At 36.2% G+C, this 144179-nt stretch overlaps 5 protein-coding genes, 1 long non-coding RNA gene, 2 other non-coding genes and 2 pseudogenes across 12 annotated transcripts; 4 read left to right on the top strand and 6 right to left on the bottom strand.

The window, feature by feature from the left end:
* Positions 1-21439: 21439 nt before the first annotated feature.
* Positions 21440-22930, bottom strand: LOC146954920 (uncharacterized). Its single transcript, XM_085746871.1, has 2 exons — positions 22565-22930; positions 21440-22498 (listed from the first exon to the last, which is right to left on the bottom strand). The coding sequence occupies exons 1-2, from the start codon at positions 22928-22930 to the stop codon at positions 21440-21442; spliced, it is 1425 nt and encodes a 474-aa protein (XP_085602997.1).
* An 8373-nt stretch (positions 22931-31303) lies between these two features.
* Positions 31304-31409, bottom strand: LOC146954919 (small nucleolar RNA R71). Its single transcript, XR_015025201.1, has one exon. It is a non-coding gene; the product is annotated as a small nucleolar RNA R71 (small nucleolar RNA).
* A 5668-nt stretch (positions 31410-37077) lies between these two features.
* LOC146954918 (small nucleolar RNA R71) lies at positions 37078-37183 on the bottom strand. The gene has a single exon (XR_015025200.1). It is a non-coding gene; the product is annotated as a small nucleolar RNA R71 (small nucleolar RNA).
* Positions 37184-47642: 10459 nt separating this feature from the next.
* Positions 47643-49750, top strand: LOC146954917 (uncharacterized; annotated as a pseudogene).
* On the top strand, positions 49747-50882 carry LOC146954916 (uncharacterized; annotated as a pseudogene).
* Positions 50883-82978: 32096 nt separating this feature from the next.
* Positions 82979-88463, bottom strand: LOC146954915 (putative disease resistance protein At4g11170). 4 transcript variants are annotated; one of them, XM_085719101.1, is made up of 5 exons: positions 88175-88463; positions 87085-87649; positions 85715-86795; positions 85304-85606; positions 82979-85210 (listed from the first exon to the last, which is right to left on the bottom strand). In XM_085719101.1, exons 2-5 carry the CDS (start codon positions 87579-87581, stop codon positions 83081-83083), a joined length of 4011 nt encoding a protein of 1336 aa, XP_085575227.1. In that variant the 5' UTR covers positions 87582-87649; positions 88175-88463; the 3' UTR covers positions 82979-83080. The 4 variants fall into 4 exon arrangements, with proteins under 4 accessions (XP_085575227.1, XP_085575230.1, XP_085575239.1 ...); XM_085719104.1 differs by having other exon boundaries at positions 87085-87581; XM_085719113.1 differs by having other exon boundaries at positions 87085-87513.
* A 4877-nt stretch (positions 88464-93340) lies between these two features.
* LOC146954914 (uncharacterized) lies at positions 93341-94720 on the bottom strand. The gene is made up of 3 exons (XR_015015541.1): positions 94111-94720; positions 93694-94016; positions 93341-93602 (listed from the first exon to the last, which is right to left on the bottom strand). It is a non-coding gene; the product is annotated as an uncharacterized LOC146954914 (long non-coding RNA).
* A 12451-nt stretch (positions 94721-107171) lies between these two features.
* LOC146954913 (notchless protein homolog) lies at positions 107172-116420 on the top strand. The gene is made up of 12 exons (XM_085719084.1): positions 107172-107483; positions 107564-107645; positions 108075-108290; positions 108389-108627; positions 108993-109198; positions 109558-109639; positions 110433-110543; positions 111036-111176; positions 115129-115268; positions 115361-115415; positions 115553-115609; positions 116010-116420. Exons 1-12 carry the CDS (start codon positions 107292-107294, stop codon positions 116091-116093), a joined length of 1605 nt encoding a protein of 534 aa, XP_085575210.1. The 5' UTR covers positions 107172-107291; the 3' UTR covers positions 116094-116420.
* Positions 116421-117512: 1092 nt separating this feature from the next.
* On the top strand, positions 117513-122404 carry LOC146954912 (calcium-binding protein CBP-like). Its single transcript, XM_085719072.1, has 5 exons — positions 117513-118148; positions 120275-120321; positions 120760-120935; positions 121449-121467; positions 122063-122404. The coding sequence occupies exons 1-5, from the start codon at positions 117578-117580 to the stop codon at positions 122165-122167; spliced, it is 918 nt and encodes a 305-aa protein (XP_085575198.1). The 5' UTR covers positions 117513-117577; the 3' UTR covers positions 122168-122404.
* Positions 122405-124058: 1654 nt separating this feature from the next.
* On the bottom strand, positions 124059-126487 carry LOC146954911 (uncharacterized). Of its 2 annotated transcripts, none has more exons than XR_015015535.1 (4): positions 125407-126487; positions 125254-125332; positions 124595-124714; positions 124059-124484 (listed from the first exon to the last, which is right to left on the bottom strand). XR_015015535.1 is itself a non-coding variant. In XM_085719063.1 (4 exons), the coding sequence occupies exons 1-4, from the start codon at positions 125502-125504 to the stop codon at positions 124385-124387; spliced, it is 393 nt and encodes a 130-aa protein (XP_085575189.1). In that variant the 5' UTR covers positions 125505-126487; the 3' UTR covers positions 124059-124384. The 2 variants fall into 2 exon arrangements, 1 of the variants encoding a protein (XP_085575189.1); XM_085719063.1 differs by having other exon boundaries at positions 124595-124710.
* Positions 126488-144179: the final 17692 nt, after the last annotated feature.

The following is a 144179-nucleotide window of genomic DNA, read 5'->3' as shown; positions in this document are numbered from 1 at the left end:
TCACAATAGTATCATCTTCAAGGAAGTTTGCCGAGTGTTTGTACTGTGTTGTCAGTCCGCCTCCCATCCTACCTGTCTTGTCTCGTTTCATCGAGTTACCCATCATATATAGTTTATACAGTCGTACAAGTTACATTCATACATTCATACAATCATACATTCATACATTAATACTTTCACATATTCATACATTCATTCATACCCAGCATATACACAACATCATTCATACATAACCGCATTGGTCACCCATAGTCTTGTTTTGTCGTATCCCTTCAGTTCGATCTTCACTCATGGTGCGTCAAGCGAATAGCTTGCAAACCTATTTTGTTACCTTGGTGTCAAGCGAATAGCTTGCAACCCTCTTTTGTCATCACGAGTGTCAAGCGAATAGCTTGCAAATATCTTTTGTTACCTTTGTGTCAAGCGAATAGCTTGCCAGCCTCTTTTGTTACCTATGTGTCAAGCGAATAGCTTGCAAAAATCTTTTGTTACCTGTGTGTCAAGCGAATAGCTTGCAAACATCTTTTGTTACCTGTGTGTCAAGCGAATAGCTTGCAACCCTCTTTTTGTCATCACGAGTGTCAAGCGAATAGCTTGCAAATATCTTTTTTTTTTACCTCTGTGTCAAGCGAATAGCTTGCAACCCTCTTTTTGTCATCACGAGTGTCAAGCGAATAGCTTGCAAATATCTTTTTTTTACCTCTGTGTCAAGCGAATAGCTTGCAAGCCTCTTTTGTCATCACGAGTGTCAAGCGAATAGCTTGAAAAAATTCTTGTCTTAAAAAAGTGTCATCCCCAGTATAGCTATTCTAGTGATGTCACTAATCAATTTCAATTTCAATTTCAAAAGTGTCATCCCCAGCGTTAGCTGTTCTAGTGATGTCACTAATCAATTTCAATTTCAATTTCAAAAGTGTCATCCCCAGCGTGGCTGTTCCAGTGATGTCATTAATCAATTTCAATTTCAAAAGTGTCATCCCCAGCGTTAGCTGTTCTACTGATGTCACTAGTCATTAATCAATTTCAATTTCAAAAGTCTCGTCCCAGCGTTAGCTGTTCCAGAGATGTCGCTAAAAGTGTTGTCTTCATTAAGCTATCGTCCCAAACCAATACGGTAGTAGACAATCATTTTCCCCAGTAAAACTACATTCCCCAGCGGAGTCAGATCCCTTTCTTCAACAAAGTTGGGTATCCCATTGTTCTTTCTCATTCCAGTCTAATCATTTTTGCGGTCCTGCATTCATATAAACATTTCATGAGCATTCATAGCATCTTAGGTCAAAAATTGACGTACTTTGTATTTAAGTCTCTTCGGTCCGGTCGAATCAAAGATTTCATCTTCAAATCTCCGGACGAAGAAACTTAAATAGGGGCATCTGTCATACCCCAATTTTTGACCTAAGGATCCTACATTCATACACCGACACGTGTCCTTTGACCCTAATCAGTCCCTGACTTTTTCAGTGAAAATTCTGCAGAGAGGTATTTTAAAATACCTCATATTTGGGTTCGAGTCGGGCCCTCTTCTCACTTTACTTTATTTTTCTAATTTCCATCTTTTATCCAATTTTCAAATAAACTTTAATTTTGCTTTTAAAAATGTTTTTATTATTGTTTATTAGTTTTTTTTTTCTATTTCTAATTTTATTATTATTATTAGTCTTCATTTTTCTTAACCTCATCTTTTTATTACGATTAGCCTTTATCTTTTTTTTTTTCCTTTTGTGTTATTATTATTACTAAGTTCTTTTGTTCCATGATAAGTCCAAGTTCCGATCCAAGAACAGCTGTTACGCGTTCCCCCCATCCAATCCAAGTCCACAGCCTCATCTGCAACATAAATCCAGGAACCAACTTTCATCCCAATCCTCAATCCAAGCACAAGTTTATGCATTTTTCGAACAAACCCTAACCTAATCATCAGGCTATAAAACCAGCATCTGCACAAGAGCAAAAGGGAGCCAATTTTCAACGCACAAAAAACCAGGAAGCCGAAAAACCCAAACCAAAACCTGCACAGTCAATAACATCACCATAACACAAACTCAATCGCATAAGGCACCAAAACCCTCGTTTTTTAAACCAATCCAAATCGCACAACAAAATCGATCTGTACAATCATCAATAACGTCAATAGCAAAACCGAAACCATCATCAAAGTCACAAGTACACAAACCAATCGGCTTTAAATCACAACACAAACAGCCTGCAACGCGAAATCAATTCCACAAGAACAATCTGCATCAAACCCATTCACCAGATACATTTTTTACACGCACCATTCCATCAATCGACAGTCCAACATCATCACCAAAATCCATTCACGGACCAGCAGTCAAAACTCACGTAAGTCAACCGTCCGAGCCTCCAAACCGTCACAACAGTGACGAATCCGAAGCGACAACCGCAACACAAAGGCAAATGCAACACAACCAGCCGCAACAGCGACGACGGCAACTGTGAACCCAATCAGAACCGACGGCAACAACAGACGAATCTCAACCAACCACCGTTTCAGAACTATCGTGAAGCATCATAACATTAGTCAACAAACTCTTCTCAAATCACAGACTCATCCAGACCCACAGGTTTCCTTTCTTTAAATTTTAGGTCACTGATTTCTCTTTTTTTTTTTTTTTTTTTGTGTTTTAGGCTATCAAAAAAAATCAAAAAAAGAAAAAGGAGAAGAAGAAGTCAGGGACGAGAAGAAGAAGAAAGAAATAAGAGAAGAGAGAGGAAGTTTGTGTTAAAAATGGATTTCTAACCATCCAAAACAATTTATACTAACCCACTGGTTCGACCCAGAACCGACCCAATACAGGACCCCGACCCGGTTCGTTGTTTCCCAAGCCCAATCCCTATTTTCTTAAGTTGTACGCCCCCTGTCTGCTGTCTACACCCCCCATCCCTGCATTGTGTTCATTTTATTTACTTCTCTTGCATTTTTAATCTCTTTTGCATTTAATTTATTAGACTAGGCTGCATATTTATCATTCATTTATCTATTGCATGCATATTTATTTCGTGTCATTTATTTCTCATCATATGGAACTTAGAATGTATATATAGGTTTGATGTAAATAATTCATGCATATTTATTTTTTTCGCATATTTTAGAATGTATATTTAGGCCTCGATGTAAATATTATTATGCATATTTATTTTCTCGCAAACCATAGCATGTATCCTAGGTTTAATGTAATAGTTAGGTGCATGGGTGCGTGCGTGTGTGTGTGTATGCCTTTCTTTTATGCTTCTAGATTAGGTTAAAGGTCCTTGTGGTGGTCCAACGCCACCATAAGGTACCTACGCTTTACTTTTCTGCTTCGTTAGTTTAATTTTAGTTCAATTTATTCAAAAACAACAAAAACATGCAAATAGTTCAAAAACACAAATATTTTCTTAAATAAACCTTGATCCTAAATCAAGTGACCGTCTTTTTTTCATTTTATTTTCTTAATCAAATATCAATCAATTTAACTTTATTTTGAGTCCATTTTCTTTAATATTAAAAAACACAAACAAATTCTCATTTGCCACTTTGGCTTTCTTTTATTTTAAACCCTTTTCAAAAACATAAAAAACACTCAAACAAATCAAACGTCAATTTTTACCCCGAACTACGAGGTTTTGATCCCTCACGGGTACGTAGGCAGAGGACACTCGTCCTTCCAAATCAATAAAATGTAGATAATTAGGTCCTCATTTATTAATCATTTCAAATTCTTTTTTTTCTTCAAAAATAAGCAAGTTATAGCACATTACTTAAATAAAAACCAAGAGGTTCCCGTAGAGTACTACGGACATAAAGGGTGCTAACACCTTCCCTTTATGTAACTAACCCCCGAACCCTAAATCTTTTTTCAAAATGGGGTGTTTGAACTTTTTTCCCCTTTTTCTTAAAAATTAAATGTTCGGTCGTGAAATAATTAATGAGTCAAAAGCTAATCAAATAGCCTTGATCTCCGAAGTTATGCAACTGTCAATGAGTCTGCAACTGTCAATGATCGTCTTCATCAGAAGCTTCTGTACTTGTGAATTCAAAGTTTCTATGAAATGTAGTGGTCATCATGCCCAATGTATCACCAACCAATAAAATTACCATTTTTCAGGCTTTGTAAATCCGTGGAGTTATGCCTTTGGCTGACTTTCACTCTTCTACATCAATTTGAGCCTGAGCTTTTGTTTGAAATTCTATTTTCTTTCTATTTTCAATGCTATATGCAAAATATTTTCTTTCTATTTGATAATGTCAATGTCTGAAACAAATATCTTTGAAAGTTGAAAAACCTTTTGCTGTCTATTTTGAAAACAAACCTGAGCAACAGGGTACATTCAAGTGAAACATGCATGAATAAATGAGTATCGATGTCTATTTCAGTACATGTTACGAGCAGGTTATTCCCCAGGATGATCTGTGGTCATTGGCAAGAATGAACAAACAGAAAAGAAAATGAAAAATGGAAAAATGCAAGTGAAAAGCTCGCTAAGTCGAAAACCAGAAGGGGCGGCTCAGGCAAAAATGAGCACCCCGCTGATTGACAACCTATGAAGGCAATTCAGGCAAAAATGGGGCAATGAAAAATTTATTCCCGATGAATCGAAAACCCGAAAGGGCGGTTCAGGCAAAAATGGGATTGAAAAATGACAGAATGAAAAATGACATGAAAAGCATTGACCACAGATGCGAACATCCAATGTTTACCCAGCACTGACACGCCTAGCAATGGCGACCTGTATCAAAGAATCTCCCAAGGTTCCCTTTTCTGCAAGTTTTGTATATGTGATGTGATATATGCCCTCAGCCATGGTTTCGATACGTCTCTCAACGGCGGCCTCTCCAAAGAGGGTTTCTATGTGTATATGTGATAGTACAAGCCACCACGTGCCCAATCTTCCAATGTTCTGTCTGCCTCTATGAAACTTTCCTGCCAAACTGTAAACCAATCATGCATTTCAAGCATTCATACATGCATAATCACGCATTCTATGTGCTCATACATTTGATAATATTGTTATACCATATATACATGTTGCATTTCCAATCTCAATTTCAACCCAACTCAATCTCAACTTCCAATTCAATTCAATCTTAACTCTCAATTCAATGTCTATGTCTATGTATATGCCTGTGTCTATGTCTCTGTTAAAAACTTTCAAATCAATTCCTATGTCTATGTTTGTGTCTCTGATCATTTTTCAGCTTTCAATGTCTATTTCAATGTCAATTTTCAATTCAATTCGGTATCTCTGTCTATGTCTATTCACGTTCAATTGGCTTTTGGGCCTACAATAATGGTCATGTCTATCTTTGAATCAAGTCAATGTCGATTTACCCTCAATTTGTATCTTGTTAAATCAAACCTCCAATGTATCTTGCTATATGTCTTGTTATGGGCCAAGTGGCTAGTTCGATCCAAAGAACAGCTTGTACCTGCTTATATGCCTATGTTCCCGGTCAAACGACAAGTTCGATCCAAAGAACAGTTTGTACCCAACTTACGTTTTGTTATCGGTCAAACGACAAGTTCGATCCAAAGAACAGTTTGCACCTACTTACATGTTGTGATTTTGATCAAGCGACAAGTTCGATCCAAAGAACAGCTTGTATCTGCCTTTTTGCCTATGTTTCTGGTCAAGTGGCTAGTTCGATCCAAAGAACAGCTTGTACCTGTCTATCTGTTTGTGTTACTGATCTAGTGGCAAGTTCGATCCAAAGAACAGCTTGTATCTGCCCATATGTCTATGTCTCCGGTCAAGTGACAAGTTCGATCCAAAGAACAGCTTGCACCTGTCTTGTACTTCTATCCCCGGTCAAGTAGCAAGTTCGATCCAAAGAACAGCTTGTACCCACCTTTTGTTTGTATTACTTGGTCAAGTGGCTAGTTCGCTCCAAAGAACAGCTTGTACCTATCTTTTGTCCCCTGGTTTGTTTACCCTGTTAATGTCTACCTAGATCCCCAATGATATGACATGCTCTGTAGACTCCAGTTGTTTGTCTTGCATCCATAATCAAAATGTTGCATGGCATTCATGTTTTTTGCAAATGTAAGAGCGTATTTTTATGTCCAAAAACAGTGCAAATGTTGGTATTTAAGTATCTTCGTCCCGTCAAATCAAAGACTTCGTCTCTTGACTCTCCGGACAAAGAGACTTAAATAGGGGCAGCTGTTATACCCTAATTTTGGACCTAAAAATACGTGCTCAAAATGTTTTTCCATCTCTGATATGTGTCTATTACTATTGAGTGATTGCCAATTTGATATTGTTTACCCTGATATTTTACTATGTTTTAGTTGCATGTTTTACTGTCTTTGTTTTGAAAAATTTTCAATTGTGACTTTGTCTATGTTTTCTTGCATTTCAAGTCATCCAAAATGTTTTTCTTACATATCAAGTCATTTGAAATTGTCTCTGATCAAATGCATGTTTCTCTGCATTTTATTTGCAAAAATCATGGAAAAGGGCATTTTAGTCATTTCATGCATTCAAATTCATTTTAATCCCTGAAAATTGTCTCTGAGTCTTTTCAATTGGTTTGTATAAATCTTTTCTTTAATTCCATGTCAAAATCCATTTCAAAAATTGCATCTGAGACATTTTGAGTCAGTTTAGTCCCTAGGGGCATTTTGGTCATTTCACATGAAATTTTGACAGAGAGAGGTTACTTTGAAGTACCTCATTTGTGTAGTTGGTTCATTTTAGTCCTTTTTGTGTTTTTTATTGGTTTCACTTTACGTTGTTTTCAATTTACATTTTTTACCCAATTTTATTTTTAATTGCATTTTAGTCCTTAAAGTCTTATTATTTGCATTTTAGTCCTTTTTTTTCATTTCAGTCCTCTGAGTCTTTAAAATTTGCATTTTAGTCCTTTAACAGTTCTGCACTTTAGTCCTCAAATGTTTTAATTTTGTTTTCAAGTCCTTTCTCTATTATTGCACTTTGGTCCTTCAATTTCCAAAAATTGCAAAAAAAGGTCCTTAGGTCCCAAACTCAGCAAGGCCGAGTTAGTTACAGGTCCAAGCACAGGTGTCACAAGATCATTGGGTCACAGGTCCACATGGCAACCTATATAAGGGCCATATCATCAATGCAACAACAGAGACCATTCATTTAGTGCCAACTCAACAAACACCAATCCCATTTCTCTCTCTTCTCCACAGAATCAAACCCTAACCGTTTTTCAGAAACCATCAAGAACATGATGAAGTTCATGAAGAACTTCATCCCCAAATCATAAACCCTAACTGTCCAGAATCCAAATCCACATCAATTCATCACAAATTCCTATCAATTTCATCACAAACAAACTCAATTCAACAATTATTGCACCAAACTGGTTCGAATCTACAAAAATTCTCAGAGATTCTCTGAAGAATCTTCATCATCGAATTGATACCTTCGCAATTCCAGCATAGATCCATCACCAACGGTGATGAATCCAACGCGATCACGAAGGATTTGGTAAGAAAAGAAGAAGAAGGATTGAATTCGAATCAAACCAGAGAAGAAGAGGAACGTGTTCACCTATTCATCTTCAATTCGAAACAACAACGAAGCATTCACCAGAAGATCAGGGAAGGATTCAAGAAGCTTCTTTCATCTTCCCCTTCGAATCTCCAAATTAAATCACAGGTAAACACGTAAAACTTCTCAGTTTTTCTTTAAACACATCAACGAAGTCAGATCGAATTAGATCGGTGTTTTCTGGAAAACATATGTGAAAAAAGATTCAAAACCGAAAAGTTCTTGAAAAAACCGTAAGCTTAAACCCCGATCTACTCCGTTTTAGCCACAATTTCACAAAACTAGTTCCAAAACCATAAAGAGGAGACAAAGACGAACACAACAATGTAAAAAAATTTTAGAAAACATTCAGGTACGGTGGCGCCACCGGCGAACCACCGTACCTCCGCCGTTGTGTTCGTCGGAGAAGATGATCGAAGAAGAAGAGAGAGTTGCAGAGTTCCTCTCTCTAGGAGAGGCTTAGAGAGAGAAAGAGAAGTGAGAAATGAATTAAACCGGTGTCCCTATCCTTTTATAGCCAACTGAACCGGACCGGTCTGATACCGGTCCATTTCTCTGCATTCAGAGCCGTTAGATCTAGGTTTTTGCTTCCTGGATCGATCCAACGCTCTTGAGCCTTTCCTGTATGATCCAGATCCGTTTAGATTTGGGCTTGGACCTTGTTTGTTAGGGCCTGGGCTTTGTTCTTGACTATTGCTGCATTTTTGCTGTTTCGTTGCTATCTACACACTGCTGTTTGCTCTTTGGACCCCTGTTTTGCCTAAAAATTCATAATAAAATTCCTAAAAATTTTCTATGTGTTCTTGACAATTTTCTTGATATTTTTGTGATACTGTTACATGTTAAAACCTGATAAAAAAATATTGTGACATTTTCTTGCTTTATTATTTGAATTTCATGTTAAGAATCCATGAAAATTGCAGGATTTAATTCCAATTCTTGATAAATATTTGTGGTTCATGATGTATGATTTTATGAAGTTTTTACTACTGTTTGAATGTGTTTTTACTGAATATATGCATGTGATACTTGGTTGCTTGCTTTGCAAGTTTTGTTTTGTGAATAAATAGTGCAAATAGGTCTAAATTCACATTAAAATGCAAAGTTTACAATGACACTTTGATTCTCATTTTAAGACCTGGATTTTATGCCTTGAAAGTGTGAGAATTATAGGTCATGTGGCCTTTGTACTTTGTGGTGGAATTTTAGTTATTGGGCACTATTTTTGTTATGTGTTTTGTGGTAATTTCTTTACTTTGGCTATTGCAATTTTACTTGCCTCCATTTCAATTTCTATTATTCATTATGCCACTGACCACTTTATTTCATGTTTCATACATTCCATAAGCATCTCATCCTCCATCTTATATTCTTAGATTCTATTTCTTGCACTTTAAATTTTGCCAATACTTAGCATGTAAAAAACTTAGGGATTTTGTAATTTCTTTTATGCAATTTAAATTCTTGCAAGACCATAGCATGTAAACTAGGGCCTATGTAAATGACAATGGACTCTAATGATGTACACCGACACAAGCACCGACACATGCACACACATCACATGGATACCTTAGATGTATGCTTAGGGAATGTATGCTTTAGGTGTATGTTTAGGAACTTTGAAACTTAAGCAAAAATTCTCTTTTCCAAAAAACATGAACAACTTCACTCAAATAATTTTCCAAATAAACCTTGGGATCAAAATCCCATTGAATTTTCCCTTTGTTTTCTTAAACAAAAACCTTAATGAACTTTAATCATACTTAGACTTTTTTGCAAAATGACTAATTCCACCTCATATTTTCAAAATCTTATGCCCTTGAGGCCTCTCTCTCTTATTCTTCAAAATTCCATTTTCAAAATTAAAATCAACCAACAAAAACAAAAAAACATTTTTTGGAAGAGAACTACACGGAGTTTGATCCCTTAAAAGGGTATGTAGGCAAGAGGTCAAAACCTCTCCAAGTCCAATAAAACAAAATCCAAACACATTCTTCTCCCTCCAAATTCTTCACTTAGTAAACCCTTAGGTGTAAATAACATTTTCAAATAGCATTTAAAAATAAAGCGCGCGCGTAGAAAGTAAAGACGGTTCCTATAGGATATTATAGTCGTTATGGGTGCCTAACACCTTCCCATAACGAAAACAACTCCCGAACCTCGATTCTCAAGGGTTTTTTCTTATTTTTCCCTTCCCAAGAAAAAATGAGATATCAAAGGTTAAAAAGGTTCAAACTTAATCAATGTTTGACACCCTAAAAACCAAGATAAAACATCCAATACATATGATATTTCAGCATTATGATCTCACGTGACCTATGAGATTTGGTGTATACTCACTTATCAAACTTGATTCTCACATTAGGTTCTGAATTTGTGAGAGAATGTGAGTTTCACCACCCTTATCTAAGGTCTAGATCCAAGAACAATATTAATACTATTCTTTAATTCCTAAAAGTTAAAGCTTATAATAGTTTAAAAAAATTTAACTTAAATTAGCAGATACATTAAACTATATTAGTTTAAAGAGAACAAGAGTAGCAAAAGTACTCACCAAAATACCTATTGCACCATCAATATTAAGTCTTTAAACAATATCAATTGCTAGTGGTATTTTACAGCAATGATCAAACAATGACAATTTACTTTGACAAAGAATAAATTCTTATAATTGTCATATGTTTATCATAATATATGTGAATGTAAACTCTTAAATATTTAAATAAGTTTACACTAACACAACATCATCACACATGTCAGTAAAATATTAAAGAAATGTGCTTCTTTATTTGTAAATAAAAGACCTTAACAAGATACCAAGCACACTATTAAAACACAATCTTTGGATTACTGAGAATTAACTGCAAGCGGTACTCTCAATGTAATGATCAAACATTAGTGATAAGTCCTGTCAAATAATAGTCACCTTTGGGTATCCTATTATCCACATGGATAATTACGTTATAATCACCACATATTTACCATCACATGTATGTAACTATCCGGCCAAGTTGTGCCTTCCTTGGGGCCGAAGACAACTCGCATAAATAATTACACACTACATCTTTTGTAACTTGAGTTGCGTCGAATCTACGCAACAGAGGTTACTTGGGCAACATTATTGTTTCAACCGTCTCAACCGCAATTACTAGATAACCTTACTATATATTAAATGAGGTGATAAATCCTGTCAAATAATAGTCATCTTCGGGTATCCTATTATTCACATGGAAAATTACTTTAAAATCAACACACATTTATTATCTCATGCATGCAACTATCCGGCCAAGTTGTGCCTTCCTTAGGGCCGACGACAACCCGCATGAATAATTCCATACTACGTCTTTTGTAAGTTCAGTTGAATCAAATCTACACAACAGAGGTTACTTTGGCTACATGTTGTTTCAACCAAAAAAACCGCAATTACTAGACATTTCACAGTAAATTAAATGGGAATGGTATTAAATTTACAAAGCACTACTAACATAATGTAGGCTGAATTAGTCCATTATGTCTCTAAGTAACCACAAGGCCACTCAACAACCCTTAAGTGTGAAGAAAAATTCACAAGAATTTGAAAGAAGATGCAAGTCACAAATCACACCAATGTGTGTAAGACAATACATTTACATATATCGCATAATAGCAACAACAAACATAGCATGAAATATTTTCAAAGTGCATGATAAGACAAAATATTATTGTAGAAAACTTAATAACAATAAACTCTAACATCATAATCATGCTATAAGAAAAATATTCAATTTCATAACCAAAAGAAAATTGAATCTTCTATGTCAATAAATATTCATGCTATAATTGATTCACACACAACTGAATGATTCTTTAAACAAAATAGATCATAACTCTAGCATAAATATTTTCCTAAATAAAGGAAACGAACTTTATATGTCTATAACTAAACAAACAAAACTAGAATGATTATTTTCCAAACTTTAAAGAATCAAAATTCTTACTTTTTTGTACTAAAAATTTCTTCATAATATTTTGAGTTAGTAAAGGAATAACAATTTTCTACGCGTATTTGTTTTTTGTATGCAAAATTAATAAGTCTTCGAGATATTCCTAATTTTAAAATTTTATTTGTATTTTTAATCTACTAACAATACATAAGAAAATTGTTTCAAAAAAAATTAATATATAAAAATTGAAATCCAACAAAATTTCATAATTATCCTTTTTAAAAGCCAATATATTATCAAGATAATTACGGACGACTATCTTTTCAATTCCATACAACAAAATTAAATATCTACTTTTACTACTAATCTTTTGTTGGTAGTATTACTTTTACTACTAATCTACTACTACTACTGCTACTACTACTTTAATAAGAAAATAAGAAAATCTTACTCCAGTAAATTTCATAATTATCCTCGATTAAACTCATAATCTTCTTAATTTTATGCGTTCAATCGTCATTTTACAAAATAAAAATTTTATTTATCCATCTTTAAACAATTATTATATATATATATATATTTTTTTGTTTATCTTCCTAGCCGAACTTATTCCCTATGTATCGTCATTTTTCGGATTTATTACTTTCATGCCTAACTAATTTTCGATATCGCCATTTTGTATATTTATGACTTTGGAGTCTCTATATCGTCATTTTGTAGATTTAGCACTTCCAAGCATAACTAATTCTTTTGGTTTATCACTTCCAAGCCTAACATTAATTCTCTCAATCTTGCAAATAAAAAATGCCAATTTGTTTCATCTTTCTTCTCCTTATGATCTGATTCCCTTTATCTTATATATTTAATTAATTTTTTTTTTGTTTATCACTACGAAGCCTACAACTAATTCCCTATATTTTACAAATATAAAAGTCAATCTGTTTCTTCTTTCTTCTCCTTATTATCCGATTCTCTTTATTTGTTAAATAAATTGCACAAAAAATCCTCGGTCGGACTTCTAATATCACTAATTTAGTGGGTTTCATGGTCAATTTTCTATTAAATAATAAGAAAAAACAGTGTATTATAGAATAAATATAGGAAAATAGTTTATATTACTCTTTTCTAATATAAGTATAGGAAAATAGTTTATTATGATCTCTTTTAATCTCTTAATCTTACTAATTTTCATTTAAAAAATAATAGAAATTATACATTAATTTCTTCAAAAAAGAAACAATACATTAATGTTAATATTTTTAAAATAATAATTTGTTTTCAAAATTCAATCATATCAACTATCTCATATCGGTGTACATAAAATTTGATTTTGGTGATATAATCACATAAGTGCGGTGTAAATATTTAATGGTATTTTGGAGAAACAATACAGTGATGTTGATATTTTGAAAATGGTCACGAGTTTTCCAAATTTTGTCATATCGACTGTCATATATCGTTAAATAAAAAAAATCCTTTACATATATATGCTTATAAAATCCTTAACGAATACGTTGCAAATATTTATCGGTGTTTTAAATATAAAATAAAAAGTTATTTAATAGAAACACTACATTGATTTTGATATTTTGAAAATAGTCACAGGTTTTCATAATTTTATCATTTTGAAAATAGTCACGAGTTTTCAGAATTTTATCGTATCGATTTTATCATATATCTACGTAAAAAATTATTTATGCATATATAAACACATAAAATCTGCAACGGGTGTGGTACAAACATTGAACGGTGTTTTGCATATAAAATAAAAAGTTATTCAATAGAAACACAATATTAATGTTTATATTTTGACAATATTAATGAGTTTCCACGATTTTATCATATCAATTTTCTCATATATTTAGATTAAATTTTGTTTCTTCACATAAAACACATTAAATCTACAACGGGTGCGGTGCAATCATTGAATGGTGATTTGCATAAAAAATAAAAAGTTATTTAATAAAAACAATACAGGGATGTTGATATTTTGAAAATGGTCACCAGTTTTCCAAATTTTGTCATATCAACTATCATATATCGTTAAATAAAAAATTTCCTCTGCATATATATGCTTATAAAATCCTCAACTGTAATATCTCGCTTGTCGGTATCGGAATATTACCAGTTAAGCGTGCCGGAGGACGAAAGTTCAAGGAAAGAAATCGTAATGAATAATGATTATTACATGAAGTCAGTTTATTACGAGTTATGTATCAGTACCGTATTAAACACGCTTAAGGCAAGGGTATAATGGTATTTGCACGCGGAAGAGATATATGTTGTTGGCCTAAAATATCTCATTCTCCCATTTTCTTTCTCTCACTAGGTTAGAGAAAAGAGTTCTCTCCTCCCTCTCTCTATATGGACTGTCCCCTCTTCCCCAATTTTCTACCATCAGAGCTTCCAAATTCATGGAATTAGTGATCAAGTATGAATCATGGCAACTTCTAGAGCAAGAAACAACCAAGAGAATGGATTAAAGCTTGGATTCATAAGTTAGGGTTTGAACTTTGGGAAGCTTGAAGCTTGAGGAATCACAAGGAATATGTTAGGTGAGTTCTTTAGCTAGTTCTCCTACCTTGGGTTGTGCAACTTCTTGTGAGAAAAGCACGAATTATGTTAGTTTATGAGTTGGAAGATTTTAGTACCCCTATTGCCATTAGTCATTGAAATTATGTTGTTTGTTGTTATGTATTTGTTCTAAGTTGTTTTCTATGTATTCTGGGTGGTTTGTGTGCATTGGAAACTCAATTTTGAGGTTTAGAGGTCAAAATTACGATTTCTGCAGGTCTGATACTAAAGAACCTCGCTTAAGCGAGAAAATCTCGCTCAAGCGAAGTCAATGTCAAATCAAAACTGCCAATCTCGCTCAAGCGAGATTCCACATCACAACACTTTTTTTAAGAAAATTCATGAAATGCAGTGGTTTCGACGAAGCTTTCCCCTGCAGTCTCTTATAACTTTAAAAACCCCTCAAAGGCAAGTTATCATTGCACAATACACCTAAAGATATTGGTAAAGAAAGGCATGAACAACATCAAGAATTTTAATGACGAATAGCACATGAGATGTTATGATATGCTATGAAATATGTTCGGGTAGTGATGAACTAAGAAGGGGAATGAAAGTAGAGCCTTGACATAGCTGTCAAGAACTAGAATAGTATATAAAGGAATAGAATGTTAGACTTGAGTCTTATGCTTGATAAGATGCGAAGTGATATAGAGTATTCTCTTTGTATAGGAGCTAGAGTGAGCATGCAAGCACGACTAGACGTGAATCGATTAGATATCCACTCACCTAGAAAGTTAAGCAAGCATATAGTTTACCTCTAGTAGGATCGTTTAAGGATCCGAGATAAAAGAGATAGCATGTTTAAGTTTAATTTTCATGCATGCATAAGACCAAGACTTTGTAAAGATGTTATGCGATTAGATATCATATTCACAAGAAAGTTTAAGCAAGTTTTAAGACAAGAATCATATATGGTCAAGACCATTAAGTAAGAGTAGGTGTCGTGTCTCTTGTAATCCTTCCGAGGTTGGATTCAAGGGGTTCTCCGAGGGGAATGGTTAAGCCGTAAGGGAGCCGCACGTCACTGAAGGAGTCTGGTGTGCCTTAGCTAGGTTTTTTGCCGGTAGTAAGGGATTAACTTCCGGGGTTACTCCACTCGGGATTAATCCGTGTAGACCATGATTTTCGGGTGTCAATCCATTAATTGGTTTTGAACCTTCAATCTTTGGACTTCTCGATTTTTTCGTGGGAATGGCAAAAATGAGAAAAAAAAACCCTTATTTTTGGATCCGGGGTCAGTTACGATTGGGGAAGGTGTTAGGCACCCGCATCGTCCACGGTACCCCGTGGTAACCTCTTTCCTACTTTATCTTGTGCTAAATTCATTTATTTATTTGAAAATGTTTACTTAAAGCTTAAGTGAAAGAATGGAGGGAGAAGAAGTTTGTTTTGGTTGTTTTTATTTGATTGGTTTGGAAGGATAAATCATTTGCCTACATACCCTTAAATGAAAAGGGATCAAAACCCGATGTAGTTCGCTCTCAAAAATATTTTTTGTGGGTTAGGTTGATTTTAATTTGTTTTTGAAAATGGTTTTGAGAAGGGTTGCGAGACCTCAAGGTATAGAAGAATAAAATGGTGTGAAGTTGTTCAATTTTAATTAAGAAATTTAGTCTAAGTTCAATTAAGGTTCATTAGAAATTTGATTAAGAAAATAAAGGAAAAACCTCTTGGATTTGGATCCAAGGTTTATTAAGAAAATATTTTGATTTTTTGCTTATTTGATTTTTGAGATGAAAAAAAAAGATTTTTAAAACTAACGGTAAGCTAGCGTAACGACGTGAAAAATAAAGCGAGTGTAAAGCGATAAATAAAGTGATAGTGTCGGTGCTTGTGTCGGTGTGTGCATTTACTACATTATTACATACCCTTCCTAGATACATTCTAAGAGAAATAAAAAGCACAAAAGAAAATTACATCAATTTCCCTAGTTATACACACTAAATATCATGGGATTTAAATAAATTGCAATAGAAAAAGAAAATGCATGAGATTATACTGAAATTAAAGCAAACAAGATAACAAAAAAGCGAATTAAAGCAAACAAGATAATAAAAAGCTTGAAGGTATAACATACTAGGATGGCTTATCAAATGGAAAGCTTGATGATGAAGTTTTAAAGAAATGCGTGAATTAGTAATTGAAATATTAAAGCAAATTTGACAAGAAGGTATCATGGAGTAAAAAAATGCATGAAATAGTGTTTTCAAAATGCATAGAATCAAAGACACAAAATGAGTTTAAAATATGCATGAGCTTTTTGTAAAAGAATGAGTAAAACACATATGCAGGAAGGGGGGTGCAGACAACATGTACTGGGGGTGCAGCAAGCAAAAGTATAGAGAAATTAAACAAAACAGTTGGGCTCAGATTGGACAAATCTGGACCATCTGATGAATCCAGAGGTCCAGATTCAATCACTGTATCAACTCATCACAGCCACTAGATCAAAGATCCAAGGGTTTAAAAAACACAGCACAAAACAGAAAGGTAAAATTGGAAGCACAGTGACCGTCAGATCAAAGATCTGACGGTCCAATCAAAAGGCATACAGTAACTAACACAAAGAGACACACATATAATTAAAAGCAGGATGCATCATCGGCCGTTAGATCTACGATCTAACGGCCTAACTTCAAGGCGTACAGGAAAGTTAAGCAGCAGCGTACACAGGATACATAAGGAAAATATTAGTATAAATGCTAAAAAAAAACCACAAAAAAACCATAACACATAGACTCTTCTCTCTCTAAGTATGTTTTAAAGAGAGAAGCTCTGCAACACAACAGCTTCTTCTCCGACGAGAAAACATTTTTCGGCGCGGTGGCCGGTGGTGGCACCTCTGCGTCGGAATCCAAACCTCCACCGTTTTAAAAAAACAAATAACATTTTCAGACACCTTTTTTGCTTCTGAGTTCAAAACTCAACTCGGATTTTCAAAAACAACATCACATCGGCCTAGATCTAGGAAAAACCTTTAAGAATATAACTCAAAATAAACACTACTTCATCACCAACTATGAACACAACAAACACATAGATCGAAGAAGAGATTAAGGGAAACCGAGTTACCTCTGAGATTGGAGCAAAACGCTAGCAGAGAGCCGATGGGAAAACATAAAAGAAAAGAAACTCGACTTGGTGGTATGCTTGTTGCACGATCTGTTCCTGCACCGTTTCTGCTTGTTCCTCTCTTCCGTTTTCGTCTCGGTTCCGTTCAGACAAAGCGTGGACGACTTGAACTTGTACTCGGTTCAGATTCTGCTTCTTCTCTGGCTTGACTCCAGTTCCTTCTCTTCTTCTTTGTACTTTGATTCGGTTGTGTGAGGACTGTTTGTTGCTTCAATGTTGTTGTGGTGATGACAGATTCGAATTGTTGTTGTGTTGTGAATTTGGAACGTATGAACAGTGGTGATGAATGAACAGTAGTGGTAGTGATTGATTTCTGGATTTCAGCTCATGATGTTCATACTGTGTTTATGTGATATTCATACATTTTTGCTGTTTGATTCTCGAAGGAGGGAACAAAAATGGGAATTAGGGTTTCTAGGCTAGTAGCTGCTATGTGTCAGACTGTGAATAATGATTCTTCCCCCTGACTGCAATAAATGCAGTGTATTTATACTGCTGAATTAGGGTTTTGGATCAAATGGACCAATAGGCTTAAGACACGTGGACTGGACTATTGACAGCATATTCTCTTGGACTGACTTATGGACCTAAAGACTCTAAAAAGACTACAATTAGACCTTAAAATAAAACAAAAGGAACATCATTTAAAAAAACTAAAAACGTGACTTAACCAAAAATAATATGAAAGGAAACAACATAAATGGAATAAAAAACACAAAGTTAAAAAGGAAATTGAATAAAGGGAATTCATGATAATAAAGACAAAATAAAAGAATTAATAAAATATAAAATTGTCCCTTTCGGAACCAAATGAGGTATTTTAAAATACCTCTCTGCCGACCGTCTGAAACGACGAAATTACTCGGCGTTTAAAACACGAATAAAAACTTAAAATCAAAGAAAAGTGGTCAAAATTTGGGGTATGACAGATGCCCCTATTTAAGTTTCTTCGTCACGGGGATTTAAAAGATGAAAATTTTATATCAACAGGTCGAAGAGACTTAAATATTAAGTACACCAAATTTGGCCAGTTGAAATGCTAAGGATGAAATGCTTGTGAATATAATGATATGAATGCTTTGTGATGCAAGTATGAATGTAAAGACGACGAAGATAAACTGACGGGGGATAAACTGATAGGTTCACTGGGGAGAAAAAAAAGATGTCTATTACCAACTACCGTGGTAAAGACGAACATGCGGAAGATAAAACTTGTCTATTAAAGACGAAAATACAGAAGATAAAGCCTGTCTATTACCAACTGTCGTGGTAAAAACGAAAATACAGAAGATAAAGTCTGTCTATTACCAACTGTCGTGGTAAAGACCAATACATGAAATAAAGCTGAGCAGACACTGGGATAACACTTGAGAAGATAAAAATTGACATTCCGTCTTCCGACCAAACGGGGAATGAAACACTTGATATTCCGCAATCCGACCAGGCGGGGAATGAAACACTTGATATTCCGTAATCCGACAAACCGGGGAATAAAAATCTTGACATTCCGTCTTCCGACCAGGCGGGAAATGAAACACTTGATATTCCGTAATCCGACAAACCGGGGAATAAAAATCTTGACATTCCGTCTTCCGACCAAGCGGGGAATGAAACACTTGATATTCCGTAATCCGAAAAATCGGGGAATAATAATATTTGATGATAAAGATTGAGTGACATCTCATTATTTGACGAAGCAGGGGACGACACTTTTGACAAGAAAAAGATTGAGTGACATCTCGTTATCTGAAGAAGCAGGGGACGACACTTTGACAAGAAAAAGATTGGGTGACATCTCGTTATCTGACGAAGCAGGGGACGACACTTTTGTGAAGGTTAAAACTGGTTGACATCTCGTTTTCTGACAAAGCAGGGGATGACACCTTTGTGAGATACAATAAGACACTAGGTGATAATACAACCATGCATAAAATGATATTTGTATGCGTGCAAAATGCATGAATGTTTATATGCATGAATGTATGAATGTGTGAATGTACGACTCTATATGACAAGTGAGACTAACAAGACTGGACAAGTAAGATGAGAGGTGGACTAATATCGTAGTACAAACACTCGGTAATCTTCATTGGGGATAATATCATTGGAGATGAATCAAATCACTGACGGGGTAGAGCCCATTAATCAAACCATTGAAGGGGTAAAAACCTGATGAATAAACCACCGAATGGGGTAAAAACCCATAATCAACCCACTGAAAAGGTAAAAACTTATATTCGACCCATTGAAGAGGTAAAAGCCCATCAATCAGAAGTCTGGAAAAGGTCGCCATTTAATCAAACCACTGGTGGAAGTTGCCATCAAACAAACCACAGGCAAAAGTCACCCTCAAACACAGCAAAGGCGGAAGTCGCCATCCATCAAACCACAGGCAGGAGACAATTTTAATCAAGCTACAGGCAGGTGTCGCCATTTCACGAGATAAAATTCATCAATCGATCAATCTAGCAGAAGTCGCCATTTATAAACCAGCACATAATGCATTTGCCATTTGGCCCTAACTTTTGCCTGGATCGCCCTTTCAGGTTTTCAATCCACCGGGAATATATTTTTTTTATGCCCCTAATTTTTGCCTAGATCGCCCTTTTGGGTTTTCAATCCACCAGGACGCTCATTTTTGCCTAAGCCGCCCTTTCGGGTTTTCAACTTAGCGAGCTCTGTTTTTTTGTTTTTTTTTTTTTGACAGAGGCCATTTCACAGCTTCTGGTCATGCTTACCTTGCAGAGTTTAACTGTCCTTGAGACGAATGTTGATGTATGTTTCAACTACTCATAAGTTCAAAGAAGATGTACCTGTTGTTTATGCTTTTCAAAAGACATTAAATTTTTTTTTTTTTGCTTTAAGTATTCACATCAAAAATAGAAGAAAATTATGTAAACAGAATAAATGAGAATTTCAAATAAATGGGCACATGCTCAAATTAATGTAAATAGAGTGGTGACCTACCAAAGGCGTGGTTCCACGGATTTAAAAAAGTTTGGAAAATGGTAATTATATTGGAAAAGGTACATTTAACACAATAACCGCTATGCTCTCTAACAACTTTGAATTCCACTGTTCCAATTCTTTGATTTGCAGATGCTTCATATCGGATGTATTTCAACAGTCCAGATGCCCCAGATGAATCATATATATCTGAATTGATGCAGTTACCTTGCCATAAGTCGGAAATCTTTTGTTGGCTGAAGTGCCCCAAGTGAGTCATGTCCGACCAGATGCAGTTACTTTGTCACAATCCTTAACTTTTGCATAGGTCGCCCTTACGGGTTTCAACCTATCAGGATAAACACATTTTTTTTATATCATTTTTTTACAAAGTATTTCTTGACTGCATCGGTATTCACTGGACATACAAGTTTGTCACCATTCTTTGTAATTTGGCATCCATTTGCCCCTGGAATCGGGTAACATATTTTTGGCACAAAGCCACTTTCTTGATATTCATGGGGATGAGCCTTCTTTGTCGAATACTTGCTTTGTCGTTTTGATATAACTGTCCACGACACGACAATAACACTTTTAAGTTCAATCAAGCTTATCTTCCATCGGAACTTCCGTTGACAAGACTTTAATCTCCATGTGGAGCACTGCCTTTAAATTGTATACTGAGGGATGGTGGGGGGGTTGCCCCTGTTTAAAGTGTGCACTTGAAGTACAATATCCCTGTAAGGAAAATGATAGCATCTCGTGCCAGTCTTTGTACATGAAAGTCCTCTTCTGGACAATCTTTCTTGACATTTGCAGTTTCGGCGGCCAAGATGCCCCAGTAGGCAACACATCTCATTGGGAAACTTTCATCCTCCTTTTCTTCAGCCTCGGACACAAGGAACTCAAAGTCGAGAGAGAGTACAGGGTTTAAGTGTTCAACGGGTTTATTAATGCATGATTTGATTATTGATATAGACATGATTATGCAGATATGTGTAAATGATTTAAAAAAAAATTGGTTTTTTTTATATTACCATTTTTCCAGAAAAAAGCACAAAATAAAAAAAACAAAGTCGGGATCAAAGCGACCTTTTAATTAATGATGAAAATACATAAAGCAAAAAGCCCTAAACAAGTTCACTTCCGTCCCGGGTGGGACGAAAGGTTTTTTTTTTTTTGAAAAACATAAAGCAACAAACAAACATATTAACTAAACAGATGAGTAGTAGAAATAAACATCAGCAAAGACCCAATTGCAGCTAAACATTCCATGTATCAACATCGGGTTCCAAGATCCGATAGCGGATCAACTTGCATGTTAGAGTCCAAACTTAGAAAGGCAGGAGATTGGCTTCAAATAGGTCTTGGACTGCATTCTTGAAAGCGTAACAGTGCTCAATGTCATGACCTACTGCCCCTTGATGGAAGTCACATGAGAGATCAGCTTTAAACCGTGGTGGCAATTTTTTAGGCATTGGAGGTGGTGGTTTAGTTTGGACAAGGTTCCTCTTAAGCAAATCGGGAAATAGCTCCGCATATTTCATTGGAATTAGATCAAATTTAGTTCTTGGAGTCTGTTGTCGAGGCTGTTGCTGATACTGCTGTTGATATGGTTGAAACTGGGGTTGATAACCCGAATTTTGGCCAACATTCATGATAGGCATAACAGCAGCAACAGGGTGATAAGCCAGATACTGTTGTTGAGGCTGACTTTCCACCACACTCATTTCCCGGTCTTCCTCCTCTGAAACATCAGTGGGAACACCTTTTTTAACCAAACGTCCTTCGCGAACACCTTCAATAAGCATACCGGTGGTCATCATTTCTTTGAAGTTCCTGAGTGGACTTGCAACCATATACTCATAATAGAACTGATCCAGAGTATTCAGGAAAATGTTAGTCAACTCTTTCTCATTTAGAGGTGGACGGACTTGATCAGCAAAATCTCTCCATCGCTGGGCATATGCTTTGAAAGATTCATTATCATTCTGGGTCATAGCCCGCTGTTCATCTCTGTCTGGGGCCAAGTGCAAGTTGTAGTTGTATCGTTGGACGAAAGCGTTGCCCAAGTCTTTGAAAGTTTTGACATCAGCACGACTTAGGCCCATGTACCATTTCAAAGCGGCACCAGTCAGACTATCTTGAAAGCAGTAGATAAGAAGCTTATCATTGTCGATTTGAGGGGACATCTTTCTGGCGTACATTGTCAAATGGTTCTTAGGGCATGTATTCCCTTTGTACTTCTCAAAATCAGGGACCTTGAATTTGGGTGGTATCATGACATTTGGTACCAAGCAGAGATCATAAGCATTTTCCCCGAACAATTCTTCCCCACGGAGAGCTTTCAATTCCAACTGCATCCTATCAAACTTTCCTCTCAGTTCTTCTACCTGGTTGTATGCAACCACATTTTCTGAGTGATAGATTGGCCCACGGCCTTGCTAAGTAGTATGAACCCGAGGAGTTGAGTAAGTCATCGCAGCTTGAGGGATCATAGGGCCTGATTGAGGGGCAGGCATTGTTTGTTGCACAAAAGGAGCATGAACCTTAGAAACACCAGGACGGAATACTTCACCAGAACTTAAAGGTGTACTCCAGAGATAACCTTCAAGCATAGCATGTTGAGGACTACTAGCGAACACTGTTGAAACTGGAGTAGTGGAAGCAACTGTTTGAGCTTGAGTGCTAACAACTGGAAGAGATAATGGCTGACTCTGCGCAACCGTCATCAAGGACACTAAGTTCCTCAAAATCTCATTCTCGGCCCTGAGGGTTGTCACCTCTTCAAGAAGTTTGTGGTTCTCTTGTTTAAGATGATCCATTCTAATTTGCCCGAGTGTTGGAGATACTAATAGATTGACCTTTTGTTGAAAGAACCAAAGTATGAGACACAGACTAGAAACTATGAATGCTAAATGAAGCATGATATGTTTATGCAAAAATGGACACATTTTTTTTGAAGGACTTATCAAAGTTAATTTGTAAACATTGTAGAGGAACATGGTTTCATTTGAAAATTGTAAATGTGTTGTAATCGGTTCCTTTTCCAAAAGGTAAGGACGAAACCAAGGACAAAGTTCTTTAACAAAAGCAAAAGCTTAGTTAAGATTTTTTTTCTGAAATTGTATTGCTTGGTGTTCATTCTTACAAGGTCCATTCCTTTGATGCTTACAAAAAAACTTGGCTAAGTCCTTCAATATTTTTAATGGATGAACAAAGGTTTATGGATGAATGCATGCATGCATGATTATGATAGAATACATGGGGGGCTAGATTCATAATGTTGGAGTTGAAGGTAACGCCATTTGGTAAGGACTATGGTTTCCAATTGCACTTTTAACAAGGTTCTACCAAGTTCCCAAATTACAACTACCCTTATGAATATCTCGGTGCGTAGGATTAACTCCTAGACCAATAGTTCATAAGGAAGTCTAGTTTGAGTGTAGTATCGCGTGACGACCAAAGTCAAGACTACTCTTGGTTTAGTCTCCGCACTACGTCCTAATAAAAGGCCAATATGGGTTAAGGGTGATCTAAAGGTCCTCAACGCTTGATGGATTTCAAAAATAATAACGCCAATCACGACTACTCATGGTGACGTATATTTACTCTTCAACCCACGTTGAGTGGAGTTATATCACATGCACACATATCGCAGGACTACTCCTGGTATGGCACTATGATCGTACTCCGCCCTATCTTATGTTTCACTCAAGCCCGGGTGTAGGATTTCTTTTCTCACCCCTCACGTAACAAGGTATAATATTTACAAAGCATAAACAAATAATAGAGCACAAAATAAAGGATATAAGGTGGGTTTAACCCGCATAGGATCCCTAGTGAAGTCGCCAATTTGTAGACCATGATTTTCGGGTGTCAATCCATTAATTGGTTTTGAACCTTCAATCTTTGGACTTCTCGATTTTTTCGTGGGAAGGGCAAAAATGAGGAAAAAAAAACCCTTATTTTTGGATCCGGGGGTCGGTTACGATTGGGGAAGGTGTTAGGCACCCGCATCGTCCACGGTACCCCGTGGTAACCTCTTTCCTACTTTATCTTGTGCTAAATTCATTTATTTATTTGAAAATGTTTACTTAAAGCTTAAGTGAAAGAATGGAGGGAGAAGAAGTTTGTTTTGGTTGTTTTTATTTGATTGGTTTGGAAGGATAAATCATTTGCCTACATACCCTTAAATGAAAAGGGATCAAAACCCGATGTAGTTCGCTCTCAAAAATATTTTTTGTGGGTTAGGTTGATTTTAATTTGTTTTTGAAAATGGTTTTGAGAAGGGTTGCGAGACCTCAAGGTATAGAAGAATAAAATGGTGTGAAGTTGTTCAATTTTAATTAAGAAATTTAGTCTAAGTTCAATTAAGGTTCATTAGAAATTTGATTAAGAAAATAAAGGAAAAACCTCTTGGATTTGGATCCAAGGTTTATTAAGAAAATATTTTGATTTTTTGCTTATTTGATTTTTGAGATGAAAAAAAAAGATTTTTAAAACTAACGGTAAGCTAGCGTAACGACGTGAAAAATAAAGCGAGTGTAAAGCGATAAATAAAGTGATAGTGTCGGTGCTTGTGTCGGTGTGTGCATTTACTACATTATTACATACCCTTCCTAGATACATTCTAAGAGAAATAAAAAGCACAAAAGAAAATTACATCAATTTCCCTAGTTATACACACTAAATATCATGGGATTTAAATAAATTGCAATAGAAAAAGAAAATGCATGAGATTATACTGAAATTAAAGCAAACAAGATAACAAAAAAGCGAATTAAAGCAAACAAGATAATAAAAAGCTTGACGGTATAACATACTAGGATGGCTTATCAAATGGAAAGCTTGATGATGAAGTTTTAAAGAAATGCGTGAATTAGTAATTGAAATATTAAAGCAAATTTGACAAGAAGGTATCATGGAGTAAAAAAATGCATGAAATAGTGTTTTCAAAATGCATAGAATCAAAGACACAAAATGAGTTTAAAATATGCATGAGCTTTTTGTAAAAGAATGAGTAAAACACATATGCAGGAAGGGGGGTGCAGACAGCATGTACTGGGGGTGCAGCAAGCAAAAGTATAGAGAAATTAAACAAAACAGTTGGGCTCAGATTGGACGAATCTGGACCATCTGATGAATCCAGAGGTCCAGATTCAATCATTGTATCAACTCATCACAGCCACTGGATCAAAGATCCAAGGGTTTAAAAAACACAGCACAAAACATAAAGGTAAAACCAATCAAAAGGCATACAGTAACTAACACAAAGAGACACACATATAATTAAAAGCAGAATGCATCATCGGCCGTTAGATCTACGATCTAACGGCCTAGCTTCAAGGCGTACAGGAAAGTTAAGCAGCAGCGTACACAGGATACATAAGGAAAATATTAGTATAAATGCTAAAAAAACCACAAAAAAAAAACCATAACACATAGACTCTTCTCTCTCTAAGTATGTTTTAGAGAGAGAAGCTCTGCAACACAACAGCTTCTTCTCCGACGAGAAAACATATTCCGGCGCGGTGGCCGGTGGTGGCACCACCGCGTCGGAATCCAAACCTCCACCGTTTTAAAAAACAAATAACATTTTCAGACACCTTTTTTGCTTCTGAGTTCAAAACTCAACTCGGATTTTCAAAAACAACATCACATCGGCCTAGATCTAGGAAAAACCTTTAAGAATATAACTCAAAATAAACACTACTTCATCACCAACTATGAACACAACAAACACATAGATCGAAGAAAAGATTAAGGGAAACCGAGTTACCTCTGAGATTGGAGCAAAACGCTAGCAGAGAGCCGACAGGAAAACATCAAAGAAAAGAAACTCGACTTGGTGGTATGCTTGTTGCACGATCTGTTCCTGCACCGTTTCTGCTTGTTCCTCTCTTCCGTTTTCGTCTCGGTTCCGTTCAGACAAAGCGTGGACGACTTGAACTTGTACTCGGTTCAGATTATGCTTCTTCTCTAGCTTGACTCCAGTTCCTTCTCTTCTTCTTTGTACTTTGATTCGGTTGTGTGAGGACTGTTTGTTGCTTCAATGTTGTTGTGGTGATGACAGATTCGAATTGTTGTTGTGTTGTGAATTTGGAACGTATGAACAGTGGTGACGAATGAACAGTAGTGGTAGTGATTGATTTCTGGATTTCAGCTCATGATGTTCATATTGTGTTTATGTGATATTCATACATTTTTGCAGTTTGATTCTCGAAGGAGGGAACAAAAATGGGAATTAGGGTTTCTAGGCTAGTAGCTGCGGCTGCTATGTGTCAGACAGTGAATAGTGATTTTTCCCCCTGACTGCAATAAATGCAGTGTATTTATACTGCTTAATTAGGGTTTTAGATCAAATGGACCAATAGGCTTAAGACACATGGACTGGACTGACTTATGGACCAATAGTCGTTTAGTTTTTATGTTGTTTTCTATTCCATTTTATTAGTTGTCTCTTGGACTGACTTATGGACCTAAAGACTCTAAAAAGACTACAATTAGACCTTAAAATAAAACAAAAGGAACATCATTTAAAAAAACTAAAAACGTGACTTAACCAAAAATAATATGAAAGGAAACAACATAAGTGGAATAAAAAACACAAAGTTAAAAAGGAAATTGAATAAAGGGAATTCATGATAATAAAGACAAAATAAAAGAATTAATAAAATATAAAATTGTCCCTTTCGGAACCAAATGAGGTATTTTAAAATACCTCTCTGCCGACCGTCTGAAACGACGAAATTACTCGGCGTTTAAAACACGAATAAAAGCTTAAAATCAAAGAAAAGTGGGCAAATTTGGGGTATGTCAATCCGTAAAATGAACTCAGATAATTGTTTGTTTGTTAAACGTTAACCTAATGAATGAATCTGACTATGCATTTTTATTAGACATGTATATGTTATTTCATAGAGCCTTGACGTAGATCGTCAAGAACTAGTAAGATAGCAAGAATCACTTTTTGTGATAAGATATGATATGTTGTTAGATACAACGTATTCAAGCAAGTAGAAGCAAGTAAAGAAAGACATGCCGGTGACGATCTTAGGTTTCCCCTAATCGTCCGGTCTAGAAACGTGTCATGATTATGTTATGCATAGGCCTCGGTACGTAGAGCGTATTCTGGGCATTGCGGTTTTAGAATCCCCTTGACCGCCTTGACACGTATAAGAAGAGAAGCTAATAACAAGTTAAGAATAATATGACGGCCCTAGTATGAACGACCGTCTAAGTAAGCAAGTCCCCACACACGCATAATCAATCGGAAGGTTGTATTGTAGACACGTGGTGACCGTAGGTTTCCCTTGAGGTTACCTATAGCCTAGAATTAGGTGGAACTCATTGAGACATTATGTCTCATCCCAATCCTTATTTGTTTCAGATAAACAGGTTGGAAGGCAAGCTAGTAGCCGAATGGATGTTTCAGCAAGTGTTCGTTCGTACCCGCTGTAGGATGATATGGATATTCAAGGACGCATTTATTGTACTAGAGAAAAGTTGAGTTGTGATGTTACTGTACGAACGCAATTTGTTGTATAAATATTCATTCGTATGTATTTAATGTTGTAAATTTTAATCTATCCAGTACTAAAGATAACGCGCGTGCTAAACTTCCTAGGTACGTTTAGTATGGGTGTTACATTTGGTATCAGAGCAGGTCGATTCAGACCGTGCCTTGGGTGATTAAGTTACAAATAAGTAGTGGGGCCATTGGGTTCTGGGTAAATGTTCTAATTGTTGTTGTTAGTTGAGCCTGATCAACTCAATTTAGCATTCGACGATTAGAACGGATGCCTGGGAGCTGAATAGGACCCAGAAGGAACGAAATATGAGATGAAGATGCACTTAAAAGTGTGAATTCATAAGTAAGAACTATGAATGAGTATTAGGAAGAAGTTTGATATATCTAAGTACGACCGGAAGCTTCGGTAAGAGTCATTGTGGGAACGGGTTTAATGTATAGAAAGGAATGGTATTCTGGAACATAAGCGTAAGGCTACAAGGTAGGGAGAAGTCGACATATGTTGACGGAATTAGTAGGCTCTCAGGAATAGCATTTTATGATGGAAGTTATGGACTTGTATGTTCAGAGTGGTCAAGGTTTTAGTGTTCGGAAAGTTGCGTTAAGTGGCAACGAAATGAGGTAAGCTACTCGTATTGGAAGAAGTTAAGGATTTAAGTGAAAGCTTTATGTTATCAGGACTAAGGCATTACTTTCTGACGTGCCGAGAATTGTATCGAAAAAGGTTGATGGTTGCAATACATATATTATAGAATATTTTATGATGTTGGGAATGAATGATATGCATTGAATTAGTTGAGAAATAAGAATTTTCATGCAAAGAATGTTTTTAGGAAAATTGAGCTGAAGAAACTCGCCAATAGCGAACCTGGGGCGAAATTATCTTCTTTTTTTTTGAAAACTATTAGTTTGTCTCTAGGATCTGCAGTGACTATTGGAGAGTTGTCTTCACAATCTTTTATGCGACAAAAACCTTTATGACACCAAGTGAGGAATGCAAATCATATCCTAAGGTTTTTAAAGGAAAAAGGCAGGGGCAACCATTAACGAAATCGATTCGGTTTAAGGAAACTTTGGAAATTAATGTGTTAAGAGTTAAGGAAGAGCTTAGACCAAGAGTTTAGAGGTTCCGATATTTGGAATGGACGTGAAGACATGAAGAAAGGAATTAAAGTAGTGACGAGTTATATGATATTACAAGGTACTCGGATTTTGTGGAGTTATGAGTATTCCTCGAACCTAAGTTTCGCTTAATTGACTTGCTAAGGCTTGTTAGGATGTTGAATCATAAAGTTTACTTGAGTTTAGAAAGATATACGCATATGGGTAATTGAAGTTGATATTTTTGAAATTAAAATGAAAATTTTGTTGGTACCAGTCTGTTACGACTCGCGTAGAGTGGGCTAAATTCATCAGAACCAAGATTTGATGGCACATATATGTTACCGACTCGTTATATGATTATAGAGTAACGACTGGGGCCTAGGTTTAGTATGTATATGTGTGTGTGTGTATATATATAGTGGAAAATCATCAACGTCAATGACCCGTGTGCTAATTTACGAATTTTCTTTGAAAGAAAAATCAACGAGCAAGCATAGGAATGATTAAGCAAAATATAGTATGCGAGAATACAAAGATACAATGTTAGATGCTTAAGGAAAGTAAGTCTGAGTGCAAGATGAGTCTACCATGGGAAGTCGTGAGAACGATTCATGGAAATAGTAAGCATGTTGTAGCAAAGATGTGCTATATGAGTTAAGTTTGCTCGAGAACAAGAGTACGTTTGGCATTGTTATTGATGAGTCATAGATAGTATTATTTATTGCCTTATTTAGTTTAGTTTTATTTTAGATTTGATTTTATTTTATTGCATTTTATTTTAGTTTAGAATATTTTACTTCAAATTGTCTTTTATTTTATTTTAGGAATAAATATATGGTGGAAGGTGCCTTGGAGCAAAAGAAAGAGGACTGGAGCAAAATACAGCGCAAGAATACGAAGATACGGGGCAAAAATACAATTCCCCTTACCAGAAGCTTGGCACGGCCCGTGCCAACATGTGGCACGGCCGTGCCCGTCCCCAGAGTCTCTTTTGCTGCTTTTTCTTCGGGCCCAAGTTACCCTGTTGCAGCTTTACTGTTTTACCCTTTTAGTTGCTTAGTTTCTAAGTCAATTGTAAAGCTATAAATAGAGTAGCTCTCCACCATAAACAATCATGCTTTACTTTGTTTATTTCAATTGCTATTTTAATAAAAGTCTTTATTTTCCCTTTTACTTTCTTTACAATTTATTTTACCGTATTTCTCTCTTCTTCTTCCATGTCTACGATGAACATGAGTGAGTAGACTTCTTAGTCTTAGGATTATTGGGGAGTCTAATGACTCAATCCTAAACAAAACATGTCTAAACCCTAATTTCCATGTAACTCTAACTTCTAATCTAGATTCACCGTCTTAACGTGGATTAACAATTATCAAACTGTGGAAGCGAAAGCGGAGGGTTTGATAATCGTTAATCCATCATCCCAAACATCAATTCATAAAGCGAGAGCGGAGTCTTGATGTTGGAACAAGTGAATCTAGACAATAATTGCAAAACAGTGAAATAGTCTTTGCAATTATTGAGACAAAGAGTAGTTTCAATCCTCTATGCATCTTCTAGTAATCATGTCAGTGAAATAGGCTTGGTTGCTAGAAGTAAACTCTCACCGGACTTTCATCGGAAAGGTGAGGGGCTAAGGGAAACCGGTCTTTAGAAATTAGTGTGTAAATCATGAAATTAGATGTTTAGGTTTTGTCTAGTGAAGGATTAGTTATTAAGATGAACCAATGATCCTAAGGCCTTTATTATTATTGTTTTTACCTTCAGCAATCAAACTCTTTCTTATCAACTTTCTCTCCTCTAATCATTCATTAAAAGTTAATTAAGTTGAACAACTCCCTAGCGGAACGATACTCTACTTACTACTATTACTTCGATAGGCCGTGCACTTGCGGTTTGGCTCTATCAAGTTTTTGGCGCCGCTGCCGGGGAGTTGTTGTAATTTGATTAACTTTTTAATAGTGATTAGACTATAAAAAAAAAAAAAAACTTTTTCGTTGTTTTATTTTATTTTATTTTATTGTTTCTATATTTCTTTCTATAAAAAAAAAAAAATCTTTATTTGATTCTATATTATTTTATTTACTTCATATAAAAAAAAAATCTTTCTCTTTATTTTATTTTATTTTATATATAAAAAAAAATCTTTTTCTATTTCTTCTTTTGCCTTTAACTTCTTGGGAAGATAATAACGATATGGCTAAGGAATGCACTCTCATAGAGTATGCAATCCCATCTTCAAATGAGTCATACGATGCTATTGTGTACCCAACGGTTGATGACAATTTTGAAATAGAACCTGAACTTATTGAGTTAGTTCAGCAAAATCAATTTTTCGGATCAACCACTGAGGATCCGAATTTTCATATTTCAACTTTTTTAAGACTCAGTGGAACCGTGAATGCAAACCAAGAGGTCGTAAGGCTGCACTACTTTCCTTTTTCCTTAGGGGGAAGAGCTAGTGCTTGGTTTAATTCATTAAAACTTGGTTCTATCACTTCATGGCAACAAATGAGGCAAACTTTTCTTGCCCAATTCTTTCCTCATTCTAAAATTGTTCACATAAGAAAACAAATCATACAATTCACTCAAAAAGATGGAGAATCTCTTTACGATGCGTGGGAGCGTTTCAAAGAAATGCTTAGACTTTGTCCCCATCATGGTTTAGAGAATTGGCTTATTATTCACACTTTTTATAATGGCCTTTTGTATCCCACAAAAATTTATGTTGATGCAGCTGCAGGTGGAGCTCTGATGAACAAAACATACACAGAAGCATATGCTTTGATCGAGGACATGGCACAAAACCACTATCAGTGGACCTACGGAAGGGACACCACTAATGTTGCTCCTTCACCCTCTCAGAAAGAGGTAGGTATGTATGAAAATTCTTCCCTTGATCATCTAGCTGCTAAAGTTGACGCACTCACACAAAAATTTGATAAAATAAATACTAGTGTTGTCACACCTCCCCCTGTATCACCTCTTTGTGAAGTTTGTGGTGTATTTGGCCATATTGGCATTGATTGCCAACTAGGTAGTGTTGTTAGAAGTCCTGAGCAAGTAAACTATGCTCAATATAATCAAGGGTTTAAAAATAATCAAATTTTTTTTCAAACCACTCAAAATCTTTTTGGACAAGAAACAACACCACTCAGTTATGCAAACAACCAAATAGTCCCTCAAAAATCCAGCTTGAAACTTTTTTTAGAAAATTTTCTTATAAATCAATCTGAGCAGCTCCAAGAGTTTAAAAACCAAACTGAATTTTTGAAGGACTCTCTTGCCAAACATACATTGAACGTAGACTCCATAGTTACTCACAGTAAGATGATAGAGACTCAGACTTCCCAAGTACCCCAACAGCTGGCTACTCCCTCTCAAACCTCCGAAGTCCTTCTAAGCCAAACCGAAACCAACCCCAAAGACCATATACGTGCTATTATTTTTAGGGATGGTAACCAATTAGAGGACCCCGTTGTGAAAATTAAGAACAATGAACGAGAGATAGGAAGTGATAAGCCTCAAAGTGAGAAAGCTATAGGAGAGAATGACAAGCCATTTGTTTCACCATCTCATGAGCCTAAAATTCCTTTAACACAAGAGTTTGCTAAATCCAAGTTAGATGAGCAGTTTAGAAATTTTATTGAAATACTTCCAAACAAATTGCCACCTAAACTTAAGGATCCAGAGAGATTTTCCATACCTTGTGTCATAGGATATAAAACATTTGAGAAAGCCATGTGTGATTTGGGAGAGCATGTTAGTTTGTTGCCATTATCCCTTTCTGAGAGATTGGGTATAGGATAGATAAACCACCTTCTAACCGTCAAGCTAGTGACTCTAAACAAGCGCTTCGTGGGAGGGAACCCATGCATTTTATTGCTTTTATTTTGTTTGTTTTGTGTTGTTTTAATTTGTTTTATAGGTACTTGTCCAAATATGATGCGAAAAAAAAATGAAAAAAATTGAAGTCATTGACCCGTGCATGGCACGGCCCGTGCCCGTGCATAGCACGGCCGTGCTAACCAAACCTGCCCAAAACCATTTTTTTTCCAGAAGCTTGGCACGGCCCGTGCCTATGCATGGCACGGCCGTGCCTGTCCAAAACCAAAAAAAAAAAAAAAATCCCGTGCATGGCACGAACAGTGCCTGTGTTTGGCACGGTCCGCACTTGTGCATTGCACGGCCGTGCCTGACTTTTTCTCCCTAAATCCTTAATAACCAGAAACCTTCAAACCTTCATATCTCCCTAAAAACTTCACCAAATCAATCAACTCCTTAACCCAATCAACTCTTAACTTCATTCTACACAAAACCCTTCCATAAAAAACAACTTTTCGGTTGATGAATATTGATTATGACATGTCACTTCAGCACTTTTGTGAGGCCTTAGGTTTTGCAAATGAAGGATATATTCATGATCATTGGGATCCTAGCCTAAAACCGGATAACTATGACCCAGCTGCCTTTTGGACACGCATCACCGGCGTTTCCAACTATGTTCCTAGAGCCAACAAAGCTAGCAACATCCACAACCCCGTACTTAGGTACCTCCAAAGGGTAATGGCTTGCACTATTTGGGGTAGAACCGAGCTAGGAAACACTAGAACCGATGAATTGTTCATGCTATGGGCAATGCTCCACAACCACCCCGTCAATACTTGTTTTTATTTGATTGATTACCTAGACTTTGTAGGTACTAGACCGGCCTGTAGAGGAGACATAGTGGTGGGTGGCATCATTACATATATAGCTAGATGTTTTGGAGTGGGTGAAGATGAGGGGATCAAACCAATTGAGGGAAACAATAGGCTTAACATAGAAACCCTTATTGCTATGAATTTTATCAAACATCGTCCACCGCTCCATTACCAACTTAAGCTAAATATGCCAATCGTGTTTTTATTGCCTAACCCATCTCGGACTACCACCGAGGTGGAAGAAAATTGGTTGTATGTTAATGATGTGCAGGTTCTTGGTGAGCAAGATGATGAAGAGGGAGAAGGTGCCAACTTGCACCATGATGAAGGAGAAGGTGCTAACTTGCACCAAGAGGGGCACCATGGCCATGAAACCGGTGAGCTTAATGACAATCAAAGATGGACATGGATTCAAAATGAAATCGAGAGGATGAGCAACGAACAACAAAGGCAAGGTGTTGAGATCTCCGGCCTTCGCAATGATGTCCAAAGGGGCAACCGCTTGTCGGAAGAAAATAATGAAATGCTCCGTCGGATGATGCAACACCTCCAACTTCAAGGTCCTCCTTATGGACCTCAATAACATGTGAGCTTTCCTCTTCCTCTCTTCCCTTCTTCATCTTCTTCTACTCCTTCTTTCTTCTTCCTCTACTTCTTCTTCTTCTTTTAATTTCTTTTTCTTTTGAATCATTGAGGACAATGCTTCCCCTAAGTGTGGGGGGGCCTAATAAAGTGTCTAGAGTCGTAGTGTCCAAACTCCCTTGAACTTTATTCTTTTGTTTTGTTTTTATAGCAAGAGGCATGACTAAGTAGCTTGTTTTTAATGTAAATATGGCATGAAAATTTTTGTTTTGTCTCTTCTTTAGGTCGCCTCTTGTACATGAAAATAGTTTCTTGTGTTTCTTATGTTCTTGCTATACCCATGTCTTGTTTTAATGTGAAAATTCTCCAATGAGAAAGGCACCCGGTTGCAATCCTTGAGTAAATGTATGAATAGGTATTTTAAGGAACACGTTCTATCTTTAGTGTTAACTTAGACCCTTTAAAGTCTTAAGAGTAAAAGTAGTATAAGTTTGTGTGGGAAAATTAATCAAATTTTTCTTAATTGTTATATTCTTATTAAATTGTTAATGTTAAATGGGGCGGGAGAATGGCACCAACATGTGGGGGAAAGGACAATCCCTAACTTCCTAATTGTGCTGGTGACTCCCTAATTTGAACCTAAAGTGAAACAAATTCATCAATGCTAGGGGGAAAGGACAATTACATCCAAAAAGACTTCCTACGCAGAGATGAAACAAACAATTTTGCAGCACTGCTTAGGGTGATTTTGAATCTAGGGGGAAAGGACAATTACATCCGAGAAGACTTCCTATGAGGATAGATAGCCCCTAAGCATCTGCAGCCCCTTGTGCTTAATTGTTATATCTAATTTAATGTTTAACTCAAATTCCCATCACTCTTATATGAAATGAAGAAAGGACTTTTCTCGGCTACTTTGGCACTAAGGATAGAACCTATTCCTCATAATATATGTCTTATACAGGAGCAAGAAAAGGGTTGGACTGCACACACACACACTCACTTGAGACTTGATGTTGGGTAGAATAGGTTCATGAGAAGTATTTGAAATTGTAATTAGTGTACTTGAGGCAAAGCATTTCTTTTGAGACATTTGTTCTTAGTATTGCCATAATCAAATCTTTTGTTGCTGCTATGTTTGCTGCCTTTTGCTTGAGGACAAGCAAAGATTCAAGTGTGGGGGAGTTTGATGAGTCATAGATAGTATTATTTATTGCCTTATTTAGTTTAGTTTTATTTTAGATTTGATTTTATTTTATTGCATTTTATTTTAGTTTAGAATATTTTACTTCAACTTGTCTTTTATTTTATTTTAGGAATAAATATATGGTGGAAGGTGCCTTGGAGCAAAAGAAAGAGGACTGGAGCAAAATACAGCTCAAGAATACGAAGATACGGGGCAAAAATACAATTCCCCTTACCAGAAGCTTGGCACGGCCCGTGCCAACATGTGGCACGGCCGTGCCCGTCCCCAGAGTCTCTTTTGCTGCTTTTTCTTCGGGCCCAAGTTACCCTGTTGCAGCTTTACTGTTTTACCCTTTTAGTTGCTTAGTTTCTAAGTCAATTGTAAAGCTATAAATAGAGTAGCTCTCCACCATAAACAATCATGCTTTACTTTGTTTATTTCAATTGCTATTTTAATAAAAGTCTTTATTTTCCCTTTTACTTTCTTTGCAATTTATTTTACCGTATTTCTCTCTTCTTCTTCCATGTCTACGATGAACATGAGTGAGTAGACTTCTTAGTCTTAGGATTATTGGGGAGTCTAATGACTCAATCCTAAACAAAACATGTCTAAACCCTAATTTCCATGTAACTCTAACTTCTAATCTAGATTCACCGTCTTAACGTGGATTAACAATTATCAAACTGTGGAAGCGAAAGCGGAGGGTTTGATAATCGTTAATCCATCATCCCAAACATCAACTCATAAAGCGAGAGCGGAGTCTTGATGTTGGAACAAGTGAATCTAGACAATAATTGCAAAACAGTGAAATAGTCTTTGCAATTATTGAGACAAAGAGTAGTTTCAATCCTCTATGCATCTTCTAGTAATCATGTCAGTGAAATAGGCTTGGTTGCTAGAAGTAAACTCTCACCGGACTTTCATCGGAAAGGTGAGGGGCTAAGGGAAACCGGTCTTTAGAAATTAGTGTGTAAATCATGAAATTAGATGTTTAGGTTTTGTCTAGTGAAGGATTAGTTATTAAGATGAACCAATGATCCTAAGGCCTTTATTATTATTGTTTTTACCTTCAGCAATCAAACTCTTTCTTATCAACTTTCTCTCCTCTAATCATTCATTAAAAGTTAATTAAGTTGAACAACTCCCTAGCGGAACGATACTCTACTTACTACTATTACTTCGATAGGCCGTGCACTTGCGGTTTGGCTCTATCAAGTTTTTGGCGCCGCTGCCGGGGAGTTGTTGTAATTTGATTAACTTTTTAATAGTGATTAGACTATAAAAAAAAAAAAAACTTTTTCGTTGTTTTATTTTATTTTATTTTATTGTTTCTATATTTCTTTCTATAAAAAAAAAATCTTTATTTGATTCTATATTATTTTATTTACTTCATATAAAAAAAAAAATCTTTCTCTTTATTTTATTTTATTTTATATATAAAAAAAAATCTTTTTCTATTTCTTCTTTTGCCTTTAACTTCTTGGGAAGATAATAACGATATGGCTAAGGAATGCACTCTCATAGAGTATGCAATCCCATCTTCAAATGAGTCATACGATGCTATTGTGTACCCAACGGTTGATGACAATTTTGAAATAGAACCTGAACTTATTGAGTTAGTTCAGCAAAATCAATTTTTCGGATCAACCACTGAGGATCCGAATTTTCATATTTCAACTTTTTTAAGACTCAGTGGAACCGTGAATGCAAACCAAGAGGTCGTAAGGCTGCACTACTTTCCTTTTTCCTTAGGGGGAAGAGCTAGTGCTTGGTTTAATTCATTAAAACTTGGTTCTATCACTTCATGGCAACAAATGAGGCAAACTTTTCTTGCCCAATTCTTTCCTCATTCTAAAATTGTTCACATAAGAAAACAAATCATACAATTCACTCAAAAAGATGGAGAATCTCTTTACGATGCGTGGGAGCGTTTCAAAGAAATGCTTAGACTTTGTCCCCATCATGGTTTAGAGAATTGGCTTATTATTCACACTTTTTATAATGGCCTTTTGTATCCCACAAAAATTTATGTTGATGCAGCTGCAGGTGGAGCTCTGATGAACAAAACATACACAGAAGCATATGCTTTGATCGAGGACATGGCACAAAACCACTATCAGTGGACCTACGGAAGGGACACCACTAATGTTGCTCCTTCACCCTCTCAGAAAGAGGTAGGTATGTATGAAAATTCTTCCCTTGATCATCTAGCTGCTAAAGTTGACGCACTCACACAAAAATTTGATAAAATAAATACTAGTGTTGTCACACCTCCCCCTGTATCACCTCTTTGTGAAGTTTGTGGTGTATTTGGCCATATTGGCATTGATTGCCAACTAGGTAGTGTTGTTAGAAGTCCTGAGCAAGTAAACTATGCTCAATATAATCAAGGGTTTAAAAATAACCAAATTTTTTTTCAAACCACTCAAAATCTTTTTGGACAAGAAACAACACCACTCAGTTATGCAAACAACCAAATAGTCCCTCAAAAATCCAGCTTGAAACTTTTTTTAGAAAATTTTCTTATAAATCAATCTGAGCAGCTCCAAGAGTTTAAAAACCAAACTGAATTTTTGAAGGACTCTCTTGCCAAACATACATTGAACGTAGACTCCATAGTTACTCACAGTAAGATGATAGAGACTCAGACTTCCCAAGTACCCCAACAGCTGGCTACTCCCTCTCAAACCTCCGAAGTCCTTCTAAGCCAAACCGAAACCAACCCCAAAGACCATATACGTGCTATTATTTTTAGGGATGGTAACCAATTAGAGGACCCCGTTGTGAAAATTAAGAACAATGAACGAGAGATAGGAAGTGATAAGCCTCAAAGTGAGAAAGCTATAGGAGAGAATGACAAGCCATTTGTTTCACCATCTCATGAGCCTAAAATTCCTTTAACACAAGAGTTTGCTAAATCCAAGTTAGATGAGCAGTTTAGAAATTTTATTGAAATACTTCCAAACAAATTGCCACCTAAACTTAAGGATCCAGAGAGATTTTTCATACCTTGTGTCATAGGATATAAAACATTTGAGAAAGCCATGTGTGATTTGGGAGAGCATGTTAGTTTGTTGCCATTATCCCTTTCTGAGAGATTGAGTATAGGATAGATAAACCACCTTCTAACCGTCAAGCTAGTGACTCTAAACAAGCGCTTCGTGGGAGGCAACCCATGCATTTTATTGCTTTTATTTTGTTTGTTTTGTGTTGTTTTAATTTGTTTTATAGGTACTTGTCCAAATATGATGCGAAAAAAAAATGAAAAAAATTGAAGTCATTGACCCGTGCATGGCACGGCCCGTGCCCGTGCATAGCACGGCCGTGCTAACCAAACCTGCCCAAAACCATTTTTTTTCCAGAAGCTTGGCACGGCCCGTGCCTATGCATGGCACGGCCGTGCCTGTCCAAAACCAAAAAAAAAAAAAAAATCCCGTGCATGGCACGAACAGTGCCTGTGCTTGGCACGGTCCGCACTTGTGCATTGCACGGCCGTGCCTGACTTTTTCTCCCTAAATCCTTAATAACCAGAAACCTTCAAACCTTCATATCTCCCTAAAAACTTCACCAAATCAATCAACTCCTTAACCCAATCAACTCTTAACTTCATTCTACACAAAACCCTTCCATAAAAAACAACTTTTCGGTTGATGAATATTGATTATGACATGTCACTTCAGCACTTTTGTGAGGCCTTAGGTTTTGCAAATGAAGGATATATTCATGATCATTGGGATCCTAGCCTAAAACCGGATAACTATGACCCAGTTGCCTTTTGGACACGCATCACCGGCGTTTCCAACTATGTTCCTAGAGCCAACAAAGCTAGCAACATCCACAACCCCGTACTTAGGTACCTCCAAAGGGTAATGGCTTGCACTATTTGGGGTAGAACCGAGCTAGGAAACACTAGAACCGATGAATTGTTCATGCTATGGGCAATGCTCCACAACCACCCCGTCAATACTTGTTTTTATTTGATTGATTACCTAGACTTTGTAGGTACTAGACCGGCCTGTAGAGGAGACATAGTGGTGGGTGGCATCATTACATATATAGCTAGATGTTTTGGAGTGGGTGAAGATGAGGGGATCAAACCAATTGAGGGAAACAATAGGCTTAACATAGAAACCCTTATTGCTATGAATTTTATCAAACATCGTCCACCGCTCCATTACCAACTTAAGCTAAATATGCCAATCGTGTTTTTATTGCCTAACCCATCTCGGACTACCACCGAGGTGGAAGAAAATTGGTTGTATGTTAATGATGTGCAGGTTCTTGGTGAGCAAGATGATGAAGAGGGAGAAGGTGCCAACTTGCACCATGATGAAGGAGAAGGTGCTAACTTGCACCAAGAGGGGCACCATGGCCATGAAACCGGTGAACTTAATGACAATCAAAGATGGACATGGATTCAAAATGAAATCGAGAGGATGAGCAACGAACAACAAAGGCAAGGTGTTGAGATCTCCGGCCTTTGCAATGATGTCCAAAGGGGCAACCGCTTGTCGGAAGAAAATAATGAAATGCTCCGTCGGATGATGCAACACCTCCAACTTCAAGGTCCTCCTTATGGACCTCAATAACATGTGAGCTTTCCTCTTCCTCTCTTCCCTTCTTCATCTTCTTCTACTCCTTCTTTCTTCTTCCTCTACTTCTTCTTCTTCTTTTAATTTCTTTTTCTTTTGAATCATTGAGGACAATGCTTCCCCTAAGTGTGGGGGGGCCTAATAAAGTGTCTAGAGTCGTAGTGTCCAAACTCCCTTGAACTTTATTCTTTTGTTTTGTTTTTATAGCAAGAGGCATGACTAAGTAGCTTGTTTTTAATGTAAATATGGCATGAAAATTTTTGTTTTGTCTCTTCTTTAGGTCGCCTCTTGTACATGAAAATAGTTTCTTGTGTTTCTTATGTTCTTGCTATACCCATGTCTTGTTTTAATGTGAAAATTCTCCAATGAGAAAGGCACCCGGTTGCAATCCTTGAGTAAATGTATGAATAGGTATTTTAAGGAACACGTTCTATCTTTAGTGTTAACTTAGACCCTTTAAAGTCTTAAGAGTAAAAGTAGTATAAGTTTGTGTGGGAAAATTAATCAAATTTTTCTTAATTGTTATATTCTTATTAAATTGTTAATGTTAAATGGGGCGGGAGAATGGCACCAACATGTGGGGGAAAGGACAATCCCTAACTTCCTAATTGTGCTGGTGACTCCCTAATTTGAACCTAAAGTGAAACAAATTCATCAATGCTAGGGGGAAAGGACAATTACATCCAAAAAGACTTCCTACGCAGAGATGAAACAAACAATTTTGCAGCACTGCTTAGGGTGATTTTGAATCTAGGGGGAAAGGACAATTACATCCGAGAAGACTTCCTATGAGGATAGATAGCCCCTAAGCATCTGCAGCCCCTTGTGCTTAATTGTTATATCTAATTTAATGTTTAACTCAAATTCCCATCACTCTTATATGAAATGAAGAAAGGACTTTTCTCGGTTACTTTGGCACTAAGGATAGAACCTATTCCTCATAATATATGTCTTATACAGGAGCAAGAAAAGGGTTGGACTGCACACACACACTCACTTGAGACTTGATGTTGGGTAGAATAGGTTCATGAGAAGTATTTGAAATTGTAATTAGTGTACTTGAGGCAAAGCATTTCTTTTGAGACATTTGTTCTTAGTATTGCCATAATCAAATCTTTTGTTGCTGCTATGTTTGCTGCCTTTTGCTTGAGGACAAGCAAAGATTCAAGTGTGGGGGAGTTTGATGAGTCATAGATAGTATTATTTATTGCCTTATTTAGTTTAGTTTTATTTTAGATTTGATTTTATTTTATTGCATTTTATTTTAGTTTAGAATATTTTACTTCAAATTGTCTTTTATTTTATTTTAGGAATAAATATATGGTGGAAGGTGCCTTGGAGCAAAAGAAAGAGGACTGGAGCAAATACAGCGCAAGAATACGAAGATACGGGGCAAAAATACAATTCCCCTTACCAGAAGCTTGGCACGGCCCGTGCCAACATGTGGCACGGCCGTGCCCGTCCCCAGAGTCTCTTTTGCTGCTTTTTCTTCGGGCCCAAGTTACCCTGTTGCAGCTTTACTGTTTTACCCTTTTAGTTGCTTAGTTTCTAAGTCAATTGTAAAGCTATAAATAGAGTAGCTCTCCACCATAAACAATCATGCTTTACTTTGTTTATTTCAATTGCTATTTTAATAAAAGTCTTTATTTTCCCTTTTACTTTCTTTGCAATTTATTTTACCGTATTTCTCTCTTCTTCTTCTATGTCTACGATGAACATGAGTGAGTAGACTTCTTAGTCTTAGGATTATTGGGGAGTCTAATGACTCAATCCTAAACAAAACATGTCTAAACCCTAATTTCCATGTAACTCTAACTTCTAATCTAGATTCACCGTCTTAACGTGGATTAACAATTATCAAACTGTGGAAGCGAAAGCGGAGGGTTTGATAATCGTTAATCCATCATCCCAAACATCAATTCATAAAGCGAGAGCGGAGTCTTGATGTTGGAACAAGTGAATCTAGACAATAATTGCAAAACAGTGAAATAGTCTTTGCAATTATTGAGACAAAGAGTAGTTTCAATCCTCTATGCATCTTCTAGTAATCATGTCAGTGAAATAGGCTTGGTTGCTAGAAGTAAACTCTCACCGGACTTTCATCGGAAAGGTGAGGGGCTAAGGGAAACCGGTCTTTAGAAATTAGTGTGTAAATCATGAAATTAGATGTTTAGGTTTTGTCTAGTGAAGGATTAGTTATTAAGATGAACCAATGATCCTAAGGCCTTTATTATTATTGTTTTTACCTTCAGCAATCAAACTCTTTCTTATCAACTTTCTCTCCTCTAATCATTCATTAAAAGTTAATTAAGTTGAACAACTCTCTAGCGGAACGATACTCTACTTACTACTATTACTTCGATAGGCCGTGCACTTGCGGTTTGGCTCTATCAGTTATGTCAAGAGGTAAGTCACCTTGAGATTTAATCTCACAAGAAAAAGAGTATAGCAAGGTTGCAGAGTTGATTGCAACATAGAAAGTCTTGAGAAGAGTTCAAGAAGATATTAATGATAGAAGAAGTGTGAAGTTTCACTCGTCTCAACAGATTAGAGTATTTGTTAAAGCCAACCGGTGGGAATCAGAGTAACGCGATGGAAGTTAATCGGTAAAGTTGTTAACAGTAACTACGGAACATGGAATTTAGTAGTAAGAATCTTCGTGAAGAATGTTTGGTGTAGTAATACAGTTTTAGTGAGAAGCATTATGAGACGAGCGAGGAGTTCTTGATATGATAAGTAAGTATTGATGCTCATACAGTCAGTGATAAATAAGGTAAAAGTATAAAGGATGTATCTTCACTTAAGTAAGACGAGAAAGACTAGAGTCACCACAGATGAAGTATTCGGGTTGCCTAATTGGTGATGTCGATTATGTAGATGAGTTGTTGATTAATCAGGAAGAGTATGTGCCATGTTAATGGAGTACAATTCATGAGATATGCACAATGAAGTACATACCCTCCTATATCATACGTGTTAAGTGATAACGATACTTGCTAAAATAATGTCAAGCTATGATTTATAACTTTTAAAATTAAGATTGGTATTAAGGAACTTGGGAACGAAATTGTTTTAAAAGTATGATATTAAACATTGATGAAACTGATGAGGTGCGTCGTAAGCGAGCAAGCTCACTTAAGACGTACAGACTTCAGGACCAACTTGTTATAGACAAGTGTGGGGTGAGTTGTAAAACCTTTTTCAAAATATAGAGACTCGTCCTGAGGTTCTGCAGCACCAATGCAGACTTGGTTTTAAAATGATTTTGTTTTAGACATGTATCTACTCGTTCCAAGAACCTATGTACCAAGTTTAGAATTTTTTTTTTAGAAGCAAAATGCTAGAATGAGTATCGTTGTTAACTAACAAGAAACGGTACTAGAAAGTAAGTAGAAGTTATAGAAGATAAGGTTTTATGAAGAAACGACAAAGTCCGTGAGATATCTATAGCATACTTGATGCACGGATTTGTACTAAGAGTGTTCAATGCAAGTGCAAATGGAATTAGTAGGAAGTTTTAAGAGCAAGTGAACCACAAAACTGGTTAATAGATTGTCAGATGAATCAGTGTAAATGATTTCGCTTCTTCATGCCAAGTTAGACAAGTTACCCATGGATTCGGGTGCAAGGAGATTGAGAAGAGATAGAAAGGTTTCTTAAGAATTTGAAGAGTTAAGAAAAGTTTAGATTTATCAAGATAAGTAACATAAGTAAGAGACATAAGACGCATGGTGCCATAAGAAAGGTTATGTGTTCGTGATAAGATGTTTAGACGCAAGTGAACACTGCAGGGCAAACATGGATTCCAGTTAGACCCCAGTTTAAAGGCAAATCCTGAGTGTTATAGTTAATGAAAGGTTACTTATACGAATGGTTCATGCTAAGTGGATAAGTTATAGATCCAAGATAACCAATTCACATGTAGCAGAGGTGTGTTTTTAAACATGATGTTCTAAGGTAGTTCTGAGATTATAAGAAGGAGAGTAAGACTGAAGAGGCTATAATCGATTCTATGCGGATTAAGAAAGAAGAAGAGTTACATGTTTGATGAGGAAAGTATGCTTCGAACTCATTGGAGAGAGATATGATTAGACTTTGTGTGACTAAAACCAAAGAAGTCAAATCTTAGACGCAGTGATTGGTAAAGGATTTCTAAATTTCGAGGACGAAATTTCTTTAAGGGGGGTAGAATGTAATATCCCGCTTGTCGATATCGGAATATTACCAGTTAAGCGTGCCACAGGACGAAAGTTCAAGGAAAGAAAGCATAATGAATAATGATTATTACGTGAAGTCAGTTTATTACGAGTTATGTATCAGTACCGTATTAAACACGCTTAAGGCAAGGGTATAATGGTATTTGCATGCGGAAGAGATATTTATATGTTGTTGGCCTAAAATATCTCATTCTCCCATTTTCTTTCTCTCACTAGGTTAGAGAAAAGAGTTCTCTCCTCCCTCTCTCTATATGGACCGCCCCCTCTTCCCCAATTTTCTACCATCAGAGCTTCCAAATTCATGGAATTAGTGATCAAGTATGAATCATGGCAACTTCTAGAGCAAGAAAAAACCAAGAGAATGGATTAAAGCTTGGATTCATAAGTTAGGGTTTGAACTTTGGGAAGCTTGAAGCTTGAGGAATCACAAGGAATATGTTAGGTGAGTTCTTTAGCTAGTTCTCCTACCTTGGGTTGTGCAACTTCTTGTGAGAAAAGCATGAATTATGTTAGTTTATGAGTTGGAAGATTTTAGTACCCCTTTTTCCATTAGTCATTGAAATTATGTTGTTTGTTGTTATGTATTTGTTCTAAGCTATTTTCTATGTATTCTGGGTGGTTTGTGTGCATTGGAACCTCAATTTTGAGGTTTAGAGGTAAAAATTACGAATTATGCAGGTCTGATACTGAAGAACCTCGCTTAAGGGAGAAAATCTCGCTCAAGCGAAATCAATGTCGAATCAAAACTGCCAATCTCGCTCAAGCGAGATTCCACAGCACAACACTTTTTTTCAATAAAATTCATGAAATGCAGTGGTTTCGACGAAGCTTTCCCGTGCAGTCTCTTATAACTTTAAAAACCCCTCAAAGGCAAGTTATCATTGCACAATACACCTAAAGATATTGGTAAAGAAATGCATGAACAACATCAAGAATTTTAATGACGAATAGCACACGAGATGTTATGATATGCTATGAAATATGTTCGGGTAGTGATGAACTAATAAGGGGAATGAAAGTAGAGCCTTGACATAGCTGTCAAGAACTAGAATAGTATGTAAAGGAATAGAATGTTACACTTTAGTCTTATGCTTGATAAGATGCGAAGTGATATAGAGTATTCTCTTTGTATAGGAGCTTGAGTGATCATGCAAGCACGACTAGACTTGAATCGATTAGATATCCACTCACCTAGAAAGTTAAGCAAGCATATAGTTTACCTCTATTAGGATCGTTTAAGGATCCGAGGTAAAAGAGATAGCATGTTTAAGTTTAATTTTCATGCATGCATAAGACCAAGACTTTGTAAAGATGTGATGCGATTAAATATCATATTCACAAGAAAGTTTAAGCAAGTTTTAAGACAAGAATCATATATGGTCAAGACCATTAAGTAAGAGTAGGTTCCGTGTCTCTTGTAATCCTTCCGAGGTTGGATTCAAGGGGTTCTCCGAGGGGAACGGTTAAGCTGTAAGGGAGCCGCACGTCACTGAAGGAGTCCGGTGTGCCTTGGCTAGGTTTTTCGCCTTTAGTAAGGGATTAACTTCCGGGGTTACTCCACTCGGGATTAATACATAAAATGAACTCAGATAATTGTTTGTTTGTTAAACGCTAACCTAATGAATGAATCTGACTATGCATTTTTATTAGACATGTATATGTTATTTCATAGAGCCTTGACGTAGATCGTCAAGAACTAGTAAGATAGCAAGAATCACTTTTTGTGATAAGATATGATATGTTGTTAGATACAACGTATTCAAGCAAGTAGAAGCAAGTAAAGAAAGACATGTCGGTGACGATCTTAGGTTTCCCCTAATCGTCCGGTCTAGAAACGTGTCATGATTATGTTATGCTTAGGCCCCGGTACGTAGAGCGTATTCTGGGCATTGCGGTTTTAGAATCCCCTTGACCGCCTTGACACGTATAAGAAGTGAAGCCAATAACAAGTTAAGAATATTATGACGGCCCTAGTATGCACGACCGTCTCAGTAAGCAAGTCCCCACACACGTATAATCAACCGGCAGGTTGTATTGTAGACATGTGGTAACTGTAGGTTTCCCCTGAGGTTACCTATAGCCTAGGATTAGGTGGAACTCACTGAGACATTATGTCTCATCCCAATCCTTATTTGTTTCAGATAAACAGGTTGGATGGCAAGCTAGTAGCCGAATGGATGTTTCAGCAAGTGTTCGTTCGTACCCGCTGCAGGATGATATGGATATTCAAGGACGCATTTATTGTACTAGAGAAAAGTTGAGTTGTGATGTTACTGTACGAACGCAATTTGTTGTATAAATATTCATTCGTATGTATTTAATGTTGTAAATTTTAATGTATCAAGTACTAAAGATAACGCGCGTGTGTTAGCCTGTGTTTTTAAAAGGCTATTATTTAATGCAGTCAAAGGGAGTTGACCTTATCATCGAAGAAATAAAGAGATAACTCAAAAGTTTTTTGCATCGAAGTTGGGCCTGCTGGGAGCACGTGTTCCGGTTCAACAAACAAGAACTATCGAGAGACGGTTATTTTTGATAAGGGCTCTCCAAAGCGCGTTCGAAATTCAGATTTAATGGATAAGGCTTGTTAGTTTTCTATAGTTATAAGTTTGAATTCAAAGTTTAGGTAGTTATTTCTATTTTTGTATAAATAGTAGTTTTCCCGATGGAAAAAGGGTCACAATCCAATCATACAAAACTTACACGCAAATTATCCGTATGGAAGCGAGAAATGAGTTACAAGTTGCAATGTATGAATCTGTGTACCAATTTACATTCAATCAATGCTATTTAAGTTTTTTGCCTTAAGTATCTTTGCATTTTATTTGTTCATGTTGAACAATTTCTTTGTTTTTACTTAACAAATTTCGATTGAATTCAACTGGGTTGAATTCGATTGTTTTTATTTTTCTTTGACTTTATTTATCTTTTTAAGCACATTACATTTCTTGAAATAACACAAAAAGCACAAAATATGCTCCTAAGATTTACTGGTTGATCTTGCAAGTAAATATTTTTAAACCAGCGATTGTTTACCAAAAATCAGTGTAAACAAATTGGCACGCCCAGTGGGACCTTTTTTGTGACTTTGTGAATAATTTCATATCGAAATTTGTGTGATTCATATTGTTGGTTTGTGTTGTGTATGCTCTTAAGGAGTAGAAAACAACTTCCTGAAATGGCGCGTCCTCCTCCCATTCCAAACACATTGGCATCGAACGCCTCATCAGGAACTACAACCAACCCTCCCACATCATCCAGTGGTACGCAAGCAATTCCGAGTAGTACCACAACGACAGTATTAGAAACTGTAGAATCAACAATGGCCATGCCAACATCTCAGGCCATTCCAGCGGTCACGACGTCCGCTCAAACAACTCAGGCCATTCCGACAGGATAGACTGTCCCCAACCAAACTACACAGGCCGTACCAGCATTTTTTAATATTGGCACAAGCCGTCGAAATATGCCATATGGTATGCCAACTTCTTTGATGCAAGGCCTACACACGAACCCATCTTCATTCTCTGAGAGTTTAAATGTGCCAATGCCGCAATAGTTCACTCCTGGGGTGAGCGTTCCGATCGCAACACCCCAACAATCCTTGATAAATGCATCCATGGCAGCGTTAAGGCAACAAATGGATGAGGCCAACCATGATATGGCAAATTTAGTAACACAACAAATGGGTGCAGTGATAAATCCTTTAATTCGAGATACTAACAACAGTTATCAAGCACTATCCGCTCAGATGGAGCGAATTGCAGATTTTTTCGGCGCCCCTGCAGCGCGAGGCACACCGGTGACTCGAAATTTAAACGGTGCGTCGATAGAACCCCCTGCAGTTAGTCAAAACGCCCAGGTGCCTGAAAATCGAAGGCAATTGCCAGAGGCACATGCACAGGTTTTGGAAGAGCCTGAAAGAGCACCAATATTGGTAAACATACACCAAGATGCAGACCAAGTAGTCATGCAAGCCCTTCGAAATAATTATGAAGGCCATAATAACATAGCTAACGTTGTCGAAGCATTGTTAGCCCAAAGTTGTTTTAATATGGGTTTACATAGACCCAATTTTGTGTCAGCATTGTCTGAATATGTCTTAATGACGAATTTACCAAGTAATTGGAAAGTCCCCAAATTTACTAAATTTGCTGAGGAAACCAACGAGTCCACAGTCGAACATATTGCTCGATATCTCATGGAGGCGGGTGAAATGGCAAACAATGAAAATTTAAAATTGAAAATTTTCCAAGTTCTTTAACAAAGAATGCCTTCACTTGGTTTACTACGTTGCTTCCTCATTCCATTTATAGTAGGAATCAGTTAGAAAAGGCCTTCCATGAGCAATTTTACATGGGCCAATCCAAAATCAGTTTGAAGGAATTGGCCAGCGTTCATCGAAAAACACACGAATCAATCGACGACTATTTGAATAGATTTCGTCTTCTTATGGCTAGATGCTTCACTTCAGTGCCAGAACATGAATTGGTCAAAATGGCCGCTGGTGGTCTGGATTATTCTGTTCGAAAGAAATTGGACACCCAATATCTCAGAGATATGGCACAATTAGCAGACAAAGTCCGACAAGTCGAAAGGCTTAAGGCTGAAAAAGCCTGGACGAACAGGTTCCCTAAAAAGGAAAAAGTAGCCTACGTAGATGCAGGAGACAATGACCCTGAATTCGATTGGGGCTCCGATACTGTCGAAGAGAGTGAGATTAATTTGGCGGAACTAAAAGATGGGCCGCCTTACACATGCAAGTTGTTAAGGCCATCGAATGGAAAAAATCCAGAGGAACCAAAAAACGACAAATACCCGTCTAAAACGTATACCTTTGATGTTTCTAAATGTGAGGAGATTTTTGATCTCTTAGTTGCAGATGGCATAATTTTGGTGCCAAAAAATATGAAACTTCCTCCTTTAGAACAAAGGAAGAAACGGGAATTTTGTAAATTTCATGGTTTCTTAGGTCATAACTTGTCTCACTGTACTCGTTTCAGGGACTCTGTGCAAAAGGCTCTCGACGAAGGAAGGCTGAAGTTTGGAGATAAGAACAAACAACCGATGCAAATTGATGCAGATCCTTTGAAGAAGGCTGACTCGATGTACGCTGATGTGGTTACCATAAATATGGTAGATATCTCAGAAGAAGTTGGCATTGAATCCCCTTCCTTGGCCCCAGTCTTGATCGAAAATCCAAAAATCGACGAAGAGATGGTTGCTGAAGACCATCAATTTGAAGATGCAATGGTTACTGAAGATCAGTGTGCTGAGAAAATGAAAGTGGCATATCCTAAGGCTGAGGAAGATTTAATCAATTTTCTCAACAGATGCAAAATTTCCAATGCGCACGCAATGCTTTGTCCAAGATACAGCGTAGTTTTCAATAAAGAAGCTGCAAAATCTATGGAGGGATTTCAACCCCAGACTAAACGCAAAGGGGGTTGGGTTGATAACCGGCCAAAATTCGGTTTCAACAAGAGAGGGATTCCTTATAAGATGAAACCTTCAAAGAAGAATCCAAACAAAAGTCACAGAGGAACTTTCAACCCTCCTTCGAAAACTCCTACAGATACTTGGGTCTTTTCTGGAGGCAGAAAGTCTGGTTACTCCACCCCACCAACCAAATGGGTAAAAAGAGTGGCCACAACGTATCATAGCAGGAGTCATCGAATTCCAATAAATATGCCTACAACAACAATTACAAGGGTAAGAACCCCATGACAAAAACACAATGGCGAAGGTATCAACGCCAGAAAAAGGCAAGCGTATTGAAGGACATCACTAATGTTGAAAAAAGTGAAGAAAAACAGGAGACTGTTTTCAAAATGGTCAAAAGACCAGCAACTGAAAGAATATTTCCCCCTTTATCAACTTTGAAAAAGGACCCTTCAAAAGAGGATGAAGAAATGACTTCAAATTTCTCAAAATCCGACCCAACTCTCGACATAGTATGCAATGTTGTGTCAGTACTGCCAGTCAAATATGATGTGCCTTCCGAGGTAAATGAAGTGGAAAGTGATTTCACTGACGAAATGGCTATTAACAAGCCATTATGCTATTATGTTATGAACAATGGTTGTGTTGAAGATCAACATGCAGTGTTCGAGAGGCCTGATGTCTCGATGATGCATCACCTTAAGCCTTTGTTTATCCAAGCCAAGATAAATGGTGTGGGGGTGAATAAAGTATTAGTCGATGGAGGTGCCACTGTTAATTTGATACCCCAATCTTTCTTAGGAAAAATTGGGTTTTTTGATTCTGATTTGAAACCCCATAACATAGTCCTTACCAATTACGAAGGAACAACTGTCAATTCCCTTGTGGCTGTCGAAGTTGATTTGATAGTGGGAAGTGTAAAAAAAACAACCACGTTCGTGGTGGTCCCATCTAAAGCTAACTTCAATGTGTTATTAGGAAGGGAATGGATCCATGGAGTGGGGCAGTGCCTTCTACTGTGCATCAAAGGATTGCTATCTGGAGAGAAGATGGTTTGGTGGAAAATGTAGAGGCTGATCAAAGTTATTTTTTAGCTGAAGTCAATACCATCACCAAGAAAAACTTCGACAAACAACTTGCAAACATTTCTCCATTTCTTTCTTTGAGACCTAGATATGTAGTTTCAGAAGATGAAATATGCACCATGAAGCTAGATCCGGACGGTTTTGTGTGGGAAAGAGAAATTGTGGATCATGATTATGTCATGGTGAACAAGAAGAAAATTCCTCTAATTCTTTTAGAAAAGGAGGATGTGCTCAAAACGAGAGCTTCTGCATACAGGAAGGTTGCTAATGACCTCAATCCTGGATCAAATGAGTATGCAATCTCACCGACCGGGTGGGATGTCGAAGAATGATCCATGATTAAGCCCAATTTTTGGGACAAAATTACGGCCTACGTGGCCGAAACTTAATTAAAACGGCTAAAGAGGCCGAAGTTTTGCAAGAAGAGGTGATCGAGACTTTGGTGGAAGACACTATAGATGACCTCATTGATCAAAAGTTGGATTGTATCTATGATGACGAACCTTTAGGCTTCGAAGAAGATCCTATGGGTTCTACTATTAAGATGAAGGCGCAAAAGATCCTCTTGAAGAAGTAGATTTGGGAGATGGTTCCATTAAAAGACCAACGTATGTGAGCACCAAGATTCCCAAAGAATTTAAAGATCGAATCGTGGACCTTCTGAAGGAGTACAAGGATTGTTTTGCTTGGGATTATAATGAGATGCCTGGTTTAAATCGGAAAGTACTAGAACTGAAACTACCAATTCGATTAGATAAGAAACCAGTGAAGCAGATTCCCAGGAGATTTGCGCCACAAATCTTACCTAAGATTAAAGAGGAGATCGAAAGACTCTTGAAATGTGGTTTCATCAGACCGGCCAGGTATGTAGATTGGCTAGCAAATGTAGTGCCTGTTAAGAAGAAAAATGGGACGATAAGAGTTTGCATTGATTTTAGAGATCTAAACCTCACTACTCCCAAAGACGAATATCCCATGCCTGTAGTAGAAATGCTAGTAGATTCAGCAGCAGGTTTCAAATATCTAAGTATGCTTGATGGTTATTCAGGCTACAATCAAATTTTTATTGCTGAAGAGGATATTTCTAAAACAGCGTTTCGATGCCCAGGGGCACTAGGCTGTTATGAATGGCTAGTAATGCCATTTGGCCTAAAATATGCTGGTGCTACATACCAAAGGGCAATGAATTCGATGTTTCATGACTTCATCGAAGATTTCATGCAAGTTTACATCGACGACATTGTGGTCAAGTCCTCATCAGAGGACAGGCATTTAGATCACTTACGCCGTTCATTCGAGAGAATGAGGCAATATGGATTGAAAATGAATCCATTAAAGTGTGCATTTGGTGTTTGTGCAGGTGATTTTCTAGGTTTTGTCGTCCACAAGAAAGGAATTGAGATTAATCAAAACAAAACCAAAGCAATAATGGAGACTAAAGCCCCCTCTACCAAAAAAGAGTTGCAATCTTTGTTGGGAAAAATCAATTTTCTTAGAAGTTCATATCCAACTTAAGTGGTAGGACACAAGCATTTACATCATTGCTTCGTTTGAAGAAAGCGGATGCGTTCAAATGGGAACCAGAACACCAGAAGGCTTTCGATGAGATCAAATCTTACTTGATGAACCCTCCTGTTCTGTCACCTCTTGTCAAAGATAGAAAGATGAAATTATATATAGCAACATCTGAAAGTACTATGGGAAGTATGCTATCACAAGAGGATGAAAATGGCGTAGAAAGAGCCATATACTATCTTAGTAGGGTATTGAACGATGCTGAAACAAAGTATCATCCTAGTGAAAAACTATGTCTTTGTTTGTATTTCTCATGAACAAAACTTAAGCATTATATAAAGTCTTTTGATGTTTGTGTTTATTCTCATTTTGATATAATTAAACATATGTTGTCAAAGCCTATTCTGCATAGTAAAGTGGGAAAATGGGCTTTAGCACTTACGGAATATTCGTTGACTTATCAATCTTTGAAATCCATTAAAGGCCAAATTGTGGCTGATTTCATAGTTGACCATTCAATGGAAGAACCTTTGCCTGAGGGCATCGAAAACCAGTATTGGAACTTGTATTTAGATGGGTCTAGTCATAAAAATGGTGTTGGAATCGGAATTGTGGTTGTGTCGCCAAACAACACTAAAATTTCATATAAATTTCGAATCAATCAATTTTGCTCAAATAATGAGGCTGAATATGAGGCCTTAATTACTGGTTTAGAAATTTTGCTCGAACTGGGGGCAAAAAACATAGAAATCAAAGGAGATTCAGAATTAGTGTTGAGACAATTGACCAAAGAATATAAATGCGTCAAGGAAGGTTTAATTTTATACCTCACTATAGCAAATGCGTTACTAAAACGTTTTGCCCATGTCGAAATAAAACATGTTCCCCGAATAGAGAATCAAGAAGCGAATGACCTTGCTCAAGCAGCTTCTGGATACAAGGTTTCGAAAGATCAAGCGCTAGAGCCAATCGAAATCAGAAACAAGCGTAGTTCGAAAGAATCTTTCCCCAAAAAATTGTCAACACCAAAACTTGGGGGCATAGAGGCACCTCATAGACCAGTACAAGGTACGAACTTAATCGAAATTTTGGTTGTTAACAATTTATCTGATGATGATTGGCGAAAGCCCATCGTTAATTATCTGGAAAATCCCGACGGTACAACTTGTCGAAAAATAAAATACAAAGCCTTGAGTTACATAATTGTGGGGAATGAGTTGTTCAAAAAGACTCCGGAGGGAGTTTTACTTAAATGTCTTGGAGAGACCAAGGCATATTTAGCCGTTTCCAATACTCACAGTGGAGCATGTGGTACGCATCAAGCGGGCCATAAAATGAAATGGCTTTTGTTTCGACAAGGAGTATATTGGCCAACTATGCTAAAAGATTGTATAGATTTTGCCAAGGGTTGCCAGGAGTGCCAAGGGCATGCTGGAATCCAACGTGTACCAACAAGTGAACTACATTCGATAGTTAAACCTTGGCCATTTAGAGGTTGGGCTTTAGATGTAATTGGGGAAGTAAAACCTAAATCATCGAAAGGCCACAAATATATTTTAGTTGGGATAGATTATTTTACCAAATGGATAGAAGCAATCCCACTAAAAGAAGTTACACAGGATGAAGTAATAAGTTTCATCCAAAAACATATTGTATACAGATTTGGCATTCCTGAAACTATCACCACGGACCAAGGATCTGTGTTTACTGGTCGAAAAATGGTGAACTTTTCTGAAAAAATAGGTTTCAAACTATTAACTTCGACACCTTATTATGCCCAGGAAAATGGTCAAGTCGAGGCAGCAAATAAAAATATTATTTCTATAGTCAAAAAGAAAGCCAAGGGCAAACCCCAAAATTGGCATGAATTTCTTGGCGAAGCTTTGTGGGCATGTCGAAATTCTCCTAAAGAATCGACGAATACTACACCCTATAGGCTTACATTTGGCCATGATGTTGTTTTGCCAGTCGAAATTCTTCTTCAATCAACTAGAGTCCAAAGACAATTTGAGATTCCAACAAACCATTATTGGGACATGATTTTGGGCGAGTTAATAGATCTAGATGAAGAAAGATTGATGGCATTAGAAGTTCTCACGAAGCAAAAAGAGAGAATAGCGAAAGCTTATAACAAAAAATTTAAATCGAAGTATTTTGCTCAAGGAGACTTGGTGTGGAAAGTTATTCTGCCAATGGACAAGAAAAGTCGAGTGTTGGGGAAATGGTCTCCTAGTTGGGAAGGACCATGGGAAATTCGAAAAGTCTTTTCGAATAATGCGTATGAAATTGAAGAATTAAATTATGACCAAAGAGTTATGCGCATAAACGGAAAGTATTTGAAAAAATATAAACCGATGTTGCAAGAAATTAAAAGTGCACAAGAGTAACTCGAAATGAAAAACGAAACATGGCATTAAAAAGATAGTGCCAACTAATGGGCAATTTACAGCATAAGTCCCAAAATGGATAAACTGACCATTACAAAAAGAGTGCAAATAAAAATAAAGCGAAGTTAAAACAACTAAAGCTACAAATACTTTAGGCATGACGATCGAAGCCAAAGGCGTCCATCATCCACCTAATTTCGGTATCGAGGCGGCAGCAGATACAATAGCCCTTATAAGAATAACCTTCATCGCTATCAGGTAGAAATCCTCGATAACCTCCCATCCACCCGTCTCCCAGACAGTTGTGCCGGTTTTGGCAAAAAAGCGGCCACACCATTCCCAGAGGAAGCCACCTGTGATACTCGCTGCAATGATATCGATAAGGAGTACCAAAGCCCAGAATATCATGGAGGTATTGAAAAATCTTTCTAGTCATCAGGAGACTTTCAAAATCCTTGAACATCTAAAGGTAGTCAGGAGATGGATAGCTGGTGGCTCTAATCAGGACATCGAAATATTTGGCGCTATTAGAGCCAGTAACCAAGGCATTTTCGAGTAATTTCTTTATCCTATTTAGCTTTGGTTGTGGATGAAGTAATTGTTGGGTACACCGGATAATGCAAAAAGTAGGATGGCCAGCATGACATAAACGCTAAGAGAACCTTAAAGTATCATAAGTGAGATCAAGTTCAGTAAGCAACTTGACACAACAAACGTTGAGAACTCTTAGAACTCCATGGGTTAGGCAGAGGGAACAATGACGCTTGTTACTTCTCATGAAGTTGCAAAAAGAAGGCGCATCATCAGCAGCAACTCTGTTAGCTATATTGATGAGAAGATCATCACCCAAAAAATCTATTTTTTTGAAAAGAAGAAAGTTTGAAAAAGCTCGTAAAAGAAATGGAAATGGGAAGAAGATGATGGAACTTTCAAGAGAAGTTTGGTTTTTATAGTAAGGGTAGAAGTTGAGGGAGTTACTTTTTACGGTTTTCAAATGGGTTCAGATGCACACACGTGGCTTTGATAACTGCAGTCTGCCTTGGAAAAAGAGGGAAGTTGTAAAGTTTATTTATTTACTTATATTTATCTTCCTCTAAATGTCATAATTGACAAAAAGTTTTTACGGTTTCCTAGGCTAGTTTAACTTGTTTGGTTAAACAAAAGAAACTCTTTAGTTTCTCATCATTATTTTTTCTTGAAACTTGTTCCTAAATAGTATTCATGGAATATTTTAAAGGAAATAAATTTGGCAAGTGAAAATTCTAAGCAATTAAAGTGTTAATGTCATTTAGATGGTATGGATACCATCATAAAATACAAAATAAGTAGGAACAAAATGTTCTAAAAAGAAAATTATTACAAAATATTTGTATTAAATGGCAAATTCAGACAAAAGTTTGTCGAGTTGACTCTTGAATTCTGAAAGCTTTTCATCGAGAGCATTGCAATTTTCAGTAAGAGTTTGAATTTGTTTTCGAGAGTGTTGTGATTCCTTAGCCTTTTGAAGGGCAGCGTGGGCCTCTTGTTTCATAAGTTTTTCTTTGTCTAAGAGGTTGGTCTTTTGGGTTTCCAATGCTTGAATTTCTGCCTTATGCTTTGCAATGGCAGTATCGATATCTTCCACCTTCTGTCGAATGACTGGAGTTTCTTGTTGGAAGGCTTCAAATTTGACATTGAAGGCAGAAACATATGCTAGAAGCTGATCACAGCGTTGTGTTTGCTCCTCTAGTTGGGCCTGATCAATCTTTTTCTCTTGAAAGCTTTGATTGATGCTATCGAGAAGAGGCCCTAACACTTGAGAAAGGTTGTGAAAATTAGAACTAGAAGGAAGTTCACACAATTTATGAAGCAAGCCTTTCACTTCATCGATGACGCTCTCATCTTGCTCGATGGCTTCCAGTAGATTCACTTTCAGGACTTTGTCTCGAAATTCCGCTAGGAGATTTTCTTTTGATGTCTCTGATGGAGCGTCAGTCGAAACATTCGAAGATTTACCGCTACTCTTCGAGAAAAGTGCATCATTCTTCATCAAGAAAGCAAAAGCGTCCAGAGGGTTTTCTTGTTCAAGACGATCAAGTTCTTCTTGGCTTATGGTGGTATTCGCCAAATCCAAATTAACTAGAGACGTAACTTTCTTCGATGAAGGCTCAATGCGATCAGAGGCGTTCCTCTCAAGAATTGGCCTTTCTTCCTCAGTCAACTTGTCAAAAGCTAAACCCTCATCATGTGTTTTTGATAGTTGGTTGGGAGAAGTGACAACAACATCCGGAGAACTGGTCTCGACGCCTTCATCTTCCTCAACAATAGGGGTTGGATATTCCTTATCAGTCGAGAAAAGCTGACCTTGTTGGGATGTATCAACAATGCCATGTTCGATACCCTGGAAAATGAAATAAATGTTGTAAGGGGTTTGTCAAAATAACATGAGATAGATTATGTTGAAAATGGCATTAAATCGATCAATTACCTTCGAGACATTGTCGCCTACACAAGATTGAGCACTATTAGGGTTTGAATTCTTGTGACTTTGTTTTCTCTTCTTTGGGCTCGACTTGACTGGAGACCCGTCAGTATGTGGTGTCTCAACAGTGGTTTCTGGGACTTTGTGTTTTCTTTTCCTTCGACCTTCTTTGGTCTTAGGCACTTCCGAAGTCGTAGTAACTTCGATAGTCTCAGAAGGAGAATCAGGCTGAAAAGTTTTCTGAGAATAAGATGCTATTATACAAGGTAGTATTCAGAGATAAATCGAGGTATAAGGAACTTACATTATTCTCAGGATCAGGACCTTCAGTTTCTTTGAGAGATTGTTCAGGAGATGGCTCGAGAGATGGTGCAGTTTGTTTCTTCTCTGATTTAGAAGGCTTCTTCCTCTTCGATGACTTTCCTGATTTAGACTTCGACATGCTTGGTTCACCATCATCATCACCTTGGTCGATGTCCTTTGAATCCAAAGAAATAGTTGCAATCAAACAAACGAAGAGATAAGTAGCAACTTTCTTTTCTTTGTTAATGTTATTTGTTCTATGAACTAAATAATATCATACCTATTCCTATCGGAGAAGTGATTCGAATGTGAGGTAGATCTAAACAAAGATGACCTCTAAAAGTGTGTAGGTTCAATTTCGATGCAGTCACTTTATCCTCATCTTTCTTTATTAATTGTTGTTTCATCCCCAGTAAAGAAATACAAGGTAGCCATTTTGGATATGGGCCTAAAAGCTAATGCCAATTTGCTGTTTGGCAATGGCGGAAATTTTGTTTTAAAGTGTAGCGCAAAAAGAAATTTACTGGGAGTGAAAGGTGGAAATTTCATCGAAGAAAGTTTATCATAGATTTTATCCCTTAAAGTTTGGGCAGCATAATTAACTGTCCGTTTTAAATGTAAAGGGTCATATGTGGTTTGAAAATATTTATGGAAAGCTTGAATTTCTCGAATATACGTACCTTTGTTCTTCTTTGTCCTGTTCTGCATAGTTGTAAAAGCAAGGATTAGTTGAGGAAGCAATTGATCGGGATTCACTCGATTGGTCTGGCGCTTGTAATATTCACGCCACCATCGAAAGAATGCCTCAGTGCATGAAGTAGACAAATCAAATGAAATAGGCTTGAAAACGAGCGTTTGTTTCTCAGCTTTACGTAAAGTTGACCTCCAAAAATGTTCCATCATTGGCTGCTTTAGGTCATCTATGCTTTGGTACAAAGAAGTAGGCTTAGGCTGAACTAACCCGAACTGTCTGGCAACTTGGTTTGGTTGATAGCCATATAACCCGTAAGGACTACCAATGGTGAGTCTGCTAGACAGAAGTGTGGGAGTTAAGTAAGCTTCCCAAATAGCATTGATTTCTGCCTCATCTTCGACAGAAGTTGCTAGAAATTCTTTTCTAAACCAAGATGGTCCTCGAATTCTGACCGTGAATGGAGCCATAGCAGGAGTAAAGGTATCACACTCTAAAAGGGTATTAAAAGCAATAGAAAACAAATCTTGGGAAGTCCTATTGCCATATTGAAGCATGGACAGACCTATACCCTCGATAGAGTTGTCTTCATATGCTTTCGAAAGACGATTAGGAAGGGTAACAGCCAATTTTATCCTAAAAGTGGCCAAGAGCCACAATTGAAATAGCCAAATAGGACCAGGGATAATCAGACTTTTTCGAGATGAATACTCTTTAATGTTAGTCACTGCTTGGTTCAGGTTTTCATAGAGAGATCCTAAAATAAGTTTGCTTAAGCAAATGTCTTTGCCTTCATGCAATTGAATGGCCAAGTTTGTTAACTTTTTAGGGATCTGGATAGACCTTGAACAGAAAATGAATTTGGATAACCAACAGGTTAAGAAGGCAACATGTTCTGTATCAGAAACTTCAGTAGTTGAAGTATCATAATGGTCTATAATGAAGTTGCCATAGGCAGCCCTGGTAAAGTCAAATAGGAATTCTGATTGATGCTTCTCAGGATCGAAAGATTGGCCGGTAGGTTTGAGGCCGGTAATGCCTGCGACATCTAGCAGAGTAGGCGTAAGCATGCCACATTTTAAGTGAAGACTATTTGTTGAAGGATTCCAAAAATGTAAGGCAGCGATTGTAAGTTCGTTATGGTACTTGGGTCCTTGCCTAGAAAGTTGAATCAGGTCAAAGATTCCTATATCTTTCCAAAAATGACCTTTTTTCTTTTCTAATTTATCTAACCAACCAATGTAGGGTTCACTTTCATTAATCTTCGGTTCCGTTCTGAACTTAGACTTCAAGAAGCTTAAGTCATATGGACCTTTAGTAAAGATTAAAGGTGGTTGTTCTTCTAGACATGGAAAAACAGCGCTAAGACCTTTTGGGGTTTCTTTGTCTAGGGGGAGTGGCCCTAATAATGCATGTGTTGATTTAGGGAAAGAGATGATTACCTGGGATTTCCAGATTTTCTCTTCAGCTTCTTTGATGTCTGGTTCCTCAGTGAACACAGGAGCAGGAACGGAAAATTCCTTGGAGAAATTAATAGGTTCATCGCGGTTAGCAGCTTTTGAGGAAGAGCTTTCTGCATTCGTCATGGTTATAACCTCTTGTCAAATAAGAAGACGAATGGAACGGTGTAATTTTTCTCTTGGAAAGATGAAGTTTTGAAAAAAGGGTTTTTTCTCTCGTTGTCTTTTTGAAGAAGAAGGTTGAACAATGAAAAGAGAAAGTTTAGAAAATGAGAAGGTAAAGGTAAAAACTCATGTGTGTTTTGTAGCCTTTTGATCTAGACATGTGTCAACATCTCATTGTCGCGTCATTTTTCGGAGATCAAGGCTATTTGATTAGCTTTTGACTCACTAATTTATTTCACGACCGAACATTTAATTTTTTAAGAAAAGGGGAAAAAAGTTCAAACACCCCATTTTGAAAAGATTTTAGGTTCGGGGGTTAGTTACATAAAGGGAAGGTATTAGCACCCTTTATGTCCGTAGTACTCTTCGGGAACCTCTTGATTTTATTTAATTAATGTGCTATAACTTGCTTATTTTTTGAAAAAAAGAATTTTAAATGATAAAAGAAAGGAGACCTAGGTTATCTACATTTTATTGATTTGAGAGGACGAGTGTCCTTTGCCTACGTACCCGTGAAAGATCAAAATCACGTAGTTCGGGGTAGAAATTGACGTTTGATTGGTTGAGTGTTTTTTAATGTTTTTGAAAAGGTTTTAAAATGAAAAGCCAAGCTATTTGTTTGTGTTTTTTAATATTGAAAGAAAGAGACTTGAAGTAAAATTAAATTGATTGAAGTTTGATTAAGAAAATAAAATAAAAAGACGGCCACTTGATTTAAGATCAAGGTTTATTGTAGAAAAATATTTTTGTGATTTTGTTATATGCATTTTTTTGTTGTTTTCAAATAATTGGAATAAAATTAAACTATCGGAGCAGAAAAAATAAAAGCGTAGGGACCTTATGGTGACGTTGGACCACCACAAAGACCATTAACCTAAACTAGAAAGAGGGATAAAGACATACACACACGCACGCACACATGCACCTAAGCTATTACAAAAAACCTATTAATACATTCTAAGGTCTGCGATAAAAATAAATAAATTACATTAAGGCCTATTTTACATTCTAAATTATGTGCAAGAAAAATGAATGACATAAGAAAAATAGATAAGTATGCAATAAATAAATGAATGATAAATATGCAGCCTAATCTAATAAACATAAAAAATAATAAAATGCAATAATAAAAAATAAAAAAAATACAAGAGAAACTAAAATGCATGTAGAAGAAATTAAAAATGAAATGCCAAGGGGCCACCGGTTCTCTTTATGATGAAATTTCTTCAACTTTGAAGAGCAGCCACGGCAACACTACTAACAATTAAAATTGAAAGAGATACCAATTCTGTAATAACAATTCCCTCGAACAATTTGATGCAGCAGACTGCAAATTTAGAAACCATACTGCAAAACAATGGACTAAGCAAACAAACAAATAATTTGAATGGCGCGGCTTGAATTGTAACAATATGGACCAATATGGATTCAATTAAAACACGGATTACCAACAATATGGACTCACAGATTGGATTGCAACAACACAACAAGTATAAATATAAAGTACGGGAGAAAGAAAAAAAGCTAAATTGGAATAGGACAAACAATAGAAATTAATAAGAAGTAGTGAGGTTGAATGGGCATGGCAATGTTAAATTCCAAGGATGAGAATTCAATGGATCAGCCATACATGAATATAGAGTATATATATATATGATACGGCTGTTGTGAATGGTACAAGGAATCAACACGCATGAATTCAATTAAGCAACAATGGTAACGTGAATTGCAGAGGATAATCAAGGAAAAATTGAAACTTGAAAGGATTATGCAGAAACCTAAATAAATAAATAAAATACGGCAGACTAGGTTTTGAAATTAGATAATGTGAAAACTACTTAAATTCAATATCAACAGCATGTAGCGATTAAAAAAAACATCCAAACTATGGAACTAGAACTGAATAATATATATACATGAAAGAAAAATAACCCTAAAACTAACTCTGCAAACAAACGCTTAAAAGCTAGGAAACAAGTTGTTTTTGAGAATTCTTAAAACTAGGAGTTAAAATGTGTGTGCAAATTATGTGTGTTTGGTTCTCTGGACAGTGTTGTGTTGTAGAAAATTCGGTGTGGTTTATGAATTGCAGGTTGCTGAAAATTGGCCCCCCTTTGCTGATGAAATGCAGGTGTTATTTATAGTGTTAGTTTTAGGCTTTTAGGGTTTGTTAAAGGAATCAGAAACTTGTGCTTGGATTGAGGATTGGGATGGAATGAATCGGGACTGGAAATGGGATTGAAGCGAAACGTGTTTGGGATTCGCTTGCAGATGTGTGTGAAAGCTGGCTTGGGATTGGAACGAGTTTCTTTGGACTAAACTGGATCAGGATTGTGTTAGGCGCGTGACAGCATTTTTTTGGATTTTTATCAAATTTTATTGGACAAAAATAAAGTAAAAATAATAACAGTAAAAATGAATAAAGACTAGTTATAATAAAAAAGATAATAAAAATAAAAGGTTAAGAATTAAAGATTAAAAAACAAATTTAAAGTTAATTAAAACTTAAATAAAAGATGGAAATTAAAAATTAAAATTAAAATTAAAATTAATAAATAATGAGAGAAGAGAGCCCGACTCGGAACCAAAAATGAGGTATTTTAAAATACCTCTCTGCCGAATTTTTCACTTAAAATCAGATACTGGTCGGGGTTAAAAAACATGACAGTGGGATCTTAAGTCAAAAATTGGGGTATGACAGATGCCCCTATTTAAGTTTCTTCGTCCGAAGATTTGAAGATGGAATCTTTGATTCGATCGGACCGAAGAGACTTAAATACAAAGTACACCAATTTTGGACCTAAGATACTATGAATGCTCGTGAAATGCTTGTATGAATGCAGGATGACAAATATGACTTTACTGAGACAAGAAACAACAACGGGATACCCAAATTTGTTGAAGAAAGAGGGGTCCAACTCCACAAGGGGGATGTAGTTTCACTGGGGAAAATGATTGTCCACTGATATAAAGACAAATGAAAGGAAACAAAATCTTGAACAGAAACTGGGAATTTTGAAATGTATTTGTAAACTGATGGTTTATGAAAGCTGACATTTGAAGTTGAATTTGACTGGTGACACCTCTTGAACAGATATACTGAGGATGACGCTTTTGAAAGGGTTCAAGTTATCCTTTTGCCGGAAACTAGCCACTTGAAATTGATTGAAGGTAGACTCAAGTCGTCCTTTCGTCGGAACTAGCCACTTGACGTTGATTGATTTGACTCAAGTTGTCCTTTTGCTGGAACTAGCCACTTGAAACTGATTGATTTGACTCAAGTTGTCCTTTTGTCGGAACTAGCCACTTGAAATCGATTGAAGGTAGACTCAAGTTGTCCTTTCGTCGGAACTAGCCACTTGAAGTTGATTGATTTGACTCAAGTTGTCCTTTTGTCGGAACTAGCCACTTGAAACTGATTAATTTGACTCAAGTTGTCCTTTTGTCGGAACTAGCCACTTGAAATTGATTAGCGACGTCTCTGGAACAGATAAACTGGGGACGACACCATTGAAATTGATTTGATTAGTGACATCTCTAGAACAGATAAACTGGGGATGACACTTTCGAGGAGATAAAATGTGATTTTAAATTGTTCATTGGTTCGAACTGACCGTCTGAAACATGATGAAAAGTAAACGCAAGCGGTCCTTTGTTTTGGACTGGTGGCTTGAACAAGATAAATGGCAAACCCAAGCGGTCCGTTGTTTAGGACTGGCAGCTTGAAAGAAGATAAACACAAGCGGTCCGTTGTTTGGGACTGGCGGCTTGAAACAAGATAAATGGTAAACCCAAGCGGTCCGTTGTTTAGGACTGGCAGCTTGAAAGAAGATAAACACAAGCGGTCCGTTGTTTGGGACTGGCGGCTTGAAACAAGATAAATGGCAAACCCAAGCGGTCCGTTGTTTAGGACTGGCAGCTTGAAAGAAGATAAACACAAGCGGTCCGTTGTTTGGGACTGGCAACTTGAAAGAAGATAAACTCAAGCGGTCCGTTGTTTGGGACTGGCGGCTTGAAACAAGATAAATGGTAAACCCAAGCGGTCCGTTGTTTAGGACTGGCAGCTTGAAAGAAGATAAACACAAGCGGTCCGTTGTTTGGGACTGGCGGCTTGAAACAAGATAAATGGTAAACTCAAGCGGTCTGTTGTTTAGGACTGGCAGCTTGAAAGAAGATAAACACAAGCGGTCCGTTGTTTGGGACTGGCATCTTGAAAGAAGATAAACTCAAGCGGTCCGTTGTTTGGGACTGGCAGCTTGAAGCAAGATGAACATTTGCGAGAATCCACTCTGCTTTTGCGAGAATCCACTCGGCTTTTGATAAGAGGTTTGCGAGAATCCACTCGGCTTTTGCGAGAATCCACTCGGCTTTTGATAAAAGTTGGCCAGAATCCACTAGGCTTCATAAGAGTTTTGCGAGAATCCACTCGGCTTTGTAAAAGATTGCCGGAATCCACCGGGCTTTGTAAGAGTTCGCCGAAATCCACCGGGCTTATAATGAGTGACATCTCTGGACCAGACACACTGGGGATGACACTTTGATGATGAGAAGGTAAATGTCAGATGTTCATGTGTAGAAACTTGCGGCATGACGCAATGATAAGTAAAGACCAAACTGAAGAGACATGACCGAAACAAGATTTTGGTGACTAATGCGATCATATGTGAATGATGTTGTGTATATGTTGCGTATGCATGAATGTTTGAATACGTAACAGTATTAATGTATGAATGTATGATTGTATGAATGCATGAATGTATGGATGTAGCTTGTACGACTGTATAAATTGGATATGACGGGTAACTCGATGAAACGAGACATGACGGGTAAGATGGGAGGCAGACTGACATCGCAGTACAAACACTCGGCAAACTTCCTTAGAGATGATATTATTGTGAACCAATCGAGCCGTTGACGATGTAAAATTTGGCACTGGCACAAGGTAGCAATTGATGCCTCTTGGGGAGAAAGCCCATTGTTGACCAAAAAGTCTGAAAGAAGTCGCCATTTGCAAACTGGCGCAGTGTGTTCTTCTACTGGTATATGCTTCAACAGTCATTTTTTTTTGTATATATATTTTTTTTTGAAAATCCCTAACTTTTTCCTGGACTGCCCTTTCAGGTTTTCAGTCCACCGGGAGTATATTCTTTTTTATGCCCCTAATTTTTGCCTGGACCGCCCTTTCGGGTTTTCAGTCCACCGGGACGCTCTCTATTGCCTAAGCCGCCCTTTCAGGTTTTCAGCTTAGCGAGCTTTTTTGAAATTTTTTTATTTTTTATATTTTTTTGGGCTGTGAAAGCATTCTGCTCGAAGCAGAGGTCCTCTTCAATGTGCTTAGCCATGTTTCTCTTTCGGAACGTAACCGTTTTCAAGGCGGATGTTGAGGTACACTTCAACTACTCACAAGTTCAAATAGAGTGTGTTTGTTGTTCACACATTTCAAAAGATGTAAAAAAAAAAGTTTTGTATTTTGAAAACTTTTGCTTCAAGTATTGCCATCAAAAATAGAAGAAATTTTACAAATAGAATAAATGAGAGTTCCAAATAAATGGTACATGCTCAAATTTGATGAATTGAGTGGTGGCCTACCAATGGCGTGGCTCCACGGATCTTTGAATATTTTGGAAAATGGTAAATATAAAGGGAAGGGTACATCGAACACATTAACCGTTATTCTCCCTAACAACTTTGAATGCCCCTGTTCCGAGTCTTTAATCTGCATATGCTTCGAATCGGAGGTTCTTTGATAGCAATTATGCCCCATGCTTCGAATCAGAGGTTCTTTGATAGCAGGTATGCCCCAAGTGGATTGTGCTTGACCGGATGCAGTTACTTTGTCATGATCCTTAACTTTTGCATAGATCGCCCTTTTGGGGTTTTCAAGCTATCAGGATAATCACCATCATTTTTTTTTTTCTCTAATTTTTGCCTGGACCGCCCTTTCGGGTTTTCAGTCCACCGAGACGCTCATTTTTGCCTAAGCCGCTTTTTAAGATTTGCAACTTACCGAGCTTTTTTTTTTGACAAAGTATTATAGGATGTGTGAATTTCTCACCATCCATAGTTGTAAAAGTCATTGCACATGAGCCTTCATAGTTAGGCATCCACTTGCCCCTGGAGTCTGGTTGGAAAGTAGTACGAAGTTCCCTTCTTGAAATTCATGGGGACGGACCTTTTTGTTAGAAGCTTGTTTCAAACCTCTTTTGATATATTTGCACAAGGTTGTCATTCATTTAAATTTGATCAAGCTTGGATTTTAGTAGAACTCCTATTGACAGGACTTTAACCTGCACGGGAAGCATGACCTCCATGTTGTATACTAAGGGAAGGAGGGGGGTTGCCCCTGTTGAAGTGTGTACTGAAGTGTGATGTCCATGCGAGGCAACGACAACATCTCATGCCAGTCTTTGCGAGTGAATGCCATCTCCTGGTCAATCTTCTTGATATTTTGTTTGCAGCTTCGACGACTAAGATGCCCCAGTATGTGAGAGATCTCATCGGGAGTCTCTTCATTCCCCTCTTCAGCTTCGGACACAGGGAACTCAAAGTTGGAAGAGAGTACATGGTTAATGTGTTCAACGGGTTTATTAATGCATGATTTGGTTATTGATTTTGACAAGTAAGTATAAGTTATGATTATGCAGATATTTGAGAATGATTAAAGAAAGAATTTTTTTTTTTTGGTTTTTTGTATTACCATTTTTCCAGAAAAAGCACAAAATAAAAACGAAGTCGGGTTCAAAAAGACCTTTTCATTAATGATGGAAAACACATGAAGCAAAAAACCCTACACAAGTTCACTTTCGTCTTGGGCGGGACGAAAGGATTTTTTTTGAAAAGCAGTAAACAACAAACAAACATTATTTGAACAAATAAGCAGTAGGAGGAACATCAAAAACGACCCAATTGCGGCTATCCACTCCATGTGTCACAATATTAGGCAATATAATTTTGCAGTGGATTAATTTGCACATCTGAATTCAACCTTCAAAGAGCAACATATTGGCTTCAATCAACTTCTGGACTTCAATCTTCAAAGATAAACAGTGCTCGATGTCATGGCCGGGTGCTCCTTGATGAAAGGCACATGAGAGGTCAGGTTGATACCCAATCGGCATCTCGTTAGGCACTCGAGGTGGCTTTCTAGTTTAGACAAGGTTCTTCATGAGCAAGATGGGAAGCAGCTCCGCATACGTCACTGGGATTGGGTCAAACTGCATCTTTAGAGCCTGTTGTCGAGGCTGTTGTTGATGTTGGCGTTCGGGCCCTTGCTGGAACTCTGACTGCTTTGACTCGGCCTGGAGCATTGTGATCTCTTGCCCACACTTCTCTCTTTTGTTTGCACGAGTGTTGTAGAGTCGACTTTAGATGAGAACAGTCGGACCACTTTGTGAAACGGGTTGACCTTTTATGGAAAAGAAATATTTGTGAGACTCGGAATTGAGACTATGAAATGCAAAAATGTTGCATGATGCTTATGCAAAAATAGGCACATATTTTTTTTTTTTATCGAAGGACTTATAAGAGCAAATTTGTAAACATCATAATTGAAAATTTCATTGACTAATTAAAGTACTAAAAGATAATTCCCTTTTAACAAAACTGAGCCAAGGGATAGACTCCAAAGTACATCACAAAAAGCTAGAAAATAACATAAAGTGGTGAAACATCTGGGGAACTCTTGAGCTCATGTAGTAGACTACTCCTCGAAATCTGAGTGTGGACCGTCAAACAAATCCATGGAATCCATGCGCTGCTTCTTAGTGATATTCTTTTTAAGCAGCCTGTCCTTCTCTTGGAGTAGCTCTCTCGATCATTTGTTGCCCTAATTTGAGAATAACATTTTCCTGCTTCCTTATTTCTTCATTTTTATCTTCCATCATGAGCATAGCCTCGTCATATTTCCTTTTCCAAGTGGCAATTTCTCGGTCTTTATCAGCCAATCGTTCTTGGTGCTCCCCCATAGTCTTAGAGGGTAATGGTAAAGATGATGATGGAATTGTTGCAGATACGAGCCTCGGTACCGTGTAAGGCATCTGATTCTCGATAGCTTTACTAATGACCCACTGAATGTAAGATCCATGCAGAAAATTGTCCCTTTTTCCCAGTTGGTTCCTGTTAAGTCTGTGAATACTCCGCCAAGCTTGCACAAATTCCTCCCTTTTACCTAGGTGATTACTGTCATTGTAGTAGAACTCATTGGTTAAAGCAAGGTTACATGGTTGGGTCTTCATTGGGTATCCCAATTGATGTCGGGCAAGGACGGGATTGTAGCTAATTCCTCCCTCCATACCAATGAGAGGTACATTGGGATAGTCACCACATCTGATAATGATTGACCCGTCATCCCAGGTTGGATGGTACCAAAATATATCAGCTGCTGTCAAGGCCATGATTTTTTAGACCAAGGGGTACCTTCAAGGTTGGCTATGAAAGAGCGGGGTTGAGGTAGATGAGAGACGAACCATTTGTAGAGTAAAGGCGCACAACAAAGGATAGTTCCACGAGTTGCAAGAGTTCGATCATGGATGGAATGGTAGGTGTTTGCTAGAAGAGTAGGGACGGGGTTTTTGGTAAGAAAAACTTGGATGGCACGGATGTTGACAAAATTAGGAATGTTCGAGAAAAGCACAAGACCATAGATAAGTAGGGCTAAGACAGAGTAAACCTGAGGGACCCCCTTTGGTTTGGACAATAAGATTATCTCTTACAATGGAGGCTTCAAGATGGAGGGCTTTAGCAATGGTTGAGGCTTTAGGATTGGGTTCAAGGCCGCTGAAAGATACTTTGTTAAGCACAGTTATGCCGATCAAATGAGAGTACTCTTCTAGTGTAGGGACAAGCTGATAGTCTGGGAAAGTAAAATAGTGACAATGACGGTCATAGAATTGAACCAAAGTCTCCAAGACGCCTTTTGTAACATCTACCTTGAGGATATCCAGCAGTTTCCCATAAAGTTCGCGAAAATCATTTAGCCACATCTGGCTTCTGGAAAGTATACTTCCTAGTGTTTCTTGTAGGAATTTCCATCTATGATGTTTACAAAAGAAAAAAGTTCATATAAGTCCTTCGACATTTTGATGATAAAAAAGAAAAATTTTATGAATGAATGCATGTATGCATGATTATGCCAAAATACGGAGAAAACATAGTGAGGTTAGGTCCACAATGTTGGAGTTAAAGGTAACAACGCCATCTGGTAAGGACTATGGTTTTCAAATGCACCTGTATCACGGGTTCTACCAAGTTCCCAGAGTTATCAACCACTCCCGAACACTATCGGGTTACGGAAATACTTCCGATCCAACAATGTTCGTAAGAAAGTCTCGTCTGAGTGTGGTATCGCGTGTCAACTAAACCAAGATTACTCATGATTAGCCACTGCACCACGTCCTAAAAGGCCAAGAGGGGTTAAAGGTAACTAAAGGTCCTCAACTTTCGACAGTCACTTGAAAATAACATGCCAAACACGAATACTCATGCCAACATAGTATACTTCCAAGATCCCTCAGTTGAGTGGGGTTATCACATGTGTCACAAACCAAAATTCACTCTTGGCAAGGCACTATGATTATACCACCGTCCTATCTTAAATTTCTCTCAAGTCCGGGTGTAGGACTTATCTCACCACTCACGTTAGAAAGAAGAAAGAAGAAGGATGAACAAATATACACGTATTTCCATCTTTTATTTTTTTGTTTTTTTTAAGCAAGTTATAGCACAAAGAATTAAATAACGCCAGGTTAGGCTCAACCCTCTTAGAGCGTCCCCAGTGAAGTCGCCATTTCTGTCGCGTCATTTTTCGGAGATCAAGGCTATTTGATTAGCTTTTGACTCACTAATTTATTTCACGACCGAACATTTAATTTTTTAAGAAAAGGGGAAAAAAGTTCAAACACCCCATTTTGAAAAGATTTTAGGTTCGGGGGTTAGTTACATAAAGGGAAGGTATTAGCACCCTTTATGTCCGTAGTACTCTACGGGAACCTCTTGATTTTATTTAATTAATGTGCTATAACTTGCTTATTTTTTGAAAAAAAGAATTTTAAATGATAAAAGAAAGGAGACCTAGTTTATCTACATTTTATTGATTTGAGAGGACGAGTGTCCTTTGCCTACGTACCCGTGAAAGATCAAAATCACGTAGTTCGGGGTAGAAATTGACGTTTGATTGGTTGAGTGTTTTTTAATGTTTTTGAAAAGGTTTTAAAATGAAAAGCCAAGTGGCAAATGAGTATTTGTTTGTGTTTTTTAATATTGAAAGAAAGAGACTTGAAGTAAAATTAAATTGATTGAAGTTTGATTAAGAAAATAAAATAAAAAGACGGTCACTTGATTTAAGATCAAGGTTTATTGTAGAAAAATATTTTTGTGATTTTGTTATATGCATTTTTTTGTTGTTTTCAAATAATTGGAATAAAATTAAACTATCGGAGCAGAAAAAAATAAAAGCGTAGGGACCTTATGGTGACGTTGGACCACCACAAAGACCATTAACCTAAACTAGAAAGAGGGATTGTAATATCCCGCCTGATAGTATCGGTATATTACCCGTTGACCGTGTCAGATGAATTTAATTCATGGAAAGTAAGTTATTGGAAATATTTTATGACATGTCAGCCATTTACGGGAAAAGTATCAGTGTCGGATTTAACACGTTTAAAGGCAAGGGCATAATGGTAATTTCACGGAAAAGGATATTTATATGTTTTTGGGTGGAAAATATCTCATTTTCCCTTATTCTTTCTCTCTCTAGGTTGGGGGAAAAACATTTCTCTCCTTTCTCTCTTCTCTTCTCCCACGCACATCTCCTTCCTTCTCCACCAAATCATTCAAATCTTCTTTCCTCCATGGCAAGTGAAATAAAATGGCTCTCTCATGGTCTCTTGTACAAGTAAGAAGCTTGGTTATGGATTGATTTTCCTTTTCCCACCTCTCATGAAAATAATCCCATCTCTTTTCCTCTTCACCAATCTTCCATGGAACTTCATCCTCTCATGGTAAGCTCCTAAACTTGTTCCTTTATGATCATTTAAGATTAAGGAGGTATGATTTATGTTTGATTCTTCTATTTTCTCCTCTTGAAGAAGTGATTGGAAAACTAGGGTTTGGTGTATGGTGAAGATGGTTTCTAAATTGGTACAAGGAATGGTCTCTACATGATTAAGGTAAGAATATTAAGTTTGAATGGATTGATATCTTTATCCTTCCTCACAAAGAATTCCTTTTGATTTTAAGTTTTGAATATGTGTTTTGAGGGTAATGTTGGAGTATGGTGTGGAGCTTGAAATGGTGTCTTGGTTTGCAAGATAAGGACAACAAGTTTGAAAGGGCATGAGCTAAGGTTGCAAGGAAATCAAGTTAGGGTTTTTGATTCTTGGGCTTATAAGCTTGGAGATGTTTCAAGAAAATTCACTAGGTGAGTTCCATAGATAGACTTCCCACCCTTTGGGATTACAATTATGCCATGTATGTATATTATGAGTAACATGAATTCTAGGGTTCAAGTGTTAGACTAGTTGCCCCTTTTTTTAGGCCATGCATGCTATACGTGTTAATACTTGCCATATGAATGTTTTATGAGTTTCCAATGATCAAATATGTTCCAAAACACATAGAGACACTTGGTTTGAGGTTTTTGGGTTAAAAATATCATTTTTAAGTGTTCTGGACTGTCCTAACTCGCCACGGCGAGCTATTACTCGCCACGGCGAGCTAGAACTCCGAAAGGGGGGTCCTGCTCGCCCCCAACTCGCCACGGCGAGCTACCACTCGCCTCCCCAGCAAATCTACTCGCCTAGGCGAGTAAGACAGTGAGAAACCTCACTGTTTTGCTTGCTTCAGGCAGGCATGGGGATTCGCGACGCAGTTTTCTCCGTGGTGTCTTTTTACGAATGCAAACCCCTCAAACCAAGGTCCTAAAAGATGATCAATGAAAGCAAGATTTTTATGATAAGAGGCAAGTATTAAGCATGATAGTAAGGCAAGGCATGCGAGAGAATTATGTCATGAATCGGGTAGCAAATTATTCATTAAGCAAGGGAAAACTAGAGCCTCGACATAGTCGTCGAGAACTAGCTAGTTAGCAAGAATCCTTAGAATGATAAGACGTGAAGTTTAAGCTCTTCACTTATATGTTTAAAGAGTATTATCTTCTTAAAGAAGCAAGAGCCATACGAGTATGGCAAGACGTGAATCGATTTCATATCCATTCACAAAGTAAGATAAGCAAGCCTTTAGTTTACCTCTAGTGGGATCGTTAAATGATCCGAGGTAAAAGAGATAGAATAATTAGGTTTAACCTTCTTACATGCATAAGACCAAGTTTTAAGAAGAGTGTTATGTCTCTTGAATTCCTTCCAAGGTTGGGTTCAAGGGGTTCCCCAAGGGGAATGGTTAAGCCGAAAGGGAGCCGCATTTCACTAAGTTAAAGTGTCGTGTCTTTTATATACCTTCCAAGGTTGGATATAAAAGGTTCTCCTAGGGGAATGGGGTAAGCCGTAAGGGACCCGCACGTTCACTAAGGGAGTCCGGTGCGCTATTGCAAAGCATTTTCACCGGTAGTAAGGGATGAACTTCCGGGGTTACTCCACTCGGAACTAATCCGTAAAATGAACTCAGATAAGATGTTTGTTACACGCTAACATAATCAATGAAGCTGACTATGCATATTTACTATTCATGTATATGTTATGTCATAGAGACTTGGCGTAGTTCGTCAAGAAGTAGTAATTCAGAAAGAATCACTTATGTGATAAGAGATATTATGTTGTTGACACAACATATTAAGCAAGTAGAAGCAAGTAAAGAAAGTTATGCCGATGACGAGCTTAGGTTTCCCTAATCGTCCGGTTTAGAATCGTGCCATGATTACGTTATGTTTAGGCCTCGATACGTAAGCGTATTCTTGGCAATGCGGTCCTAGGTTCCCTCGGCCGCCATGACACGTATAGGAAGTGAAGCCTATAACAAGTTAAGATGAGACTATGACGGCCCTAGTATGCACGACCGTCTAGTATGTAAGTCCCCACACACGTGTAATCAACCGTCAGGTTGTAATGTAGACACGTGGTGACCGTAGGTTTCCCCTGAGGTTACCTATAGCCTAGGATTTAGGGGAACTCACTGAGACATTATGTCTCATCCCAATCCTTATTTGTTTCAGATATCAGGTTGGACGTCAAGGTAGTAGCCGGATGGATTTTTCAGCAAGAGCTCGTTCGTACCCGAAGCATGCAGAATATGGTTCTCAAGGATGTACGCATTTTAAATTAGATAAGATACGATGTATTGATATAGTACGAACGCGATTTGTTGTATAGAAATTCATTCGGAATTTTATTGTTGTAAATTTTAATGTATCCAGTACTAAATTCAACGCACGTGCTAGACTTTCTAGATACGTCTAGTATGGGTGTTACATTTGGTATCAGAGCAGGTCGATTCAGACCGTGCCTTGGGTCATTAACGTTACAACTAAGGTAGAGGGACCATTGGGTTCTGGGTAAATGTTCTAGTTGTTGTTGTTAGTTGAGCCTGATCAACTTAATTTAACATTCGACGATTAGGACGGATGCCTGAGAGCTGAATAGGACCCAGGAGGAACGAAGTATGTGATGAAGTAGTTTGATCGTGCCAAAAGGTGGCCGGTGAACTAATCAAGTAGAAGTGTGAATCCTCCGGGAATGTAAGACATGTTAAGAAGGGACGTTCCGACAACGTCAGGTGAGATGTTGGTGATACTTCAGGTACCCGTAAGGGAAGAAGTTGGATATATGTATCTAACCAAGACCGAAAGATTCGGTAAGAGTTGTTGTTGGAACGGGTTTATGATATTCTGGAATGTCAGAATAAGGTTACAAGGTAGTGAGAAGTCGACATGTGTTGACGGAGTCAGCGTGCTCTCAGGAATAACAATATGTGAATGAGGTTAAGGACATATATGTTTAGAAAGTTGCGTAAGTGGCAATATAATGAGGAAAGCTATTCATAGTGGAGGAAGTTAAGGATTCAAGAGAAAGTTTTATGTTATCAGGATTGAGACATTGATTTCCGACGTGCCAAGAATTGTATTGAAAAGGTTGATGTTGCCATGCATATGTTTTAAATTATTTCACGACGATAGGAATGAATGATGTGCATTGTATGCTTGAGAATAAGAATTTCATGTAAAGAATGTTTTCTGGAAAAATAGAATTGGAGAAGCTCACCAATAGCACGCCTGGGATGAAATTTTCCGTACTTTACCAATTCGTTCCAATGGATTGCAATGATTATTGGGGAGATGTCTTCACAAAAATCTCTTATATGATGAAAATAATTTATGACATCAAGTAACGAATGCATATCATATCCTAAGATTTTCAAGGAAAAGACATGGGCAACCATCAACGAAATCGACACGGTTTAAGGTAGCGTTGGAGGTTAATGTGTCAAGAGTCAAGAACAAGCCAAGACCAAGAGTATAGAAGTTCCGGTGTTTAGAAGGAAAGTCGCAGATGTTTATGCATGAGGTATGAAGCAAGAAGATAAAGCGGTGCAAAGGTTAAATGTTTAAGAAAGATATGTTCGAGTACAAGACGAGTTTGTCAAAGAAATTTGGGTTTACTCGGAAACAAGTTCAAGTATGACATGTATACCCCAGCCGGTAAATCCAACTAGCAAGAACGTAAGGTTTACCCCCAAGTCAAATATTATGAGCATAAGATAAGTTATCACGAGTTATGTTCTTACAAGGCAGTGGTGAAGACAAGTGTAAGGTTATGACGTTGGTTGCAACATGGAAATTCTTTAGAATAGTTCAAGAAGTGAGTGTTCAAGTGATAAGCATGAATTGAAGTCTCAATTGCTTTAATGGATTATAGTATTGTTTTAAGCCAACCGGAGGGAATCAGAGTAGCGCCATGAAAGTTAAACGGTAATCATGAAATATGGAAAACTTGTAAGATCCAGAAGGTTCGGCTTGCGACTCAAGTAAAGAATCAAAGCATCATGAATGATGACCGGTTTCCGGAAAAAGTTATTAACGCTCAAGCGATAACCGAATAAGACGATGTGTAGAATCAAGTTTAATGTTCCGAGGAAGAGGAACAAGTTAATTTTAAGAGGCCCTATGATTTCTTATGAATAGGTAATTATGTATATCGGTTAAAAAGGGAAGAATTTATCTTTGAAGATAAGTATGTTATCAAGAAAGGAGATGCAACTCTTAAGCTTTATGTAAAGAGATTCATACTCATGTATGCAATACTTGTTGAGTGAAAACGATACTTGTTAAGACATGTCAAGCCATGAATTTATAACTTTTAAAGCTAAGATTGGTATTTAGGAACTTGGGAACGATACTTTTTTTTTAACTCATGAAATTATACATTTTCAAAACTGATAAGATACGTCGTAAGTAAACATACTTAAGACGTACAAACTTCAGGACCAACTTGTCATGGACAAGCTTTGGGCGAGTTGTAAAATCTTTTCTCAAAAATAATGAAACTCGTCTAGTGGTTCTGTAGTACCATTACACAATCAGATTTGGAAACGATAAAATCTTTTTAGTCATGTACCAGTTCGTTCCAAGGACCCGAATACCAAAGATTAAGGAAAAAATTTCTTCAAGAAAGATTTTAGAACACATATCGTTATCATTTAACAGGAGACGTCACTTGAAAGTATGCACATGCTATTGGAACGATAATGTTCGTATGAAGCCAATATCTTACAGGATACACGGAAATGTGTTAAGAATGTTTAACGTATGTGCAAGTAGATTTGCTAGAAAGTTTCAAGAACATGTTAACCACAATATTGGTTATTAGATTGTCAGATGAAGTGGCCAGTTGATTTGACATTCTCATGTCAAGCTATGTAAATATCCTTTGATTCGGGTTCAAATAAATTGCATGAAGTCGGAGTATTCTTAAGACTCGGAAAGATATATGTGATCTGTGGAAATTGTCTATATGAGCAAATGCAAGTAAGAGACATGTGTCTCAAAGAATAGTAAGTAAATTGATGTATGAATTATATGTTTACCCGATAAGATTATGTATGCATGAGAAGATGTTTTAATGTTACAAGTAAGCACTGCAGGGCAAACCTGGTTTCCGGTATGATTCCAGTTAAAAGGCAAATCCTGAGTGTTCATGTTTATGATAAGATAACTCTAGGTATGAGTGATATTCAGATCAAGTAAGTTATGTTCAGTTACATGAGGGTTAAGAAATAAGATGAAGACATGATACGACGAGTCCTTTGAACATGTATGAATAGAAATGTATGGTCCAGACCAAAGATGGTAAGTTTTGTCATGATGATAGGTAGTTGATATCTAACTTTCGAGGACGAAATTTTTTTAAGGGGGGTGGAGTGTAATATCCCGCCTGATAGTATCGGAATATTACCCGTTGACCGTGTCAGATGAATTTAATTCATGGAAAGTAAGTTATTGGAAATATTTTATGACATGTCAGCCATTTACGGGAAAAGTATCAGTGTCGGATTTAACACGTTTAAAGGCAAGGGCATAATGGTAATTTCACGGAAAAGGATATTTATATGTTTTTGGGTGGAAAATATCTCATTTTCCCTTATTCTTTCTCTCTCTAGGTTGGGGGAAAACATTTCTCTCCCTTCTCTCTTCTCTTCTCCCACGCACATCTCCTTCCTTCTCCACCAAATCATTCAAATCTTCTTTCCTCCATGGCAAGTGAAATAAAATGGCTCTCTCATGGTCTCTTGTACAAGTAAAAAGCTTGGTTATGGATTGATTTTCCTTTTCCCACCTCTCATGAAAATAATCCCATCTCTTTTCCTCTTCACCAATCTTCCATGGAACTTCATCCTCTCATGGTAAGCTCCTAAACTTGTTCCTTTATGATCATTTAAGATTAAGGAGGTATGATTTATGTTTGATTCTTCTATTTTCTCCTCTTGAAGAAGTGATTGGAAAACTAGGGTTTGGTGTATGGTGAAGATGGTTTCTAAATTGGTACAAGGAATGGTCTCTACATGATTAAGGTAAGAATATTAAGTTTGAATGGATTGATATCTTTATCCTTCCTCACAAAGAATTCCTTTTGATTTTAAGTTTTGAATATGTGTTTTGAGGGTAATGTTGGAGTATGGTTTGGAGCTTGAAATGGTGTCTTGGTTTGCAAGATAATGACAACAAGTTTGAAAGGGCATGAGCTAAGGTTGCAAGGAAATCAAGTTAGGGTTTTTGATTCTTGGGCTTATAAGCTTGGAGATGTTTCAAGAAAATTCACTAGGTGAGTTCCATAGATAGACTTCCCACCCTTTGGGATTACAATTATGCCATGTATGTATATTATAAGTAACATGAATTCTAGGGTTCAAGTGTTAGACTAGTTGCCCCTTTTTTTAGGCCATGCATGATATACGTGTTAATACTTGCCATATGAATGTTTTATGAGTTTCCAATGATCAAATATGTTCCAAAACACATAGAGACACTTGGTTTGAGGTTTTTGGGTCAAAAATATCATTTTTAAGTGTTCTGGACTGTCCTAACTCGCCACGGCGAGCTAGAACTCCGAAAGGGGGGTCCTGCTCGCCCCCAACTCGCCACGGCGAGCTACCACTCGCCTCCCCAGCAAATCTACTCGCCTAGGCGAGTAAGACAGTGAGAAACCTCACTGTTTTGCTTGCTTCAGGCAGGCATGGGGATTCGCGACGCAGTTTTCTCCGTGGTGTCTTTTTACGAATGCAAACCCCTCAAACCAAAGTCCTAAAAGATGATCAATGAAAGCAAGATTTTTATGATAAGAGGCAAGTATTAAGCATGATAGTAAGGCAAGGCATGCGAGAGAATTATGTCATGAATCGGGTAGCAAATTATTCATTAAGCAAGGGAAAACTAGAGCCTCGACATAGTCGTCGAGAACTAGCTAGTTAGCAAGAATCCTTAGAATGATAAGACGTGAAGTTTAAGATCTTCGCTTATATGTTTAAAGAGTATTATCTTCTTAAAGAAGCAAGAGCCATACGAGTATGGCAAGACGTGAATCGATTTCATATCCATTCACAAAGTAAGATAAGCAAGCCTTTAGTTTACCTCTAGTGGGATCGTTAAATGATCCGAGGTAAAAGAGATAGAATAATTAGGTTTAACCTTCTTACATGCATAAGACCAAGTTTTAAGAAGAGTGTTATGTCTCTTGAATTCCTTCCAAGGTTGGGTTCAAGGGGTTCCCAAAGGGGAATGGTTAAGCCGAAAGGGAGCCGCATTTCACTAAGTTAAAGTGTCGTGTCTTTTATATACCTTCCAAGGTTGGATATAAAAGGTTCTCCTAGGGGAATGGGGTAAGCCGTAAGGGACCCGCACGTTCACTAAGGGAGTCTGGTGCGCTATTGCAAAGCATTTTCACCGGTAGTAAGGGATGAACTTCCGGGGTTACTCCACTCGGAACTAATCCGTAAAATGAACTCAGATAAGATGTTTGTTACACGCTAACATAATCAATGAAGCTGACTATGCATATTTACTATTCATGTATATGTTATGTCATAGAGACTTGGCGTAGTTCGTCAAGAAGTAGTAATTCAGAAAGAATCACTTATGTGATAAGAGATATTATGTTGTTGACACAACATATTAAGCAAGTAGAAGCAAGTAAAGAAAGTTATGCCGATGACGAGCTTAGGTTTCCCTAATCGTCCGGTTTAGAATCGTGCCATGATTACGTTATGTTTAGGCCTCGATACGTAAGCGTATTCTTGGCAATGCGGTCCTAGGTTCCCTCGGCCGCCATGACACGTATAGGAAGTGAAGCCTATAACAAGTTAAGATGAGACTATGACGGCCCTAGTATGCACGACCGTCTAGTATGCAAGTCCCCACACACGTATAATCAACCGTCAGGTTGTAATGTAGACACGTGGTGACCGTAGGTTTCCCCTGAGGTTACCTATAGCCTAGGATTTAGGGGAACTCACTGAGACATTATGTTTCATCCCAATCCTTATTTGTTTCAGATATCAGGTTGGACGTCAAGGTAGTAGCCGGATGGATTTTTCAGCAAGAGCTCGTTCGTACCCGAAGCATGCAGAATATGGTTCTCAAGGATGTACGCATTTTAAATTAGATAAGATACGATGTATTGATATAGTACGAACGCGATTTTTTGTATAGAAATTCATTCGGAATTTTATTGTTGTAAATTTTAATGTATCCAGTACTAAATTCAACGCACGTGCTAGACTTTCTAGATACGTCTAGTATGGGTGTTACAGGGATAAAGACATACACACACGCACGCACACATGCACCTAAGCTATTACAAAAAACCTATTAATACATTCTAAGGTCTGCGATAAAAATAAATAAATTACATTAAGGCCTATTTTACATTCTAAATTATGTGCAAGAAAAATGAATGACATAAGAAAAATAGATAAGTATGCAATAAATAAATGAATGATAAATATGCAGCCTAATCTAATAAACATAAAAAATAATAAAATGCAATAATAAAAAATAAAAAAAATACAAGAGAAACTAAAATGCATGTAGAAGAAATTAAAAATGAAATGCCAAGGGGCCACCAGTTCTCTTTATGATGAAATCTCTTCAACTTTGAAGAGCAGCCACGGCAACACTACTAACAATTAAAATTGAAAGAGATACCAATTCTATAATAACAATTCCCTCGAACAATTTGATGCAGCAGACTGCAAATTTAGAAACCATACTGCAAAACAATGGACTAAGCAAACAAACAAATAATTTGAATGGCGCGGCTTGAATTGTAACAATATGGACCAATATGGATTCAATTAAAACACGGATTACCAACAATATGGACTCACAGATTGGATTGCAACAACACAACAAGTATAAATATAAAGTACGGGAGAAAGAAAAAAAGCTAAATTGGAATAGGACAAACAATAGAAATTAATAAGAAGTAGTGAGGTTGAATGGGCATGGCAATGTTAAATTCCAAGGATGAGAATTCAATGGATCAGCCATACATGAATATAGAGTATATATATATATATATATGATACGGCTGTTGTGAATGGTACAAGGAATCAACACGCATGAATTCAATTAAGCAACAATGGTAACGTGAATTGCAGAGGATAATCAAGGAAAAATTGAAACTTGAAAGGATTATGCAGAAACCTAAATAAATAAATAAAATACGGCAGACTAGGTTTTGAAATTAGATAATGTGAAAACTACTTAAATTCAATATCAACAGCATGTAGCGATTAAAAAAAACATCCAAACTATGGAACTAGAACTGAATAATATATATACATGAAAGAAAAATAACCCTAAAACTAACTCTGCAAACAAACGCTTAAAAGCTAGGAAACAAGTTGTTTTTGAGAATTCTTAAAACTAGGAGTTAAAATGTGTGTGCAAATTATGTGTGTTTGGTTCTCTGGACAGTGTTGTGTTGTAGAAAATTCGGTGTGGTTTATGAATTGCAGGTTGCTGAAAATTGGCCCCCCTTTGCTGATGAAATGCAGGTGTTATTTATAGTGTTAGTTTTAGGCTTTTAGGGTTTGTTAAAGGAATCAGAAACTTGTGCTTGGATTGAGGATTGGGATGGAATGAATCGGGACTGGAAATGGGATTGAAGCGAAACGTGTTTGGGATTCGCTTGCAGATGTGTGTGAAAGCTGGCTTGGGATTGGAACGAGTTTCTTTGGACTAAACTGGATCAGGATTGTGTTAGGCGCGTGACAGCATTTTTTTGGATTTTTATCAAATTTTATTGGACAAAAATAAAGTAAAAATAATAACAGTAAAAATGAATAAAGACTAGTTATAATAAAAAAGATAATAAAAATAAAAGGTTAAGAATTAAAGATTAAAAAAACAAATTTAAAGTTAATTAAAACTTAAATAAAAGATGGAAATTAAAAATTAAAATTAAAATTAAAATTAATAAATAATGAGAGAAGAGAGCCCGACTCGGAACCAAAAATGAGGTATTTTAAAATACCTCTCTGCCGAATTTTTCACTTAAAATCAGATACTGGTCGAGGTTAAAAAACATGACAGTGGGATCTTAGGTCAAAAATTGGGGTATGACACTCATGTTGACAGTTTTTTCTACAAAGTGGTAGTTCCCAATGACTGGAACGTGGCCCACTAATTTGGTGGGGACACCAAAATCTTTCTTTTTGAATTGTTCCTCTGCGCAAGTGACGTCATCTGAGATCAAAATATCAGATCGAATCGAAAAATATTCATTAGGGTCAGAAACATCTTTCTCTCCCTATCACTAACATCAGTCGACAATGACGTTTCTGGGGGGCAATTTGTTAGCCTGTGTTTTTAAAAGGCTATTATTTAATGCAGTCAAAGGGAGTTGACCTTATCATCGAAGAAATAAAGAGATAACTCAAAAGTTTTTTGCATCGAAGTTGGGCCTGCTGGGAACACGTGTTCCGGTTCAACAAACAAGAACTATCGAGAGACGGTTATTTTTGATAAGGGCTCTCCAAAGCGCGTTCGAAATTCAGATTTAATGGATAAGGCTTGTTAGTTTTCTATAGTTATAAGTTTGAATTCAAAGTTTAGGTAGTTATTTCTATTTTTGTATAAATAGTAGTTTTCCCGATGGAAAAAGGGTCACAATCCAATCATACAAAACTTACACGCAAATTATCCGTATGGAAGCGAGAAATGAGTTACAAGTTGCAATGTATGAATCTGTGTACCAATTTACATTCAATCAATGCTATTTAAGTTTTTTGCCTTAAGTATCTTTGCATTTTATTTGTTCATGTTGAACAATTTCTTTGTTTTTACTTAACAAATTTCGATTGAATTCAACTGGGTTCAATTCGATTGTTTTTATTTTTCTTTGACTTTATTTATCTTTTTAAGCACATTACATTTCTTGAAATAACACAAAAAGCACAAAATATGCTCCTAAGATTTACTGGTTGATCTTGCAAGTAAGTATTTTTAAACCAGCGGTTGTTTACCAAAAATCAGTGTAAACGGCGTGCTAAACTTCCTAGGTACGTTTAGTATGGGGGTTATATCAACAAATGCGGTGCAAATATTTATCGGTGTCTTAAATATAAAATAAAAAGTTATTTAATAGAAACACTACATTGATTTTGATATTTTGAAAATAGTCACATGTTTTCATAATTTTATCATTTTGAAAATAGTCACGAGTTTTCAAAATTTTATCGTATCGATTTTATCATATATGTACGTAGAAATTTATTTATGCATATATAAACACATAAAATCTGCAACGGGTGCGGTACAAACATTGAACGGTGTTTTGCATATAAAATAAAAAGTTATTCAATAGAAACACAATATTAATGTTTATATTTTGACAATATTAATGATTTTCCACGATTTTGACATATCAACTTTCTTATATATTTAGATTAAATTTTGTTTCTTCACATAAAACACATAAAATCTACAACAGATGCGGTGCAAACATTGAATGGTGTTTTGCATAAAAAATAAAAGGTTATTTAATAAAAACAATACATTGATGTTGATATTTTGAAAATAGTAACGAGTTTTCAAAATTTTATCATATCAATTTTTTCACATATGCACATAAAAAATTATTTATGCATATATAAGCATATAAAATTTGCAACGGGTGCGGTGTTTTGCATGTAAAATAAAAATTTATTCAATAGAACAACTATTATATTTTGACAATAATAATGAGATTTCACAATTTTATCATATCAACTTTCTCATATATTTACATAAAAATTTATTTATGCAGATAAAACGCATAAAATCTACAACGGGTGCAATGCAAACGTTGAACGAAGTTTTGCATATAAAATAAAAATTTATTTAATAGAAATATTACATTAATTTTGATATTTTGAAAATAATCATGAGTTTTAAAAAAATAAGTTTATTAACTTTCTCAAATCTGTATATAAAAATTGTTTTCTTGTACATTAGAAAATAAAATCCATAACATACGCAATTCAAATTTTTAACATAATTTACTATATATAAGGAAAACAAAATTCAATAAAAACATTATATTAATGTTGATAATTTTCATTTAATATTTTTAAACATTTCATGATATTAACAATGTAATTATTTCTGTCAAAAAAAAAAAACAATGTAATTATTTTTTATATGATTAGCACAATGTCACATGACCCGTGTTCCGCACGGGTCTATTACTAGTTTTAAATGATAAAAGAACAAATTGGACATTTATGTTTGTTACACTTTTATTTTAATATTTAAATTTATGTTTATCCATTTGTTACATGTGTTATCTGTGATGAAAATTGAGGACATTTTTGGAAAAACAAAAAGTCAGCTCAAAAAGCTGAAAGAGGTAGTTTTTCTTATATATAGTATAGATAAAATTGATTTAAAAAAAAATAATAATAATCGTCTTGGATGAATTTGGATCCAATCCGTTCCCAATTCCATTATACAGTCGATGCATTCGAAGAATTTATAATTGAACTTTGGATTAGAGGACCTCATTCAAATAGAGAGTATATAAGCAACATTGAACAAAATGGTCATCGAAGACCCAATTTAAATTTATACTAACTCATTGACGGTAACTTCTATTGTACAGCAGTCACGTCTCTCAACATTCAATGAATCTGAATTTGAAGCAACATTGCACGTAATGACCATCAAAGACACAAACTTTTGCATTGTCCAGCCCCTGACTTGTATTATTGACAGTTTTTCAAACACAAACTTTTGCATTGTCCAGCCCCTGACTTTTGTTCGTGGATCAGTAACTTGTATTCTTGACACTTTTTCAAATTTGGGGACCTTAGTTATCTTTCCATTGGGAGAAATAACATTAACTTCCATGACATATTCCTCAGCAAATTCAACCGTCTTCAGAGATGTGCATCCAGAAACAAACAAATATTGAAGGGATGGTGGAAGTTTGGACAGAGACCCAAGGCTCTTGCAGTTTCTTATTGAAAGGGTTTCCAGCCTTGAAAGGTTTGCAATTCTAGAAGGAAAGCTCTCAACATTGCAATCACTTAGCGACAATTTCCTTAGGGATGAAAAGATGTTGATATTGTCTACAAGTTTACCGTAATAACAATAGTTATCCAGAAGCATTTGGGCTAAACACTGCAGATCGCGTGGTTGGTGGTAACCACTACGAATAAGACCAAAATTAACAAATACTTCAGCATGATTGTGTTCCATTTCAATATTATGAACATTCTCGGCACAGTAAGTAGATGGAATAGGTTTCATAATATGTCCATCATGACGCCCAGAAATCCTTTGTTGTTTTGATGGAAATCCAAGGCCATCAGGAGGATGAGCATAGTGGCGAAGAAGCCCGTAATTTCTTGGATCTTTTCTGTATTCAAGCTCATGGTAAGGCATCTTAACTTCTTTATTAACTTCTTCATTTGAGCTTTCCATGATGTCGAATGGAGCATACAATGGTTGAATTCCACACTGTTTCACTATAGACCCTGAACAACCCGACCGAACAAAAAACTCAAAGTAGACCTTCCATGGTAATGTCCCTGAGAAATCTGCAACTTCTAAAATTTGGTCATACCAAAGCCATACCTGGTCTGACTTAGCATCACTATAAGAAGACTTCATAATGGATGTTCCTTTATATTCGCCTCCAAAATTGTATCTACACCCTGCAATAAGACCAGTACGACGAATGTTCTTCTTGTTTGATTCGGATGCTCCAAGAACAAGGCAGAAGGCAAACCCCCGGCATCTGCACAGTAAATTCCATCGTTCAGAAAATTCAATAGTGATGAACAAGGAGTTTGTTTCTTTATGCAGGAACCAATCTGGCACTTTATTTCCCAGTAAAATACTATAAAAGGGCCGGGATACATATAGAAAATCCTCACGGTCAAAATTCTTTGAAACTTCATCATCAGCTTGACAATAAGGATCATAAAACACTTGATTCTTTGATGACAAGTAAGCTGCTAGCTGAATTCTAATTAGTGCCTCCTCCATAACAGTCATGCGTGCAATCTGATCCAACTTTATGCAATTATGAAACTCAAATCTACCCAAATAGTCACGATGAAGAATAGACATTTGTTCTTCCTTGTGAATCTGTGTCAGCAATGTTCTCTTGTTTAGCTTACCAAAAGAATCTTGAAACATTGTGATCCCTAAATTTGATACTGTTTCTAGGGATATGCAATTGCTTGCATTGAAGTCTTGTAGCAATAATGGGAGTTTGGGCAAGGAACGAAGCCTCCTGCAGTTACTTACATCAAGAGCTCTCAACAAGGAGAGATGTTGTATGCTAGCAGGCAATATCTCAATATTACTTCCTCTTAATGATAGTTTTTTTAACTTTGGTAAGAGGTCGAGGTTGTGAGGAAGTTCTTCAATTACCGTGAAATCCAAGTTCAAGTACTCCAGTTCCTGTGAAAAAACTGAATACCTTACAAGTCTTGAGCACCCTCTCAAATTAAGCCATCGAAGAGATCTAGATTGCTTATCACTTTCAATGTAACAGAGCTGTTTACAGCCTCTCAAATTTAGTGCAAGCAGACTATCAAGTGACAAAATGTATGAAGGAACATTCAACAAGCTCGCACAATCGTCAAGATGTACTTTCTCAAGTTTCGAGGCCAAAGACAAATCTGAGAGCTCAACCAAGTTCTTGCAACCACTTAGGCATAATGACTTCAAATTCACAAGATCCTGTATTATAAGAAACCAAAACTTATTTCACAAGTTGTAGATTTTTTTATCAGTTCTTTAAGTCTATGAAGTTAACAAGTTTCCACAAAATACCTGTACTCCATCCCAGAGCTTTCCAATTCGGCTATGTTTTATATCAAGCTCGACAAGCTTCTCCGCACAAAACTGTGGTGGCAAGGATTTCAATGGAAAACAGTCCCATCTGAAATAACATATTTCGAGAGGCATGCAATCGAGACCTCTGGAAATATGCACATTGATTCTTCTCGTATCACCGGAGGGTATATAAAATATCAAAACTCTGAGCCTGTGCGTTCTCTGAAATGTTTGAGGGCTTAATGTCAACTCTTTGATTTGAGACATGTCCAACACAACACACTCAATACTTTCAATACCCTGGAAAATAAAAGGAGTAAACAAATTTAAAGTATTAAACATGATTGACAGATTAATGCGTTGGACATATTTAGAAATGTGGTGCAGACTAAGAAATTTGAACCCTACCCTGTTATGCTTGAAGACATCATAAATTTCTTTAGGATTCCACAACCGTTTCCTTTCTCCAGGCTTTTTCTCAGATTCTACAAAACGTCCCATTTCTTGTATCAAATCATGCATCTGTACTGTGTTGTTTTTAGAAACAGTTACAAGAGACTTGTCTTCAAGGCTTCTCATCCCAATTTCAGTAGAAAAATCACATGCATCTAATATACTTGTTATTTGGCTTTTTGTTTGTCCTTTCAAACAGCATGCAATATCTAAAAATATCTCCTGCTCTTCAGGGTCCAATCCTTCATAACTCAATCTCAACACATCATAAATTTCAGCTTTTGGATATTTCTTCAGCTTTTCTAATGCACTCTCCCATTCTTTTGGTCGTTTGGAACAAAGATGTGAGCCCAGAACTTTAAGAGCTAGAGGAATGCCCTTAGCATAAGCCACTGCCCTTTCTGACAAGTGTTGGTATTCAATCAATGGACTGTCTTGTTGAAAGGCATTCAAGCTAAAAAGCTTTAGTGCTTCATGAGAATTCAATACCGTCACTTGGTATACTTCATCGACTCCACTGTTAAACACTTCTTTGTTTCGGGTGGTCACTATGATTCGACTACCAGGTCCAAACCAATCTCTCCCTCCAACAAGATATTCTATTTGTTCTGATAAACTCACGTCATCAAGAACGACGAGGACCTTTTTACATTTAAGTCTTTCTACAGCAAAGGCGGAACTCATTGTAGGGGTGCTAATATTGATGCTTTGGTCCCCTAACACACCCGCCAGAACTTCATTCCGCAACTTTATCCGATTTCCCCATTTTTCCCTGACATTGGCAGCAAAGTAGTATCCCTCGTATTGATATGAGACTTTTGTAAACACAGCATCTGCAATGGTTGTCTTGCCTATACCACCCATACCCCAAATACCAACAATATACACATCAGCTGACCTAGAGCATAACAATGATTCCACATGGACAATGTGTCGAGAAATTCCAACAAGTCCTTTCTTTTGAACATGTGGACTCATACATTTCAACTTGTCTAATATATATTCAACAATTTTTTTAATTAGGACAGCCTCAGACCTAGATGAAAAAGAAAATTTGCAAAATTAATAGACACATGGGAATCAAAAATCATAATTTCTTTGATAGATTATACATAAACCATATAGCATATTACAACAATCACAAATGGAGCGAGAAATCAAAATAAATATTATTCCAAATCTATTGTTTTCTTTCAAAAAGTTTTTTTTTATTAGCTAATCTCTCAAAAATAGTTCTCAAAAAATATACTAAATTACTCATAACTAAGATTTGAATATATTAAAAATAAAAAACAGTTATTTTACAACATATTTACCAACTTTACCGATTTTTCTCAGAAACCCATCCTGCCAAGTTTGCAGCTTTGTGCAGGGCAGTTCTCCACATGTGTACCTTGGTTAGATTGTCCCTGAAACGATCCTCGTGTTTGGCAAATGCGTCTCCATAGGTTCCCCTCTGGTGTCTTACATGAGATGGATCGATGTGATAGAAAACAGGTATAACAACAAGTTTTTTCTTCTCACTGCATTCAATGATCTTCGCAAGTTCATCCAAACACCATGAAGAAGACGCATAATCCTGCGAGAAAATTATTACGCAGATCTTCGAGCTTTCAATAGCTGATAAAAGCGTTGGCGAGATGTTATCTCCTCTCTCAATTTCCTCATCATCCATGAATGTGCGGATCTTTTTTCCACACAAGGCAGCATATAGATGGCTTGTAAAATTGTATCGAGTATCTTCTCCTCTAAAGCTGAGAAAAACATGAAGCTGCTTTGAGTTTGAATGAGAAGCACCAAAAGATAATGAAGAAGAAGCCATCTAAACACCAATAAGCAAGCAAGTCCAGTTGTGAGTTGACTTCGATTCTTTGTCAAGTCAACAAATTTCTGATGAAGTATGCCAATAGGTTATCTATGAATTACTATATATCAAGAAGAATTAAAAATAAACTCTGTAGCACCCATGACTGTGATCACGTGACAGTGTTCGACGGATGTGAATACATTCAATTATGCAATTTTTTCAAGTTATTACTTGTGTCGATGTGTTAGTGTTGTGTGGTGTCCGTGTTTCATAAAAAATAAATAAAATAGAGCCAACTTAATTATGTTGAACCTACTGTCTCCTTCATTTGAAGGATTGACGTGTTTGGAGGGTTATTTGGGATCAGAAAAGTCTTTTACTTAGTTCAACATGAAAAATAAGATATAAGCAGTAACAAGCTCATAGTATTCTTTGCACAGGCTTTAAGTACTGTTACTTATAAGAATAAAATTGAGATAAAAAATGATAAGTTACAAGCTACTTGAAGTAGCTTAGCGAAATTGGTGTAAGCTAGCTTATTGTGATCATAAGTCATAAAAGGAATTAAATTAAAATAACTGCAGTAGAATTGAATTGGCAAAACAAACCTGAGAGTGTAGTTGCAACAAAGCTTTAGGTTAAGTAGTTTGTGTTTTAGAGAGTAGTTGAAATTTTGGATCAGAGCTTTGAAGATCTAGTGAGCTTCTTCAATTTGTACAACTCAACAAGTGAGAGAGCGTGTGTGTGGATAAGAGAAGACGCGTTCTTTAAAAGTAAATGAGTGGGGGTACGTTTTTTGTAGTAAGCTCATAGCATGGAATGCATTGACTGACTTTAGAAAGGAAATGAGTTCCAGGTCGTCGGAGGATTTAGTGAAATCATTTCAACAAAATACTTAGGGATGGCAAGGGCCGGGCCGCCCCATTTAGGCCCGCCCCGTCTAAGCCCTTAAAAACGAGACGAGACGAGCCGAGTCCAAAATCTCACCCCGCCCCGTTTAGTGGCGGACTTGCGAGTTGGCGGGACCCGCCCGCCAAACAAAAAACTTTTTTTTACAACTTAATTGTAACGAAAAAACTATGTTGCTTTTATCGTAAAAAAATATAAAAGAATAGGTAGTTACATTTGTGAAAAACAAAATAATTATCAAATTGTCGAATTCAACATCATAACTAATAGCAAAATAAGGCAAATCCGCAACATAAAACATATCATAAAATAAATCCAACAACCAAATTATAAAATAAGTCTCAAAATAAATAAACTCAACAACTAAGATAAATCCAAAATCATAAAATAAGTCTCAAAATAAATCTAACAACCAAAATAAATCCAAAAGCATAAAACAAGACTCAAAATAACAAATTGAAACACGAGTTAAGCAGGCCACCCCGCGCCTTTCCCGTTTCCAACGAGTTAAGCGGGCCGGCACACCCCGCCCCGTGTCCGCCCCGTATTTTAACGAGACGAGTCAAGCCGAGCCAACTATAGAAAGCGAGTTCAAAACTTCGACTCAGCCCGCCAAAAATAGCGGGCCAAACGGGCCGGCCCGGCGGGTCAGACCCGTTTTGCCACCCCTACAAAATATGTTCTAATTTTGAGAAAGGTGTATAAATTAAGGAGAATGCTAAACACTCTCGGCATTTGTTAAACAACCAAAATAAATAATTTTTTTTTATAAAAAATAGTATAATTATGGCTTAATTGCAGTTTTGGTCCCCTATGTTTCAAGAAGTTGCGATTTTGACCCCCTAATTAAATAAACTACAAAACCGTGTCCCCTAAGTATTGACTTTTTTGCAGTTTTGGCCCCCCATGCCAATTTTGACTAAGTCAAAGCTGACGTGGACGCCACGTGTGTATTTATTTATTTTTTATTAAAAAAATATAAAAAAATATTTTTTATTTTTTAATTAAAAAATATTTTAAAAAAAAAATACACACGTGGCGTCCATGTGTGCATTGACTTTGTCAAAATTGGCCTGGGTAGCCAAAACTGCAAAAAAGTCAATACTTAAGGGGCGGTTTTGTAGTTTATTTAGTTAAGAGGTCAAAATCGCAACTTCTTGAAACATAGGGGGTCAAAACTGTAATTAAACCTATAATTATTACTTCATCAAAAATCAAAACTTATATTTTCAAGATGGTATATTGACGGTATATAACAAAAGTAATAGCAACAAAGCATGAAGTATATCACAATATTTCATGCCTTTGGTGCTGATAAAAAACATATGACGTGGAGAATCATTACAGGGTTGTTCAATGTCTTTCTACGTTTGACCTCCAACAACCCAGTTCACATGCACATTTGAAGCACAATATGGTTAATGACTTAAAACTAATTAAAGGTACATGGCAGTCTTTTACTAGGACTTTCCACGTCATCATTAATCTCATATCAATGAATTCATGAGCATACACAAAAGAGTAGAGTAAATAGGAAGTTCATATCAACCAATTATGTTTCACTTGCTATGATACCAAGAACAAGTAGGTTATATATGTGTCATTATTCCATACAAATAAATGTCAAATAGTGTTATTGACTATAGTACTCTGGAATTAGTCTCATGCCCAGCTACCATTTCTAAATAACTTCTGCACGACTATGACCTCCTTCTCCCCATAATAGTCATTCACATCTAGCTCATGTAACACAATCATAACAAAATCCTAGAGGAGGAAGATTCTACTCAAAGTTTTCATATGGTTGAAGGGTAGAAGGAATAAGGTTAAATTATCCGGTAGCAGAGCAGGGTTCAACAAAACAGTGGTTGTGTCATAAGCATATCTTTTGCAGCAGAGTGCCATTAACACTAACTGAACTCAAAATCTGAATAAAAGAAAGAGAATAATGGTCACTGTCAGTAGGATCGAGATACTACATGAGATCGGTCGGCTGGTGAAGGGACGCAAACACAGGAAACGTAACACGGTTGGTAAGTGTTATACCACTTCCTATATAATATACAATACATCAAACTTGTGTATGGTGTATTTTGAAACTTTTGGTTTGTTACATCTGCATTATTATCCAAAGTGAATCCAACACTAACTTCCATATGACTATATAATTTACATGTTACAAAATAACATCAAGGGCCACCAGCCACCAAATCAAAGGAGGCCTACCACAAAATTATGATGCCGAAAATATTTGAAACTGCCAACTCCAACCCTAAACTTCAATAAGCACCACCAACTTAGTTCAAAGGAGAAACTGATAGACGGGGATTTAAAGTTTCACCAATTTCTCAAAATAATGTTTGAGGTATATAGATAAAATGGAGCAAGTTGGGAAATATTAAAGTACAAAAGTAGATCCTGTTCGGTAGCAAAGGATGCAGATAAAGGGCAAAGAGTGAAATGTGTGAGAAGCTTTATTTGTTTTCTTCATTTTTTACCTTGGTGATGCAATGCATTCCACATATTTTGTTTTTGATTGATTTTTCAGTGGTTCTAGTTGTGAATGGGATTTATGTTGATATTGATTTTTTTAACCAAATATATGGGCTTATATTAGATAAAATGGAATAATCCAATATTCATTCTGAGAGAATGCTAGTGACACACATTCCAACACACACTTTCCAACACACTCTCTTTGATTGGTTAAAATTCATATAGGTCCCACCAAATCATGTGGGTCCCATATAATTTTGGTAGGTCTCATGTATATTTTAATCAATCAAATAGAGTGTGTTAAAAAATGTGTGTTGTTAACATTTCTCTTCATTGTGATATTCATATGTGCCAGTTTGGCTGAATATGTATAAGCGAGCATGAGTAGAATCTAATATGAACAAAGTCATTAACTATTTCCAAAAGCTATAAATGTGATGAATTATTATAAAAAATAATGAAGATATTATATGGGAAAATGTGATGAATTATTATCAAAAATCCTCCAACAAACATAGTGGCTAACATGGAAGGTATAGTTATTGAGCTCTCAGTCAATAACTATGCTAGGTTTTTTGGTTAAGGTTATTGCTGCTTGCCAGTCTGATGAAGAGATTATTTGATACATGAATACACATGGTTACCTTGCTATCAATTATTTGATCAATAAGGTCACACAATCCAATTATACAAAGCAATGATTCCTAGCATTTACTAGAGTTCATGAATTTTTTAAAATATTCAATTGTAGTTTAGCCACTTCACTAACCCTAATCTGTAGCAATAATTAGAGAATGAGCTGACACTTTGTGATCATAGTCGCTGACTAGTTATAAGCATGTATGAACAGCCAAAAATCCTACCATAATTCTTTCACCAGTGTACTTGTTTTGTATATGGTAAATAAAGTATCAATGTACTAGAGAATGAAATCAACTGCAATATATAATTATCTTGGATTGAGGCTTTGATATAAGATATGCCAAAATCAAACATATTTTCAGAATACTTGTAAAACCTGTATGTGACTCTGCAATAAACTGGAAAATAGACAAAGCAATGAAGTCACACAGAAAACATGAAAAGGGTCAATTCTTTTTGGTTTTAAGCTAGCATGGCCTGGAAAAATATGGTAACAGATTTAAGTTTATCCATCGAAGACTCGTCTCTAAATTAAGTCAAGTTATTCAAACTCCCAATCAGTTTTATAGATAACATGATTTTATTTTACTTTGGTTTCAGAAATTTAAGTGGAAAGCCTTGTCTCACTAAAATCATGTAAGAGAATTGAACAGCAACTGAATATAGATGCAAGCACATAGTCTCATCAATGGTTTAAATGAGTTAAAAAGATCAATGGTTCAATTTAGTCAAAAAACTCGGTACCTAGAGTTTTCTGAAGCTCATAACGGTATATTCATGAGAAATACATAATCTTAATCTTCAATAATAAATTCCTCTGTCAAAATTTTTTAGCTCTACACTCATCCAAAGTGTACAGTGAAGCTTTAAAGTTTAAACTACAGTAGCTTTTTTGAGCTTTAACAGTACTGAGGGAAACACAGTACTGAGGTGCCAATTGAGTATCAAAGGTTAGTTTCGTTGGTCAAATGTTTATTTTCTGTCCTACATTTTTTTATCTAACCAAAAGTTAGTAATGTTTTTACCATTTCTCAGCAACCTGCAGGAAGAATTTTGTAGGATCTCAATGTATTTAATGGCACTCCACACATGAGAAAAAATATTGTGATCGAGCACTATTTTCTCGTAAACTCAATCTACTTGTCATAATTAATTAGAACAAATTTTTCTGATTTCCGTAGTAAGATGGACCTACCAATCTTATGCATCCCTCAGAAACAATCTTTGCTGAGGGAAAAAACAGAACAGAACAAATCCTACAGAAACAACCTGCTAGGTGATTATGCAGTCGTGAACATTTAAGAAACAAATCCATCCTATTTGATTATGATGTCAGTACCATTACTTAAAACATCATAGTAAACAAATGTTTCTCAGTTTATGGGGTAGAAAAAGTTGAAATTTTACAAAGAAAGCAATGTCGTCGTTTACGTGAGAAGTACTAACCATTGTTGCAGCAAAATCCATGGTATGAATTGAAATCTAGTAACAGAGAAGGGGAAGAAACCAAAACAGTTGAACATAGAGATTGCTCTATAGTATACTGCACTGTTGTGCTTGTTTGTTGGGTTCACTAAGAACAGGGCAAACCCTAAAGTTGCAACTTTCTAATTTGTCAGTCTACAAGGATAGTCTGTTAACTATACCACGTACATGTAAAATAGAAATCGAACAATTCAAGGGAATAGAAGGTAGAAGGACATACCATAAAACAGTATATATCAAGATTCAACCATAAGCAATATAGTATTTAGCAAGAAAGGTAGATGAACATGTATCCATAAAATACCAAATTTCGGTACAAATGACATAACACATAGAAGAACTAAAAACGCATTAAATCACATCATTGAATATGAATAGTGGGATGGCTTTCCAACCAGCTCTCATTTTCTATGGAATGGGGGTACATCAGGGTATAGTGGGTCAGGAGAACGCATCAGATCACAGTTCGACAGCACAACTTCAAGGTCATCGACCATAACCATTCTGTTTATAATAAATAAAAATAATAAGTAGACAATCAAATGGACGTAATTCAAGTTTTGACTAAACTAAATAGACAGTACTACAAACTAACCGGCAGTATACAGGGGTTCTTGGATCTAATTTCCACCGGTATTTGGTGAGTTTGAAAACCGAGCCTATTTGTAGCTTTCCAGCGTCAACAAGGGAGTGCAAATGCGGGGCGAGAGTTGAATCCACCCAAAAATATCCATCCGAAAGTCTCAATCCTCTATCTTTTCCGCTTTCGAGCAATTTGGTGACTTGTAGTATTGGATTAACCACGTCAATAGAACCATTTTGACCATTATCGTCGCTGCAAATCATCGCAAGCGCCCCAAGCGTCAGATGCACAGGCATTGCCATCGCTTTTCTCGGAATGGAGCAGACGGCGGAACCCTAACAACAGAATTAGGAATCGAATCGACTAAATACAAAACAAAAAGTGAACGAAAATGTATATAATAGTAATAAAATTGTGAAATATGATTACCTTTCTAGTTCTAGTCGTTGCCTCTTCTTGATTTTGTTCGGAGTCGTGTCTCTTCTACTCTTTTGCTCGGACCAGTCTTGTTTGGTAAACCACTAAGTGTCTGTTTGGAGGCACGTTTTTTTCCTCCAAAACTGCGTTTAAACAACAAAACGTGGTTTCCACCCTTTTTTTGGTTGTTTGGCTAACATAAAAAGCAATTACAGAAATCGTACTTTAAGCTTCTAAACTCCGGTACAGGAGAAGCTGGAATTCGTAGCTTCCACGGCAGAGCGAAATCACGTTTGGCTTTTAATTTTCAGTGATTGATACACTTTACCAAATTACCCATAACTTTCTTCTTCGCCTTACCCAGATCTTGCACTCCAACCACACAGATCTAAATTTCCCTTTGCAAGTTCATTCTTTTATTGGGCACAAGTACTAATTGATGAAAAAATGGTAGAATGGAATGAAATTATTGAGAGATGGAATAAGAAGAAACGGTAGCAGAGTATTGAGAGATGAGGATGGGTGTAGAAGTCATTGAAGAAGGTTGTGGAGAAATGGAAGGGGCACACAGTGTAGAGAATGATATGAATAAAGTTGGGTTGGGTTGGAAGGGACACGCACACAGTATGTGTGTAAATCTGATTTAATTTTTTTTTTTTGTAAGAATAAAGTTAGGGGTATTTGGTCATTTTACGTTCAAAATCAATTTTGATTCAAACTATCCAAACAACATCAAATCATAAGAATCACTTTTAAACAAGTGTGTCCAAACACAAATCAATTCACATTCAACTCACTTTTAATTAAAATCAATTCTCTCAAACTCAATTTTATCAAAATCAATTCTCCCCACCGCTATACCAAACACACACTAAACCCAACAAACTAACTAATAATAACAATAGTTTATAGTGGATAAATTTGTAATTTTGTTATTATTTATTACTCGCTTCGTCTCAAAATAAATATCGATTTAGTCAATTGCACACAGATTAAAGAATGAAATGAAATAATGATTAGACATAACACTTTTACTAAATTGCATTTACTTTATAAGAAAAAGACAAACTTAAAGTTGAATTGAAAATTGTGTGAGAGAAAAGTTTGAGTATTTATTGAGGGTAAGGTTGGTAGAAAAAAATTAAAGTTGTATTGGAAATGTAAAGTGACATTCATTTTAAAACAATTTTTTTGGCTAAAATGACACTCATTTTAAAACGGATGGGAGGATTATATTAAAAAAAATCTTGCCGAATTTGACTTTTATCTTTTATCACTTTTAATTAAAAATAATAATTTTAGAATATATAAAAAGGGAATAATAAAAATAGTATTTTATTAAAATTTATTAAAAATATGACGATCCATTGTTGGACAAGGTCTATGTTAGACAAACATAAACAAAATAATATCAAAAAGGAAAAAAAAAAACTAATCAGAATGGTAAATCTAATTGTTCTAGACCGGTCATAAGACCAACCGCACGATGACACGTGGTCGGACTTGCACCGCCTTAAGGCCCAAACTTAAGGGAGCATGCCAGCTTACGACACCGTGCCATAAAGGATCACCCTACACTTGTCTTACTCCGTCTCTAATCACACGCCGCACAACCCGGAGACGGTTATGACCAACACGCGCCTATATAAGGGTGAACTTGTTTTACCCTCAAGGTACACATCACTTTCCACAACACTTCTTACAAACTCTTTCTCAGTTCCACTACTGACTTGAGTGGCGGAGTGCTAACGTGCCTGCAGGCACCTTTCGTTCACCGTGAAGACTCATCGCAGCCGTGTCGGAAGTCGTTGCCGTCACACCGGAACATTCTCTGTCGGTGTCGCCACTCAACCGTTCTCATCGGACAGATCATTTGGAGCTAGAAGGAGGGGATCGTTCGCTAACCTCCACAGTCCAACGATCCTCCACTGTAACCATTTTCTGTTACGCGCATCTCTGTCGTAACCTTTTCAGTTACACGTTCCTCCACCGCAACAGTTAACAGTTACTATTCCTTTCTCCGAAGTAATGGCTGGAACCCACATGAGAACCACCATGAGCCTTTCCTCCACCTCTCAAGCACCGCTTTCAACGATTCAATTTCTCCAAAGTCGAACGGTTTCGATTCTCGAACCGGTGAATTCTGAGAAAGACGACGCTATCCTCGGTACTGCAACCGACACTCGCGCTACAACCGCATTGAATGTAACAGCCTGTTTTTCGCTAAGATTATTTTATTTATTATTTATGTGTGCTTATATGTGTGTAAATGTGCTTAATTGCTTGTTTGGGTATTTTTATTGGGATTAGCGGATTTTTAGCCTAGAAATGTATTTTAGTTAGTTTTAGGACTATTGGTATTTTGGTCATTTGGTGAGTGAGGGTAAATTAGTAATTTTAGTGGGAAGGTTATTTTTAGTGAATAACTATTTTTACTAAGTTACAACTAACTAGTGGTTCCCTCAAAAAAAAAAAAACTAACTAGTGGTAATTGTTTTGAGATAGTAAAATAATGAGATGCTTAATTCAGTTAAATGTGTAATAACTTTTTAGAATTAAGTGACAAGAGTTTTGAGGCCTAATAAGAATAGAGTTACTCTAGCCCATTGTTGTGGTATAAATAGAAGAAATAACTGCAAAAAGCTCAACTGCCAAGAGCTGCACTTCTTCGATCGAAAACTACCTCCCCCCACGTCTCAATAAACAAATGTTGCTTTTGAATTATTTCCCCTTCGACAACAACTGCCTGGCTAAGGGGTGTGCAAAAATGTGGTTAACTGAATTGTATCCATAAACTAAACCAAATTGAACCATATTAAATGGTTTATGAACTGAACCATAAATTTAAACCAATTCAGTTAACCAAACTTAATTTAAAAACCAGTTTTAACTTGTTTTGAACTCTTTATTATTTTCTTTTACAAATGTTTAACCAAGATTTAATTTTAAGAAAAACTAAAAATTTATAAACAAAACAGTTTTTTTTTTACAAGATAAACAAAACATTCAAAATAAATATAAAAAAATGCATGCTAAAATAAACATCAAATTGATTTAAATCATAAATTTGTAGCTCGTGAGCTTATGAATGCAAGAATGAAATGATTACCGTATTAATTTTTAGGTTTAGGTTTATATTTAAATTGCTAAATAAATTAAATAATTGTACACCAAAAATAGATAAAATATTTATTATATTATATAAATATGTATATGCGGGTTGCGGGCTGGGTAGTATAGTGCCCTTACCTGCACCCATACCCATATAAATTTGCGGGTAATTACCCAGACCCAAGCCCATACCCATAAAAGCGAGGTTTTACCCTACCCATTGCGGGTATTTTTTGCGGGTGCCCATCGGGCCTGGGTCCAATTGTCATCCCTACATTGCGGTGATTATATGAAAAATAATTTTATTGTTAATATTGTCAAATGTTTAAAGATATTAAATGAAAATTATCAACATTAATATAATGTTTCTAATGAATATTTTTTTCTTATATATAGAAAAATATGTTAAATATTTGAATCCCGTATGTTGTGGATTTTATTTTCTTATGTACGCGAAAATAAAATTTTATATACATATATGAGAAAGTTAATAAATATTTTTTAGGGATTTTGATTATTTTTCAAAATATCAAAATTAATGTAATGTTTCTATTAAATAACTATTTATTTTATTTGCAAAACACCGTTCAATGTTTGAATCGCACCCGTTGCAGATTTTATGCGTTTTATCTGCATAAACATATTTTATGTAAATATATGAGAAAGTTGATATGATAAAATTATGGAAACTCATTAATATTGTTAAAATATAAACATTAATATAGTGTTTCTATTAAATAACGTTTTATTTTATATGCAAAACACCGTTCAATGTTTGGACCACACCCGTTGCATTATGCGTTTTATCTACATAAACAAATTTTATGCAAATATATGAGAAATTCGATATGATAAAATTGTGGAAACTCATTAATATCATCAAAATGTAAACATTAATATAATGTTTCGATTGAATAACTTTTTATTTATCTGCAAAATACCGTTCAAATATGCACCGTACCCGTTGCAGATTTTATGTGTTTATACATGCGTAAATAAATTTTTATGTACAAATATGAGAAAATCGATAAGATAAAATTATAGAAACTCATGACTATTTTCAAAATATCAACATCAATGTAGTGTTTCTATTAAATAATTTTTTTATATGCAAAACATCGTTCAATATTTGCACCACACCCGTTGCAGATTTTATGCGTTTTATCTGCAGAAACAAATTTTTATGTATATATATGAGAAATTTGATATGATAAAATTGTGGAAATTTGATTAATATTGTCAAAATATAAACATTAACATATTGTTTTGTATTTGTCAAAAAAACACAGTGTTTTTATTAAATAATTTTCATTTTACATATGCAAAACATCGTTCAATGTTTGCACTGCACCCGTTGCAGATTTTGAGCCCGTTAGTTATAGCTTTTTTAAGAAAAAAATCACTTTTTTTTAAACAAATAATCACTTTTAAGAGTTTTGCATCTGTTTGTTACAGATTTTTAAAAAAATTAGAATCTAAAAAAAATTTAAAAACAGCTTCAAATGAGAAGCTGTTAAGAGCAACTTTTTAAAAAAAAAAAATTTTAGAGGAAAGAGAAAATACGATTTAAAAGATTGAACTAATTTTGTAACAAAAATCCCTTTTATATAGTTGTATCCAAACAAACTAGATTATTTGTTTAAAAAAAGTGATTTTTGTTACGGTAAACAAACGTAAAATAGATTCTGATTTTTCACAAAATCTCTAAAATATAATCTCTAAATTAGTTTATGTGAAAATCACTTTTATTTTAATCCGTAACAAACGGGCCCTTTATGTGTTTATATATGCATTAAAATATTTTTATGTACATATATAAAATAATAGATATGATAAAATTTTGAAACTCGACTATTTTTAGAATATCAACATCAATGTAGTGTTTATGTTAAATAATTTTTTATTTTATATTTAAAACACCGTTAAGTATTTGTACCGCACTCTTTGAGGATTTTATATGCTTTTATATGCAGATTTTTTTTAAGTAACGATATGTGATAATCTATATGCTAAAATTTGGAAAACTCGTGACTATTTTTAAAATATCAACATCACAATATTTATTTTTTCTAAGAACATCACTGTGTGTATTGTTTCTCCAAAATACCGTTATATATTTACACCGCACTTATTGTAGAATTTATTTGCTTATATCTCCAAAATCAAATGCAAAGATAGTTGTCCGTAATTATCATTATAACATATTGGCTTTTAAAAAGGACAAGGCTTTTTCTTTTTTTGAACAAATCAAAATGATATTGGCATTAATAACGGTGAATCGCCCCACACAAGGTGTGAAAAGGAAAAACACCGATGGATATTTACAGAGTCATGGTACTACAACAGAAGCTTCAACCAAATAGCAAAAAAGATTACAGGATAATGCCCATACAAGGAAGCGGATGCTTCCACCAGTCATGGTAGCTGTAACTAAAGGAAACATGTTTGGATTTAAGCCATAAAAATGAATAAAGCTTAACCTTCTCGATAAGCATAAAAGGGGTAGCAACCGTATGTTGAAAGATACGATTGTTCCTTTCCTTCCCGATAACCCAAACAACAGCACACCAAATAATTTTAAGAAACATATTAGAGATCCTTGGCATACCTGCCATCTTTGTAAATTGATGAAAATGATTTTGAAGGTCACCTGGGGCGACGTCATAAAAACCGAGCCACAACCGAACATCCGTCCACAGCCTGGTAGATAAAACACAATTGATAAACAAATGCACAGTTGTTTCAGAAACTTGACACCCTGTAATACAAGTCGCCGCATCAAAAAGAATTACACCCCTTCGTAACAAATTTTCTCTAGTCGGTAGTCTGTTACGAAGGAGGCTCCACACCAACAAAGAAACTTTTGAAGGAATTGAATATGCTTAAGCCACACGTCATCCACAAGATCGTTATTCAAAGTAATGTCGTGAAGGGTTAGATATATGTAGGATTCCCTCACCGTATAGCTCTGTGAAGTATCTAATAACCATCTCCAAGCATCTTTAATATTAACCTGCAAAACAATGTTAAGCAACAAAGCAGAACACTCCCTCAGACTCTCCTCCTCCCAAGCTAGCAAACGTTGCCTCCACACCCACGCCAAACCCTCCTCCTCCCACCCTAACCTCGACATCTCCTCCACTGTCCTCTCCTTACTCTCCGCTAAATCAAACAACCATGGGAATTTTAATCTAAGAGGAACTTCCCCAATCCAAGAGTCATACCAGAAAAGAGCATCCCTCCCATCACCAATCACCCTGGGTACATTTTTATCAAACCAATGCCCAACCCCCTCGCCCGTCCCCTCTCGAACCCTGTTAATCGTCCTCCACCAAAGAGAACTAAGAACACCTCCCTCCCTTAACCGCCCCCCGGCCTCGCCATATCTAGCCTTCAAAACTCTATACCACAAACCCTCCTTATCTACCAACATCCTTCAACACCACTTCCCCAAAAGAGATTTGTTAAAAGCGCCCACCCGCCTAACCCCCAGACCTCCAAACTCCTTAGGAAGACAAATGGAGTCCCAATTTATCTAAGAAATTTTCCTAAAATCCTCACCACCCCCCCCCCCCCCCCCCAAAAAAAAATCTTTTAAAAAGAGATTCAATAGAAGAAATTATACCTGTGGGAGCTTTGAAAAAGGAAAGAAAATAAACTGGAAGAGAGGACAATACAGATTTAAGCAGAACCAGACGACCACCAAAAGAAAGGAATTTATTGTTCCAGGACGATAGGTGAGCCACTATGCGATCAAGAACAAGTTTCCAAAAACTCAATTTCCGAGAATCACCACCAACAGGTAGGCCCAAGTAAATAAAAGGAAGGGATTCCTTACGACAATTCAAAACCCGAGCCGCCTCCGTCAACCACGAGTCAGAAACATTGACACCAGTCAGCATACTTTTGTGAAAATTAACCTTCAGTCTGGACATTTCTTCGAACAAAAGTAGCACTGCCCTCATAGAACGAACATTAAGCCAACTTTTCTCAGCAAAAATAAGGGTATCATCTGCGAACTGAAGATGAGTCAACCGGACCTCGTTTGCACCACCAATACCATAACCCCTGAACATCTGCGCCTCCACCAAAGCATTCATCAAAACATTGAAACCTTCGGCAGCTAACAAAAATAGGAACGGCGACAAAGGGTCCCCTTGACGAAGGCCCCTCTCAATAGTAAACTCCTCAGTTGGACAACCGTTGACTAAAACAGATGCCTTTGCCGTCCCGATACATTCATTAATCCACTTACGCCAAAGAGTTGGAAAGTTCATATGAGCCATCACCATATCAAGATAATTGAAATCCACATAGTCAAACGCCTTTCCGAAGTCAACCTTGAACATAAGAAGCTCCTTGTTGACTCTTTTCGCTTCATCTACCATTTCATTGGCAATCAGGATCCCATCTAAAATTTGCTTGCCCTTAACAAAAGCCGATTGAGTATGAGAGACGACACTACTAATAACCTTCCGTAGCCTATTAGCAAGAACCTTGGCCAACACCTTGTACAAACACCCGACAAGAGAAATAGGTCTAAAGTCGTTGAACCGTTGTGCGCAGTTCACTTTCGGAATCAATGCAATAAAAGTTGAATTTATCCCCTTTGTCAATTTTCCATTACGATGAAATTCTACCAAAAACCGCATAAAATCATCCTTTACTAGGTCCCAAAAATGCTTTATAAAATCAAAACTAATGCCGTCCGGTCCCGGGCTTTTAAAACTATCGCAATCCCAAATTGCATGTTTCACTTCTTCTAAAGAAAAAGGTCGAGTTAACGAACCTGCTTCAGCCCAAGATAGCTTGCAAAAAAGACTGCCGTCTAGCCATGGCCTTACCTCCCTAGCAGACTTAAAATGGGAAGAGAAATGATGATAGACTGCTGAGCGAATATTCTGGACCCCTGTGACACTAACGCCATCGACAGACACCACATTGATAGCATTGTGGCGACGCCTAAAAGACATAAACCCATGAAAGATTTTACAGTTTGCATCCCCTTCCTTTAACCAATACGACCTCGAGTTTTGCCAATTAATACTGTTTTGTGCACGAGCCAAAGAATGCAAGTTAACCGATAAGTCATGAAGTTCTTCCTCCTCCTCATCCATGAGAGACGTCCCCTCTGCTTTAAAGTCCAAAGTAGCCATTCGATTTTTCAAATCCATGATCCTGCCATCCAGGTTCTTAGAGTGATTCTGATGCCATTCCTTTAAGCTCGCTTTCATTAATTTCAATTTATTTTTCAACACAAAGCCGCCCCAACCAGAAATATTGAAAGAACGCCAATTAACACGAACAAAATCATCATAACCAGGGAAACTAGACCAACACTTTAGCATTCGAAGTGGTCTAGGTCCCCAATTTGCATCATATGTATGTAGCATTAATGGAACATGATCTGACAACCCGCGTTGATAAGCAACCTGGATAGAAGTAGGCCACGCTGCGCACCACCTCTCGGACAACAGAAACCTGTCAAGTCTACTCATAGACACACCATCGCCTCTATACCAAGTAAATAACCGGCCGCATATAGGTAAATCAATCAGTAAACATTCAGCGATAAAGTAATTAAAATTGTCTGCATCAGCCTGTCTGAATACCGAACACCTTCCCTTCCGTTTGTCCATATTACGAACCGAGTTAAAATCCTCACACAAGCATAAACAAATGTCACTGAAATTCAGAACCAAAGGAATCAACCTCTCCCACAACTCCCGTTTAGCCACCGTATCACAGGGAGCATATACATTGAAAATAATAACATCTTCCCCCGTCAAAATTACCGTACCCTTTATAATCAAAACATGGCCCAAGCTCATTGTTAACCAAACATCCAAGATGGATCTATCCCATACAGTAATCAAACCACCAGACGCCCCCGCCGAAGATTGATAAGAATAACAACAAGGAGCAACACCCCAAATAGATTTAATCAACACATCACTAACCACTTTCAACTTAGTTTCCTAAATGCACAGAACAAAAGGCTTTTTTTCTTGAACTACCCGACGAACTTCCGCCCTCTTTTCACCCCCACCCAACCCCCTCACATTGAAAGAAACAACCTTCATTGAAACCACCCACTCACCCGACACCCTCCCCGAACGACACCCTCAACAGTCCTCGCAACCACCCCCATTCACACGAACAGCCCCTCGCACTCCCTCCCCACCCCCTGCCGCACGCCACTCCCTCCTTCCCTCCCTCGTTAACAAGTTAAAGCTATTGGTTGTGTCACATTTATATTGTACCCCAACTGACTTCCCAATGACTCTAACATCATCAGCCTGCGCTGTTGAATTACCATGTACCAAGACCCAATTTTCCAAATCATTATTACTAATTGATGAAGAGTGGTTGGAAGAAACTGTAGTTGAAAATGCTGCTGCCTTTGAATCTCTAGGCACCTTTGAAGCCTTCGTTTTTCTTTCCTTTTGCTTCAGAATTTTTAAAACAGCTTTTTTATCCAAGTCTGACATCCTAGCTACATGCTTCATGAAGAGCACAGAATGTTTTGCGGTTAAACAGTTCTTGTTTTTAACAACATTTTTAAAAGGTAATGTAGAACACTGCCCCACTTCCAGCTTAGATGAAACATCAATATTATTCAAACATGGAGAGGAAAAGACGTTACCACCTTCGGATATGGGAGTTTGAGAGAGGAGTTCAAGACTCTAAGGCCCCTGACAGTCCGGTTTCTGCTGACACACATTGGGCTTGCTGCTTTCGTTACCATGCTGTGCTGATCGCCAAAACCAAAACCAGAAGCCAGAGTTGCATGTTCAAGAGTATTCACAGGTTGTTTAGAACCCGCTAGCTGCTGTTGCTGAGCCGAAACTCCCTCTATATCTTGTAAAACTTTTAAATCTTGAGTTTTTGGATGTTTAAGATTAGCAGCAAGAGTTGTTGGTGAAACAACCTTGTTATTTTCATGAAGGCTCCACTCTTCATGCAGATCATTAACAAGCTCATCCAATTCCGATTCCCCTTGAACCTCGTCCAAATTGGTAGCATTGTTTGGAACTCTTCCGGTAAATCAACCTGCTCATCTTCCGTCATGTACATATCCTCCCCCAAATTACAACCCCACTCCTCCACCATCTTTAAAACAAATTTGCGTCCATCGATAAAGAATTCAGCAGACGTATTAACTATCTCCAAGATAGGTGTCGAGATTAGAATCCTTGCATAGTCTAAACGTGCCTTATCAACCGTACAAACATCGGCTTGAATAAGCCTACCAATATTAGAAACACAAAGCTTAAAGAAAGGATCACACCAGGCATGGACGGGAATTTCGTAAATACGCAGCCAAGCCCCGCGTTCATAACTGATATCTACATCCGAACACCTATGAATGTTTGTGAACAGCATTCCAAAAAAATGAACCGCGTTGTTAAAAAGATTCCAAACATCCTCCCCATTGTTACAATGAAGGAAAACTTTATCCCCCCATTGGTGTAACAATAATTTGATTAAAACCTGCATCCACTACGCGTTGCTGAAGTGCCAACGCCGAGTCCCCATCAATCACCGAAGCCACCATCCCCGCTTGTGCCCACTTCCGATCCTCCAGATTTGAACAGTAGGCCGGAATAAAATTAGTTACTGAAACACCAGGATACTCCTTCAAAGTCCCAGAATCCTTACTAATATCGTCGCTGATACCCATCGGCTCTTTACCATTCCTGATTGCAGACGCTGACCCTGACAGCCGGCCATCCTACCTTCAGAACCTTACCCTTGTCTTCCTTCCCATCGCCCACCTTCCTAGCCTTAAACTCCCTCACCTTTCCCCCTTGCTCCCAGCCATGTTCACCACCGAAACATCACCTCCCTCCTTAAAAATACTAGTACCCGCATTTTTAACTCCCTCACCACCAACACCCTTCTTCAAAATTCCCTGCCTTGCAATTTTAACTCCCTCTGCCCGTCCCTTCTCCACCTCCACCATCACAGGAACAACCGAAACTTTGGATTCCATATCATTATGGGCAAATCGATCAAACCGAGCTTCCCTTGCCCACACATGACATTCACCAATCCATACATTATTAAGTGCTTGTAATAATTTTACAGGATTCTTAACATTAGCATACCTTACAAAGCCAAACTCCTGATCGCGTGCGTTTCTATTGCGAGCGACAAAAACGTCCGTTAAAAAACCACACACTTCAAACGCTTGTCTGAGACGAAACAATGGCATGCCGTCTGGAAAATTAGTGACATAGAAAGATACTTTACTGCCTTGCTCACCGACTGCACACCCCCTGACGGTGCCATGCCATTCTGACGTTGAAATACGGCCTCCTGCTTCTTTGAAAGCCCGCTTGTCTGACGCACCCCTTGTTGAATCGGAAAACCGATCCTGACCATAACCTGTAACCTGACCTCTGTGCCAATCTGATCCCCTTGCTCTGTCTTGTCCTCTGTACTCCTGTTCCGATGCTTTCCTCTTCCTCGGCCGCACCACAGATCAATCTCCCCTATTCCCTCCAATATCTGCCACCCTGGCTGGACCCCAACCCCTCCCTGAATGTCTATCTGCCGGAGAGAAGCTCCGGCGCGGTTGCCCTAGGTGAGATCTAGGGGGACCGCCGCTCTTTCTCTCTCTAGCTCTCATAACTTTTTCTCCTCTCAAAATCAAAGGGTAAACGATATTTTGACACATTCATAAGGACAAGGCTTTTAAAAAGGACAATTATGAAATTTTGTTGGATTTTGATTTTTATATATTATTTTTTAAATAAATTTTTTATATATTGTTAGTATTTTATAAAAACATTTGATATTTTAAAATTAAAAGTATTCCAAAGACTTGTTAATTTTGCATCCGAAAAACAAATAAATTTGTTATATCCACCTATCCGTGGAAATGCAAATTAGTTACAAAAAAATTTTAGAGAAAAAATAATTGGTTACACCTTTTTGTTTTTAATCAAAAGACACACATAATGTTTTAAAAGTATTCCAAAAACTTTTTAATTTTGCATCCCAAAAAACAAATATGCGTGGAAATTTTTTATATCCATGAATAATTGCATAGTATTTGTTTTTAAGTCATATCTTACAAAACAAATAAATTGATTCTATAGTTATCCGTGAAATATTTGTTAGATTTGTGATGACCATTATCCGTAATTTTTTATAACAAATTAATTAATTTCATAGTTATCCATGAAAATTTGTTACATTGTGATGATCATTATCCATAATTAATTTAAAAACAATTAAATTAAACTTTGCAAAATGACCATTATGCATATAAAATTAAGGAGATCATGAATTTTAAAGAGGACGATTATGAAATTTTGCTATACTTCAACTTTTATATATTGTTAGTAGATGCAGTTTAGAACCAAGAACCCTTGGCTTCGACCAATCTTCTCTCTGAATTACCTCTTGTCGAACTTCAAAGCTCTTGAACTCTTCTAAATGTTAAGTCCCAGACCATGTCGAAATCTTCATGCTAGAGATAACATTTTTAATTCTTGAAATAACAAAAATCAACTTTCATTGACTGCATTAATTGAGCTTGTCGAAATTACAGACTAATAACAATTTGGACTAAAAAAAGTTCATGAAACCTAAAAAAAATATGTAAAAAAGAAACCACTACATAAAAAATTAACAGGGTTAAATAAGTTTTTCATCCTTATAAATATAGCGAATTTTGATTTTAATCCCTAAAAAATTAAACTGAATGTTTTCATCCTCACAAAATTTTTTATTTTGTTTTTGGTCCTTAATGGCCACTTTACGTTCATATGAATATTAAGATTATAACTCTTTTATTTTCAAATTGTATCCATTAGGGACCAAAAACGAAACAAATATTTTATGATAATGAAAACATCTCATTTTATTTGTTAGGGACTAAAATCAAAATTTAATATATTTATAGGGACGAAAAACTTATTTAACCCTAAATTTTTCGTCCCCGTAAATCTAAAGAATTTTGATTTTAATTCCGAAAAAATACAGTAGAATGTTTAAAAAGGAATGTTGTACCCTACTAAAACCGTTATGATCGTCGTCATTCCTAATTTTGATCATACACTCACTCATCAATGCCGCCGGCACCCAAACTCCCTCTCCCTTCTACCCATATTTCGAAGTCAAAAATGGAGGTGGAAACAACAAACAACGTGTTATGTCTTTTGACTAACCCTGACGGTACTCCTTTGGGATCATCCATGTACCTTCCTCAAAACGCTGGTCCAAAACAGCTTCATCAGATTGTCAATCAGCTTCTTAACAATGTAAGTAAAATCAATTCCCAAGTTTATTTTTGTTTATATTTGTTTCTTTAGTTTTGATCAAGTGTCTTGTTTGATTTTAGGAGGAGAAACTGCCATATTCTTTCTATATATCAGACCAGGAGCTACTTGTTACACTTGAAACCTACTTGAAGGAAAATAAATGTTAGTGATGTCCTTTTCTTCGTTACCATCTTCAATTATTCTACTTTTGTATTATCTTATTTTATAACCAAATTTTTATTAACTTAGTATCTTATTCCTATATTGTATATTTTATGATGAAAAATTTAGGACTTGTTTGAAAAGCAATTTTTATATTTCTTTTAGAATCTTCTAAAAGTGAGTTTTTTCTCAAAAAAAAAAAAAAGTCGTAACAAATGGGGCTATTACTTACAGAGGTTTTAGAAAATCCTTGAGTGTGCTTATTTTCATAAGCTTGCTGAAAGGACTCATAGGAGTACAAATTATTTTCACTGGCTATCTTCGTATGCTAAAATAAGCTCTTCCAAAATCTGCCTTGATCATTTTATGTTCATTGGTTTGTTGATTTGTTGCTAATGTACTAATGTATCTTTTTTTACTTTATTGTAGTCTCGGTGGAGAAGGCCCTGCCTATTGTCTGCCAACCTCAAGCTATTTTCCGAATTCGTCCTGTCCATCGTTGTTCAGCAACTATTTCCTGTGATTCCAAGGCTGTGCTAACCGTTGCCTTCAGTCCTGATGGGAAAAACCTGGCTAGTGGTTCTGGTGATGCAACTGTTCGTTTTTGGGACATTAACACTCAGACTCCGTTGTTTACATGCAAAGGTTTTGTAACATATTCTTCGTATCTGCCAATCACAGTTTCTTTTTGTTTAATGAAAATGTTCCGTGTATCCATCGATAGTTCTTTACATTTTATGCAGGTCATGACAGTTCGGTTCTCTTTGTGGCATGGTCGCCAGATGGAAAGTATCTAGTTAGTGGGAGCGAGAGTGGAGAGCTTATTTGTTGGGATCCGCAGACTGGAAAGTTGTTAGACGTTTTTAAGCAGGCCGAGAGTAAAATAGTTCAGTCCTCTCTTTTTCCGAAAAAAAGAAAAAGAGGTCGCAGCTCTCAAAGAGCATCTGAAAAGGGAGCATCTGAAAAGAAAGCAACTAAAAAGGTAAAATTTTAAGGAATTCACCAAATAAGGGAGTGTCTGTTGCACACTTGCGCTATTCTTTATACTTCATTCCTCGTCCTCTATTGCTTTTTTGCTCACCTGTTTTTCATTACGTTTTAGTTAGAAAAAGTACACAAGTCTTTATTCATCCTGTATGTCCTCCGCCGCTCCAACATAAGAGAAAAAAATAACACCGTACATTATTCAGTGTTCCCTAAGAAAATACAAGTGTTATGGAGATATTTTAGATGAACTGTTATTTTGGGTGGACAGAGTATTTACGTTGATAACATGTGTTATTCCAAAGAGTATTGTACTGTGATGATGTTTCTTGGAAAAATAAATTTGAAGTATTCTAAATGTAGGACCTCAAGCAAATGAAGAAATGGATTACAAGCATCTCTTGGGAACCTGTTCACCTTTATGCTCCTTGCCGTCGCTTTGTAAGTGCCAGCAAAGATAAGATTGCACGTATATGGGATATCTCTTTAAAGAAATGTATATGTCTTAATAGCCATACAGAGTCAGTAACATGTGTTAAATGGGGAGGAGATGGTGTGATTTATACAAGGTATTCTCTCCCTCTTTTATTCCAGCTGCTCTGAAGTTTATTGTCAAATTTGTATATTACTCATTTTTATATAGCATGAATTGGGATATTATTCAGTAACGTCAATGCTATATTAAGTTCTCAATGAGACAAGTTTTCATTAAAGTTTACAAAAGACATTTCATTTGGCCTTTGAATTTTTATCATCTTTTTACTCCAAAATCAAGTGTACATTGGTCTATGGAAAACTATTCCCCAATCCCCCCTGGATGAAAGAAAAACTCATTTATGCTAATTCCCATTTATTAACTCATGCTTTGTATTTGAATTTCGGAAATCTTACTTTAGACTTTGCGCAACTATTTTTTTAACTATTACAGCTCACAGGATGGTACTGTAAAAGTTTGGGAAAGTACACGAGGGCAGCTAATTTGTACACTAATGGGAGCCTCACCCCATAAGGTTCATATTGTTTTGCAATTTGTGGTTGTAGTATTTATGTGATTGACTAATTGTCGTAGACTCGATTTTTGTTATGCATGAGCTTGGCTCGTGTTGCCCGCTTGGTGCCAACTTTTTCGTCAAGTAATTTTATATTATCTTTCACGACTTTTATGCCAATTTGTTTTTTTTATTTATAGAAACTTCGTTGAATGCATTAAAAGTTGCGGTCTTCTTCTATTTTTTTGTTGAATAATATTCCAAACCTACATTCCCTTTTCTGATGAGTGGTTAATCTAAGAAGCCAGAAATCACAACTTTCAGGAAAATGTGCTTGATTATTATACTAGTTCAATCTCTTTCATATTATATAATGAAGGATTTTACTATGAGTATAGTTTTGATATGATTTATTGCTATTGTAATTTTTTATGCTATCATCTTATGATCGTTAAACTTTTTTCATAATGTGTCAATACATGCATCAGTAGTACGTAGATGATAGTGTAAAAAACTTCTACACTAACAGAATATCAATGTAATTGTTCACTATTACTTTGGTTTTATGTTCATCCATGTTAAGACTAGTAAGATGCTTTTATTTTCTTGGAAACGTTTTATTAAGTAAGTGTATTTTGGAATAACGTTGTATACAGGAATCTGATAGTGAGTATATTCTTTTTGCATGATATACTTTCAATGTTCTGTATTTTCTGTTTTAAAGTTCCAGATGATATTCAACACAGTAGTACTCACATCAGTTTTCTGGCTTTATTTTTCACATATTTTCTTTAAATTTTGGGATCTATTTTAGAGTCATGGAAGTTGGGTTAATTCTTTAGCATTGAGCACTGATTATGTTCTCCGTACTGGAGCTTTTGATCATACTAGAAAGCAGTTTTCATCTCCGGAGGAAATGAAGAAGGTAACTGTTATTTGTAGAATAGTAATAATGTTATTCCTTTGAAGTTTAACCATAGTCACTAAATGTTGCCAACCCCGGGTGATTTGAACCTCCAGTGTTGCATTTCATTCTAGAAGTCAAATTTTAAAGGAAAAATTATATTTTGTTTTAAAAAAAATTGGGGAAGGGGGAAATTTTTTATTTGAGATTACAAGACTAAGCTCTTACCACTGAGCTAGCACCACAAGTGAATAAATATATCTTTCATAGGGATTGGAGCCTGATCTTCGTTATGGTAGGATAGTTGAATGGGAAACAATGTCTTGCTGTATTATATTTAGTTTATTTTCACAATTTTGTTTTAAAAAGAACAAAATGTAATATATTTTACTGTCTTATATTTTTAACAAAGATGCTTCAAACAATATGATTGGAGCCCTTTTTCTTCCATCCTCCTTTTCTCAAGAAAATTTATTTCCATCTTTGCTTTACCAATACCACCCTACATTGTAGGTGGCCCTTGAAAGGTACAACACAATGAGAGGCGGTGCTCCTGAAAGATTAGTTTCTGGATCTGATGATTGTACTATGTACCTTTGGGAACCCTTCAGCAGCAATAAAAGTTATAAAGCGCGGATGACAGGTCATCAGGAGGTACAATTTTTTCTGTTATTTTTCTATAGAACTTTAAAATATGTCCATGGAATCATTCAAAAAGAAATTTTCCTTCAAATTGCAACATCACGCAGTTTGTATCAGCATTTGAGTTGTTTTTTAACAGACAAACTTTATTGATATAAGCCGATGAAAGCACTAGCACTCTAGCAGTACTATATTTGACCCCAAAACCATACAAATCTGAACATTATCATTTAACAGGATAATGTTCCCCATTTTGTTACCACTCTAAACAACATTATCCAACAGGATAGGGCAAAACGACTACGGAATAGTTAATAAGATTTGCAAACAACTCCGCTGTCGTCGTCTCTACTTCACCCTGAATCAAATTAACTCATTTTCTATTTCCTGCGTATGCAACAAATTCCCTTCATGTGTTTGAGCTCTTGCCCCAATGTCTTTGTTTACTGATTTCCTTGTGACAACCAGGCTTACTCAAAGTTCCAAATAGGATAGGACGCAATATACTATGCTTCCATATGCTTTATTAGTAGACAAGCTTACTACATGGTATCCATTATTATATGCGGCCATATACTTAAATAAATATGCTGCCTTAATATTGTAGCTGCCCTTTAGTTTTCAGCTTAGCAACCTTGTCAGTCATATTGATCTTGCAATCTTTTCTGCACAGATTGTAGGTGAATGGTATCTAATTTTCCACAAAACATATGAGAACTGAAGAAACATCTCAATAATGGTTGAATGAAAGAAAATGAAGCTATCATCTCATCTCATTTCATCCATTCAAACAACCAATCGTCTAAAACCCGCATTTGAAGCCCACCCCCTCTCAGTAAATGGATACATAAAAAAATAAAATAATAACTAGCGCCCCTTAACCCAACCTGCTACGCCTTCATTAGCATTTCATTAGCAAAGCAAAACTACATTAACAGTCTTATATATCGCCAACCAATTCATTCCAATACATTCCAACACTTAAATTTCCTATACAAATCCACTAAACCCCTCCTTTTGATTCCTCGCTTACAATTACATATATATGGACATTTCCCTTTATTGATTGGCAACACCAAGACAAGCCAAAGGTTATGACACCATTGATCTAATTTGATATCAAGCATTTATCTTTGCCATCAGCCACCTCCCGGCCCTAATTCTTACCTACTCCACCGTGGATGAAAAAATACATTTCTTTTGTTAGAACAATACCGAGTTCCTTACCTTCCAAATTACCTAAACACAAGCAAACCGAGTTAGAGCCATCCTCTGATATAGTACTCTACCACCCCCCAAAAAAAAACTATGTTCTTTATGTACTTGTAACACATTCGAAAAGTCCCCTTATACGTACAAAGATAGTATGCCAAACTTCAAAAAATTTGGGAAACGTGCTTTTTTATTCTCTCAGTCCACGTGCTTCAAAACAAGATTCATGCTTCCATAAAAAATTCAATGCTTGATCAAGTTATCCATTGTGGGTAACCTGTTAAGAAAAAGTCTCCACCCAAATACAACAACCATTAACATAATCAATTTATTCAACAAGTCAAAATAGGCGGCACATTTGTTTCATTTCTTTAACCCAACAAAACTTTATATGATTCCTTGACTGAACATCCTCCACTCTTACCAGTATTTCACGACCAAACATCCTCCGCACCTTCACGAAACTCTTCCAAGAAGTGGTAGAGCTACCACTCACCAGGAGTTTATAAGTTTTGTGTAGTGGGTTTTCTTTGATATAGTAAGGGTCCTTGGCACTTTTAAGAAAAGAAAAAAATGAGAAGTTTCTCTATCCCAATTGTAGTTGTTTTCTTGGGCAACCTATCTTTGAAAATTGAACATATTGAGGCACTGAATGATGTGTTAAGGCAAGGGGTTTTCATGGGCTGTTTTGGTTCAAATTCTCATGGACAAATATTAGAGCCAATTAAGATAATTGGTTTGGTTCAATTTTCAAATTGTTTTATGCATTGACCTGGTACAGGTCAACTTGGTGAAAAACAAACATTTACGCGTTAACAAGCTTGATGCTTGGTCTGTGGGTTGGTATGGGCAAACATAACACTTGGCCCCTAATATTTCACCTCAACCAACCAGGTCTCATCACTAGTTTGACTATCGAAGTCATGTCAAGCTCACCTCAACCAACCAGTTCCTATTCAACACTAGCTTGACTGTCTAAGTCATATCACGCTCGCCCCAACTAGCCAAGTCCTACTCAACACTAGTTTGACTGTCCAAGCCATGCCAAGCTTGCCTCAACTAGCTAGGTCGTCTTGTTGTGCCCCCTGCCAAAAGCATCATGACTTGCCACGTGCTCTCTACAGAGTAATGATCCAACTCCACACGGCATGTACAGAGTGCCAATGTCTCTAAAGCACGTCTCAGCTCCACATGCCCTGCATGAATGAGTTGCACTGAATATGGGAAGCCAGCTCCACGAGTTGCACTGAGGATGGGTTTGCGTTACCAAAAGGAGGCCCATTGGGTCAAGAACCAAAGGTTGTAAAAGGAGGAATTTAGGAGGCAAAATAATTCATTCTCATTCTAGCTTAAACAATATATTTTAGCCAATTCAGAGTATTCTAAATGCTCCTAGGTAGCTCCACAACATAGCTCACCTCTTGTATCTTGTGTTTACATACGTGAACAATGCATATTCAAACAAAGGCAACCTGGTTAAGAATTGGCTGATTCGGCTTGGTATGGAACCACCGCTATAAGGCAACAAATCCAAACACACATTCCAACACTTTCATAAATCTGTTTCACTTCACAAATCACATATTCTCCGTCTCTTCTCTTTAGAGACCTCAATAGGTGATTTTATATCAAAGGGAGGGGCAAAAATGACCTTAATCATTCTCTCTTATCCTCAGGTATGTTTTTATGGAGGGTTTACGAGGGGAGGACTTACTTTTCTTTTTTTAATTACGAACACTGTAAAATGTATTTTTAAAATGAAATAAATGTGATTGAAGTCCTATATAATCATTTATCATGTGCTAATTCCAATTTTTTAAAAATATCGAATATATTTCAAAATATAGACTTAGTCCTCCAAATTCCTCCCCTCCAAAACCCCCTCCCAAGAGAGAGGAAGGAGGAAATTCGTTTCTCTAACGTAGCTGAAGGGTGACATTGTGTATTAGTAATTCCTATTCCCTTTCTTCAGTCACTGCCACTAAAATGATTGGTCAGCTGATCACAACTTTCTGCATTGGAAGCAGATTGTTGAAACTATGGTAAAAGCAAATGGCATTGAAAAGTTTATTTGAGGTCCGAAAATTCATCCAAGGATCCTCACTGATTCAGATCATATTGTTGAGAAATTCAGTCTAAACTTCCAAGCGAAGGAAGCTCGGGACCGGCAATCTTGGATTGCCTTTCATCAATCAAGCCTTCATTGATGCATACTGGGGGCATGATCTTATTGGCAAAAGATCAATTTCAGGATCTTGTGTACAAATTTAGTATCTTGGTTGTCAAGAAAACAAACATTGGTTGCAAGATCCAACACATAAGTAAAGTATAGATATTTGCAGAACCTAGCTCAGAAGTGATGTGGATCCAGTCTCTCCTAAAATAGCTGTAGCCTTACAGGATGTTGCTTAACAACCAGTGGTCTATTTTGACAATTTGTCCACCATATCCTTATCATACAATCATGTCCTTCACTCATGAACTAAGCATATGGAGTTGAACATTTGATTTGTTAGAGAAAAGGTCGTAAACAAAATGTAACTAATCATATTAAGAATTCATCAATTTAGAAATACTTTCCCCCTCTTTTCTATTTCCCTCTCTTCACTCCCATTATTTGAAATTGTTTTTATAGTTATACATGATTCATTAATAATTTACATTTTTCTTTGTTCAATTAACAAATTGTTTAAATGTTCAATGAATCTTTTAGGCTTAATAATGATATAAGCTGGACTTTGTTTGCTGACAGACTATAAACCATGTCTGTTTTTCACCTGATGGGCAATGGGTGGCAAGTGCATCTTTTGATAATTCTGTGAAGTTATGGAATGGAACTACAGGGAACTTTGTTGCTACCTTCCGCCATGTTCAGGATGTTTACCAGATCAGGTACATAAATGATTCCTTCTTATCTCGATCCAAACGCCAAAGATATTCATTCCATTTAGAACTGTGATTCAGTTTATTGCATTTCTGTACAGCTGGTCCGCAGACAGTAGACTATTATTGAGTGGCAGCAGTGATTCTACATTGAAGGTAAGCGTAATTTCCCCTTTCTTCAGTGAAGGAGACAAAAACCAGTGGACATCATTTAGCTTCGTTTGTACCTTAAATTACACCTACTCTCAATAGCAAACAGGATCGTTGACCTTTCATTGTGCTTTGTTCCCTAGGTTTGGGATATTCGGACACGTAAATTGAAGGAAGATCTTCCAGGCCATTCTGATGAAGTATGTCTATATAAATACCAAAAAACTATCGTGTTATTTTATAAATATTATGGGCCAAAAGTAATTTTTATATAAATGAATCTGTTGGTTTTCTTGGAACTTTTTAAGTAAAGCAAAAGATATATTGTGTTTGTTTAAAACAATCATTCTTTTTTTTTTTTTTTTTTGTATTACTCATATATCATATAAGCTTTTTATGAGAAACTACTTTGGAATAGTTTCTCAACATAGCCAAAATTCAGATTTTGTTTTCTCTTTTCAGATTCTGTTTACTTTCAAAACTTACAACAAACAGATAGAAAATCATATTAAGTGGTTAATTTTTTAATGCGAATTTTCACAAAATTTATAATCTTTTTGTTGCTGGTGTCTAATTTGCATCTATTTTCTTGCGGGAAAGGTTTATGCTATTGATTGGAGTCCAGATGGAGAGAAGGTGGCTTCTGGTGGTAAGGATAAAGTATTGAAGTTGTGGATGGGCTAGCCTAAGTTTTTTGATGATTATTCTTTGGAAACTTCAATTGGTGTATCTTCATGGTGTTACCACTGCATATGGAATAAATCAATGGAGATCAACACCCGGATCACAACAGATGCAAGCTTATAATTTTAGATAGAATTTTGGATATCAAATTTGAGTTTCTTTACGTATACTTTTCGGATACAAGTAACATTTTTTTTTTTTTTATGACGATATAGTGATTGATTTTAACACACATTTTTAGTCCTTTGAAAGTAACCAATAAATTCATATTGTTTATTGACTTGTTCATTTTTAGGCGTCACGAGGGCTTTTGCCTTTTATGCGAAAGGTGGACTATGATTATTGGGGAAAATATTTAGGTGACATTGTGGTTAGTGACATTGGTGACATTGGCCAACCACAATGTCAAGTGTACATAAAACAAAAATACCTTATGAAAGAGAAAGTAGAAAAGCCACTTGTGACATTGTGGTTGGACAATGTCACCACCACAATGTCACCCAAGTGCTACCCGATTATTGGGGGCCATCTGTTGTACAGTGGCTTGCTGTAGGAAAAAATCCAATATAAAATCATATTCAAATAAGTTTTATCGTAATATATTATTGATACGAAGTTTTTATCGTTGTTTTAAGAGTGACGAATTTCCATCAAAAATCTGAAATATATAAGAAGAATTCTTCTATTTCAACCGTATTTTCTATATATGAAAGAGTTAGGAATAAAATATATGATCACTTGTTCAAAAAATCAAAGTCCCTTACCACTTAATCTAGTGTTGGTTATTCAAATAAATTTTATTCAACACATATTATTAAGCTGAATAATTTTTTTATTAATTGAACTATATTAACGTAATAATTTGTTCTATATTAATTTGTTCTATATTTTTCCATATGTCCCATATTAATTGAACTAATTTGACCATGTACATTATTCAAATGAGATATTTTGACCATATTTTTCTATAAATACATACATACAAATAATAGTATATAAGACATAATATATTGTTGGATTTGTCTAGATGAATATTTTCAATATAACACTTTTTAATTTTTGTTGATAAATAATTAATGATATTAAAGATAAAAATAATGCATTGACATGCATAAAATAGTCAATTGTGTCACTTAATATTAGACAAATTGATTAATTTTTTAACTTAGGACTTATAAATAAAAAATTACTTTTTAAATTCATTAACTAATTAATATATTTAATTTATTCCCTCAAAAAATATAAAAATGTTGCTTATAATTGAAAATAGACATATTCCAAAAAAACAAAACTCACAACATATTTAAATGAAAATTAAAATAATTTATTTATTTTGCTGCTAACTTTTATTGAAAAACCATTCCACCTCAGCATATATCAGCAATAGCAGTATATAAATCCAGACCTCCACAAACCACTATCATTTGTCTCTACTCTTCTTCACTCATATAATTTTCTCTAACAAACCCTTTTCCCCCTTCAACATGTCCGGCTACCCAAATCAACCTCCCAGTTACGGTTACGGCTACGGCACACCACCACCGTCTCAATCCTACGGCGCACCACCTCCATCCCAATCTCACGGCTCACATCCACCATCATCATACGGTGCCCCTCCGCCATCTCAATCCCACAGCTCACATCCACCATCCCAACCCTACGGCGCCCCTCCTCCATCCCAATCCTACGGCGCACCACCGCCATCTCAATCCTACGGTGCACCTCCTCCAACCTCCTACGGTCAACCCTCCGCTCCTTACGCCGCCCCTTACCAGAAACCACCAAAGGAAGACTCTCACTCCTCCGGTGGCGGTGGCGCTGCCTACCCACCGCCGGCGTATGCAAGTCCGTTCGCTTCACTAGTTCCGTCAACATTCCCTCCCGGCACCGATCCAAGCATCGTTGCATGCTTTCAAGTGGCGGATCAAGATGGAAGTGGTTTGATCGATGATAAAGAATTGCAGAGGGCTTTGTCTTCTTACAATCAGAGCTTCAGTTTGAGAACTGTTCATCTTCTCATGTATCACTTCACCAACACCAATGTCAAGAAGATCGGTACGTACCTTTTCTTCTTCATTCCGATTTTGTGAAACTAGGTTTTCTGCTAATTTGCTCTGTGGAAATGGGTTTTCCGGCGTACGTTGATAAAGTACGCATGCATCGTAATGACTGTTATACCCTTTGTCATACGCACTATGACACCACTAGTACATTCTTTAATTAATTGGATAATTAAATGGTTGACCGTTGTAGTTAATTGCATGCGATTTGGTTTACCTGCTCTACTCTCGAAAACGCGTGTCGTAAATGCTTTTATTTAGAAGTAAATTGCGTACGCGGGGACTTTTTTGTCGTTTATGGGTTATTCTTTGATAGGATCCATTTGACGCGGCTTCTTTGTATTTTTATTCCACGTGTGTGTTTTGGGGGTCTACTTTCTTTTTAAAGAGTATTTTATTTTATTATTTTTGTTTTTTCTTTTCTAAATATTTTGTTTTTTTACCCAAATTTTACTATTTTTGTTGGTGAGTCTATTTGTGTTATAGAGAATTAATTTATTTAATAATCCTGCATATAATAAAAAATTATATTATGGCTATGTTTGGTAAGACATAAAACTGGTAAAGGTCTTACCAATAAAATTTCCATTTATCCGAGATCTAGTCATAGGTAGCAATCCATTCTAAAATTTCATTTTTTATCGCGTGATAAAATAATCCCCCAAACAAAGGAATTGTACAATAATTTATAGTTTATAAGCTCATATAATTAAAAAGACCTGTTTGATAATTGTTATTTTACACGACCTTACATCTTATTTTTATGAGTTCATAGTGGTTTTTGATAAGCTAATTCAAGTAGTTTATAGCTTAAATCTTATCACTTTTTATCTACATTTTACACCTACAATTTTCTTAATTGGAAAAAATAAATATTAATTAAATGCACAATTTTTTTGTGTTATTTCACATTTATAAGCTACTTCAACAGCTAATTTACCAAAAACTACAAATTAAGTTAGCTAGCTTACCATTTCTTCAAAAAAAGTTAGCTAGCTTACCCACTATGAGCTATAATCTAGCTTATAAGTCATCCATTGTAAACTAGTTTTAGCGGTTTAGTGTCCTTTCTGTAATGAACCATAAAGTTCATTATGAGACAATTAGACTCAAATGGATACTCGGGAATGGGAAGCTAACTTTATTGAGCTAAGGAATTAAAGGAGGTAAGGAGCGAAGGTCCATGGTTCGAATATTGGCTAGGGAGAAAAATACTTACATAATAACTAACATACTAATATTTGCCATAAAAAAAAGACTCAAATGGATACTATCACACTCTTTTGCGATCCGACTTCTCTAGAGAGTAGAGTATTATGGGGCCTTCTCATTAACAACAAATCAGAGGTGGATATTGCAAGTATATCATAACAAAACACTAGTTTGTTGAAATGACCACCCTTGATTTGCTCACTTTAGAAGAGTCAAGTTCCATCTTTCGTTAATACGATTTCATTTGAGTCTAAATCTCTCTCCAAGCTCTGTAAGCTTTCCTTGCCTTTTCCGAGCACCCCTGTTTACTGAGATCTATAACAATTGCGGTAAAAAGATTTAAGGGATTGTTATTTCTCTTGGGGAAACTTTAAAAGAATCAATTTTTGTAAAGTCGAGTTTTAAAAAGATATTTTGCCTTCAACCTTGATTTGATTAGAAGTGGTAAAAAATATCTTTTGAATAGTTAAAAAATGAACACGACTTTACATCATCCTCTTAGCTTAAAAGCATTCAAATATAAATTACTTTGTTTCGAATTCAATTTTAATCAAATCAATTCCTTTATAAAACAATGTTCAGCAAACCCTACTTATATGCACATTCAGCAACGTTATTATTTACTGTTCAATCCAGAGCTTGAGATGTAGTATGCGAAATGTTTAAGCTGTAACTGCCTTGTTACAGATACCATACCTGCTATAGATATCCTAGTTTGATGTCCAAGTTGTACTTTTGCAGAAATTAGATTATTTATTTTTATATCTATTATCTAGCTACTGTTGTTTTATTCTTTATGCAATATATTCTGCTTCCCTTAATCTAACGTGCTGTTCATCGATTGGTTTTAATCGAAACTTTTCGCCATCTTCATTCTTCACTGCTTGAATTTTGGACTTTGTAATGCAGGACCCAAGGAATTCACTTCTCTGTTTTACAGTCTTCAGAGCTGGAGGGTATTTTCATCCTTTTTCAAAGTTTTCCCCTAGTTAATCTTAATTCTCAACTTAGTGTGTGTTTGAATTCAAAATGGAAAGAGTTAACATTGATTTTACCTATCAAGCATGATTATGGTGAAAATCAATATGGAAAGAGTTAACATTGATTTTACCTATCAAGCATGATTATGGTGAAAATCAATATGGTGTGGAGGTTATTTTAAATCAACATTAATATGATGGTAACTTTTGCATGAGGGTTGAAAATTTTATACCAAGCTTTGCATCAAACTTGTCGCTTGAGGAAAAATATACAATTATAAATTACTTCTCTTAAAACTTAGCTTTAACTAAATCAGTTCTTCAAAATCATATTCTTTCAAAATTATGTTTATGAAAGGACAAACTATACTGTCCTTATGAAACAGTGTTCTAACTAACTGGTTGTTGTTTCAGGGAATATTTGAGAGATTTGACAAGGATAGGAGTGGCAAAATCGATTCAAATGAGTTGCGAGATGCGCTGTTGAGTTTGGGTTATGCTGTTTCTCCTGTGGTATTGGACTTGCTCGTCTCCAAGTTTGACAAAACTGGTGGCAAAAACAAAGCTATCGAATATGACAATTTCATCGAGTATGGCTTTGCTACAACTCTTTTTCTTTTATTGGATTTACTTTTATATAATTATAAAGGATTTGGTCTAGGTGTCTTGTTTTCCAGAGGTACAGTATGTTATTTTATTATGACTAAAAAGAGATGAAAGTTGTAACTATAAAGCCTTGGACACTTGAATTTTCAATGAAAATGGACAAAGTAGTAATTAACACAGGAACAACTAGTTGAAATTGAAAAGCAGTAGTCATGTTTTTTTAATCCTCCAATTTACCAACAAAAGAACTATACCATTTGATCTCCCAACCCAACCCCTTAAATAATTTGTTATATTGATTTATTCATTTTTTTGTTTGTCAACTTTCGTTTGAAGTCTTTTAGTTTGAAGTCAACTTTCGTTATTTAAACTGGAGAAACTTTCAATAAAGTTAAAATTTTCCCTATATACCAGAACTATGATTTATGTTTATCCTTGTCTGTTTTGGTGTAAAATGGATTGCTAAATTGATTTTCTTCCTTTGTTTGCTGTTGCAGGTGTTGTCTTACTGTGAAGGTGAGCTATTACACATTTTATAATTTTACCAGTTTCTGCAATTAAAATTACATCTTACTATTCTTATTGGATACTGTGTGTTAAAAGAAAATAAGCAAAAGGAAAGTTATAGGGGTTTCAGGGCTTCGGTAGCATAACATTAGACACTGCTGATAGAATTGCATTCATATGTACACTAACAAAACTATATACACAACCTTTTAAATGTTTGCTGTTAGTGTGTTATTAAAACTTCTGTGTTGAAAATCATAACATTATTATCACAGATAATGTTTCGTGAATTATGGATATGTAATGTGTTTGCTTAGCTTTATCATTAGCAGCCACGTGTAACAGGAAATTGATTTTCACTTCCAATCTCCTATGGTTTCACAACGGCATGATGTTTTGTTGGTAGTCAACTCTAGAAAAGCAGACATTCTTTTTTCTGATTTTTTTTGTTCTGTTCAGTTGAAAACATGAAACATATTCAACCTGGTTTTATATCCTAGTATGAGCCATAAATTTTGTTCTAACTTAGGTAGCTAGAATTTAATCTACGATATGTTCCTTTTGGCAAGATAAAATATCTGACTTTAGTTTGTGTGTATTTCAGGGACTAACTGACAAATTCAAGGAGAAGGATACAGGGTATACCGGCTCTGCAACATTTTCCTATGAGGCGTTTATGCTGACTGTCCTGCCATTCCTGATAGCTTAGGATAGTACTGGTGTACATGTGGAGCTGTAATTTGGTTTGGAGATAGATGTGTGTGGTCGAATCGAGTACTTTGGACAGCTTTTAATATGCTCTTGTTTCCTATCGTTTAGCTTTTAATATGCGTTAGCATTTTCCTATCAGTAAAAACAAATCCTAAAATACTATGTTTTCAGCCTGTTGATAGCTTTCTTCTGGTCCTGTACTTGAATGAAGTAATGAAATTGAGTTTCGTAATAATGCTTAGTCGGTGATCGTAATAATGCTTGCTCCGAGCTTTATGCCGATGTTCCTAAATGTTTGATTATGTGATATTTAATGAAAATTAGATAAGGCTTTATATGTGAAAAAAAAAATGTCTTTGTATATTTTTAGAATTAATTTGCATACTGTTAAGTTTTACATTGTCGACAAATTGCTATCATTCGTATGTGAGACTTTAGAAATAATTTAGTTAAAGGACTTCAGAAATAATTATGGTTAAAATTTAAGGTTTTAAATAACCCGATTATGATTGATTGCTAGTGTAAAATCAACAATGAAGTAAATCATTTTTATATTCAATTTAAGTATAGGTATTCACATCCCTAATGCTCTTTGGTGCAACACACGTTATGATAGCAACTACACATAAAAATGACATGATGAATACAGCAACAAACGTTAAGAGGGGTGACATGATGTTATTATTTGGAATAATATCATTTACTTTTGTTTGGTTGAAAACCAAAATATTAAAGGTTTCCTTCAAAAAAAAAACCAAAATATTAAAGGTTAAAGAAGACTTACTGTTCTTGCAAACAATTCTAAATAATTAATTTCAAGAACAGCTTTGAGTCATGCAAACTGTATGAATAATTAAAATAGAGAACCTTGTAATATATAACTTCTTTGTCCAAGCTTAAACTTCTTGTATGTTGTTTTTTCCAAAAGAATACCAACATTAGAGTTAATTTCCACCATTGGATTAAACGAAATATGATGGAACTTGTTGATCCATTGGTGAAAAGCACACTTGTGCACGGTGTAACACTATTTTGCTTGTAGACAAAGCCTCCACTTTAAAATGAAAATCTAAAGAAAAAAAACAATTAAATAGGCCTATGAGAAACAAGCAAGCTTGTTTGGAGTATTCAACTAAGTGGCTCTCAAGAATGTTATTTCACAAGTATATCTTCATCAAGGGTCTTTATTTTCTCTTTCAGCACATTGATCTCAGAGTTTAACAACATATTCTGCTCACTACATTTCTTCACTTTCTCTCTCACACATCTGAGACTATTGAAGTTGAAGATCACTTTGAAGACAGTTTACACTATCGACTTTCTTCAACATCTGTAACATTGATGAGTTTGCATTGCTTGTTTGTGTAATCCTATTATTGAGTTGTCTTGTTATGTTTTACCTTAGGTTTGGGAACATAAAAGCAATTGTCCTAGGAGGTTTCTCCGGATGACAAAAATAAGGGCATGGGAAGACCTCTGGATTTTACCAAAAATATTGGTCATGATATCATAAGTTATGTCTTGAATATCCAAAATCAGAATGGAGATCCTGGTGATATCAATTACTTTCCTTTGCCTTATTCCTAAGATTAAATATCCTAAACTTCCTACTGATTATAGACCTATCGCTCTATTCAATTTAATCTTAAAAACTATAAATAGAATAAAAATGATCATTCCTAACATTGTTAAATGCTAGGAATGATCTTCCCTTATTAAATGCTATTCATAATTTGTGATGAGGTTATCTCTGGTATAGTAGCTTCTTACCAGAATCAAGGAAAAATTCATGGTATTGCTATAGCTAGAAATGCTCCTCCCATTTCTCATCTTTTTTTTTTTTGCTGATAAGAACATGGTTTTCGTACGACAAATGGGGACGAACCAAATCATCTTATGGACATCTTTGCAGACTATCAACGGATTTTAGTTCATAAGATCAACCTCAGCAAGTCTGAAATTGTGTTTAGCCCAAACATGCTTCAGGGTGATAAAAATATTTTAAGTCCTATATGCCTATTCATATAACAATAACTTAACCAAACAAAGAGAATTTGGCAACCCTGGTGTCATTTCACTTCTTAATGTATATGTTGAGATGATCATTTCCAAATGTACACAGAAAATGTTTACAAAGTATGCCATCACTAAAAAAAATAAAGAAGTTACTAATCACACTTCCTGACATATGCCTAAAATTTCACTATTGAAAACTTTAAAAATGCCTAAAAATCACAACAAGAATTCCCAAGAACAAAGTGAAAATGAAGCAACATCCCGAAGTGGAAGCTGCAGAAGAAGGTGGTGGACTCGAGCTGCAAGTATAGAAGCTACTCAAATTAGCAAATCTATCTATTATAAATAGATAAAAATTTCTAAAAGTTGTTATTTAAAATAAAAATTCAATGGAAGCATGAGAAGTTACGTTTGTAAGCTTTTGAGAGAACCACAAAACAGAACATAAGCTGGTTTACTATTTCTGTGTCTCCGTCTTCTTCCGGATTGACAATCTTCAAATACGTTTCTTGCCCTAGGTGCCACCTGTCTAGGTCATAGTCACCAAGTTCGTAGTTCGCTTCGGTACGTGGCACGGGTTCGGGTACGCGGTACGCAAGTTTTAAAAAATTGGGTTCGAAGGGGGTATACAGAGTCGGTACGTTATTTGGGTTCGCGGTACGTTCTAATATATTATTCGGTACGTTGTGAATAGAATAAATTATTTAGTTAAAATATATGAGTAGAAATATTGATATCATCACTTTTTTTGTGAAAGAAAAAATATTAATATCATCACATTCATTCAAAATCCGAGCCTTGCATAATTTCCCTAGTTTTTTTTCTTTGACAAATTTATCTTTTAATAAAAAAAATGTATTTTTCTTTTAGAATAAAATGTATTCCTACTATTGTTAACAGCTATTTCCAAAGTAATTTAATTATGTGACGAATTATGTGACTATGGTCTAGGTTTTATAGTAGTAAATATGCAAAGAATAAGTCCCCATCAATGTACATATAACTAATAAATTTAAAAATTGAGAATAAATTAGTTCATTAATTAAAAAAAGATACTATAGAACACACCTGAGTTGTGCTGCTGGAAATTGCATCCCACTCGTTATAAGAGTTTCTACCATTTTCCGACCAATCTCCATAGTCCATCCTAAATCAAAGAAAGACTGTGATCATCAAATCATATTGTAATTAGTTGCACAAGTGAAAGATGACGATTCATACCCAACAACGAAAAATGAGTAGCCATCCAGATGAAAGTTTTGTACCGTGGAATCATTGTTTTGAAATATAATTTCAATGAATCCTTTTATAGGTACCATTGATTATTGATGTGTCAATAACTGGCGTTCTATTCGTTGGATTGCTAGGAAAGTCAAATTTGTAAATATCTCGTAATTGATATTTGTCAGCTAGGCAAAATGGAACGTCTGGCTTACGGAATGAAATTCCGTTGATGGTAGCTCGAGTAGAACCTTCAATTGTCACTGGCGGCATAACTTGGAGAACGTAAGTGTCAGTTATATTGATCAAACCATACCGAAAGGATCCTTGAGGATTAGGACGAGGTCCACTGGCAGATGTGTTTCGCCTGACCAATATCATTACAGAGAAATCAATGTATAATAGCAATGTTGCCAATCAATGATTGGAGAAAATAATGGTTTGTGTATATATTCTACTATGAGAAACTATAGCTTTCAACTCAAACTTCCATCTCAAAAGCAAAGCAAGATATGTTAAATTGAGTATAATGAATTGAAAATATCAAGGTAAACAAAACAGTAGGTCACAATGATTGACTCTTCATATATGTTGATGAATATTTTTAACTATTATTACACGTTAGTTGAATGTCGCAAGGGGAGTTGTTGGAGTATAATATCATTTTGGTCCGTAAATATGTGAAGAGAGGTCACTGTAGTTCCCGAATGCATCAAAATTACAAAAGCATCCTACAATGTATTGACCAATACGGCAAACTGAAGGCATATTCAAGGACTAAAGTCATTAAGGAAAGACACATTCAAAGATACCAATGACTAGGCTTAACACATTGAAGGACCAAAATGATTGTTTGCTCTGGTTGCTATCACTCAAATCTTGTAACCGGTTACCCTTGTGAAGCAAGTTATAGGTGAATAGTTAATATATTAACCTGACTGACAATCGCAAACGATTTTGAAGGCATTTGTAAAATCAACACTAAATGAAATATGCTTCCTTTTATATGATGAAATATGCTTCCTTTTGGTGTATAAATATTTGATTAATATACCAAATTATAGAATGTGTGCATTAGAAAATGGAGAGGATCTAAACCCAATAAAATAACCCGTAATTTTAGTGAAAATAAGATTTCATAGTTGTCGCGCCATTTTTCGGACGGTCGAAATGCCATTTTATTGGCGTTCGACCCACTTTTTTTATTTCACGACTGAACATTTAATTCTTTTCAAAAGAAAGTGGAAAAAGGTTCAAATACCACATTTCTAGGGATTTAAGGGTTCGGGGGTTGGTTATATTTAGGGAAGGTGTTAAGCACCCTAAATATTCGTAGTACTCTACGAGAACCTCTTGATTTTATTTAAGTTTTGTGCTATAAACTTGCTTGCTTAAAAAATGGAATTCGCAATGATAAAAGAAAATAGAGACCTAGTTTATCTACATTTTTATTGATTTGGAAGGACGCATGTCCTTTGCCTACGTACCCGTGAGGGATCAAAACCTCGTAGTTCGGGATAAAAATTGACGTTTGATTGTTTTTGTGTTTTTTAATAGTTTTTGAAAAAGGTTTCAAAATGAAAAGCCAAATGGCAAATTGGAATTTGTTTGTATTTTTTTATATTGAAAGAAAGATGACTCAAAGTAGAATTAAATTGTTTGATGATTTGATTAAGAAAATAAAATGAAAAGACGATCGCTTGATTTATGATCAAGGTTTGTTTATAAAAATATTTTAGTGATTTTGATATATTTGAATGTTTTTGTTGTTTTTGAATATTGATATGAAAATTATATAAGCAGAATGAGAAAAAATAATGTTAAGCTGAAATATGAGGTTATCTTAACACGGACCAGAGTACTCTGGAGAATGATTATATAAGCAGAAATATAATATTAACAGTTGATTTAGGACCAGAGCACTCTGGATTAATTTAATTACCAAGGACCAGATTGTTCTGGAGGATAATATAATATTAACAGTTAATTGAGGACCAGAGCACTCTGGATTAATTTAATTAACAAGGACCAGATCATTCTGGAGAATAATTAAATTAAACAAAAATATAATATTAACAGTTAATTAGGACCAGAGCACTCTGGACTAACTTAATTAAACAAGGACCAGGTTGTTCTGGAGAATAATATAATATTAACAATTGATTTAGGACCAGAGCACTCTGGATTGATGTGTGTATTCAATGACAAAATTTAAATATGCATATGATAATACTAGACGTAAGAATGTGATGCAAAAATAATAAAAATGCAAAGGAAATTAAAAAAAATGCATGAAAGAAATTAAACGAATTTAAAAATGCATGACAAAGAAAATAAAAGAGGTCAAACGAATTAAAAATGCATGAGAAAAATAAAAGATGTTAAACGGAATTGAAATGCACGAATATAATAAAATGCAATGCAGGGAGGGGTGCAATAAGTAAACAGGGGGGTGCAGTAATGAAAAAAATCAAGCTGGGCCTTAAAGTGAAAAGGGGCGCATGGGCCTGGAGGGGAACCGGTTCAGACCGGTTCAAAGACTGAACCGGTTCGGTCTAGCATTATATATATAGGTGGGGGCGGTTTTTTTATCATTTTTTCTTTCATTTCTCTCTCTAAAGGGGAAACTAGAGAGAGAAGCTCTCATCTCTCTCTCCCCTGACTTCTTCTTCTCCGGCAGAGGGAGTGACCACCGGTGGTGGCTCCGACGTGGCGGCCGGCGAGCCATCGCGGCAGCGCCGCCGCGTCGGAGCCCAAAACGTCCTTTTTTTTAATTTTTCTTTTGGCTTTCTCTTCTACTCCTCCTTCTGGACTCGTTTCTTCCCTTCAAAATGTCAAAACAAAAGCCAATCGGCCTAGATCTAGAAAGGTTTTAAAAAAGAACTACCTTTTGGATGTTTTTTGGATCCGGTTATGTGTTGAATCGGCTGTGTTGTACAGTGGTTCTGGATTCGGTTTTGATATTGGGTTGTAACGGTTTGTTTTTGTTTTGTTGATGTTGTGGTTTATGCGTGTGAAATTAGTCTCTGATGTTTGAGGTTTTGGTGAATTGGTTTGTGAAAATTGTTGGAATTTTCTTTGTGAAATTTTGTGAGTTTATGTGTTGCGGCTGATTTGTATCGTTTGATTGAAAAAGCTGTGAAACTGGCTGTTTGTTTGTGTGTATTTTGCTGGAAAAAATTCTTTGTGTTGGATCGAATATTTCCTCCTTTTTGCTGGAAAATTCCTCCTTTGTTGGTTGCAGGTGTGCTCGTATTTATAGACTTGATTGAGACATCATGTCTGAACAAGGGGGCGACAGAAATTGCTTTAGGGAACATGACAGCTGCTTGGTGCTGGACTTGGATATTTTTGGACAAATTTTGGACTTAAAATAAATAATAATAATAATAATAATAATAATAATAATAATAATAATAATAATAATAATAATAATAATAATAATAATAATAATAATAATAATAATAATAATAATAAAAAGAAAGACCAAAAAATAAAAAACAAAAATGACGTAAAGAATAAAAAAAAATAAACATTTAAAATGAGTTTAAAATTAATTAACTAAAAGATAAAAAACTAAAAGTAATAATAAAAATTGAGAGAAGAGGGCCCGACTCGGAACCAAAATATGAGGTATTTTAAAATACCTCTCTGCCGAATTTTTCGCTGAAAAGTCAAGGACTGATTAGAGTCAAAGGACACGTGTCGATGTATGAATGGAGGATCCTTAGGTCAAAAATTGGGGTATGACAGATGCCCCTATTTAAGTTTTCTTCGTTCGGAGGTTTTGAATGGAATCTTTGATTCGATCGGACCGAAGAGACTTAAATACCAAAAGTGCACCAATTTTGACCTAAGATGTTATGAATGCAATACTTATGAATATAATGGTATGCATGTATGCGGTGCAATTATGAATGCAACAATGATAAACATATGCCGATTGAGGGACAAAACTGACAATGATTGCCGGGGAGGAAAGAATGTCAATTACCTTTGAAGTGATAATGGAGGACATTATGAGGAAAGAAACTGTCTAATACTTTTGAAGTAGTAAAGTCGAACGCAACACTGTCTATTACTTTTGAATTAGTAAATACGAACGTAACAAGCAATAAAGGTGTCTATTACTTTTGAAGTAGTAAAAGACAAAGTCTGTTACCTTTGAACTGGTAAAGACGAACATGACAGGAAATAAAATTGTTAATAACTTTTGAATTAGTAGAGGACAATGTTTGTTACCTTTGAACTGGTAAAGACGAACAAGAAATAAATATGTCAATTACTTTTGAATTAGTAAAGGACAATGTCTGCTACCTTTGAACTGGTAGAGACGAACAAGAAATAAATATGTCAATTACTTTTGAATTAGTAGAGGACAATGTCTGCTACCTTTGAACTGGTAAAGATGAACATAACATTGAAATAAATTTGTCAATTACTTTTGAATTAGTAAAGGACAATGTTTGTTACCTTTGAACTGGTAAAGACGAACAAGAAATAAATATGTCAATTACTTTTGAATTAGTAAAGGACAATGTCTGCTACCTTTGAACTGGTAAAGACGAACAAGAAATAAATTTGTCAATTACTTTTGAATTAGTAAAGGACAATGTCTGCTACCTTTGAACTGGTAAAGACGAACAAGAAATAAATTTGTCAATTACTTTTGAAGTAGTAAAGACGCGTCTGTCACCGTGAATTAGGTGAAGACACACAGTGTAGGAGAGAAACTGTCTATTACTTTTGAAGTAGTAAAGACGTGTCTGTTACCTTTGAACTGGTAAAGACACATCATTAAGAAATAAAATCGTCTATTACTTTTGAAGTAGTAAAGATGTGTCTGTCACTGTGAATTACTAGAGATAAGATTTTGAACAAACACTGGGGAAATTTGGATAGACACAGGTAAAAATGAGTATTTGGTGGGACCTGCCACTTGAAACAAATTTGATTGATGATAAATGCAACCATGTATGAATTATGTGGTGGATATGATGCGTATGAATGAAAGTATGAATACGTGAAAGTATTTAATGTATGAGTGTATGAATACGTGAAAGTATTAATGTATGAATGATGATTGTATGAATGTATGAATATAACTTGTATGATTGTATGAAATGGATGTGACAGGTGGACTTGGTGAGACGAGATAAGACATGTAAGATGGGAGGTGGACTGACATCTCAGTACAAACACTCGACCAACTTCCTTGGAGATGATATTATTGTGAATAAATTGAGCCGTTGATGGGGTGAAGCCCGACATCAGGTAGAAATTGATGCTCCTGGGCATAAAGTCCATTGTTGACCAAAGGTTTGGAAGAAGTCGCCATTCGTCAACCGGCGCAAAGTGTACTTCCATCGGCATGCTTCAGCAGTCATGTTTTTTTTTGAAAATCCCTAACTTTTGCCTGGACCGCCCTTTCGGGTTTTCAGTCCACCGGGAGTATATTCCCTTTTTATGCCCCTAATTTTTGCCTGGACCGCCCTTTCGGGTTTTCAGTCCACCGGGACGCTCTCTATTGCCTAAGCCGCCTTTTCAGGTTTTCAACTTAGCGAGCTTTGATTGATTTTTTTTTTTTGCATTTTTGGACTGTGATAGCATCTTGCTCAATGTAGAAGTTCTCTCCACAATGCTTAGCCTTGTTTCTCTTTCGAAATGTAACCGTTCTCGAGGTGGATGCTGATGTACGCTTCTTTTACTCACGAGTTAAAGAGAGTGTGTTTGTTGTTCACACATTTCAAAAGATGTAAAAAAAGTTTTATTTTTTTTTTGAAATTTTTTTGCTTCAAGTATTGCCATAAAAAATAGACGAAATTTTTGCAAATAGAATAAATGAGAGTTCCAAATAAATGGGCACATGCTCAAATTTGATGAATTGAGTGGTGGCCTACCAATGGCGTGGCTCCACGGATCTTTGAAAATTTTGGAAAATGGTAAATATAGGGGAAGGTACATTGAACACAATAACTGTTATGCTCCCTAACAACTTTGAATTGCTCCTGTTCCGAGTCTTTGATCTGCAGATGCTTCGAATTGGAGGTTCTTTGGTAGCAGGTATGCCCCAAGTGGATTGTGCTGACTGATGCAGTTACTTTGTCATGATCCTTAACTTTTGCATAGATCGCCCTTGCGGGTTTTCAATTTATCAGGATGATCATTTTAGTTCATGTCTCTAATTTTGCGTGGACCGCTCTTTCTGGTTTTCAGTCCACCGAGACGCTCATTTTTGCCTAAGTCACCTTTTCAGGTTTGCGACTTATCGAGCTTTTATTTTTGACAGAGTATTTCTTGACTGCACCAGCATTCATAGGACGTGCGTGTTCGTCACCAAGAGTCTTCGCACATGGGCCTTCATGGTTAGGCGTCCATTTGCCCCTGGAGTCTGGTTTGAAGGATAGTACTTTTTGGGGCACAAAGTCTCTTCCTTGAATTTCATGGGGACGAACCTTCTTATTGGAAGTTTGTTTCAACCTCTTTTGATATAGTTGTACAAGGTCGTCATGCATTTTAAGTTTGATTAAGCTTGGACTGTAGTAGAACTCCTATTGACGGGACTTCAAACCTCCATGGGAGGTACCACCTCCATGTTGCATACTGAGGGATGGAGGGGGGCTGCCCCTGTTGAAATGTGTACTGAAGCATGATACTCATGTAAAGTAAAGGTAACATCTCTCGTCAGTCTTTGTAAGTGAATGTCATCATCTGGGCAATCTTTTTTTTGTTCGCAGTTTGACGGCTAAGATGCCCCAGTATGCGAGAGATCTCATCGAGAGTCTCTTCATTTTCCTTTTCTTCATCTTCGAACACAGAGAACTCAAAGTTGGAAGAAAGTACATGGTTATTGTATTCAACGGGTTTATTAATGCATGATTTGATTATTGATTTTGACAAGTATAAGTTATGATCATGCAGATATTTTGAGAATGATTAAAAAAGATTTTTTTTTTGGTTTTTTGTATTACCATTTTTCCAGAAAAAGCACAAAATAAAAGCAAAGTCGGGATCGAAGCGACTTTTTAATAATGATGGAAAATACATGAAGCAAAAGCTCTACACAAGCTCGCTTTCGTCTTGGGCGGGACGAAAAGAGATTTTTTTTTTTTGAAAAAACATAAAGCAACAAACAAACATATTATTTTGAACAAATGAGTAGTAGAAATAAACATTAGCCAAGACCCAATTGCAGCTAAACATTCCATGTACCACCCGAAGCTTATGGACCTCTTGCTGAAGTTGATCCATCTTTTGTGTTTGTACGAGTTTTTGCATATGCGAGCCGAACTTGGATAAAGACATCGGACCACTTTACTGATGGATTGACCGTTTGTAGATAGAGACAAAACATGAGACACGGACTAGAAACTATGAATGCACATGATGTATGATATGCTTTTGCAAAAAATGTACAATTTTTTTTTGTTATCGAAGGATTTGTCAAGGTGAATTATAAATATCGTAGATGAACATAATTTCATTTGAAAATTTGTAAAGATATTGCAATTGGTTCTATTTTCAAAAGGTAAGAATGAAACCAAGGAAGAAGTTCTTAACAAAAGCCAAAAGCTTAGTTAAGATTTTTAAAGTTTGTATTTCTTGGTGTTCATCTTTACAAGGTGGAATATCTCTGATGTTTACAAAAATTTATCCAAATCATTCGATGTTTTGATGAGAAAAGTTTTTATGTATGCATGTATGCATGATTATGCTACACAAACGGCGAAAACGTGGTAAGGTTTAAGTCCATATGTTGGAGCCAAGGATAAAAACGCCATTTGGTAAGGACTATGGTTTAATTTGCACTTGTAACAAGGGTTCTACCAAGTTCCCAAATTACAACTACCCTTATGAATATATCGGTGTATAGGAATGCTCCTAGTCCAATATCATCCATAAGGAAGTCTAGTTTGAGTGTAGTATCGCGTGTCAACTAAAGTCAATAATGCTCTTGGTTCAGCCACCGCACTACGTCCTAAAAAGGCCAAGATGGGTTAAGAGTTACTAAGGTCCACGGCTTCGACGAACACTCACATTGAAAGTAATAACGTCAACACGAATGCTCATGTTAACAAGACTACTACCTTCCGTGAGGCCTCCACCGAGTAGGGTTATCACTTGTGAACATGGTCCAAGAATGCTCTTGGTATGTCTGATATTTCGCTCAAGTCCGGGTATAGGACTTACTTTCTCACCACTCACGTTTAAGAAATGATAAAGAAGAAAAGAGAACAAATATCCACGTAATTTCCATAAAAATTTTAGCAAGTTTATCGCATAAATTTTAAATAATGCCAAGTTAGGCTCAACCCTCTTACTTTTAATCCCCAGTGAAGTCGCCATTTCTGTCGCGCCATTTTTCGGACGGTCGAAATGCCATTTTATTGGCGTTCGACCCACTTTTTTTATTTCACGACTGAACATTTAATTCTTTTCAAAAGAAAGTGGAAAAAGGTTCAAATACCACATTTCTAGGGATTTAAGGGTTCGGGGGTTGGTTATATTTAGGGAAGGTGTTAAGCACCCTAAATATTCGTAGTACTCTACGAGAACCTCTTGATTTTATTTAAGTTTTGTGCTATAAACTTGCTTGCTTAAAAAATGGAATTCGCAATGATAAAAGAAAATAGAGACCTAGTTTATCTACATTTTTATTGATTTGGAAGGACGCATGTCCTTTGCCTACGTACCCGTGAGGGATCAAAACCTCGTAGTTCGGGTTAAAAATTGACGTTTGATTTGTTTTTGTGTTTTTTAATAGTTTTTGAAAAAGGTTTCAAAATGAAAAGCCAAATGGCAAATTGGAATTTGTTTGTATTTTTTTATATTGAAAGAAAGATGACTCAAAGTAGAATTAAATTGTTTGATGATTTGATTAAGAAAATAAAATGAAAAGACGATCGCTTGATTTATGATCAAGGTTTGTTTATAAAAATATTTTAGTGATTTTGATATATTTGAATGTTTTTGTTGTTTTTGAATATTGATATGAAAATTATATAAGCAGAATGAGAAAAAATAATGTTAAGCTGAAATATGAGGTTATCTTAACACGGACCAGAGTACTCTGGAGAATGATTATATAAGCAGAAATATAATATTAACAGTTGATTTAGGACCAGAGCACTCTGGATTAATTTAATTACCAAGGACCAGATTGTTCTGGAGGATAATATAATATTAACAGTTAATTGAGGACCAGAGCACTCTGGATTAATTTAATTAACAAGGACCAGATCATTCTGGAGAATAATTAAATTAAACAAAAATATAATATTAACAGTTAATTAGGACCAGAGCACTCTGGACTAACTTAATTAAACAAGGACCAGGTTGTTTTGGAGAATAATATAATATTAACAATTGATTTAGGACCAGAGCACTCTGGATTGATGTGTGTATTCAATGACAAAATTTAAATATGCATATGATAATACTAGATGTAAGAATGTGATGCAAAAATAATAAAAATGCAAAGGAAATTAAAAAAAATGCATGAAAGAAATTAAACGAATTTAAAAATGCATGACAAAGAAAATCAAAGAGGTCAAACGAATTAAAAATGCATGAGAAAAATAAAAGAGGTTAAACGGAATTGAAATGCACGAATATAATAAAATGCAATGCAGGGAGGGGGTGCAATAAGTAAACAGGGGGGTGCAGTAATGAAAAAAAGCAAGCTGGGCCTTAAAGAGCAAAGGGGCGCATGGGCTTGGAGGGGAACCGGTTCAGACCGGTTCAAAGACTGAACCGGTTCGGTCTAGCATTATATATATAGGTGGGGGCGGTTTTTTTTATCATTTTTTCTTTCATTTCTCTCTCTAAAGGGGAAACTAGAGAGAGAAGCTCTCATCTCTCTCTCCCCTGACTTCTTCTTCTCCGGCAGAGGGAGTGACCACCGGTGGTGGCTCCGACGTGGCGGCCGGCGAGCCATCGCGGCGCCGCCGCCGCGTCGGAGCCCAAAACGTCCTTTTTTTTAATTTTTTTTTTTTGGCTTTCTCTTCTACTCCTCCTTCTGGACTCGTTTCTTCCCTTCAAAATGTCAAAACAAAAGCCAATCGGCCTAGATCTAGAAAAGTTTTAAAAAAGAACTACCTTTTGGATGTTTTTTGGATCCGGTTATGTGTTGAATCGGCTGTGTTGTACGGTGGTTCTGGATTCGGTTTTGATATTGGGTTGTAACGGTTTGTTTTTTTTTTTTGTTGATGTTGTGGTTTATGCGTGTGAAATTAGTCTCTGATGTTTGAGGTTTTGGTGAATTGGTTTGTGAAAATTGTTGGAATTTTCTTTGTGAAATTTTGTGAGTTTATGTGTTGCGGCTGATTTGTATCGTTTGATTGAAAAAGCTGTGAAACTGGCTGTTTGTTTGTGTGTATTTTGCTGGAAAAAATTCTTTGTGTTGGATCGAATATTTCCTCCTTTTTGCTGGAAAATTCCTCCTTTGTTGGTTGCTGGTGTGCTCGTATTTATAGACTTGATTGAGACATCATGTCTGAACAAGGGGGCGACAGAAATTGCTTTAGGGAACATGACAGCTGCTTGGTGCTGGACTTGGATATTTTTGGAAAAATTTTGGACTTAAAATAAATAAATAAATAATAATAATAATAATAATAATAATAATAATAATAATAATAATAATAATAAAAAGAAAGACCAAAAAATAAAAAACAAAAATGACGTAAAGAATAAAAAAAAATAAACATTTAAAATGAGTTTAAAATTAATTAACTAAAAGATAAAAAACTAAAAGTAATAATAAAAATTGAGAGAAGAGGGCCCGACTCGGAACCAAAATATGAGGTATTTTAAAATACCTCTCTGCCGAATTTTTCGCTGAAAAGTCAAGGACTGATTAGAGCCAAAGGACACGTGTCGATGTATGAATGGAGGATCCTTAGGTCAAAAATTGGGGTATGACAGATGCCCCTATTTAAGTTTTCTTCGTTCGGAGGTTTTGAAGATGGAATCTTTGATTCGATCGGACCGAAGAGACTTAAATACCAAAAGTGCACCAATTTTGACCTAAGATGTTATGAATGCAATACTTATGAATATAATGGTATGCATGTATGCGGTGCAATTATGAATGCAACAATGATAAACATATGCCGATTGAGGGACAAAACTGACAATGATTGCTGGGGAGGAAAGAATGTCAATTACCTTTGAAGTGATAATGGAGGACATTATGAGGAAAGAAACTGTCTAATACGTTTGAAGTAGTAAAGACGAACGCAACACTGTCTATTACTTTTGAATTAGTAAAGACGAACGTAACAAGCAATAAAGGTGTCTATTACTTTTGAAGTAGTAAAAGACAAAGTCTGTTACCTTTGAACTGGTAAAGACGAACATGACAGGAAATAAAATTGTTAATTACTTTTGAATTAGTAGAGGACAATGTTTGTTACCTTTGAACTGGTAAAGACGAACAAGAAATAAATATGTCAATTACTTTTGAATTAGTAAAGGACAATGTCTGCTACCTTTGAACTGGTAAAGACGAACAACAAATAAATATGTCAATTACTTTTGAATTAGTAAAGGACAATGTCTGCTACCTTTGAACTGGTAAAGATGAACATAACATTGAAATAAATTTGTCAATTACTTTTGAATTAGTAAAGGACAATGTTTGTTACCTTTGAACTGGTAAAGACGAACAAGAAATAAATATGTCAATTACTTTTGAATTAGTAAAGGACAATGTCTGCTACCTTTGAACTGGTAAAGACGAACAAGAAATAAATTTGTCAATTACTTTTGAATTAGTAAAGGACAATGTCTGCTACCTTTGAACTGGTAAAGACGAACAAGAAATAAATTTGTCAATTACTTTTGAAGTAGTAAAGACGCGTCTGTCACCGTGAATTAGGTGAAGACACACAGTGTAGGAGAGAAACTGTCTATTACTTTTGAAGTAGTAAAGACGTGTCTGTTACCTTTGAACTGGTAAAGACGCATCATTAAGAAATAAAATCGTCTATTACTTTTGAAGTAGTAAAGATGTGTCTGTCACTGTGAATTACTAGAGATAAGATTTTGAACAAACACTGGGGAAATTTGGATAGACACAGGTAAAGATGAGTATTTGGTGGGACCTGCCACTTGAAACAAATTTGATTGGTGATAAATGCAACCATGTATGAATTATGTGGTGGATATGATGCGTATGAATGAAAGTATGAATACGTGAAAGTATTTAATGTATGAGTGTATGAATACGTGAAAGTATTAATGTATGAATGATGATTGTATGAATGTATGAATGTAACTTGTATGATTGTATGAAATGGATGTGACAGGTGGACTTGGTGAGACGAGATAAGACATGTAAGATGGGAGGTGGACTGACATCGCAGTACAAACACTCGGCCAACTTCCTTGGAGATGATATTATTGTGAATAAATTGAGCCGTTGATGGGGTGAAGCCCGACATAAGGTAGAAATTGATGCTCTTGGGGATAAAGTCCATTGTTGACCAAAGGTTTGGAAGAAGTCGCCATTCGTCAACCGGCGCAAAGTGTACTTCCATCGGCATGCTTCAGCAGTCATGTTTTTTTTTAAAATCCCTAACTTTTGCCTGGACCGCCCTTTCGGGTTTTCAGTCCACCGGGAGTATATTCCCTTTTTATGCCCCTAATTTTTGCCTGGACCGCCCTTTCGGGTTTTCAGTCCACCGGGACGCTCTCTATTGCCTAAGCCGCCTTTTCAGGTTTTCAACTTAGCGAGCTTTGATTGATTTTTTTTTTTGCATTTTTGGACTGTGACAGCATCTTGCTCAATGTAGAAGTTCTCTCCACAATGCTTAGTCTTGTTTCTCTTTCGGAATGTAACCGTTCTCGAGGTGGATGCTGATGTACGCTTCTTTTACTCACGAGTTAAAGAGAGTGTGTTTGTTGTTCACACATTTCAAAAGATGTAAAAAAAGTTTTATTTTTTTTTTTGAAAATTTTTTTGCTTCAAGTATTGCCATAAAAAATAGACGAAATTTTTGCAAATAGAATAAATGAGAGTTCCAAATAAATGGGCACATGCTCAAATTTGATGAATTGAGTGGTGGCCTACCAATGGCGTGGCTCCACGGATCTTTGAAAATTTTGGAAAATGGTAAATATAGGGGAAGGTACATTGAACACAATAACTGTTATGCTCCCTAACAACTTTGAATTGCCCCTGTTCCGAGTCTTTGATCTGCAGATGCTTCGAATTGGAGGTTCTTTGGTAGCAGGTATGCCCCAAGTGGATTGTGCTGACTGATGCAGTTACTTTGTCATGATCCTTAACTTTTGCATAGATCGCCCTTGCGGGTTTTCAATCTATCAGGATGATCATTTTAGTTCATGTCTCTAATTTTGCGTGGACCGCCCTTTCGGGTTTTCAGTCCACCGAGACGCTCATTTTTGCCTAAGTCACCTTTTCAGGTTTGCGACTTATCGAGCTTTTATTTTTGACAGAGTATTTCTTGACTGCACCAGCATTCATAGGACGTGCGTGTTCGTCACCAAGAGTCATCGCACATGGGCCTTCATGGTTAGGCGTCCATTTGCCCCTGGAGTCTGGTTTGAAGGATAGTACTTTTTGGGGCACAAAGTCTCTTCCTTGAATTTCATGGGGACGAACCTTCTTATTGGAAGTTTGTTTCAACCTCTTTTGATATAGTTGTACAAGGTCGTCATGCATTTTAAGTTTGATTAAGCCTGGACTGTAGTAGAACTCCTATTGACGGGACTTCAAACCTCCATGGGAGGTACCACCTCCATGTTGCATACTGAGGGATGGAGGGGGTCTGCCCCTGTTGAAATGTGTACTGAAGCATGGTACTCATGTAAAGTAAAGGTAACATCTCTCGTCAGTCTTTGTAAGTGAATGTCGTCATCTGGGCAATCTTTTTTTTGTTCGCAGTTTGACGGCTAAGATGCCCCAGTATGCGAGAGATCTCATCGAGAGTCTCTTCATTTTCCTTTTCTTCATCTTCGAACACAGAGAACTCAAAGTTGGAAGAAAGTACATGGTTATTGTATTCAACGGGTTTATTAATGCATGATTTGATTACTGATTTTGACAAGTATAAGTTATGATCATGCAGATATTTTGAGAATGATTAAAAAAGATTTTTTTTTGGTTTTTTGTATTACCATTTTTCCAGAAAAAGCACAAAATAAAAGCAAAGTCGGGATCGAAGCGACTTTTTAATAATGATGGAAAATACATGAAGCAAAAGCTCTACACAAGCTCGCTTTCGTCTTGGGCGGGACGAAAAGAGATTTTTTTTTTTGAAAAAACATAAAGCAACAAACAAACATATTATTTTGAACAAATGAGTAGTAGAAATAAACATTAGCCAAGACCCAATTGCAACTAAACATTCCATGTACCACCCGAAGCTTATGGACCTCTTGCTGAAGTTGATCCATCTTTTGTGTTTGTACGAGTGTTTGCATATGCGAGCCGAACTTGGATAAAGACATCGGACTACTTTACTGATGGATTGACCGTTTGTAGATAGAGACAAAACATGAGACACGGACTAGAAACTATGAATGCACATGATGTACGATATGCTTTTGCAAAAAATGTACAATTTTTTTTTGTTATCGAAGGATTTGTCAAGGTGAATTATAAATATCGTAGATGAACATAATTTCATTTGAAAATTTGTAAAGATATTGCAATTGGTTCTATTTTCAAAAGGTAAGAATGAAACCAAGGAAGAAGTTCTTAACAAAAGCCAAAAGCTTAGTTAAGATTTTTAAAGTTTGTATTTCTTGGTGTTCATCTTTACAAGGTGGAATATCTCTGATGTTTACAAAAATTTATCCAAATCATTCGATGTTTTGATGAGAAAAGTTTTTATGTATGCATGTATGCATGATTATGCTACACAAACGGCGAAAACGTGGTGAGGTTTAAGTCCATATGTTGGAGCCAAGGATAACAACGCCATTTGGTAAGGACTATGGTTTAATTTGCACTTGTAACAAGGGTTCTACCAAGTTCCCAAATTACAACTACCCTTATGAATATATCGGTGTATAGGAATGCTCCTAGTCCAATATCATCCATAAGGAAGTCTAGTTTGAGTGTAGTATCGCGTGTCAACTAAAGTCAAGAATGCTCTTGGTTCAGCCACCGCACTACGTCCTAAAAAGGCCAAGATGGGTTAAGGGTTACTAAGGTCCACGGCTTCGACGGACACTCACATTGAAAGTAATAACGTCAACACGAATGCTCATGTTAACAAGACTACTACCTTCCGTGAGGCCTCCACTGAGTAGGGTTATCACTTGTAAACATGGCCCAAGAATGCTCTTGGTATGTCACTATGATTTTACCCCATCCTATCTTATATTTCGCTCAAGTCCGGGTATAGGACTTACTTTCTCACCACTCACGTTTAAGAAATGATAAAGAAGAAAAGAGAACAAATATCCACGTAATTTCCATAAAAAATTTAGCAAGTTTATCGCACAAATTTTAAATAATGCCAAGTTAGGCTCAACCCTCTTACTTTTAATCCCCAGTGAAGTCGCCATTTCTGTCGCGCCATTTTTCGGACGGTCGAAATGCCATTTTATTGGCGTTCGACCCACTTTTTTTATTTCACGACTGAACATTTAATTCTTTTCAAAAGAAAGTGGAAAAAGGTTCAAATACCACATTTCTAGGGATTTAAGGGTTCGGGGGTTGGTTATATTTAGGGAAGGTGTTAAGCACCCTAAATATTCTTAGTACTCTACGAGAACCTCTTGATTTTATTTAAGTTTTGTGCTATAAACTTGCTTGCTTAAAAAATGGAATTCGCAATGATAAAAGAAAATAGAGACCTAGTTTATCTACATTTTTATTGATTTGGAAGGACGCATGTCCTTTGCCTACGTACCCGTGAGGGATCAAAACCTCGTAGTTCGGGATAAAAATTGACGTTTGATTTGTTTTTGTGTTTTTTAATAGTTTTTGAAAAAGGTTTCAAAATGAAAAGCCAAATGGCAAATTGGAATTTGTTTGTATTTTTTTATATTGAAAGAAAGATGACTCAAAGTAGAATTAAATTGTTTGATGATTTGATTAAGAAAATAAAATGAAAAGACGATCGCTTGATTTATGATCAAGGTTTGTTTATAAAAATATTTTAGTGATTTTGATATATTTGAATGTTTTTGTTGTTTTTGAATATTGATATGAAAATTATATAAGCAGAATGAGAAAAAATAATGTTAAGCTGAAATATGAGGTTATCTTAACACGGACCAGTGTACTCTGGAGAATGATTATATAAGCAGAAATATAATATTAACAGTTGATTTAGGACCAGAGCACTCTGGATTAATTTAATTACCAAGGACCAGATTGTTCTGGAGGATAATATAATATTAACAGTTAATTGAGGACCAGAGCACTCTGGATTAATTTAATTAACAAGGACCAGATCATTCTGGAGAATAATTAAATTAAACAAAAATATAATATTAACAGTTAATTAGGACCAGAGCACTCTGGACTAACTTAATTAAACAAGGACCAGGTTGTTCTGGAGAATAATATAATATTAACAATTGATTTAGGACCAGAGCACTCTGGATTGATGTGTGTATTCAATGACAAAATTTAAATATGCATATGATAATACTAGACGTAAGAATGTGATGCAAAAATAATAAAAATGCAAAGGAAATTAAAAAAAATGCATGAAAGAAATTAAACGAATTTAAAAATGCATGACAAAGAAAATAAAAGAGGTCAAACGAATTAAAAATGCATGAGAAAAATAAAAGAGGTTAAACGGAATTGAAATGCACGAATATAATAAAATGCAATGCAGGGAGGGGTGCAATAAGTAAACAGGGGGGTGCAGTAATGAAAAAAAGCAAGCTGGGCCTTAAAGTGAAAAGGGGCGCATGGGCCTGGAGGGGAACCGGTTCAGACCGGTTCAAAGACTGAACCGGTTCGGTCTAGCATTATATATATAGGTGGGGGCGGTTTTTTTATCATTTTTTCTTTCATTTCTCTCTCTAAAGGGGAAACTAGAGAGAGAAGCTCTCATCTCTCTCTCCCCTGACTTCTTCTTCTCCGGCAGAGGGAGTGACCACCGGTGGTGGCTCCGACGTGGCGGCCGGCGAGCCATAGCGGCAGCGCCGCCGCGTCGGAGCCCAAAACGTCCTTTTTTTTAATTTTTTTTTTTGGCTTTCTCTTCTACTCCTCCTTCTGGACTCGTTTCTTCCCTTCAAAATGTCAAAACAAAAGCCAATCGGCCTAGATCTAGAAAAGTTTTAAAAAAGAACTACCTTTTGGATGTTTTTTGGATCCGGTTATGTGTTGAATCGGCTGTGTTGTACAGTGGTTCTGGATTCGGTTTTGATATTGGGTTGTAACGGTTTGTTTTTGTTTTGTTGATGTTGTGGTTTATGCGTGTGAAATTAGTCTCTGATGTTTGAGGTTTTGGTGAATTGGTTTGTGAAAATTGTTGGAATTTTCTTTGTGAAATTTTGTGAGTTTATGTGTTGCGGCTGATTTGTATCGTTTGATTGAAAAAGCTGTGAAACTGGCTGTTTGTTTGTGTGTATTTTGCTGGAAAAAATTCTTTGTGTTGGATCGAATATTTCCTCCTTTTTGCTGGAAAATTCCTCCTTTGTTGGTTGCAGGTGTGCTCGTATTTATAGACTTGATTGAGACATCATGTCTGAACAAGGGGGCGACAGAAATTGCTTTAGGGAACATGACAGCTGCTTGGTGCTGGACTTGGATATTTTTGGACAAATTTTGGACTTAAAATAAATAAATAATAATAATAATAATAATAATAATAATAATAATAATAATAATAATAATAATAATAATAATAATAATAATAAAAAGAAAGACCAAAAAATAAAAAACAAAAATGACGTAAAGAATAAAAAAAAATAAACATTTAAAATGAGTTTAAAATTAATTAACTAAAAGATAAAAAACTAAAAGTAATAATAAAAATTGAGAGAAGAGGGCCCGACTCGGAACCAAAATATGAGGTATTTTAAAATACCTCTCTCTCGAATTTTTCGCTGAAAAGTCAAGGACTGATTAGAGCCAAAGGACACGTGTCGATGTATGAATGGAGGATCCTTAGGTCAAAAATTGGGGTATGACAATAGTACATGAAATATGAATTGCTTGCTGAAATTCTGACCATTTATATTAAAAATGATATAGCGAAATGACGAAAGAGTTTTATCAAATAAAGAATCGAATGACAATATAATTTTCATGACTAAATATTTTTGTGTGTATTTTCTTTTGTAGGATATATGGTATGCAGTTTTATATTAAACTAAGTTTTCTACAATTATTAATAGTCAAAGCTAGTTATTATTTATATTATCTATTATGTGTTATATTTTTCGCCCCCACTCCGTCCCTGACTGTAAACCATATGATATGAAATAATCCTCTAAAATAACATATTCTAAGAAACAAACTTGACACTTCTTGCTTGGTTCATCGATGTGTCGTCGTTATAAACATCATCTGGTGATGGAGGCAAAGGTAATTGTGTTCAACGGGTTTATTATGGTTCAATCTGCATAATATGATCGGGATGATTTTAGAAAAAGTTTTTCATGCAGATTTTTGAAATTAATAAGAAAAAAAAACAGATGTTTTGGTTTTTTCTGGCATTACCATTATTTCCAAGGAAAAGGCACTAAAAAGTAAAAAACAAAGAGTCGTGAGAAAGACGACAACTTTTATTGATAACGGCAATGCCGAAACAAACACGCCCTTACAATGA

This window comes from Medicago sativa, chromosome 1 (assembly GCF_051527215.1).
Source record: "Medicago sativa cultivar Bolivia chromosome 1, Bolivia_mono, whole genome shotgun sequence".
NCBI classification, from domain to species: Eukaryota; Viridiplantae; Streptophyta; class Magnoliopsida; order Fabales; family Fabaceae; genus Medicago; species Medicago sativa.
The sequence above is the reverse complement of the archived record's forward strand: the minus strand, read 5'-3'. Positions and strand labels throughout refer to the sequence as shown.

Bases quoted from the DNA above. Each gene is read 5' to 3' on its own strand.
- LOC146954920 (XM_085746871.1), bottom strand. From the start codon at position 22,930: ATGGATCATCTTAAACAAGAGAACCACAAACTTCTTGAAGAGGTGACA. The intron at 22,499-22,564 runs GTTCATACTACT...GCATACAACCAG, and splicing joins TGACTTACTCAACTCCTCGG to GTAGAAGAACTGAGAGGAAA.
- LOC146954915 (XM_085719101.1), bottom strand. From the start codon at position 87,581: ATGGCTTCTTCTTCATTATCTTTTGGTGCTTCTCATTCAAACTCAAAG. The intron at 86,796-87,084 runs GTAAAGTTGGTA...TTTTTCATCTAG, and splicing joins TGGGTTTCTGAGAAAAATCG to GTCTGAGGCTGTCCTAATTA. The intron at 85,211-85,303 runs GTATTTTGTGGA...CTTATAATACAG, and splicing joins AGCTCTGGGATGGAGTACAG to GATCTTGTGAATTTGAAGTC.
- LOC146954913 (XM_085719084.1), top strand. From the start codon at position 107,292: ATGCCGCCGGCACCCAAACTCCCTCTCCCTTCTACCCATATTTCGAAG. The intron at 111,177-115,128 runs GTACAATTTTTT...GTTTGCTGACAG, and splicing joins GGATGACAGGTCATCAGGAG to ACTATAAACCATGTCTGTTT. The intron at 115,269-115,360 runs GTACATAAATGA...ATTTCTGTACAG, and splicing joins CAGGATGTTTACCAGATCAG to CTGGTCCGCAGACAGTAGAC.
- LOC146954912 (XM_085719072.1), top strand. From the start codon at position 117,578: ATGTCCGGCTACCCAAATCAACCTCCCAGTTACGGTTACGGCTACGGC. The intron at 118,149-120,274 runs GTACGTACCTTT...TTTGTAATGCAG, and splicing joins CACCAATGTCAAGAAGATCG to GACCCAAGGAATTCACTTCT. The intron at 120,322-120,759 runs GTATTTTCATCC...TTGTTGTTTCAG, and splicing joins ACAGTCTTCAGAGCTGGAGG to GGAATATTTGAGAGATTTGA.
- LOC146954911 (XM_085719063.1), bottom strand. From the start codon at position 125,504: ATGGTACCTATAAAAGGATTCATTGAAATTATATTTCAAAACAATGAT. The intron at 124,711-125,253 runs GTGTGTTCTATA...TGACCTAGACAG, and splicing joins TTTCCAGCAGCACAACTCAG to GTGGCACCTAGGGCAAGAAA. The intron at 124,485-124,594 runs GTAACTTCTCAT...CTATACTTGCAG, and splicing joins TCTCTCAAAAGCTTACAAAC to CTCGAGTCCACCACCTTCTT.